The sequence below is a fragment of the Carya illinoinensis genome, chromosome 16 (assembly GCF_018687715.1).
Source record: "Carya illinoinensis cultivar Pawnee chromosome 16, C.illinoinensisPawnee_v1, whole genome shotgun sequence".
NCBI classification, from domain to species: Eukaryota; Viridiplantae; Streptophyta; class Magnoliopsida; order Fagales; family Juglandaceae; genus Carya; species Carya illinoinensis.
In genome coordinates, this window is record NC_056767.1 from 12253324 (window position 1) to 12393322 (window position 139999).

At 38.6% G+C, this 139999-nt stretch overlaps 2 protein-coding genes, 2 long non-coding RNA genes, 2 other non-coding genes and 2 pseudogenes across 12 annotated transcripts; 2 read left to right on the plus strand and 6 right to left on the minus strand.

Moving 5' to 3' along the window:
- Positions 1-2645: 2645 nt before the first annotated feature.
- Positions 2646-6661, minus strand: LOC122298539. Its single transcript, XR_006239440.1, has 2 exons — positions 5871-6661; positions 2646-2807 (listed from the first exon to the last, which is right to left on the minus strand). It is a non-coding gene; the product is annotated as an uncharacterized LOC122298539 (long non-coding RNA).
- A 3801-nt stretch (positions 6662-10462) lies between these two features.
- On the plus strand, positions 10463-12166 carry LOC122298653. Its single transcript, XR_006239494.1, has 2 exons — positions 10463-10627; positions 11938-12166. It is a non-coding gene; the product is annotated as an uncharacterized LOC122298653 (long non-coding RNA).
- A 956-nt stretch (positions 12167-13122) lies between these two features.
- LOC122298821 lies at positions 13123-14607 on the minus strand (annotated as a pseudogene).
- Positions 14608-56840: 42233 nt separating this feature from the next.
- LOC122299886 lies at positions 56841-108694 on the minus strand. 6 transcript variants are annotated; one of them, XM_043110363.1, is made up of 4 exons: positions 108340-108692; positions 108040-108139; positions 106724-106765; positions 56841-57058 (listed from the first exon to the last, which is right to left on the minus strand). In XM_043110363.1, exons 1-4 carry the CDS (start codon positions 108595-108597, stop codon positions 56988-56990), a joined length of 471 nt encoding a protein of 156 aa, XP_042966297.1. In that variant the 5' UTR covers positions 108598-108692; the 3' UTR covers positions 56841-56987. The 6 variants fall into 6 exon arrangements, 5 of the variants coding, with proteins under 5 accessions (XP_042966297.1, XP_042966302.1, XP_042966300.1 ...); XM_043110368.1 differs by having other exon boundaries at positions 56841-57069; XM_043110366.1 differs by lacking the exon at positions 56841-57058 and adding an exon at positions 101136-101276 and having other exon boundaries at positions 108340-108694.
- Positions 108695-108933: 239 nt separating this feature from the next.
- On the plus strand, positions 108934-110766 carry LOC122299885 (annotated as a pseudogene).
- A 6248-nt stretch (positions 110767-117014) lies between these two features.
- Positions 117015-117086, minus strand: TRNAQ-UUG. Its single transcript has one exon. It is a non-coding gene; the product is annotated as a tRNA-Gln (tRNA).
- Positions 117087-122353: 5267 nt separating this feature from the next.
- LOC122300010 lies at positions 122354-122460 on the minus strand. The gene has a single exon (XR_006239856.1). It is a non-coding gene; the product is annotated as a small nucleolar RNA snoR77 (small nucleolar RNA).
- Positions 122461-123078: 618 nt separating this feature from the next.
- LOC122299637 (NAC domain-containing protein 30-like) lies at positions 123079-126594 on the minus strand. 2 transcript variants are annotated; one of them, XM_043110031.1, is made up of 4 exons: positions 126189-126594; positions 125158-125331; positions 124513-124784; positions 123079-124030 (listed from the first exon to the last, which is right to left on the minus strand). In XM_043110031.1, the coding sequence occupies exons 2-4, from the start codon at positions 125318-125320 to the stop codon at positions 123467-123469; spliced, it is 999 nt and encodes a 332-aa protein (XP_042965965.1). In that variant the 5' UTR covers positions 125321-125331; positions 126189-126594; the 3' UTR covers positions 123079-123466. The 2 variants fall into 2 exon arrangements, with proteins under 2 accessions (XP_042965965.1, XP_042965966.1); XM_043110032.1 differs by having other exon boundaries at positions 125158-125348.
- Between the last annotated feature and the right edge of the window lie 13405 nt (positions 126595-139999).

The following is a 139999-nucleotide window of genomic DNA, read 5'->3' on the forward strand; positions in this document are numbered from 1 at the left end:
ATGTAACAGTATCCCAAAACAATGGTGACATAGCCTGTAGTCCGGGGTGACGAGATTTACCTTGTGGTTGACTATGGCTAAAGGTATATGGAAGTGGTGAAAAGGTATCAGAGAGTGCAACAGAAGCACAATGGGCCCCGTATTGTAACTCGAGATTCTGTCTTGAGCTGCATAATGTGACAGAGGCACATTTGTAGATGCAGTCCTCTTGTCAAGTGGCGGGAATTGTGTAACAGTGTACCGAAGCAGTAGTGATGTGTCCTGTAGTCCAAGGTAACGGGTATTGCCTTGAGACTGACTTGTGACTAAGAGTATAAGGAAGTGATGGAGAAGTATCAGAGCGTGCAGCGGAAGCATGATGGGTATCGTGATGTGACTCGGGATTTATCTCGAATTACGTGACGTGACAAAGGTGCATTTATGGATGCAATCCTCTCTCATTAAGTGTTGGGATGAACTTATAAAGAGCCGGGAAGTAGGAAAAGTCCTATCGACCGGGTCTTAACAAGTTGGTATTGGAGTTTGGAGTTTGTTTATACAAGCAGGCGTTTATTGGAATTATAAGTTGCTCTTAGGTGAAAAAAGGGGATGAGATACATGTGTCTCTGGCAAGACAAGTGTATCAGCCAGATTTATCATATGTAATGAGTAATCTGTCCTGATCATGGTTACATGGTATTTTAGCCAGAGAATTGGCTGACTTCATGTAGCCTGAATGGATGGAAATAAGGATGTAGCGTGGGCTAGGATACGTGAAAGTAGTGAAGAGTATATAGTTTAAGGTTGGGATGCATGGCTCTGTATGTCAGAATCATGCGTTGGATTGTCTAAATAGAAGAACGAGACAGAGATCTTAGTGTCTTAACCTAAGGTGAATCACAGAGGTTCACTTTAAGGAATAAGACTCCGAAAGTTTTAGCATAGTAAATAGTACGTAAGAGCCCAGGGATGGATAGAGAATGTTTCAAGCAAAGCATAGTTCTATTTTCTAAAATAGTTACTTATGCATTAGATAGATGATGACATAAAGTTATGTGTATGCATGTAGGTTGCCATCTGACACGCACATGAATGGACTGCATGATTTGAGTATGGCATGAAGTCCAGGTAAGTGTTACATTCATACTCTTCTAAAGTTTTCTCTATAAAAAAATGAAGAATAAGACGAAAGCTTTTCTGTAAAAAGGAAAATAAAACGTAAGTTTTCAAGTATAAGTACGTAGCGGCCTTCCTTAGCAGCCCCTTTTTATGCACCCAAATTATGTACGTGTATGCATGTGAATGGATGCTATACGTAGTACGTATTGTATGTATATTTATGAAAGGAAACGAAAAGAAGCTTTAAAGGACGTTATAACTGTTAAGGACTGTAAGGATTGATAAAGAGAGAAAACTATCTTTTCTAAAATAAAATAACTCTTTCTAAAACAGCTTTAATGGAAAAGAAAGAAAATCAGTTTCCTCTTAAAGAAACTTCTCTTAAAGCAACTTTTAGGAAAAATAAAGAAAATTATGCTTTAAACGATACGAATGAAAAGGAAAGGACTATAAAGAAATGAACGGATTGAATGTATGATGTATGAAAATACGTAATGGCCACATGGACTGGATTGGAAATGATATCAAAGAAATGGGCAGATTGCAATGTCGGGTAAGTAGTACTGGTAGTGCACCCAGTGCTGCACCCTGACTGAATGGATTCCCAACCCGCGGCCACGGGCGGAATCAGGTCCAAAAGACCGCTAACCCCAGCGCACGGGGCGTAACAGTGTGCAACGGCCACATGAAAGTGATAAGAATGAACGAATGCATGTTAAGAATGGATGCATGTATGTATGTATGAATGAATGGACCAAATGCATGAATGTACGTAAGTAAGAAAAGATGATTTAATGAACGTATGTATGCATGAATGTACGTAGAAATATAAATGCATGAAAAGATTCTTTAAGTAACGAAGGCAGCGATGCGTGGGGAACTGTTTTAAAGAAGAAATCATGTTTTAAATAAAAACCCCAACTCGGAACGTTTTCAAACGAAAAGAAAGACATATGCATGCTACGTAAGATATGTATGTATGGAATGATAACTGCATGACTGAAAAACTATGTTATTATATTATGACTGTATGAAGTAATGCTTACGAGTCATCGACTCATTTTAGTTTTTATGTGTGCCCTCCCAGGCATAAGATGAGCATGACAGGTCAGAACAGGCACAACCCAAGGGGAAGAGCACGAAGGCCTAGGCAAGATGTTTCACATTAAAAGTTTTAATTATGTAATGTAATGTTTTCCGCTGAAAGTTTTAATCAAGAAAAAAATGAGATTTTATTTATAACATGGAGTCTTTTGTATCCTAGTATGTATGGAAAAGAGATTGAAAAGGAATCGTAATTCCCGTCGGTTTTTATCAAAATCGATATGAAAAAGGACCCACCACAAGGACGGGCGTTACAGATAAACTCACCCCTAAAAACAACTTCACCACTAAAACTCACCACTCTTGGAGACTTATAAATATGCTATAGTTTAATGAACTAGATTCTATATGAGTAACGTATATTGGCTCCTAAAAATCCAGCAACAAGAAGATAGCATATGCAAGGTAAAAAATCCAACAAGAAAAAGATAGCAAATGCAAGGTCAAAAATCCAGCAAATAAAATAATTTGTACCTTAGTCCAAGATCATTCATGTTGCCATTAATGCACAATATTATGGCAACAAATCCAGCAATTGAAAAGGAGCAATAGATTACCATATCTTCAGTGTGTGCCTTTGCCAGGAGCATCAATAGCTGGTATGGCTATAAAGAAAAAAACACAATTTAAAATTATTGCATAAATCTATATTCAAACCTGATAAAGACAAAGGTAAACAATTATTAATGAAGATATTTAACAAAACAAGAAAAAAAAAAGTAATATAGCCGGTAACTAAAATATTATAGTCATTGACTTAGGGATGTAACTAGTCCGATTCGATCCGATTTTGAACAAAATTTATGACCGAACCGGTATACACTGATTTTACATTTTTCAAAATTGATTACTCACTGGTTACCCTCCTATAGTATTTCTATATCACTTATTCACTATAGTATCATATAGACTTATAGACTTATAATGATATGGTATTAGTATATCTACTAATACTACAATGATTTATATAGTTATTTATATATATATACTTAAAGTGAGTTACTAATACTAAAAGTTAGCATGCAACCCGAATAACCTAGATTGTGTTTGGGCCCGACCAGGCTCCCAGGACATCACGAATCGACCCGCACGACCAACATCGGGTCAACTTGTGCGAAAACACACTTCCAAGACGACAACGCATGCATTGCATCTCATTCCCTCCGATCACAAAAAAAGTATATCAGGAAAGCCAAAAAAAGAAAAAAAACAACTTCCAAAACTTACTAAACCTCCCACTCACAGGATGATTAAAGAGACACAAGGTGGTGCACCCCACAACATCTTACTAGCCGTGGTGGTGGCCCTTGTTTGTGGAGACGTCGCTCGTCAGTGACCAAGGTGAGGCCATCACCTCTGCCATCGCCTAGCTGTTGAGCCCTATGGGACTTCTAATCCTCCCCATCGTCCTCCTCCTCACCATCCAATTCGTCTCCTCCGAGCATGGCTCTTCCATCTCTAGCATGTTCACGACCAGTGCATAGCAACATATACGGTTGTGTGGATCTGTTTTTCAAAACTAGTTTGATCTCTATGCTTGAATCTACAACAATCATCATTCCTCTTTGTAACTTTCCATTGCCATCATCGTTCCCACGTTTTCCTTCCTTTTGCCCTCAACAACCCCACGCACCCCGAAGCGTCATCATTTCCATAGGCAAGAAAGAGAATGATTAAATGGAAAGATAAGAATAAAAAACATGGACCTATGTTTGAAAAAGACGAAGTAGCGGAAGACACCTAGCTTTCTTTGTTGGGGTTTCTTCTTGGTTTTGACTTTTGAGTGACATTTAGCAGGTTGATGAGGTTTAGCGGGTTAAACGTGTCAAACCCGAGCACGGACCATTTAAGTCTGATTTTTTTCATTTAGGGTCGGGTCCCACAGGCGGGCTGGGCCAGGCGGTTGCTTGCACAGCCCTACTAAAAGTATTAGTATTAGGAAAAATGTAATTAATATACTAATATACATTAGTATTCTAATGTCTACTAATTAATTAAAATGAAATGTGATTAATATACTAATATATATTTACTTATCAAAAAAAAAAATATACTAATATATATTAGTATTACTAAAGTATTATGTATTTTCTAAAAATTCAAAAGGAATATGTTTAGAATTTATTAGACCATAAAATGTTATTAATATATATATATTATGTTTAAAGCATATGATCAAGTAAATTTTCATGTTTTAGATTAAAGTTTTATGTTATTAATTATAATTTATATTGTTATATATAAAAATTATATATAATATAAAAAATATTATACATAATATTTAAAAAATAACTATAAATATATGTTATAGTGAACCGGTCCGGTCCTAAAAATCATGGAACCGGACCAGTTCCAACCTGTTTTGGCATTTTAGAAATGGTTCCGGACCACATCGGTTGGGTCCGGTCCGAACTGATTTTTCGGTTAAAATTTACACCCTTAGGCACTGTACTTATGAGGTAGGCATATTGTTTCTGTCATCTAGACAAACTAGTCACTCACAATCTTACCAAGTGCATCCTTTTAAATTTAAAGAGGATTCCATTGTCCTCTATTATTTAAAAAAAAAAAAGGAATCTTTCCATTTTATGATCTGACATAAGTAGCATCCATTTATTTGAGCAACTCCCTTATCTATTGGAAAATCTTTATACTTTTGTCAATCCATTTTGCATCATATTGACTGAAACCATTTACAAACCAGCCTATAATGCAATCCCTTTCATTATATGATAACAAACAGCAAAAACATTCAAGAATTACGGCTGACACCCCTGGTTAATGTTGATTCCTTTTGAAGTTATTTTATTTGATTCTGTCGAGGAATTGATTAGGACAAATGAAAGCTGTTGCCTAGGCTCTCTCTATGGGCTTCAACTTCAAGGAAGATGTAACTCGTATTTCATTGCTGGTTGAGTAAATATTCTTGAGATGAAGGTGACTGAGATTTGTAAGTTTGGTCATCATGTTACCACAAAATGTTGATGGAAAGGAGTTGTTATTTATTCTGTGTCATAGCAATGTTCATCCTCCAACTCAGAAGGGACTAGAATATATTCAGATGGATGGAAAACTGGTAGAGAAGATCCATCAAGTTTGTAACTTTTTTCTACCAATATGAACATTGCTAGCCTTCTAAATTATTATCTAATCTACATTCAGTGAAGTTCTTTGTGGAGAATCTTTTTAGAAGAGCTGTTATATCCATGACAATGGCTGGTGTTAGTCAAAATTAGAATGAAACCAAGGGTTTAAAATATCTGTACCATATGATTTAGAACTGTAAAGAACATTTTCAAACAAAGATAAATTTTAAAATATATCTTTACCCTGTTCATGCAAATCCCTTGAAACAGAGCCACATATTTATCAAATTATATATCAAACAGAGCCATATATATATATATATATATCAAACGAGCCACATATATATCAACCAGAGCCGCATCCCATGAAACAGAGCCACATATATATCAAATTATATATCAAACAGAGCCATATTCCGATACAATGCTCATGAAAATCCCAAGAAAGATTATATATATCAAACTATCAATGGACTAAACTTCTTTAAATAAATAGAATTAAACTAAAATTATCAAAATATCCAATTATCAACTGTTAATGGTAGTGGCTGCGAATAAATATGACAACATATATTTGGTTACCTTGAAGGACCGCGTCTGAGGAGCCGTGATGGCTGCGAATACAATGCGGCGTTTAATGGTAGTCGTAGGGGCGGCGGTGCGATGGATGCAGACAGTGGTGGTGGTGGGTTTTCTGAGTGGGGTCATTTTCAATTTATAGATGATTTTGAAATGGAAAAAGGAAAATAGGGCGACTGTTTTTGATAATGAAAACCTAGAAAGGCAAGATTCCCCAAAGATAAGGTTAGAGGCGTGGGAATCTCTACCCACTGCAGTTGAAAAATGGTGCAGAGGGGAAAAAAAATTTTGCGGAGGGGAAGAAAATAAAAAATGGTCAGAGGGGTACGGTTACCTTTATGGTGCTCCACCGTCCCCGACGAAAACCAACGCCGTCTCGGTGCATCACCTGCTGGCCGAAGTGTTGCAGCGAGTACAACACAGCCACGATGAAAGCACAGGGGTGGTTTATTGCGGTGGGGATGGCGTTGGTTTCGCCGGGGGAAGCGGTGAATTTCGGCAGAGGGGAAGGGGCGTGAACTGAAGACAGATATGTTCGAAATGAGATGGGAAAAAGAAAAGTAAAGGAGGACGACGGGTCAGTGAAGAATGCATTCATTTCTTCACGGTCCATTGTCAGACATTATTAAAACTGTTGAAAACTTCAGAGATAAAACACGGATGAGTTTCGGCGTTTGGAATCTTTGGATTGATAAATATTCCATCCGTACAGGTATGGCTAACCAAACTGGGCTACAATGCATTCATTTCTGATGAACAATTTCAACTTGAACACGCATATAGTGTGCAGTTGAAATATATGCGTGTTCAAGTTGAAATTAGGTGCAGTTGCTCATATACTCATATATATTTGAAATCAGTCATGTGCCACGAGTGAAAGCAACAGATTTTTGTGAAATTTCTAAAATCTTTTTTTTTTTTTTTTTTTGAAATAAACTTGCTAGTTTATTGATCTTCAAATAGAATTACATCATCTCACTGAGAACAGTGGATAAGATACAGTTAGGAATTTCTTCCAACTCACATAGATCCTCATACAACACGAGAGCATTTCTAGCTAAAGAACTGGCTGCTTTATTGGCCTCCTTGTTGACTAAGTTGGCCGACCATGATAGACATGAGTTGAGGATGGCTTTTGCTTCTTCAACAAGAAGTCCTCCTTGACTCCAATCAGTGGCTCCACTCCCTAAGAGGTTTAGTACTTTTTGAGTTTCTCCCTCCACTATCACTGCTGTGGTACCAATTTCTTTGCTGAAAGTTGTAGCTATCAATAGAGCATATGATTCAGCAGTAAATTGGTCAGATGTCAATTGTCTTGTAGCTTGCAGAGATCCGATCACCTGGCCATTTGAGTCTCTTATAATAGCTCCAATTCCCACTTTTGCTGCTCCTTTATCAGTGGCTGTACCCCAGTTAAGCTTATAGAAATTCTCTGGTGACTTCTTCCATAAACTGAGTGTTTGATCTGAGTTGTGGACAAGGTTGATCTGTGGCTTACCCGTGGCTTCCTTAAAGTCCTTCATTTCCTTTTTAGCCGCTTGAATTATTAGCCCAGGAGGAGAGTAGGAGTTTTCATGGAGCAAATTGTTTCTTCTGAACCAGATTAATCTAACTATGAGAGCTGCTTCTGCTAGTTCCTCTTTGTTTAATATCTCTATCATTTGTTTCCAAACCTCACTGAAAGAGATTCTATTTCCTGCCATTTTCTGAACTTTGATACATCCCTGTCCCCACACATCCTTGGCTGCTTCACAGTTCCATAGCACGTGAATCCCTGTTTCAGATTTCTGCTTGCATACTGGGCACTCCATTCTCTCTACTACCTTCCTCTTAAATGGATAGAAAATAATAAATTTAATTATTTATATTATATTTTTTTAGCATTCTCCTATAGATTAGGAAACCCAATATATAGATTAATATTAAATGGATAACATGTAGAGTCAGTTCAAACTCAAGACTTCAAGTGTCTGTGTTGCTATTTTTCTGAGTTTTGTATCATTTCATGGAACAGTTGTATCATATAAATTGTCATCCTTCAAATTAGAAGAAATTTGGCCAACAGAAGTGATAGAGTCATCGACAATTGGTCCCCGATTGAGTCCTAAAATATATATATTTTTTAACTTAGTAATTAAGAAAGTGTTTTTTAATAATATTATAAAAAAATTTTAAAAAATGTTTAAGAATACAAAAATTATAATGAAAAAAATAATAAATAAATAAATAAACTCTTTTGTTTTTCTCGAGACCTGTCTCGTGCTACTGCTCTATTTTGATCTTTGTAGATTTAACCATGTGCCTAAAAGGAGGAAGAGGATAGAGAAGGATAGGATTTTTATAAGAACTCATTGTTGCACAGTTCTATCGTGGAATCGGATCATCTTATCTTATTTCATCTCATCATTACAACTTTTTTTAAGTTTCAGACAAAATAAAATAAATAATTCATTTTTTAAAATTCCAATACAAAAATAATATTAAAATAATATATTCTAGTAATATTTTATTCAACTTTTAACTTTAATTTCAATTAATTTTTAAAAACAAACGATGCCTAACCTTTAAGGATGTAAAGTCTTATAGCTCCACTTTCTCTTTATTTGTGTTATTTTTCATCTCATCATTATCTGGGGTGGTCTTATCTTGTATTTAAGTTGTCTATAATTTCTGTAGAAACTTGCGGTACAAAGTTTAAAAACGGCATTAAGTGTACATTCCTCTTGCCCTATATGCTTTTTGTGAAAACTTTGATGGAATGAGTTCCTGTAATTTGCACTATTTCTTTCTCGTTCACGATTATAAAACTAACGGGCATCTCAATTAAACAAGAGACAGCTTGTTGTGAATACCTTACCTACCAGATGGCATGAACTCATTTTTCAGGTGCAGCAAGAACATGAACAAATTGGTCCTATCTCTTGCTCCCAAGTTGACAAAATTGCAGTCTCTCATATTGTGCCAAGATAAACCACAGCTTGAGGATCATGCCGTTCAAACTATTGCAAACTGCTGTCATGATCTGCAGGTTCTGGACCTCAGCAAAAGCTTCATGCTTAGTGACAGATCCCTGTATGCCCTGGCTCATGGTTGTCCTAATTTTTCCAAACTCAACATCAGTGGATGTTCAGCATTTAGTGACACTGCTCTTGCATATCTGGCTAGTTTTTGCCATAAGTTAAAGGTTTTAAATCTTTTGTGGATGTGTCAAAGCTGCATCTGACAGTGCATTGCAGGTATAAATGATTTTCTAAATTCTAATTGTTTCTTTCAACTCAAGTCATAAGAAGTGATATAATTTAATGATATTTCTTTGAAGATATGCAGGCTATTGGATGTTATTGCTGTCAATTGCAGTCTTTAAGCCTAGGGTGGTGTGATAATGTAAGTGACGTGGGAGTAATGAGTTTGGCATATGGATGCCCTGATCTCAGAACTCTTGATTTGTGTGGCTGTGTTCGCATAACAGGTATCTCATATAGAGCCATAAAAGAGTAGACAAAGGTTAGATTCTTTGGTTAGTTTAGAAACAGATAATAGGTTGAATGAAAATGTTGGAACACATAAGACATCATGTAAGAATAATGTGTTAGAAAGACAAATAGTACCAATATGTGTGGCTGGAACAATATGGCCATTAGGAAGATTAATGAAGGCAATAATTTGTTTAGGAGTAGAAGAATATAAGTGGGTTGAACAGATCATATGATATGTTGTACCAGGGTCGAGAATCCAAGAAAATTTGGATTTTTGAGAAGAAGAGACGAAATTACAAGAGATAAGAGGATGTGTTGTACCAGAAAATGAAGAAGTAACAATGTTTACAACTGCTGTTGAGATAGTATTCTGAGATGATAAAGAGGGTTGAGATCAAGAATTGGCAAGTGCTAGAAGTTTATTGAATTCTTCAGCAGTTAAAGAAACCCTTTGTTGCTCAATACTATTTTGAATATAGACATCTCCAGTTGAAATGGCAGCATGTGCAGAAGGCACAGATCATTTTCCTTTTGGTCTAGTCCATCCATGAGGGTACCCATGAAGTTGAAAACACTTGTCAACTATATGCCCATTGTATCCACAATGAGTACAATGCAAAGATGACTTCTTTGGCTTTTCTTTCAAAAACTTGGGTTGAACATTATAGAACTATAATGTAAAAATTATAAATAGTAAAATCTAATTTTTGACAGAAAAAGTTTTTGTATTATCCTTTGAAGAGGCAGTGGCCAAATTTTTTCCAAATGCATAGATTGTTTATAGAACTTTATTGAAAATAATGATTATAATTGCTTCTAAGAGTCTAAAGCATGTCTTGCAAAATTAAATTAGATCAAATCCTCTCTAAACCAATAATTTTCTAACAAAGATTAAGTCGGTTATAGTTGAAAGGGTGGTATAAAATTCTAATAAGTAATTTACTTTGCAAAAGTAGGGGTGTGCATCTGGGCCGGATTTTTTCCGGATCCGGTTTGAAATCCGGAATCCGGAATAATCCGAGCGGATTTCCGCCCGGACGGATAAAATAACCGGTTAGAAATTTAAAACCGGTTACGGATCCGGTTATATAACCGGATATCCATAACCCGGGTCCCGTGTATTAAGCAATACCTTATTTGATATTTCAGTTTCCCACAGCCGGACGAAAGCCTAGGTAAAACTAAAACCCGTAACTTGCCTCTCTTCTCCGTCTCTCTCTCTACCCCCGAAACCCTAACTTTTACTGGTAGCTGGATTCATCGTCGCCGGTGACTAGGCCGTCGGTACTTTCTCTCGATACTTCTCTCTCTCTCTCTCTCTCTCTCTCTCTCTCTCTCTCTCTCTCTCTCTCTCTCTCTCTCTCTCTCTCTCCCCCCCCCCCCCCCGAAAACTCTAGCATCTCTCGCTTTTTTAGATGTAGATATGGATAGATTAGATATGGATTTAACTTATCAAAAAAAAGATTAGATCTGGGTTTATGGTTTTGTTTGAGTTCATAGATTTGGTGTAGTTTTGAATCGGGTTCTGTGGTTTGGTTGGAGCATGTTTCGCTCTTTTGTGTATTTTTATCTTTTGGTGGTTGAATCTTGCATTCGCTTACTGATTAGTGAGATTTTGCATATTATGTTTTGTGGGGTTTTCATTGATTTCGTATTTTATGGGACTGTTTTGAAGATTTGTTATCCATTTTGATTTCGTATTTTCGAGTCCATAATACATTATTACACTGTTTTGTGCTAGAACAGGTTTGGGTTTTTAACTGGTTGATAGAAATCTCGGTGGCCATGTTTCCCTTTTAGATTGTTTTTCACAGATCTGGGTGTTTTTGGCTAGATCTGGGTTTTTTTTGTTTGTTCTGTACGTGTATGCAAGTGTCACCAATTTCTCTCAACTTTATAACATCATGTGGGTCAGATTTTACCCAATTTGCTCATTCAAATTCTATAGGTGTAATGTAATTATCCATGTGGGTCAGATTTACCCATGTTTCCCTTTTAGATTGTGTTTCACAGATTTGGGTTTTTTTGGCTAGAATGTAATTATAATCCGTTTTGATATAAAAAATATTTTTATGAGTTCTTCGAAGGAGCTTGATTTCTATTCTAGTGAAATGCATGGGTCGAGTTTGAAAAGTGTGGAATGCGTTGTCTTTTGTAGTTTTGATTTGAGTTTTATTTGGTGTGTTTCCTTGAACTGAATTGTTAAAAGCTTAAACCTGAGAATTTTGTCCTACATTATTGCATTAAGTTTTCAAAGAACCCTTACATCTTGCATGATCATGTATTTATGTCTCCGTAATTGTATCTTTGTTTATCAAACTATTGGTGAGGTTAGAGATAGGTTTTTGTAATAAGGTTCCCTAATTTATTGGAATTGATATTTATGTAATAATGACCCTTAAGATTTTGTTAATGGACATGTTAGCATGTATAGTCTTATCAATTTTAATTTCTTGATTGATCGATTGGGCAGTTAAAAATTCATCCGTATTATTGCCTTGAACCATTTGTCAGACTCTAGTCAACCTTTTGTAATTGATGCTGTTGTTTGATTGTAATTTTCATTTTTCTGTTGTAATTGATGCTATTGGCAGCTTATGGAGACTCAATCCAGAAAAAAAATTTCCCAAAATGATCATCACCGGATCAAGGTGAAAGAAATCAATTTTTCCACTCAATTCAAGATTCAAGATGTGAAGAGTAGTGACATTGTATTAGTTGTGATGTATTATTATTTATTTTGTTCTTTGTAAATTTATGTTTTGCATTGTGATGTAACAACAATATTATCTATTTTGCATTTTTATTTATTTTTTTCTTCAATTTATTTTTTTATAAAATTCTTTAAAAAGTGTTTAAATTATTTTTTAAAAAAAATCTGGGCAATTTAAATAAGATATTAGATTTTTTTTTTTTAAAAATGTTATAATTTCTTTTTAAAGTTATAATGATTTTTTTAGAAATTTTTTTTTTTTTTTTTTTTTTTTTTTTTTTTACAAAACCCAGATTCAATCCAGTTATAACCTGGATATCTGGGTTTTAAGCCAAAAAAACCAAAAAATCCGGATATCCAGGTCGAATCCGGTTATCTGCCCAGATTGAGTCCGGGTTTAATCCGGGCGGATAACCGCCTGGTTTTTGAAATACGGATCCGGATCTGGTTATGGCCGGATATCCGGATCCGGATCCGGATGAACACCCTTATGCAAAAGGATAGGAATTATTTTTAAATAAAAAGGTAATGTAAAATTTAAATTTAAAAAAATACTTATTTTTTTAATGAAAAAAGCATCGCTCAAAATTTCCGCATTAGGCCCTACAACATATTGAGCCAGCCCTGTTGTAATTATAATCCGGTCATGTATATGTAGATAGGCTGATAAACTTTGCACCAAATGTGTGTATATATATATGTAAGTACATACAATGTCATTGTTTTGTTGTTGATGAATTCAAAGAGTTTTTCCAAGAGTACAAACAGTGTCCATAAAATCACAATCACTTTATAGCTTACAATAGAAATATAGATATGTAACTTTTAATTAGCTAGTTAGCAAGTTTTTTCAAAGTACAAGCGAGAGGGTTCTGTTAGCCCAAAATGGTGGGATTAACATTAATACATTGGGATGTCGCAGGGCCATCGCTTCCTTGGCATGCAAGGTCTATGTCACTAATCTCCACATTATCACATGGTATTGCCTTGCTACAAAGAAGCTTGACGGCCTCCTTAGTTTGAGAGGTGCCTTATATGTTCTTGAAGGAAGCTAACCTCACTAATCTTAATCTAAGAGGGAATCTAGAAGCAAGAAACACAATAAAAATATTTACAATATGAGAAATATTTCTTCAACTTTGAACATGAAGATAATAAATTGAAACTAGTTCTGTATTATGTAATTACTTGTGCTTTGCATTGATTCCTTAGGAAATACACTTAATCTATGATGACGGGATTGTTGACATTTTTCATATAGATGTTCTCGAAATGCATATCGAAGGCAATGCCAGAAAGGGAAGCAGACTATGTTTTGATTCTTACGCCATTCATTATATTTCTTACAAAGAATTCCTATGCTGATCCCATGACCATGTCCACAGGCTACTTTCCGGATAAGTATATCTCGGTTGCCATCACCAAGAGAGATACAATCATCACTGGTTCCGATTTTGGAATCTATTATACGAATTCCAGTCGATCACGCCTATGTGGATTCCATCAGTGTTAGGGCTATTTGGTGCTCTAATATTTAAGTGCAATAGGGTAACACTTTTGCATGCAAAGACATGTAAGTAGAATTGTTTGCTATCCAATGACATTATGCCCCGTATAATTGAATTGATGATGAAGTCGAACCTTATGTTCCGTTCATTTTTCAAATATTATTAAGCTCCACAAAGAATGTAAATATTTTCCAGTGAAATGTGTAATAAGTATGTAAAAGTGACTTATATAGTAGAACTCTATTGTATATTGGGCAAAGATTAGTTAAAGATAGAAGCCATGAACTTACAATTGGTAAGGCACCGATGTATTTAGCCCAAACAGATTTTCCTTGGCCATCAAAAGTTCCATTGCCTGATAAAGTTAATTGGTCGACAAGTTCAAAACTAACCCAACTACCCCACTTGAAAAACTAAGGTCCCCTGGGGCTTGTAAGGTGCTTTAAGCTCAATTGGACTTTTGCATGGACCATTTAACTGTACTGGGCCGAACCTGTATGTCCCAGCTGGTACCACAACTTTACTTCGGCCCTGCGTTGCACACGCATCCTTCCAAGCATTTGTCAAAGCCTACATGCAGAATGTTTCATGAAAGTACGTTTAATTAGAACATGAAGAAATTACAAGAAAGAGTAGTGCTACATCCCCAGAGGGACGCAGCTCGAGAACCCATCGAGAAATGCAAAATAAAAATTTTTATTATTTTTTTTATGTTCATTTTTTTATATTCTTAAATATTTTTTTTAAATAAAAAATTCACAACATCACTAAAAAATACTTTCTTAATTACCAAGTAAAAAAATTAGAAAGCATTCAAGATACAAATTTGAAATCCAAAGTATTTTTGTATGAGAAAACACGTACGTTTTAGATCTAAAGTAACAAGTAGATTGGGATTCATGATTGCGTACCAAGGTGATATCTTCATTAACCTTTCCTCCGTACTTTTTCACAACATTAAAGGCAGTTGGTTTGGCATTGGCAGCCAATGTTATGAAAACAAAAAGTACCAATAGGGTTGCAATATTCAATTTCAAACCCATATACATTGGCTATGATTTGCTAGTAATGTATACATGTTACCCAGAGGACTAACACAAAAAGAGGGATAAATTGAGTTGTATTTAAGAATTAACAATTATAAATCAAATACACAATATAAAATATATAAACAAAATACTAAGCAGTAATAAATATAAAAAGTAAGGGTAAAAAAGAAGCAAACTCAGTATGTTAATGAGGTTCGGCTCCACTGCCTACGTCCTCGTCTCAACCTACCCCGTGAGGATCCCCAAATTCACTATTCTACCTCCTTCAGGTGGAGATAAAAACCTATTACACCTTTGAACAACACCGTTACAAAGGATCTGTGTAGAACACTCTTTACACTTGTAATCACCTTACACGTGGTAATTTAATTATTCCCTATATAGAACACTTTATACACACAAAAGGGTTATACACACCATTTTATTGATACAAGAGCTGATAGTAGATAGGTTATCAGAGAACACTCCTTAATGAGTGAAATAAGAACAATACAGGGCAAACTATATCTCTCTCAAAATGAATAAGGGTTAAGACTCAATGTGTAGAGAAGAGATAATGAAAGTTTTGAATGAATGTTGTATGCTTTTGGTGTTGTGAATTTGAAACTCTCAAATGATTTATTTATAAAGATATGAGACTTCATATTCAAATTTAAAAAGATTCACAAGTCAAAGATAAAATCATTCACTTTTCAAAAAATTCAAATAAAAGTTTCTTCTTTTTCATTTGTCAAAAACAACATCATTCACTTTTCAAAAATTTCAAATCTAATTTTTTTACTTTTTGCATATGACAAAAGGAGCACATTTTACTTTTCAAAATTTTCAAACAAAATCATCTACCTTTTGGATAAGTCAAAAAGAGTATCAATCACATTTGAAAATATTCAAATAAAGCATGTATATGTTTATTTTCAAACAAAATCATCTACCTTTTGTAGAAGTCAAAAAGAGCATCAATTACTTTTAAAAATATTCAAATAAAGCATGCACATTTGAAAAATGACAAGCAATCATCTTTCAAAAATTTCAAAATATTCATGAACATGTAGAAAATGTATTTTAATATTTTATGATAAAATATTAATTTTGAGCATTAATTCTAATTTCAAATTTTTAAGAGATTTATAACATTACTCTATGGCTTTAATATGAACTTGTTCCCTTTTTACTCATGCTTGGTTCATTGATGTGCTTGACTCCATTATGTAAACAACTTGAGTTTGAGACTCTTTTATTCTTTGAATTCATTTGTTATCATCAAAATCTATGTGTAGATATATAATTACACGAATATTTAAACCTTGAATTCAAAAATTTCCTCATTTTTGATGATGGCAAATACTTAATAGAACCTGAAGCCTGTATTACTACTTAAGCTCCCCCTAAGAATGTGTGTTAGTTTCTCAAACAAAAGTATAAATATATTTCCAAGCATATATAACAAGTTTAGCAATTCAAACAATGTTAATGTTCTAGTCTAAAACTTCTCCCCCTTTTGGCATCATTAAAAAGGATCTGCAGCAAGTAAATGGACTGAAGAAAACAGTGTGTTAGTAGAAATTGTAGATAGTTGAGAAATTGGAGTCGCCCGTGACCTGACAAGTGTGGCTAGAGATTTGAAAAATCACCTGATATTGTTATTAAACAAGATTGAGTGCTCGGATTTTCTAAAAAAAAATGTCATTTTCACCCATCGAATACAAAAAAAAAAAAAAAATCACATTGCTCCTTGACTTGGATGATAGCTTGTCTTGTTCTTTATGCTATCTCTATAAAATCAGTCTTATAGTTCATCCAATCTGCATCAAATCTTCTTCTCATTTCTATAACTCATTTGCATTCCTTCAACATTCTTGCTTTAAGCTTTCAATTCTTTTCTCAATGGCTCATTCTTCTAACATTCCTCTGAATTCATCCATGAGGTATTCTACACCTCAATCTCCTATCCTTTCTACAGCTATCATTGGTGCCATGTTGTAGCAAGAGAATAATAATTTGGCTAACAAGTCAGACTCCATTGCTATCTACGACTTAGTGAGTCTCGGGACTTACTACTCCTCCTCTATAGTTAATTTTTTCCAGTAGCTACATGACAGAAACCATGAGGTTGAAAAGTTTAAAGAAAAAATTTTTGTACTTTAGCGAATTGTTCAAGAGTCTCACACAAGGGAAGGAATCCTTTGGTAGAAGAATAAACAGTTGAAATATCTATTAGATTCTTCATTCCGCTTGTCAGTTGCCATGGATAGGGATGCCATGATATTATATGAAGAGAATGAGCGTCTCAAACATGAGGTTAAGAACCTCAAATTTATATAAAAGTATTTATAAAAATTCTCTCTCTATTTTTATTAACTCTGGTCTGTCTTTTAAGAGATATCCATAGCATGCATCATACCTATTTCTCTTCTAAGTATACATAATCTATCTTCTGGTAAAGGTTTTGGAAAAATATATGCTAACTAATCGTGTGTGTTTATGAACTATAGTACTATATCGCATTTCTGCACATGATCTCGAAGAAAATGATATCTTATTTCAATATGCTTAGTTCTAGAATGTTGTATTGGGTTCTTTGAAAGATTTATAACACTTGTATTATCACATTTGATTGGAATGTGATTATACATAAGTTTAAAATATTCAAGTTTTTACTTCATGTAAAGAGCTTGAGCACAACAACTACCTGCAACAACATATTCTGCCTCAGCAGTAGATAATACAACAAAATTTTACTTTTTACTAAACCAGAAAACTAGTGCATGACCTAAGAAATGACACGTTCCACTAGTGCTTTTTCGATCAATTTTGTAACCAGTATAATCTGCATCTGTGTAGTTGATTAGATCGAAAGATGTGTACTTAGGGTACCATAACCTTGTGTCAATTGTACCACTAAGATATCTAAAAATGTAGTTAACTGCAATTAAATGAGATTCTTTTGGAGATGATTGAAAGCGTGCACATAAGCACACACTAAACATAATATCTGGTCTGCTGACTGTCAAATATAATAAGCTACCAATCATGTCTGAATATATCTTCGAATCAACTAACTTACCGGTTTCATCTTTATCAAGTTTAGTGGATGGGCTCATTGGTGTTCCAATTTCCTTAGCACCTTTCATCCCAAACTTCTTGAATAATTCCTTAATATATTTTGATTGATTGATGAATGTTTCACTTTTTACTTGCTTAATTTGCAATCCAAAAAAGAATGTAAGTTCTCCCATCACACTTATTTCAAATTCTTCCTATATAATCTTAGCAAAAACTTGACACATATTTTCATTAATAGTACCGAATATTATATCATCAACATAAATCTAAATAAAAAAAATATCATCATTTTCGTGTTTAATGAAAAGAGTTGTATCGATTTTTCCTCTTGAAAATTTTTTTCAATCAATAAACCATTGAGTCTCTCATACCAAGCTCTAAGAGCTTGTTTGAATCCATATAGTGTTTTTGTGAGTTTGAAAACATGATTTGGAGAAATATGATTTTCAAAACTTGGAGGTTGCTCAACATATACCTTTTTATTTATAAAACCATTTAAGAAAATCACTTTTAATATCCATTTTAAAAAGTTTGAAATCTTTATAACAAGTATATGCAAGTAGCATTCGAATAACTTCTAATCTTATGACAGATGCATTTGTCTCATCATAATCGATTCATTATTCTTGATTGAAACCTTGGGCTACAAGTCGAGCCTTATTTCTAGTAATGACTTTGGACTCATCTTTCTTATTTCTAAAAACCCATTTTGTTCTAATAATAGTATGATTTTTAGGTCTAGGAATAAGTATCCAAACATCATTTCTTTCAAATTGATTTAACTTTTCTTGCATAGTTAGAATCTAAGATTCATCAATATTTTTAAATTCAATCTGAGATAGAAAAGCGGTATGATTGTAAATATTTCTAAGAGATGATTGAGTACTTACACCTCATGAAGGTTCTCCTAGAATTTGTTCCACTGGATGGTCTTTCACAAATTTTTACTGTTTGTTTGCATTTTGTATTAAATTTTAATGATCTTTCATGATGTCTCCATGTTGGATTTCCTCTATTGTGTCTCTTTGTTGAAATTGAGACTTTCCGTGTTATTTATTCTTCCTATTTCTTCATCAACGGATTTCTTGGAGAGTAGAGAATTAGATTCATCAAATACTACATGCATAAATTCTTGTACAGTCAAAATCTTTTTATTGTATACTCTATAAGCTTTACTATTAGTAGAATAGCCGAGAAAGATAATTTCATCAGATTTTGCATCAAACTTGCATAAATTATCTCCGTCATTCAAAATAAAACATTTGTATCCAAATACATGAAAGTAACCAATGTTGGGCATTTTCTCATTCCAAAGCTCATAGGGGTTTTATCTAGTTTAGACCTTAGCATAATTCTATTTATAACATAACATGCAGTACTTACCGCTTCGGCCCAAAAGTAACTAGGCAAGTTGTTCTCATTGAGCATTGTTCTTGCTATCTCTTGAAGAGATCTATTTTTCCTCTCTACAATCCTATTTTGTTTAGGAGTTTGAAAAGCAGAAAAATTTTGCACAAAACCATTTTCATCATAAAAAGTTTCAATATTTTTATTAACAAACTCTTTTCCCCTATCACTTTGGATACTTGAAATAGTACAACCATTTTCATTTTGAATTCTCTTACATAACTTGGCAAAAATATTATGTGTCTCATCTTTATGAGTAAGAAAGATGACCCAAGTATATCTAGAGAAATCATCAACAATAACAAATGCATAATATTTTCCTCATAGACTTGTACTCTATTTGGTCTAAAAAGATCCATGTGTATCAGTTGCAGTGGTCTAGTAGTGGAAATATGTTTCTTGGTTTTAAAAGATTTCTTTTTTTTTTTTTTACCAAATTGGCATGCATCACAAATTTTGTCTTTACGAAAATTAGCCTTAGGTAAACCTCTCACAAGATCATTTTTTGAAAGTTTGGAAATAAATTTCATGTTGGCATGACCTAGTCTTCTATGCCATAGCCAACTAGTTTCATTTTGAATTGAAAAACAAATAGCATATTGTGAGGTAATTTCTTCAAAATCGATTGTATAAATATTGTTGTTTCTAAAAGTAATAAAACAAACATTAAAATTATGATCATTCAAAATAATGCACTTATCCATTTTGAAAGTAACCGTAAATCCTTTATCACATAATTGACTTATGCTTAAAAGATTATGTTTCAGACCTTCAACGAGTAGAATATCTTCAATTATGAGAGAAGATTCATTACCAATTTTACCTATTCCCACGATCTTCCCTTTTGAGCTGTCTCCAAATGTCACGTGTCCTTCTTCTTTAGATCTAAGATCAAAGAACTTAGTCTTGTCTTCCATCATATATCTTGAATATCTACTATCTAAAAACCATTTGTTTTTTCTTGTGGAGGATTTCATGCATACCTATAAAAATAATTAAAATGATTTTTCTTGGTACCCAAGTTCTCTAGGTTCTTCATTTATTAGTATTAGAAAAAACAAGATTTTTATTTACCCATATGGTCATAATAGTCATTATATGCTTTCTTCTAATAGGACAAGTATGATAATTATGACTATTTCTATTACAAAAATTGCAAATAGCATGTGGCATATATGAAGAACTTGAGTGATTATAATAATATCTTCTTTGACAAAATTATTTTTATGAAAAAAATTTTGAATACTAGATTTTGATGTAGAAAGATTATCAAAGAAGTTTTTATAAGGTTTGTATTTTTGTTTTGGCATATATCTCAAGCCTGCCTTGTCAAAAACACATCTTTGACTGCCAAGAAGGTTTTTATTTTTCCATTCGTAAAGTTTTTAACAATATTTTTTAAATCAGTTTTCTTTTTCTTCAACTCAAGATTTTCATATTTCAAAACGATACTTTCTTTTCTTAAAATATCAATTTCGTTTGTTAAAGAAGAATTTTCTTCTTCAAAGCAGTATACTTGATATCCAATTTTTCAAGTTTTTCATATACCTCTTCTAAAATATTTTGTAATTCTTCATATGAAGGATTTTCAATATTATCAAGATTTGTTACCTCAATGTCATCTTTAGCCATAAGACAAAGATTTGCTGATTTTTCATTGCTTGTTTCACTATCTGAGCTACTTGAATAATTATCTCATGTACCTTTCATTGCTTTCTTGCCATTGTTTGGATTTTTTTTTTAACAGAGGACAATTTGGCTCGATATGACCAGTCTTATTGTATTTATAACAAATTAAAGTGTCATTTTTACCTGAATACTTCTTGGAAAACTTTTTGAAAGATTTCCTTGGAGGAGTTTTATTTTTCTTTAAGAACCTCTTAATTCTTCTTGTTATCATCACAACTTCTTCATCTTTGTCGTCATTTTCTTCATCTTCATCACTTTCACTTTTATGAGGAACAACTTTAAGTGCCAATCTCTTCTTTGACTTTCTTTCTTCTTCTCCTCTTTTTAATGTGTACTCATGAGTGATAAGTGACTCAATGAGTTCATTAACTTCGAACTTCTTGAGGTCTCTAACTTCAAGAATCGTTGTCACTTTTGATTCCTAACATTTTGGTAGAGAGTTAAGAATTTTTCTTACTATCTCCACCTTGGAATAAATTTTGCCAAGAGCTGTCAAGTTATTTATGATGTTAGTAAAATGAATGTTCATACTAGAAATAGATTCATCATCATTCATCCTAAACATTTCATATTCATGAGTAAGAATAGAAATTTTTGATTCCTTGACTTGCGAAGTTCCTTTATAAGTAACTTCCAAATTATCCCAAATTTCCTTTACTATAGCGCAAGTCATTATTTTATTAAACTCATTTCCATTGAGAGTTATATAATAAATTCATAACAATTAAATTCAAAGTATAAAGTTTATCATCTTCACGATCAAACTCTTCTTCTTCCTTTTTGACCTTTACTCCATCAAACACTTTTATTGGAATATAAGGTCCATTTACAATGCATTTCTAGATTTTTCGACCGTGAGCCTGAAGAAATATTCTTATTCTAACTTTCCAGAATGAGTAATCGTTTCCACAAAAGAGTGGAGGCCGACTGTTAGATTGATCTTCACCAAATGAAGTTGCAATATTAGTCATAAGATCTTAACTCAAAAGATAGTTAATCTTATAATAGAGCCCTTGCTCTGATACCAATTGTTACTGATCATAGGCAGCACCTTTGTTACCTAACAGTTGTACCTACCAGACTAGCTGGCCACCATCTCTACCAATGCGCCGTCACCCATGGTCGAAGAGTCTTGCTTCGATGATACAGTCACAAGCGAGAGTTCCCATGAGTGACGGTGATACCATCACTGTCAACTAGTTTTGATACCAATTGTTGCCTAAATGACTAATACAAAAGGAGGGTGAATTGAGTTGTATTTAAGAATTAATAATTATAAATCAAAAACACAATATAAAATATAAACAAAATACGAAACAACAATAAATATAAAGAGTAAGGGTAAGAGAGAAGCAAACTCAATATGTTAACGAGGTTCGGCTCCACTACCTACATCCTCGACTCAAGCCACCTTTGAGGATTCCCGAATTCACTATTCAATCTCATTCCGATGGAGATAGAAACCTATTATACCTTTGAACAACATCGCTACAAAGGATTCATGTAAAACACCCTCTACACTTGCAATCACCTTACACGTGATGATTCAATTATTCCACGTGTAGAATACTTTCTATACACACAAGAGTTATACACACCATTTTATTTATATAAGAGTTGATAGTGGGTAGGTTATCAGAGAATACTCCTCAATGAGTGAAATAAGAATAATACAGCGCAAACTATATCTTTCTCAAAATGAATAAGGGTTAAGGCTCAATGCTTAGAGAAGAGAGAATGAAAACTTTGAATGAATGTTGTATGCTCTTGGTATTGTAAATTTAAAGCTCTCACATGATTTATTTATAGGCATATGAGATTTCATATTCAAATTTAAAAAGATTCACATGTCAAAGACAACATCATTTACTTTTCAAAAAATTCAAATAAAAGTTTCATTTTTCTATTTGTCAAAGACAACATCATTCACTTTTTAAAAATTTCAAACCTAATCTTTTTACTTTTCGCATATGACAAAAGGAGCACACTTTACTTTTCAAATTTTTCAAACAAAATCATCTACCTTTTTTATAAGTCAAAAAGAGCATCAATCACTTTTGAAAATATTCAAACAAAGCATGCACATGTGAAATATGACAATCAATCATCTTTAATATTTTCAAAATTTTCAAACAAAATCATCTACCTTTTGTATAAGTGAAAAAGAGCATCAATTACTTTTGAAAATATTCAAATAAGCATTCACATATGAAAGATGACAATCAATCATCTTTAATATTTTCAAAATTTTCAAACAAAATCATCTATTTTTTGCATAAGTAAAAAAAAACATCAATCACTTTTGAAAATATTCAAATAAAGCATGCATATGTGAAAGATGACAATCAATCATCTTTAATATTTTTAAAATTCAAACCTTTAATCATGTCATGCACATGTGAAAGATGGCAATCAATCATCTTTCAAAATTTTCAAATTTAATTTTCAAAATATTCATGCACATGTGAAAAATATATTTTAATGTTTTATGATAAAATATTAATTTTGAACCTTAATCCTAATTTTGAATTTTTAAGAGATTTAGAACATTATTTTATGACTTTAATGTGAACTTGTTCCCTTCTTGCTTATGCTTGGTTCCTTGATGTGCTTGACTCTATTGTGTAGACAACTTGAGTTTGAGACTCATTTATTTTTTGAATTCATTTGTTATTATCAAAATCTATATGTAGATATATAATTATACGAATCTTGAAATCTTGGGTTCAACAATACAAAATATTTGTTTCATCTAATGTTGTATAGGAGATTCGTGCTGAGTTCTTCCTACGATATTTTGGTTTTGTTTGGTTTGATAAATATATAGTAGAGTGCATGAAAAAATTTATAAGCCTAACTTATCTCATTAAACTGGTTAAAAAAAAGAGAGATTTGTTCCAATCTTATAAATATGTCAAAGACCGTATTCACAGATAATGAATACCCTTAATCAATTGTAGGCCAATATTTTTTCTGATCCTTATCACAGGATAAGTAGTGTGGGCTCCCATTGATTCTGTGATAGACTCTGATATCATGAAGAAATTCACAAGTCTAACTCATCTCATTAAACCAATTCAAAGAAAGAGATTTACTCCAACCTTATAAATATGTCCAAGATCTTGTTCATAAGTAATGTGAGATTTATTCCTCAATAGTGCAGAGAGCTTAACACCATTAAAAATTGCAACCAATTACTTGATGATGGTTATGCAATCTCTCCAAAAATGTAGTACAGTTTCACCTAATTCTGTTCCATCTACATTAACCTTTTAATTTGTCCTCCTAGTGCCGCCAGCTGATGTTTTTTATTTGAAACATTGTTTCATTCATTTATAAAACGGACAATTACAACTTCTAAGCTGAAAACTACAAGCCAAATTCTAACTTTTTCTAGCTCTCCAACCCACAATTTCTTTGTGATTGGCAGGGTCTTATCCAACACCTCCAGACTAACCGTCTATGAGACAGATCCTTGTTTTTGACCATCGTCTGAGACTGGACACAGAGCTCCCCCTTCCCAGGAGTGGAGCACAAACTCTACAGACCCTTGGTCCTAAAGACAATGTTTTCTATTTTTATTTTTATTTTTTTGGACTCTTTTTTATATTCCTAATACAACCTAAAACAAAGAAATAAGTGGAAAAAAGGTGAAAATACATGGAAACTGAAACAAAAATACACGAAAGCAATCAAAAAACATAGAAACCAAGTTTAAGAAAAATGACCAGCAGTAGATTCGATAGAGCTGGATGCACAACAGCTGTGCTTGGCGGCTAAAACTCACTAGATGGAGGCACGTGGGCTTCACGTACCGAATTCAACCCACTCGTGTGGCTCATGTGGCGCTCCTTTCAAAGAACTTCTTCACCCGTATGAAAGATCGGCTCCATGGGAAGCTTGTGGTGGGGCGCGTGTAGGTCTCTGGGTGCCAAAGAGCATCAGATCGACGTTTTCATCTTCCGTAGCTTGAAATTAAAAAAAGAAAAAAGAAAAAAAAAGAAATAAAGAGATAAGAGGAAGAAGGAAGAAGAAGAGAAGGGAGGAGGGAGGAGCTAAAGCTCCCTCTCCTCAAAGCTACTTGGGCGTTGGGAGTTTTCTCTTAGAGAGAAGTTGGAGCTTCTCTCTCTACCATTTTGGGTTTTGTTTCTCAATCGCCGACATCTAATGTTGCTTGCTAGATATATATGTCGACTAAGATTTTCCCATGTGTAAAGTACGTCACAACCAATGAAACTTGGAAATTATTCAAAATGAATGCCATGTTGTTAGCAACAAATGTAAATTATTAAAATATTGAATAAAAAATAAAACAAGTATAACTTGTATTTAAAATTATCAAGAACTTGATGTAAACGCAGTTGAGAACTATAGAAAGGCAGAGAGAGATGTAGAGAAAAATAGAGGAAAGAAAGTTGTATCTGTATTACAACTTAATTGAATCGAATGAATATTTACAAAGTGTTCAACTGTATTTATACTATTAACAAAATTAAGGGTAATAACAAAAATTCAATTCTTTTTCTCAACTTTTGACTTTAACTCCATATTCTCAATATGTGAAGCTATACTCCAACACCTCCCTCAAGATGAACATGTATATCGAGAATGTTCATCTTGCGAAGTATTGGATGAAAGAGGAATGAACAAAGTGGCTTTGTGAAGATGTCTACCAATTGCAATTTGGATGGAATGTAGAAAAGCTTGATCATGTTCTGCTGTAACTTTTCTCTAACAAGATGGCAGTCAATCTGGATGTATTTTTTTCCTCTCATGTTGGACTGGATTGATAGCAATGACAAGGATGACTTGCTATCAGTATAGAGTTATGTGGGCTGGTTATGGTTGATGTGCAAATCTTGTAAAACATAAAGTAACCATTGAATTTCAAAAGAGGTTGTTGCAAGTGTTCTATATTATGCTTTTGCAAAAGATATGCTAATGGTGGCTTGCTTTCTAGACTTCCATGAAATCAATGAGTACCCATGAAAATTGCGAAGCATGTGATGCTTTTTCTAGTATCAATGCATCCTGCCCAATAACTATCTGAGAAAGTTTTGAGCTATTAGTTTGATGAGGAAGAAAAGAAGAGACCTTGCCTTGGTCTAGCCTTCAAGTATCTGAGTACTCTAACTGCTGCCTGATAGTGACTGACATCAAGTTTACCAAGGAATTCCTTGTACAGAATAAGCTAAGTTTGTTCATGTTATTGTTAAGTAGAGTTGCCTTCAAACAAACCTCCTGTAAGCTGATGGATCCTCATAAGGATTGGCATCAGTTGCAGTGAGCTTGAGATTAGATTTTATAGGAAAAACAACAGGTTTTGAACCAAGAACACCAATGTCTTGAAGTATTTTGAGATCATACTTCCTTTGGCAGAGAGAAATGCCACTTTTTGATCTTGCTACTTCCAATCCAATGAAGTATTTAAGTTACCCCAAATCCTTGATAGTGAACTTGTCATACAGAAAATCTCTTAACAGCTGAATTTTTGATAAGCTGTCACTAGCTAACAATACATCATATACATATACTAGTAGTACAATAAAAGTACTTGCAGTTTTCTTTATGAATAAAGAACAGTCAAAGTTTCCTTGTATAAAGCCATAACTAATGAGAGCAGTAGACAGCTTTGCAAAGCACTATCTAGAAGCCCGTTTCAACCCATATAGACTTTTGAGAAGTCTACAAACTTTGTTATCTTTGGCAATTAAACTAGGAGGCAACTCTATATAGACTTCCTCATGCAAGTCACCATGTAAAAATGCATTTTTTACATCTAATTGGTGAATATGCTAGTTTTTGATTGCAGCAACAGCAAGCAGTAATCTAATAGAAGTAATCTTAGCCACATGAGAAAAGGTGTCAAAGAAGTCCAATCCCTCTTGATGAATGTAATCTTTTGCCACTAGTCTGGCTTTATTCCTCTCTATAGTTCCATCAGCCTTATACTTGATTCAAAAAACCCATTTACAACTAATGGTTTGTTTGTTTTTAGGAAGAGTAACAAGCTCCCATGTTTTATTCAACTCTAAAGCATCAAGTTTACTTTTCATAGCATTTTTCCATTTTGGTATTTTAGCAGCATGTTTGTAGGTTTTAGGTTCTGAGAAATTAGAAATGGAAGCAAGAAAGGCTTTATGTGAAGCTGACAGTCTATTAGAAGAAAGAAAAGAGGAAATAGGATAGAGGGAACCTTGAGTAGAGGAACAATTAGTAGAAGGAGATGCATGGTTTGCATTTAATGAAACATTGGCACAGTATTAATCCTGCAGAAAAGTAGGTATTTGTCAAATTCTATTAGATTTTATGATTTGTGGGCTATTTGAGGTATTTTGATGAGCAATATGATTAATGTTTGAAGAGTACTACTCAATATGTGAAGCTATATCAGGAGAAGAAGTATTATCAGGAGAGTTGATTAAGTCTGTTGAGAAACAGGTCTTTATGAAAATTACCAAAATTGTTGCGAAATGTCCATAATAAAAAGTATTGTCTATAGGACCACCTTAGTAAGCAAAAATTGATTTTACCCAAAAAATAGCATTTGTGGAAAAAGATATAAATCCTATTTAGTTAAACCTATTTGCCATGAGATGCCTCCCTGTAAATTAACTATTTCCTACGAGCATATATTTTTGGGAATAAATAAGGTCTCCTAATAGTCAGTCCAAATTTTTGACAAATAGAATTTATGGAATTTAGTATTCCACACGAATGATATGTTTGTGGTGAAAAATAAAACCAATGTCATGATTGCAATACTTTTCACGATAAGTGTGTATAGCAATTGGGCATTTCCCACCAAAAACTTGGTAAGGAAAAGAGCATATGACATGTAACATAGACGTTAATCACAACGGATTTCCCACAGATACATTTAGTGGGTAATACTAATACCCACTAAGTTCTCTCGTGGGAAGTGTTCAATTCCCACAAGACATAAAGAAATTAAATTGGATTTTGCTGTGGTGGTGGAAAGCTACAGCCATGGAATGTATCGTGTAGAAAAGCATGTATTTCCCACAAATTAGAGTTTTCGTGGGTGGAGGGTTCATTTGGCACCCTAGCCCAACTATGGCTTCAGTTGTGAGACATGGCCCAAACCAAAGGCTAAGCCGCTAAAGGACCACGGAGGCATGATATTCCGATATATAATAGAGCGGATAGATGCCAATATGGCGAGAGGATTACTCCTACTATTTAGGGGTAAGATGGATGGCTAAGCATCACATGAAGGTAATTAAATGATGATGATGATCCGGTACTTTCCCACAGTTATATATATGGGTACTAGGTAACCCTAAAACACATTTTGTTTTTTAAAGATACTTGAGTTGATCTACTCTTTACTAACTTTAGCATCGGTGTGGTTGTAGGTATACAGCCCTGTCACCTTGTGATATAGTTGCAGGTAAACAATTACGCTTGGTGGTGAGACACATCCTTTACAATGGCACTGTCTGTGGGATACTGCTATCTTTAATTACAATTTCTCATTGGACGTCAACATGATTCTCACATGCCAACCATGACTCGTTCTCTAGCAAACCGTGAAACAAAAACATTACCAACAACCATGGAAGCATGACTAATAGCAACGGAGGAAAAGCTGGAGATGGCATTGGATACCATGGAGACTCTAAAGAAGGAGAGCAGAGATTTGAGATGCAAGAACATGGAACTCAGTGACACAATCGTGCCCAGTCACAGTGAATAGGGTGAGGGAGAAATGCATTATAATGGAGGACTAAACCAGGAGGAGGCAGAGTAAAAGAAGATGCATGACGAATTACGAAGCTTGGTAGTGAAGTATAAAGAGATCGTGAAAAAGATGGGGGATTTTCCTCGGTAGGATGCCTGTTAAACCATATCGATCTGTAGTATAGTGAGAAGATTATGACCACACCACTCTTGCCAAAATTCAAAGTGCTACCAATAGAGATGTAAGATGGGTCTAAGGATTCCATGGACCATTTGGAGAATTTCATGGCACAAATCACACTCCACGGCTTCCCTAGAGTAATGGCTTGTCGAGCTTTTCCTTTGACCTTGAAATGAATAGCGAGATGGTGGTTCAGAACCCTCAGATTGAGGTCAATAAAAAGCTTTGAAGAGTTAGCCAAGCAGTTCCTGACACAATTAATCCAGTAGGAGGCGTTGGCACTCAGCCACATACCTCATAATAGTTAAACAGGGAAAAGATGAGAACCTGAAGGCGTACCTTACTCGTTTCAACAAAGAAAGGCTAATGATAGACGATCAAGATGAGAAAATCACCATTGCCACATTCTTGGGCAGGATCTGGCCATGCAGCCCATTCATGGCCAAACTGGCTAGAAGTTCATGGATAGGGCGGACGACTTCGTCAATGATAAAGATGCACTACAAGCCTTGGTGGATCCAAGAAAAGGGGAAAGCAAAGTTGAAAGGAAGAGTAGTCACGTCGATAAGAAATCCGCTTTAAGTCATCCGGATGAAAGAAAAGAAAAGCAGTTGGAACACAATCACAGATTAATGCACAACAACTTAAATGTGCAAGAAAATGAGGAGTCAAGCAAGGAACATCGCCAGGTTAGAATAGGTAGCTGTTACTACAAGTATCATAAAAAAAGTTCACATTGGACTGAGGATTGCACAACTATGAAAAAGAGAGTCACTAAATTGGCTGGACTAGGAGAATTGGAGTGGATAGTTGTATAACGCTAAAAGCCTAAGAGGTGTTATGAGTCAGGGCGCAATCCCAAAATGAGCAATAGCCCTGATAGGTGGCTGCAACATCGGGATAATGCTCGAGGGAACGACAAGGATAGGGTGCCCCTGAAGAATGATAGGGATAGGGCACGCATAGGGGAGATTCGGACGATAGCAGTAAGGTTCGCTGGGGGTGGCGTGTCCTCGTCTAGCTGAAAGGCACATGCACAAAAGGCTAGATATGAGGAAGTATATGTGGCGGACAGGGCCCCCAAGCATCAAAATCTTGATACTCAGATAACCATATACTTTGGGGAAGAAGATCGAGAAGAGGTGTTATACCTGCACTACAATACCTTACTAGTCACTCTCCTAGTAGTTAATTACAGGACCAGGCGGATACTGATTGACAATGATATATTGTTTTGATATATACTAGTAGGGGCCATTACCCTTTCACTGACCACCGGAATGGGGGTATGTACTGCTACCACCATGACTGACTTCTTGGTCGTGGAGGCTCCATCTTCCTACAATGCCATAGTAGGCTGGCCAACGCTTAACAACCTCAAGGTAGTTACATCTATCTACCACCTTAAGATGAAGTTACCAACCAATTGCGGGGTAGGCAAGGCATGAGGCAAACAGGCCTTAGCATTGAAATGTTATGTACAGGAGTTGAGGAGTAATAAGAACGAGGTATATATTGTTGCAAATGGAGATGAGGATTGCATTTAGAAGACCTCAATACCACCCTTACTACCACCTTTGGCAGTTTCTCTGGAGAAGGGCATGGAAGTCAGAGATGAACAGAATTTGCAGCAAGCCAAAGCCAATGAGCCATTGGAAATAGTGACACTATACCCCGACCATCCCAATGCCACCAAGTGTGTTGGAACCCGAGCTCCCCCAAAGGATAGAGAAGCTCTAAAGCAACTGTTGATAGAGCATAGAGACGTGTTTGTTTGGAGCGATGAAGAGATGCCTAGGATAGATAACAGCGCTATTGAGCATCATTTGTGCGTAGACCCCTCGCACAAGACATTACGCCAGAAAAGAATGTCATTTAGTACAGAGAAGTATGCTGACATCACTGATAAGGTGAAACATCTACTCACCACCTATGATGACCCGCTTTTAAGTGTATTTTCGCTGAAATAATTGTTTTTATTTTAATTAATATATCGGTTATTTATTTTAATTTATTTGCATTTTAAAATTGGTTTTTGATTTAATTTAATTTATTTGAGGTTGTGTTTTATTTCTTTTAGTTGTTTTGTGGTTTTAATCTTTTTGGCGGTTTGTTTCGTTTTCCCGGAGTGAGGACTGGACCTCATCTCTTTTCACATCTTTTTCCTTTTTTCTCTTTTTCTTTTTTTCTTTTTCCCTTCTTTTCTTTTTTCCTTCTTTTTCTTTTTTTTTTTCTCTTTTTTTTCTTTTCTCTCTTCTCTCTCCCCGATCCGGAACCCCCCCCGTGCTCTCTCTCTCTCCTCCCTCTCCCTCACGCCGGCGTCCTCTTCTCCAGCCCCTACCGCCGCCGTCCGGCCACCGTTCGGCCTCCCACCAGTCCAATTCTCTTCCTCTCCCTCCGGTGCACCACCCCTCCAAAACCCACCCCCAACCGGCCGGCCGTTTGGCCGGAAAAGCTCCAAGAAGGGCGCACGGATTTTGCTCTGATCCGCCGCCGTCGCTCCACCTCCGGCCACCATTTCTTCACCACTTCATCACCGACTCCTTGCCGTCCTAACCCACCCATTTCCGGCCTCCAACGACCACCGGAACAGCTCCTACGAGCTTAGTTTCCGTTTTGGGTAATCCGGCCATTTCCGGCGATTCCGCCGCCACCCACGGCCAACCACCACTTTCAATAGCTTCACAACCATCCCTAGACCATTCCCTATAAATCTCGTGTCCTAGTTTGTCTCCGTTCAAAAGTGAGTTTTTCAAACCCACGACCACAGTGAATTTTCACTGTGACGTTGCTGTTTTTCCGCCGTTTGTAACGCCGCTTGTTTTCTAAAATTGCCATATAGCGCTGTAAGTATTTTCCAAACCCTATTTTCATATTTTAATATATATTGCTCATTCAATTAATTACTGTTGTTGGTTGTTGATTCCGGACTGAGTCCGAGGAGTTTCGGGGGTCGGATGGATGGAGGACGGAGTTGCTTGTTTATGTGACTTATGTTTGTTGGATTATTTTTTTTATGCATTGTTATGGCATTACATGGTGCATGCACGTGTGTTTGAGGATTTATGTGAAAAGCCTGTGTTTTGGCGTAAGTGTATTGCGGGTGCGTGTGTATCACGAGCCCAAGCCGGGATGGGTTATTATCTCGGTGGAGCTCCTCTGGTCACTCGGGAGCGGAATAAACTGAGTGATGTCCCCTGAGTTATCGAGAGAGATGACGGGAGCGGGGCTAGGGGATGCTTGGCTACGATTCGCCGGGCGCGGAACCGGGCATCGCCCTACTCACCGACTCCGTGGCCCTTCGCTGGCGAGGGCTAGAGGATGCTTGGCTACGCACGCGCGGGGCGCAGAACTGGGCATCGCTTGTTAGGTGTCACATGCGTGGTGGTACTCTGCGGTGTGACACTGGAGCCAGGGTGTGCGGATGACCCCTAGGGGAGGTCATGGTGCACGCGGTTAAAATTGGATAATGGTTTATGAGGCCAAATGGGACTTTTGGCGTGGGCCAGATGGACTTCTGGCGAGATATTGGGCCGGATGGACTTCTGGCGAGATATTGGGCCAAATGGACTTTTGGCGGCCAAATGTGACTTTTGGCGTGTTTTTCGGAAAGGATGTGTTTTTGGGCCAAAAGGGTTTTTGGCGTGTGTGGAAAACTGGTGTTTTTGAGTTTTGGGCATTGGGCATGGTTCATACATCTTGTTTGAGTTTTATGTGTTTTTATCTGGTAGTGTTTGGGTTTTACTTACCTGCGGTACCATTCGTGGTTCCGTAGCTTTTGGTGCAGAGTTAGAGGACGAAGAGGAGGAGGCTGAGCCCGAGGATGCGGCTCCGCCGGGTTGCTGATGCTATCTTTTTTATTTATTAAAACTGTATTTGTGTTTTGTAATATTTTATCTATGTACGTTTTAAACAGCTTGTATTACGTTAAGAAAAATTCTGGTACTTAGTTATGACTTTCGTTATCCGCTGCGTGTTTCTCTGTACACATCTGTTGCCTTGCACACACTCGGCACCCGTCGATGGGATGGTGACCCGGGTTGTCACCATCCGGACGTCTCAATTTTCCCGTGTTCGGGCGTGGGGATTTGGGGGCGTCACAGGTGGTATCAGAGCGGTTTGGCTCTGGGTAAAACCATATGTCCCGTAGGTAGTACCAGAATGTTTTTAAAGTTGTGTTTTGAAAATTATGTTAAGTATAGTTGTTTTATTTGTTTTATTTGTGTGAGCTTGTTTGTTTGTTTTTATTTATTTAGTTATGTTTTGGCATGCTGGTTTCTTTTGTTTCTTGCTGAGTAGTGCTGTTTTTGTTTTTGTTGGTTTTATGATGGTTTTATTTGTTTTCTTAAAGGAGGGTCAAGAGTAGTGTTGTGACAGGAATATGGGGAGACCAGGGAGACCAAGGAAAAATACTCAGGAACCGCAGGAAAATACCTCCAGAGATGACTCCATAGCCGAAGCAATTCGGCAGATGACGGAGTTTATGCAACAGAGTGCGAGGTCTCAACAGGCAGGGCCTTGGCCACCACAAGGACCTTGGCCACCACAAGGGGGTCCTTGGCCACCATCAGGAGGGCCTTATCCACCGTCAGGAGAGCCTTGTCCGCAACAAGGAGGGTATTGGCCACAACCAGGAGGTCCCTGGCCATATCAGGGAGGGCCTTGGATGTATCCAGGAGGGTCCAGTAGCATGGTGCAAGCCGGATGCACCTATGAGCGCTTCTTGGCGCATCGGACCCCACACTTCACTGGAAATGAGGATCCAATTCAGGCTGGAAAATGGATCAAGGATCTGGAGAAGACTTTTGAGGTGTGTGGGTGCACTGAGGCACAACAAGTACTTTACGCCAGCTACCTCTTGCAAGGCACTGCTTCTGATTGGTGGGATACCAAGAGGGTGCTGTTGGAATCTGAACTGGGATCTTTCGCTGTAGTGACCTGGCAGCGTTTCAAGAAGGAGTTCAATGACCGCTTCTTTCCCGCATCGGTAAGGAAGCAAAAGGCAAGAGAGTTCTCCAATCTGGTCCAAGGGGGCGCGACAGTGGAGCTGTACGCCCGGAGGTTCATAGAACTTGAGCGGTTTGCTCCTCACCTTGTCGCCACTGAGGAGATGCGAGCAGATCGTTTCCAGGAGGGGCTGCGTCATGACATACGCCGTATGGTGGTCAGCCATCGGATATCCACTTTTCAGGAGTTAGTGGATGTGGCCACCCTTATAGAGCGGGAAAATAATCTGAGTATGGGCTCCCCTTCAGGGCAAAAGAGGCGGAGTTTTTCTGGTGAAGGAAGCAGCTCGGGTTCGCCTCAGAAGTTTGTTCAGCGGACCGGAACTCGACCTCAAGCATCCTCAAGTGTTCGCATGGGAGGACGTATGCCTGTTTGTGGAGTTTGTAATAGAGCTCATGAGGGTGAGTGTCGGACGAGTAGCGGACCCCAGTGTTATCGGTGCGGCCAAGTGGGGCATATTGCTCGGGATTGCCCCGTTAGAGCTCAAGGAAGCCGTGGAGGTAGACACGGTGGATGAACCAACCCGAGACAAGCAGTGCAAGCCCGGGTTTATGCTGTCACACCCGGAGAGGTGGATGATGAGGCACCAGCGACCCATGATGCTGGAGTAATCACAGGTATGGATAAATTTAATTTTTAAGTTGGATTTAATTTTTGGTGCATTTGGTTTCTTCGTTGTTTTTTGGATTTCATGGGTTGTGTGTTTGGTTCAGGAAGAGTCCGTTTGTATGAGTTTTATGCTTGTACTTTGTTTGATTCCGGTGCTTCACGATCGTTTGTGTCTTCCACGTTTGCTCGGGTGTGTAACTTGGTCACGGAACCGTTGCCGAAGGCTATGGTAGTGGCGCTACCCGATGGCGAGATGGTGTGGTGTTCTAAGGTTGTTTTGGGATGCCCGTTAAATTTTGAGGGAAGATTCTTGGATGCTGATTTGGTGGTGTTCAAGCTGTTGGGTTTTGATATTATCCTCGGAATGGATTGGCTATACCGATATTCTGCGAGTATTAATTGCAGAAGTCGGATAATTAGCTTTCAGCTTCCAGATGGTGATTGTCTGGAATTTGTGGGGAGTAGGTTAAAAGAGAAACCGATAATTATATCGGCGATTCAGGCAAGACGAGAGATTGCATGGGGAGCGGATGCATTCTTGGTGCAGATGGTGTCCACTCCGTCTGAGAAGAAGTCTTTGGCAGACATTCCAGTTGTGGAAGAGTTCCCCGATGTGTTTGTGGATGACTTGCTCGGACTACCCCCTGTTCGGGAAATGGAGTTTGTCATAGACTTGGAACCTGGAGCGGCTCCTGTGCATAAAGCTCCTTATTGCATGGCACCGGCTGAATTGAAAGAGTTGAAGACTCAGTTGCAAGAACTGGTAGAGAAGGGATTTATTCAGCCTAGTACGTCGCCGTGGGGTGCACCAGTTTTATTTGTTAAGAAGAAAGATGGAACCCTCCGTATGTGCATTGACTATCGGGAATTGAATAAGGTGACCATCAAAAATAAATACCCTCTCCCGCGGATTGATGATTTGTTTGACCAGCTTCAAGGAGCAGCCGTGTTCTCTAAGATTGATCTGAGGTCGGGATACTACCAGCTGAGAATCAGAGACCAGGATGTGCCTAAAACTGCTTTCAGGTCGAGGTATGGGCATTATGAATTTAAGGTGATGCCGTTTGGGTTAGCTAATGCCCCTGCAGCGTTCATGGATTTGATGAATAGGGTGTTTCAACCTTACCTGGATTCCTTTGTGGTAGTATTTATCGATGATATACTGATTTATTCCCGAGATGTTGAAGAGCATGTGTATCATCTTAGTCTGGTACTTGAGAGATTGAGAGAACACCAGCTATACGCCAAGCTCAGCAAGTGTGAGTTCTGGTTGGAAGAAGTTAAATTTCTTGGGCATGTAATTTCCCGGGGCGGAGTGGCAGTTGATCCTAGTAAGGTAGAAGCCATTTTGTCATGGCCACGCCCAACTACAGTACGCGAGATCAGGAGTTTCTTGGGGCTCGTCGGTTACTACCGAAGGTTTGTAGAGGGTTTTGCTCGCCTCTCCGGACCTCTCACAGCTTTGACTCGGAAGAATACAGAATTTGTGTGGTCAGAGAAGTGTGAGAGAAGCTTCCAGGAATTGAAGAACAGGTTGACAACGGCACCAGTGTTAGCACTCCCAGAACCGCATCAGCCATTCGTAGTCTTCAGTGATGCGTCTAAGTTTGGTTTGGGTTGTGTCCTTATGCAGGAAGGACGGGTTGTAGCCTATGCATCTCGTCAGCTTAAGGACCATGAGAAGAATTATCCGACGCATGATCTAGAATTGGCTGCGATTGTTTTTGCACTCAAGATCTGGCGGCATTTCTTGTATGGGGAAGCTTGTGAGGTATTTACTGATCATAAGAGCTTGAAGCATTTGTTTTCCCAGAAAAATCTGAATATGAGGCAGAGGCGATGGCTAGAGCTAATCAGTGACTATCAGTGTGAGATCAAGTACCACCCGGGGAAGGCTAATATAGTTGCTGATGCTTTGAGCCGGAAGTCACATTTGGAGGATGAAGCCGAACCGTCAGAATTGGAATCGTTGCTTTGTGGGATGAGAAGGCTCCTTATAGAGAGTTCGCAGCAAGTGGAGATTTTGTCTTTAGTTCTTGATATTCGGGTAATTGATTTTGAAGAATTGAAAGCTCTCCAAAGAAAGGATCCGAAGCTGCTGAACATCAGGAAAAGAGTCCAAAAATCTCGAGGGCCGTTGCACTATAGCATGGATAGTGATGGGATACTTCGGTTCCGAGATCGCAGAGTGGTCCCAAAGGACTCAGATTTCAAAGAACGGATCATGGCGGAAGCTCATGCGGCCCCGTATTCAGTTCATCCCGGCAGTACAAAGATGGATCGAGACTTGAAGAAAACTTACTGGTGGGATGGAATGAAGAAGGACGTTGCCTTATATGTGGAGAAATGCCACACATGCCGTCAGGTAAAGGCCGAGCATCAGAGACCTGCAGGTATGCTCCAACCCCTCCCTATTCCTGAGTGGAAGTGGGATGACATCACGATGGACTTCGTAGTGGGTTTGCCGAGAACACCTAGTGGGAAGAATTCTGTTTAGGTGATTGTGGACCGGTTAACGAAGAGCGCTCATTTTCTGCCTGTTAACAACACCGACTCTTTGGGTAAGTTAACCCGTTTGTATGTCAAGGAGATAGTGCGACTACACGGCGTACCGAGGAGTATAGTATCGGATCGAGACCCGAGGTTTACGTCGCAGTTCTGGAAGAGTTTGCAGGCAGCTTTGGGTACTAAGTTGAAGTTCAGTACTGCTTATCACCCGCAGACAGACAGCCAGTCAGAGCGCACCATACAGACCCTGGAAGACATGCTGCGAGCATGTGTCCTGGAATTCCAAGGGAGTTGGGAAAATCATTTGCCGCTCATTGAGTTTGCCTACAATAACAGCTACCATGCGACCATTCAGATGGCTCCCTATGAAGCTCTTTATGGGAGAAAGTGTAGGTCGCCCTTGTGTTGGGATGAAGTTGGGGAGAGTAGGGTAATTGGACCCGAAATAATTCAAGAAATGCAAAGCCAAGTCCGGATCATCAGAGATAAAATGGCGGCAGCTCAGAGTCGCCAGAAAAGCTACGCTGATACCAGGAGGAGAGAATTGTCATTGGAAGTTGGTGACTGGGTTTATCTTAAAGTCTCTCCCATGAGAGGTGTTAAGCGTTTTGGTAAGAAGAGGAAACTAGATCCGAGGTACGTCGGCCCTTTTCAGATTCTGGAGAGAGTAGGGTCCGTCGCCTATAGAGTTGCTTTGCCAGATTATTTTGGGGATGTTCATGATGTCTTCCACGTATCATCCCTGAAGAAGAGCTTTGGACAGCAAGAGCCACGTTTCATCGACCCAGCAGGTATTCAGTTGCAACCGGATCTCACTTACGAAGTTGTTCCGTCGCAGATTTTGGATTGGAAGGAGCAACAGTTGAGGTCCAAGACGATACCTTTAGTTAAAGTGGCTTGGGGAGATCCGTTAGCTCAAGACTTCTCTTGGGAGCGAGCAGCGGACATGAGGGAGCAGTACCCGTATTTGTTCGAATGATGAAGGTATGTATTTTAATCTTGATCTCAGTTGGATTATGAGCGTTTATGTGGCTTGCTTTAAGTTGGTGGTTGATTTGCAATTTCGAGGACGAAATTGTTTTTAAGGAGGGGAGGATGTGATGACCCGCTTTTAAGTGTATTTTCGCTGAAATAATTGTTTTTATTTTAATTAATATATCGGTTATTTATTTTAATTTATTTGCGTTTTAAAATTGGTTTTTGATTTAATTTAATTTATTTGAGGTTGTGTTTTATTTCTTTTAGTTGTTTTGTGGTTTTAATCTTTTTGGCGGTTTGTTTCGTTTTCCCGGAGTGAGGACTGGACCTCATCTCTTTTCACATTTTTTTCCTTTTTTCTCTTTTTCTTTTTTTCTTTTTCCCTTCTTTTCTTTTTTCCTTCTTTTTCTTTTTTTTTTTCTCTTTTTTTTCTTTTCTCTCTTCTCTCTCCCCGATCCGGAACCCCCCCCCGTGCTCTCTCTCTCTCTCCTCCCTCTCCCTCACGCCGGCGTCCTCTTCTCCAGCCCCTACCGCCGCCGTCCGGCCACCGTTCGGCCTCCCACCGGTCCCATTCTCTTCCTCTCCCTCCGGTGCACCACCCCTCCAAAACCCACCCCCAACCGGCCGGCCGTTTGGCCGGAAAAGCTCCAAGAAGGGCGCACGGATTTTGCTCCGATCCGCCGCCGTCGCTCCACCTCCGGCCACCATTTCTTCACCACTTCATCACCGACTCCTTGCCGTCCTAACCCACCCATTTCCGGCCTCTAACGACCACCGGAACAGCTCCTACGAGCTTAGTTTCCGTTTTGGGTAATCCGGCCATTTCCGGCGATTCCGCCGCCACCCACGGCCAACCACCACTTCCAATAGCTTCACAACCATCCCTAGACCATTCCCTATCAATCTCGTGTCCTAGTTTGTCCCCGTTCAAAAGTGGGTTTTTCAAACCCACGGCCACAGTGAATTTTCACTGTGACGTTGCTGTTTTTCCACCGTTTGCAACGCCGCTTGTTTTCTAAAATTGCCATATAGCGCTGTAAGTATTTTCCAAACCCTATTTTCAGATTTTAATATATATTGCTCATTCAATTAATTACTGTTGTTGGTTGTTGATTCCGGACTGAGTCCGAGGAGTTTCGGGGGTCGGATGGATGGAGGACGGAGTTGCCTGTTTATGTGACTTATGTTTGTTGGATTATTTTTTTTATGCATTGTTATGGCATTACATGGTGCATGCACATGTGTTTGAGGATTTATGTGAAAAGCCTGTGTTTTGGCGTAAGTGTATTGCGGGTGCGTGTGTATCACGAGCCCAAGCCGGGATGGGTTATTATCTCGGTGGAGCTCCTCTGGTCACTCGAGAGCGGAATAAACTGAGTGATGTCCCCTGAGTTGTCGAGAGAGATGACGGGAGCGGGGCTAGGGGATGCTTGGCTACGAACGCGCCGGGCGCAGAACCGGGCATCGCCCTACTCACCGACTCCGTGGCCCTTCGCTGGCGAGGGCTAGAGGATGCTTGGCTACGCACGCGTGGGGCGCGGAACTGGGCATCGCTTGTTAGGTGTTACATGCGTGGTGGTACTCTGCGGTGTGACACTGGAGCTAGGGTGTGCGGATGACTCCTAGGGGAGGTCATGGTGCACGCGGTTAAAATTGGATAATGGTTTATGAGGCCAAATAGGACTTTTGGCGTGGGCCAGATGGACTTCTGGCGAGATATTGGGCCGGATGGACTTCTGGCGAGATATTGGGCCAAATGGACTTTTGGCGGCCAAATGTGACTTTTGGCGTGTTTTTCGGAAAGGATGTGTTTTTGGGCCAAAAGGATTTTTGGCGTGTGTGGAAAACTGGTGTTTTTGGGCTTTGGGCATTGGGCATGGTTCATACATCTTGTTTGAGTTTTATGTGTTTTTATCTGGTAGTGTTTGGGTTTTACTTACCTGCGGTACCATTCGTGGTTCCGTAGCTTTTGGTGCAGAGTTAGAGGACGAAGAGGAGGAGGCTAAGCCCGAGGATGCGGCTCCGCCGGGTTGCTGATGCTATCTTTTTTATTTATTAAAACTGTATTTGTGTTTTGTAATATTTTATCTATGTACGTTTTAAACAGCTTGTATTACGTTAAGAAAAATTCTGGTACTTAGTTATGACTTTCGTTATCCGCTGCGTGTTTCTCTGTACACATCTGTTGCCTTGCACACACTCGGCACCCGTCGATGGGATGGTGACCCGGGTTGTCACCATCCGGACGTCTCAATTTCCCCTTGTTCGGGCGTGGGGATTTGGGGGCGTCACACCACCGGTTTCATCAAAGAAGCCCATTACCCAAAGTGGCTGTCCAACGTCGTCCTTGTAAAGAAGGTGAATGGAAAGTGGAGAATGTGCATGGATTTCACTGACTTGAACAAGACTTGCCCAAAAGACAGTTTCCCCTTATCGTGAATTGATGTTATTGTAGATGCCATCACAGGACACAGGATGTTGAATTTCATGGACTCCTACTTAGGCTACAATCAGTTCTGAATGCATCTGGCGGACGAAGAGAAGACGTTATTCATTATGAACCGGTTGTATGTTGATGACTTGCTAGTAAAGAGTAGGGACCCTTCCTGGCATCTTATTGACCTAAGAAATGCATTTGCAATTCTACGCTAGTACGAAATGAAGTTGAATCTGGCAAAATGTGCATTTGAGGTTAGTTCAGGAAAGTTCTTTGGATTTATTATATCCGAGAGGGGAATCAAAGCTTCTTCCAAGAAGATTGAAGCCATCCTAAACATGAAGCTGCCGAAAAGCCTACACGACACTCAATAGCTAGCGGGAAGGGTAGTCGCTTTGAACAGATTTGTGTACAGGTCAACAAAAGAGTGCCTCTCTTTATTTCGAGTACTACGTAAGGTACATCCTTGGGACGAGGCCTTCGAGAAACTAAAGCAATACTTAGCCAACCTACCACTTTTGAAGCAACAAAAAAAATGCGATATACTCTACGCATATTTGGCAGTTTCCCAACATGCAGTTTCAGCCATTCTAGTAAAAAAAGAAAGAGCCGCCCAACTTCCTGTATACTACATAAGCCGGGCTTTGAGAGGAGCAGAGATGAGGTACTTGCGAGTAGAGATGCTAGCTTTAACCTTAATAAAGGTTGCCATGAGGCTTCACCCATACTTCCAAGCTCCTACGGTGAAGGTGCTCACAGAAAACCCATTGGCAAGAGTATTGCAAAGACTAGACAACTAGGGAAGGTTAGTAGGTTGGTCGATTAAGCTGAGCGACTTTGATATAAAGTACCAGCCAAGAAAGGCGGTGAAAGGGCAAGCACTGGCAGACTTTGTAGCAGAGTTTTCAGGCTTCCCCCCAGAAGTTGTGGTAGCTTTAACAGGGAAACCGTGGGTGATCTTCATAGATGGCTCCTCTTATCAGGCTTGTAGGGGGATTGGAGTACATTTGGTTAGCCTCGACGGCGAGGAATGCCATTACATGGCAACTCTTGCTTTCAAAATGACCAATAATGAGGTAGAATATGAGATACTGGTGGCATGACCCTCGATAGCCGTGGTGTTGGGAGAAACCGAGGTGGATGCAAAATTAGACTCCTAAGTGGTGGTCAACCAAGTGCTGGGCCTATACACCACAAAGGGCAAGAAGTTATAGAAGTATTTAGCACGGGTTTGGGAAGCACACGACCAATTCTCATACTTCAAGATATCCCAAATACCTTAAGAAGATAACATAGTGCCAAATAAGCTGGTGTGCGTAGCATTAGGGATGGAGGATGCACCCTTTCCATGGCAAGTTAAAAGGAAGGTTATTAAAGTCCCAACCATCAGGGAAGAGGTAGGCATGATTGGCTCAAGCATCCCCGAATGGGCCTACTATGTGCCCAAGTACCTCAATGTAGGCGAACTTCGAGAAGGAAAGGAAGAGGTAAGAAGGGTAAGAAGGAAGGCGGCAAGATTCATGCTTATCGACAGGATTCTCTACAAGAGAGGCTTTGTGACCCCATTACTGCAGTGCATCTCTCCACAGGGGGCGCAGTATGTCCTAGTTGAGATACACTAAGGAATATGTGGAAACCATTATGGCGAGAAGGCCCAAGTCAGGAAGTGTATCAAGTGCTAGATGTATGCGCCAATGCCCCATTCCCTTCGGAAGAACTAACCTCCATGACTGCCCCTTGGCCGTTCTCCTAGTGGGGAGTGGACTTGGTCAGACCTTTCTTGCCAGGAAAGGGGGCGTGAGATTCATGATTTTCACAAGGGATGGTGTGTAGAGGCGGAGCAGTTGGCGACCATAACAAGCAAGGTAATGACTAGATTTTTATGGAAGAATGTCATATGCTAGTATGAGATTCCACAAAGCATAGTCTTGGACAATAGGCACCAATTTGATTCAGACCACTACAAGGGAAGGTGTGCAGAGCTGAAGATACAAGTTAAGAACTCCTTTCCAGGGCACCCACAAGCAAACTGGCAAGTAGAGGCAGCAAACAAGGCGTTACTATCGATTCTGAAAATGAAGCTTCTAGAGAAGTAAGGAGAATGGGCAGAGGAGCTACCAAAAGTATTATGAGCCTACAAAACCTCAGTAAAGACCCCCTACAGGAGAGTCCCCATTCACGTTGGTATACAGGGGTGAGGCTGTACCTCGAGTAAAGGTGGGGCTACTGAGTTTTCGAACCCTTCATTTCTTTGCGCCCCAAAACAACAAAGCAATAGAGGAATACCTCAACCTTCTGGAAGAGGAAATGGAAGAGGTAGAACTTAGGATGCTGCATGAAAAGGAAAAAGCCCAACAGTACTTCAACAAGAGAGTAAAGCCCAGAGCGCTCAAAATAGGAGATGTGGTCTTGAAGAAGAGTTGGATAACTACCAAGGAAGAAGGCAAGCTGGGACCCCATTAGGAAGGACCATATATGGTAATTGTGAACAATAGGCTAGGTTCCTACCGTCTGAAGGATAGCCAAGGCAAAGAGTTACCACATCCTTGGAATGCAGAACACCTGAAGAAGTTCTGCCCATGAATGGACTTTACTATTTATCTTTTTTACATCATTATATTGTATGCAATATATTTGTGCATTACTCATTAGAATTTCATTGTCTTTTATTCTCTTATATTATGAATAAAGTGCTTTTCCCAGCCCCATCTTTGACTATAGAAGCTGTGTTAAACACCAACGTGGAGCCTTAATGACTCGCAGTGCCATGTAAAGAAGGCGCGGGGGTCATCCGACCACGCTTCCCTTAAACACCAATGTTGAGCCTTAACGACTCGCAGTGCCAAATAAAAATGGTGTGGAGGTCATCAGACCATGCCACCCTTAAACACCAATACTGAGCCTTAACGACTCGCAATGCCATGTAAAGAAGGCTAGAAGGTCATCAGACCATGTTACCCTTAAACACCAATATCGAGCCTTAACGACTTGAGGTACCATGTAAAAAGGGCATGGAGGTTATCAGACCACGCCACCCTTAAACATCAATGTCGAGGCTTAATGACTCACGGTGGCATGTAGAAGGTCACGGGGGTCATCATATCAGCCATCCTTAAACACTAATGTCAAGCCTTAATGACTCAACAGACCATGCCACCCCTAAATGCCAACCATGAGCTTGAAACGACTCATGATACTGCATAAATAAAGGCATAACAGCCAAAAAAGCAACCCCACCCCCATTTTTTTTTTAGTGAGGAAAAAGAGGGCACGAAGACCAACACCGTTCTCCAACTCAAAACCCCTCACCAACAGCAACAAAGGGACACCAAGAAAGCAAAAAGAAAAATAAAAATGACAAACAATGGGAAAAATTGAATTGAAAAACCACCAAAAGAAAAACACAGTACAATCTAGATACAAAGGGTGCCAAGCCAAAACGAGACATCATAGCTAAAACAATTGTTCTTGAAATTTATGAAGACCGCTATTATAGAGAGTTATTGTTGTGAAGGGGTTCAGGCAGAGTCATTTCCAACAGCTAGAGAAGCAAGAGGAACATCCTTGAAGGCGTCTGGAATCTTTATTAGACCGAACTCATCGGCAAAATGACAAGTAGCTGCGTCATGCTTAAATAGATTCCGATCCAAGCACACCAAGTTAGCAGACGAATTGGTTGTCAAGTGGGACCTAAGCCTTAACACGTGACAGCCATTGCCGTAAGCAAAAGCGTGATCTCAGGCTGCAGGAACAGAAGCCAACTGGGAACACAGGCAGGCAATTTTCTCTATGGCACCTTTCAGTGTGGCCTTTGTCTCATTTAGGCGAGTGTCTTTCTCCATGACGGTCAAGTGCAACAACCTTTGCTCCTCATCATAATTCGCTCGACTCTTCTTATACTAATAGTGACACTGCTGCAACTCTGCCAAGGAACCTCGAGCCTCAGAGAGGTTAAGGTTTGCTTGTCACCCCTTTTCCAAAGCAACCACTAGGTCACATTGAAGCCCACAGATGCGGTCTTGGGAACAAGCCAATTCCTGGCAAACAAAGTCCAACTCTCCCCCGAGGACTAGAAGACTAGAGTTAAGACAACCCCGCTCAAACTCAAAATCCCTTTTAGCAAGGGAAGGTTGAGTCCTAGCAGTATCCCACTCTGAAGTCAACAACCTCAAGGAGAAGTCGTCCTTAACTTTTGCCTCTTGGTGGCAACGAAGTTCATCACAGAGGAGGACAGCCTCATCTGGAAGGATCTCCAATTCACCATGCAGAGAGTAGGATTAACCTTATGCCTACTCTAGTAAACTTCCAACTCTTTCCTCTCAGCCTTCCACCTTTCGGATCGCACCTCCATTTATGTCCTCTCCACTTTCCATCTCTGAAAGGTAGACTTGGCATAAAAGCCAAAATTTCACCTCTCTCAAACCTCTTTCTCAAAGTGCGCATGGTCCCATAGGATCCAGGTAATCAAATCATTGATTCCCTGCGAAAGACCAAAGCCTAAAGCAGGGTGGTTAGCAGTAAAACAAACAAAACATCAAAGAAGGAAGAGTCATAAAGCTTAGGGTGGTCAGTAGTAAAACAAACAAAACATCAAATAAGGAAAATTCATAAAGCTATCAACAAGGTATCCTAGAGAGTAAGGCCTTCAGTCGGTCAGCCATCTCAGCGGTAGCTTCACCTTGGTCATTGGCAAAAGAGAAGGCATTGCCACGAAACCCCCTAGGATCACGACCATTGTCAAATAGAAGTCCCCCAAGAGGGCCAGTAGCTGCTCAAGGGGTCCATCAAGTCCTCCTAGTGGGTGCATAGTACTAGTGCACGCCAGGTCCACATCAATTAAGTGGGCACCTTCACCCACCAGGTCGCTTAGAGGGATACCCCCTCTAAGAGTGAGGATCTGGTTTCCCCACCGAAAGAAGGCAAGCAGGGACAAGGAATGGAAAAGCACTCACTACAAATATTTAGAGAGGGGGTAGTCCCCCAAGAGATAGTGGTGGTCGGTGTCTAGAGAAAAGAATCTCCTGTCTCAGCCTCTACATGCAATGCCTCTCGGTGAAGAACCCTATACTTAGTCTCATCGCCCTGGCCCTTCTTGCCCCCTGAAGGGAAGACCCCTTGATTCATCTTAGGGGGAGTATTCACCTCTCCACTTAGGTTGGGCTCCACCTCGGTGTCGCATCCAACAACATTCATTTGGCGAGCAAGACCCTCCACGTCAACAACGTGAGTCTTCGTGCCCATAATAGGATCTAAATCAAGGGTGGTAGCAATGTCCACACTCAACTTGCCACCTCCCACCAAGTTCTTGAAAATAGGGAACTCAAAAACTGGGCTAGATGTTGAGGTAGGCTTCTCTTCCAAAATCTCTAATTGAAAAGTGGTGGCCAAGTCTAAAAGGGCTTGATTGGCCAAACCCTCAGCATCACCGAGGCCTCAGGAGGTTGCATGCACTGGTGAGACATCAAAAGAGGTTGAGGGGATAACAAACTGGGGGGTAAATACTTGGGAAAGACTGTCAGTCGTGGGCGTTGAGGTCTTTTGCTGTTTCTTAGCAAGAGAAGGGGCGTCTTCCGAACGGGCCCGCTTCTTATCCTTTTTCTCCTTCTTGTCTTTCTTGTCCTGCTTATCATATCTATCTCTCTTGTCCCTCTTTAAAGACTATTTTGGCAGAGAGGGCGGAGTCACTGCCTTGGTTAAAAACGAATGACCCTTAACATTGTAGCAACTGGGTGACATCAAGAAATGATCTATATGGACTGGAGTTAACAAGTATTCGGTCCAAAATTCTTTTGGATGGGCCTCTGCCCAGAGGCAAACAGTTTCAATTCGAGCCAGTTTGTGGTCTGATAGGGATCCATCCCTGCTAGCAAACCCTTCTCCTTAGGGATTTTTCCCCAACTAGACCTAATGGGAAAATCCCGTTGGGGAGTCTCCGAAACTAGAAATCCCCAATCCATAGTAGAAATAAAGAAAAACTTCACTGTCCAATTCTTGGCATTCTAGTGGTGGCCTTCAGATCGGGCTAATGTCTGCCCCCTATCTTTCCTCTAGAAGCTTAGAGTGTTGCCTTTAGCAATCAGGCCCCAAGTGGTAGAAATCCAGATATTCCAAAGCAGTTAGGTTAGGATAATCATCACCAATGCACACCTAAGGCATGCGAAACACAATACAAGCACAAAGGAAGGCCCTCGGGGCAAAGGGGTGAAGTTGGGTAGGAGCCGAGTGAAGAAGATCTAGAATATCACATAAAGGGCGACAAAAAGAAAGCCTCAGCCCATGGGCCAGTAAAGAAACGCTTAGGGCGACCTTACTGCTGAAACCTTCATCGTCCACACATCCTCAAGAAGGAAACTCTAAACAATCCGTGTTTGGAATGCAGTAATCTTCTCGCAAGGTTTTCAAGTCCTGAGGCTTGAGAGAAGAACGCCACCCAAACCCTTCATAGGTTGGGAAATCCAGTGCGTGAGAGGATTGAATGTTAGTAAGATGGGCAGAGATAGCTTGTTCGGGCATGGAAAATTGGAGAGAAGGATGGGGTGAAAATTGCAAGAGAATGCAAGAAATCTCAAGAGAGAAATGCAACAAAACAAAGGAAGTCAAAAAGAGAAGGTAAGTAAAAAGGAAGATGGAAACTGAGTGAGAGGGGCCGTTTGTTCTGGCATCATAACCTGACAACAAGACGTGACAGGAGAAGAACATTTGCACGTTACCTAGTAACTGCCACCAGATCATGGGCAACCAAATTGTCTTTTCTTGATTATTGAAAGTTGGAAATGGTGGGATACGATGTCTAATGAGCTAGGGGAGTATCCCATCAGTTTAATAAGTAGGGTGGCCCATCGATCTCAATATAAGGAATAGCGGGGTAATAAAAAAAGAGGGGCCCAGAAATCCAATCTGAGTTACTTATGATAAAAGGCAAGTTTACAGTTTGGGAATGATTCAACTCAAGTCTTCAGGTTGAAATGGACAATTCCCCACGCCTACGAGTGAAGGGAATTAGAAAAAAATTATTGCGAAATGTCCATAATAAAAAATATTGTCTACAGGACCACCTAGGTAAGCAAAAATTGCTTTTACCCAAAAAATAGCATATGTGGAAAAAGATATAAATCCTATTCAGTTAAACCTATTTGCCATAAGATACCTCCATGTAAATTAACTATTTCTTACAAGCATATATTTTTGGGAATAAATACGGTCTCCTAATAGTCAGTCCAAATTTCCAACAAATAGAATTCATGGAAATTAGTATTTTCAATGAATGATGTGTTTGTGGTGAAAAATGAAACCAATGTCATGATTGCAATATTTTTCACAATAACTGCACATGGAAATTGGGCATTTCCCACCAAATACTCGATAGGGAAAAGGCCATACGACATGTAGCATTGACATCAGTCACAACGGCTTTCGCACTTATACATTTTGTGGGTAATACTAATACCCACCAACTTCTCTTGTGGGAAGTGTCCAATTCCCACAAGTAGTAAAGAAATTAAATTGGCTTTTGCCATGAGTGGTGGAAGGCTCTTGCCAAGGAATATATCATGTAGAAAAGCATGTATTTCCCACGAATTAGAGTTTTCGTGGGTAGAGGGTCCATCTGGGACCCTAGCCCAACTATGGCTTTAGTGGTAAGACATGGCCCAAACCAAAGGCTAAAGGCCCACAAAGGCTTGCTATTCTGTTATATAATAGAGCGGATAGATACCCATATGGTGAGAGGATTACTCCTACTATTTAGAGGTAAGATGGATGGCTAAGAATCACATGAAGGTAATCCAGTGATGATGATGATCCGGTACTTTTCCACAGTTATATATATGGGTACTCGTAACCCTAAATAGCATTGAAGTGATGATGAAGATATTTGAGTTGATATACTCTTTACTAATTTTAGCATCGGAGTGGTTGCAGGCGTACAACGCCATCACCTTGTGATGATGATGATGATGGCTAAGAATCACATGAAGGTAATCCAGTGATGATGATGATCTAGTACTTTTCCACAGTTATATATATATGGGTACACGTAACCCTAAATAGCATTGGAGTGATGATGAAGATACTTGAGTTGATATACTGTTTACTAATTTTAGCATCGGAGTGGTTGCAGGCGTACAATGCCATCACCTTGTGATATATTTGTGGGTATACGATTATGCCCAATGGTGAGACACGTCCTTTACAGTGGGATATAATACTTTTTTCTACGACTTATATCCCACGAGACTCCCATGGAAGAAATTTGTGGGTACGGTATTTTCCCACCAAAATATAAATATATATATATACTCTTTCCCACGAAGCTCCCCTTTGGGGAAAAATGGTTTTTCTTGTAGGATAAGAATGTTTTTATAGTATCGCAATATTCTAAAATACTCTAAGATACACCTGACCATGAAAGTATTCTAAGATATACTAAGAAATATTCCTAGATATACTAACACTCATTATTTAATAGGTCTCGATCTCAACGAATACCAATGTCTTTGGCTTCCTCAAACAAAAAAAACCCTTATTTAAGGTTTCTAGTCTCTAGTTTCCCTAACGATCATCACCTAGGTAGGAAAACTATACCCACAATAAGTGTCCATGGATAGCCCTTTGTCTCCTCCATCTAGCGTTGTTATTGCATTGAATGCCACAAAGGATCACAACCAAGTAGAGCTTGACCTCTTCATTGAAGGCATGGGGGCAGCGGGTTGCATTCTCCATGGTGGCGACAAGCTTGTCATGCTAGGAGCCTAGAAGTCCTACATAAGTTCCTCCACCGCAATAAGTGTTGGGTGGATTTAATTATTTGTTTCTCAAGAATAAAATTTTTTAATTGTTTTGTTCATTGTTGTGGCTTACTACATCTTAAATTCAGTATATGTGGATATAACGCTCTTTGCTTTTGCTCCTCATCTTGTCAACTTCTTCCCAGTAAGCTTATTAAAAGGCTTACTTTTTTGTTGAACACTTGGAATAGAGATGGTTTCATCTTATCTCATCATATTTCCTTTCCAAATATTATTCAAACGTAAACTTTTTCAACATCAAATCTTCAACTTTTTCTTTTAATCATTACTTAATAATTACAACTTTCCCAATTTTCCAAACAAAAAAAAAAAAAAAAAAATTCAACTTTTTTTTTCAAATCCCAATTAAAAAATAGTATTTTAATTTTATAATATTCTTATTCAACTTTTTCTTTCTTTTTCTTAAACTCAATAAAGCATTTTAACTCAAATCATTTCACTACTATTCACAAACCATAACACTACTAGTCACATAAGTCTCATCTCATCTCATTCTCCAAACAACTTGTAGAATTCTCATCTCATATATACAATTCATTTGCATTTTGCTATTAGTTAACTATTATATTGGTCTTCATGCTATTCACCATATAAATAAATCTGTGTCTATATTTTTTTCATGGTTACCAACTCAGAGCATGCCCGTATGATTTACTAGTAATGAGTCCTCGTGCAATGGAGGAAGGAGTTTCAAAGAAAGTCGATTTGTATGTAGATATGCTCAAGAGAAGTACTAGAAGGCTTGAAGATCAAGCATGCATGATATAAATTCACTCCTATAAACACCATATATAATTTTGCCTAAATGTAAAAATTTGGATATCTATGTTTTCATATAGCAAGCATGCATGGATCATACTTTTATTGCTGAAATTATTTTGCGACTCAATGGATTTATTTATGTTTTTATCTGGAGAAATGATATTTGCAGTTTTAAGATGTGTGAATTTCGCGCACTGCTTCTGAAGATAATAGGTAAATTTAGGATCCAACTGATTTTTTTTAATGGTAAACTCTACTTTTTCAAAAAATGTGTGGGACTTACACACATTAGGACTGTAGTTAGTATTAATCACTTACCCATCATCTTCACAAAGGATAAGAATCATCTCTGTGTAGGATTAATTCAAAAGCAATGTATATGCTAGCTACATGTAGGATTAATTTCATGATTCTTTTACTTGTAAGTCAATGTAGAGGGGGCACAGATTTGTAAGGCAACTAAAAAATTTTTAATCTTAATTTTTCTTTCAATTGACATATATATGAAGATATGTCTTCCAAACCGACTTGTAAATAAAATTTTAGAATTCCATGCAAGTTCAGCATGTAATGGAACGGATTAATTCCATAGATAAGGTGCGTTTTCTCATATTCTATTTATAAAAAGCCCACCTAAGCTCTGTCAACTCAAAACGTTTGTGCACTTGAACACGTTCTCACTTCTCACCATGTGACTGATAAACTCTCTTGATGATCAGTACGTATATTGTTTTCTCTACTCATGATGTTCATCTTGATATTTTCTTTTAATTTATAGGTCAGCATTAAGTCAAAATTACGGCTGGTTTTCCAATTAAGCAGGTTGTTTTACAAGGCTGTAATGCAAGTTGGGTTGTAATCGACTGGTATTTTATTTGTCTTATATGTATATACACACACATATACATACTAGTAAGGGCAACGTGCACTGCACGTATGCCTAGTTGATAAAAATAAAGAAAAAAATACTAGTTGATAAAAAAAAAATAAAAAATAAAAAATAAAAATAGTACAAAATAGTAAAGGGGATGGTGAGAAAAGAAATCTAAACAAAAATTGAACAAAACATAATTAAAAGTGAAGAAAGAAACATCGAGTTTACATACAAGTTAACGTCTTATTTCAATGTTCTTGAATCCACTTGTTGATTTTGTCTACTTCCACTACTCTTTCTTATCCTATACTTTCTGGTACGTTCTTTCGTTTTTATATGAAGAAATTTTATTCTATTTTTTAATATTTATATAAATGCACATGTACCTAACAAAAATGGTTGACATCATAGGTTTCTTGTAGGAATAATTTTTTTGCTTATTAGATTGATTTTCTAATAGATTTGTTCTATTCTTAGATGTACTACCTAATTTAATTGATTTAATATAATTTGTATGAATTTATTTAGAATAAAATGTTTAGTTCTTTTCCTTTTGCGATAAATGCTTATAATATTTATTACGTATTATATCTACATATATATACATGTCTACCTATATATAACTGAAGCAACATCATAAACATTAAAAATCTCTTTTTGTTGAACTTTTACGGGTTATAATTATATACCTAAATAGAACGTTGACTTATATGTAAATTCCATATTTTTTTTCTTCATTTTTTATTATGTTTTGTTTAACTTTTGTTTAAATATCTTTGAACACCTTCTCATTTACTATTTCTTATTATTTTTAGTTTTTGCCTTTCTTTTTATATTAATTTTCATATTAGTGTTGATATCAAAGTTTTGAATACCATACTGAATGCCGTACCATTCAAGGCACTTAAACGAAATATTTTGATACTGGTACCGTTTCGGGATAGTCGATATATGAATAAATTATATATATAAATTATATTCCAAAATAATAGTTTATATATGAATAAATTATATATAAATACATATATATAAATTATAAATAGTCAGGTCTGAATTGAGAGTTAAAAAAATGAAAAAAAAAAAAGTAAAGGCTGAAATACCGGCCGATATGTAGGCCGAAATATCAACGCATACTTCCGACACCAGCCTGTACGGTCGGTATTTGGGACGGTATGAAATAGATATAATACCTGTACTGGACCAATGGCTAGTTCGGCATATACTTGCGGTACCGGTCGACACCAGTATGGTATTTAAAACATTGATCGATATAGATATATAATGTGATAATTTTAAACTTACATATTACAGTATTTAGTTTCAAAAAATTTGTTAATTGAAGAAAATAAAATGCTTCTCAAAATAAAATGTATAAAAATTTCTCAAAAACATTAATAAAACACAAAAATTTCTTAATTTTAAATTTGTAACTATTAATGTATAAAATAATCAAATTTGGGTCACAATTCCATAAAGGTAGAGTGATTCTTGTTGTTTCGCTTTTCTGGTTTTTTTTTTTCTTAATTTATGTTCTAAGGCCATGTGAGTACCTGGATCACTTTTTGAATTTTTTTCTCTCTATTTTAATTTTTGTTCTAGGTCTATAGTGAGCTGTGATTTTTTTAAGTTTTTTATTTTATTTTTTAATTTATGTTCTAGGGCCCTGTGAGTATGATATGATTAGCTTTTAAACTTAAAAGTGACTCAAATCACTTTCATTTACTGCACGTCAAAATAAACAAATAAAATAATAACAATATTTACCTAAAGACTATTTTATCCTGACCAACTCAAAATAAGATCTAACAAAGGTGGGCCTTCTCCCTTTCACATAAATAATAATTTTTTCTCTACTTTCCCTTTCACTTCCCATTTTGTCCTTGCTTCTACTCTAAAATTCCAAACATACTTATTTTCAAATATGTCCCTGCATTTTTTATTAACTAACCGTTTTGTCCATTTCTACTTTTCCCTTGCCAACTAACATTCTGATATTTCTAAAAGCTTCTAAATTGTTTTGGACTCAAAACCTTTAGATATTTATACTTTCATTTGTCTTTGACTTTTCAGTTGCTTTTGAAAACACATGGGACACACCATTAGTGGGAGACGGGAAAATTGCTTCAGATGTTTATACTTTCCTTTGTCTTTGGCTTTTGAGTTAGTGATTTGAGAAATTCAGATAATAAAAAAAATCTCGATGGAGGTGATGACAAGCAATATCATTTTGATTCTGCCCGTTAATTATGGAATGGAGCTATCCAATGAAAGAAAATAACTTTGGTTATTATTTTTCAATCACAATAATTAATATACCACATTAATCAAAGTGATCTATAAAGAGAATCTAATATAAAACATACTATTATTCAACTTTAAATTCTTCTATAAGAAAAAAAAGGAGATCATAAAAAATAAAAAGTACCTCAATCTCATGATTAAATCATGACTGTTGGATTAGATCTAAAAACCCTAGGATGAATGGTCTAGATTAAAACCTACCAAACCCTAGCTTTTTCCCTTCTTTTCTTCTTCCTTCTCACTCCCCCGTGTTCAGCTGCCTCTCTCTCTCTCTCTCTCTGATTCCCTGAGCCACCATAGCCTCCCCCTTTCCTCGCTAGCCACCACTGCGACCAATAGTCACTGCCACAACATCGATGGCATCATCCCATGCTGAATCCCCCAACATCCGACTGTCTCTTTCTCTCCCCACAGCCATGTTGAAACAAACCATTTCTCTCCCCGATTGCTCTCTCACACCACCTCCTCCGCCAATCGCCACCACAAATCGACTCTATCTCCCGGATCTCGTTAGATCCTTGTATAGTTGTCGTGAACCACCCACTGGCCCTAGCCCTATCGGCCACAAAGCCACCAATCTCCCCATGCCGACCACCCATGACAATCTCTTTACCCTCCCCTAGGATTTAGATCTGCCCTATGATCTCTCTCCCTCTCGGAACTAGATAGATCTGTGTAGCCATTAATAGCACCACCAGCCAAAGTTGCTTGCAACACTACCACAAGCCACCATGGGCCTCCATGACTTGAGCCACCCCAATCCACCACTGCCCTTTATCCTTTTTCTTATTCATGGGTTCTACAGAAATTCATAGATAATAAAATCAGGAATGGAATTGTCAGATCCCTTAGTATATTCAATATAAAAATAAAAAACACTTAAAATCTACTGAACCCATTCCTAATAATTTTGAAATCTTTTGATTTTGATATTGAATATATTAAGGGATCTAACAATTCCGATCCTGATTTTTTTACTCTTGAATTTCTATAAAAACCATGAGTAAGAAAAAGGATGAAGGGAAAAAACCAGAGTCTCCTCCTTCAATCCCACACAAATCACTTCTTAAAAATGAACCTACTTCCCCATTAGATATTGCCAATAGGTTTACTACACTTGGTAGTATTCCAACTATTTGATTTATTTCATTTGCTTCAGCTATCTCAACCACTTATGATCCGTATGCTAAGCCAATTTCGGCGGTTAAGCCTAGACAATATTTTCCTACTTCAAAAATTGAATATATTAAAAAAGCATATTTACAATGTCTTTTTTATATCGAACCAAATCGGTCCATGTATATCGATCCATTCAAAATTGTTTCCAATTACTTACCCCCCAATTTCTATTGGATTCTTGAGAGTTTAGGAAAAAAAATATCCAATTTTATTATGAGATTTTGTTTCAAACAAAGTCTCTCACTCTTAACCTTATTTTTTATAAATCTGATAAAACCAAGATTATTTTTCATATTGCTTACATTCTAAAAGTGATTACTGAAAACGAATGGGGGACCCATCCGTATACTACAAAAAAATTACCACAATCAGATATTGTCAACTGTTACTATGATTACATAGACGTTTGGTTTAAATTTACAATGTTTCAAATCTCAGATCAGTCACATTCTTGGTTTTTCAACTTTGACAAGAAAATTAAGCATAGTTTCTCACTTTAGTTTCAGTGCTGGTGGAACCACTTTGGTCCTATTTTCGAAATCTTCCAGGAAAGATTTCAAACAGCTATTAAACATTTCTCCACTGCGGCCTTCCCAAAGATAGACCGTCATAATTTAAAATTTCCCTACTTACTCCATTTATGCAAAAGATACAGGGTTTCTTGGATCTTAAAATAGAGTTATGAAAAGAATAGTGATATTTTGATCATACACTATTTTGTCAAATGGTGGGATAAATTTCCACACACAGAAGACATTATTTTCTCCATAGCTAGAGATTAGCCTCAACCTGCTCGAGATATTCAAAGTATGAAGGATTTCCCTACTATGAAACAACAGCTACCTGCTTCACCTGAATATCCATTTGTTCAGGCCACTACTTCAAATACTTCTAGAAAGTCATCTTCCAAGTCTAAAAAGAAGACCATTCTTAACAGACTAAAGAAGAAGGGTTTAATTAAAATATTAAAGGCGTCTCTTGAAGCTGAAAAAGATTCTGGATCTGAATCAGATGCATCCTCCAAGGCTCCAATTGCTGATAGTGACCCATACAACAACTTCTTTGGTCATGACTTTGAATACATGCCAAAACTCTTGGATGATTAATCCATTGACACAAACTGCCAAATATTTCATAAGGATTAATTGGTCTCCTAACCTTAGTTTCATAGATTCCCTTACTTTCTGAGATTTCCATTATTTCACTTTTGGCACAAAAAGATGAAATGGACTTCCACAATTTCAGCTAAGAAAGTCAGTTATCTGCAACACCGAAAGAAATTTTGATTCAATGAATAGTGAAAAAAGTCAATTTTACTATTCCCTAATCACTATTTGACTATTTTAATATTTGTAAAGGCACTTCCTTATTCTATAAAAGGGGTACCTCATTTCAATAGGGGGATAGAAGGAAATAAAGTGGAAAAGAACTTCCTACGAGCTCTTCCTTGAGAACTATCTCTCGAAGTCATCTTCTCAATTCCTCTTCTCATTCAGTTACTTAACCCTTGTATTTACCATTGTGAATTGTATTTTCAATAAAAAGGAATTTGATTCAGTACTTGAATTATCGTACTTGCATTATCTACTTTTCATTTGCATTATTTACCTTCATTATATAATCTAATTCCAATTATATGGTCATCCAGTCATTTGGTTCTACTTTCAATCTATTTCAATCTTTTACCATGCTCTCCTTCCACCACCATTAGGTATATAATATATATATGTATATATATATTTATATGTCACCACAGCTTTGTTGGGATGCTAAGAGTGTCTCAAATCATCTATGAATAGTAGCAAAATAGTTTGTGAATAGTAGTAAAATAGTAATGAATACTTTGTAAATAGTAGTGAACTGATTATGAATAATAATAAAGTAGTTTATGAATATCTGCCAACAGTTATGTTCCCAAACAAGCCCTTAATGACTTACTCATTGATTACTTGATTAATTTTTAATGTTTTTCACTATTGTAAATTCTCCCCCTTGCTAATGTTTTTTATAGAGGTAGCTTTCTAATGCATCAAGAATCTTATCAATCCGATATCTGAGTAAAACGTTACGGTCAAAATACTAAAGTATGTCCAGACCCTCTCTTAGCAAATTTCGGATTTGGACTTCTTGCATTCTCCTTTTATGATTTTTTTTTCTTGATCCAAATTCCTCTCAAACCCCATGAAGCTCCTCCTTTGAATTTGACTGAACTTGACTTGCTCTTTTATAAATTTTGAAATTAAACATAAAAAAACTACTTATGAGTATCCCAACGTAAATAGAAACTCAATTTAAGAATACACATTAATTCCTATAATTTCTATTCATATTTTAGCATTTTAATCCAATAATAGCGCATTTAGAGTGTACTTTCGCACACTCATCGGACCGGATCAGACCAATTCACTATAATGTATATTTAAATTATTTTTTTAAATATTATATAGAATAGTTTTTATATTATTTATAATATATAATAATATAAATTATAATGATATATAAATATATTATTATATACAAAATTATATATAATATATATAATAATATAAATAAATTTTTTATTTTTTATTTATATATAATAATACATAATAATACATATGGACACGTGGAAATCGAGGCGTTGGGATGATGATAATACGGGTCACACATCCCATCATTAAGTGCTAAGTGTGTACATGCAAGACGTGTACATACAAATTAACGTAGCGGTAATAAAAAATCTTTTAACTAAGTACTAGAATTTTGTTTAAATAAAAACTTGCTTAAAACAAGCGTAATAAAATACTACAAGTTTAACATTGTCACAAATCCAAAATACATAAAATAAAGGCAAGGGAAATATTTTCTAACAATACAAGCAACTCCAACTCAATCCTCCGGCGGAGCCGCCTCCTCAGGTTCAGCCTCTTCCTCCTCATCTACATCAAAGTCTACGGTACCTAAGATGGTACTGTAGGTAAGCAATAATCCAAACACCCACAAAATAAAAATACATTAAAACTCAACAATATGCATGAACAAGATGCCATATGAATATGTCCCAAAAATCTACATTTTCCAAAATAATCCTATAAACATTCCTTTAAAACATTTTCCTCGCCATTATTCCAGATAATGGCCCAAAACGAGAAATCCACCATTTTTCCATAAAATAGTCCATGAAAAACCACATATAAAAATCCCACAATTTTCCCATAAAATGGCCCACAAATATCCTTCACACAAAACTCACAATTTTACCAGAAAATGACCCATATCCAATATCCAAAACCAGTTCTAATTTTAATTCATGCACCATGATCTCCCTTAGGAATCATCCGCACACTTTGGCTCCTATACCACACCGCAAGTAACGATCACGCATGTGACATCTAAACGAGAGATACCCAGCTCCGCACCCAGCGCGTAGCATGACCAGGCATCCTGTAGTTCCCGCCAGCCGAGGCACCACGGAGTCGGCCGATAACGTTACCGTATCGTCCAAGCCTAGCGACAATCCAAGGGACATTACTTAGTATTATCCACTCCCTAGTGACCAGAGGAGCTCCACCAAGATAATACCTCATCTTGGCTTGGGGTCGTGATACACACGCACCCAAAAATCTATTTACACATAAAAACTCAGTTTTCAATATTCAATGTGATAACCCGGTTTTACGTGTATTTTCACTGAACGGTTGTTTTTAATTTAATTAATATATTAGTTTATTTATTTTAAATTAATGTGTTTTAATTGGTTTTTATTTATTTGATGATGTGTTTTATTTAATTAGTCGTTTTACGGTTTTTTAATCTCGTTTTCGGCGGATTTGTTTTCCTTTCCGGAGTGAGGATTGTACCTCATTTCTTTCCTAAATCTTTTCTTTTCCCTTTTTCCTTTCTCTCTTTTTCTCTTTTCTTTCCTTTTTCTTTTTTTCTTTTTCTTTTTCTTCTTCCTTTTTCCTCCCCTCTCTCCCGCGCGTAACCCCCCTGGTTCCTCTCTCTCTCTCTCTCTTCTCTCCCACGCTGAAAACATCATCAGCCCAGACCCACCACCGCCGGCCACCGTGCGGCACACCACCCCTACCAAAATCTTCCCCTCCCTCCAATGAACCACCCCACCAATTTTCACTTCCAACAGAGCTGCTGTTTGGCCGGAAAACGCCCAACAAGCCTCACGGATTTTGCTCCGATCCGCCGCCGTCGCTCCACCTCCGGCCACCATCTCTTCACCACTTCATCACCGGCTCCTTGCCGTCCTAACCCACCCATTTCCGGCCTCTAACAGCCACCGAAACAGCTCCCACGAGCTAACTTTCCATTTTGGAAAATCTGGCCTTCCTTCGCCGTTTCCGCCGCCACCCACAGTCAAACTTCACTTCCATTAGCTTCATAAACATCCTTAGACCTTCCCTATCAATCTCGAGCCTTGGTTTGTCCCCGTTCAAAAGTGGGTATTTTACAACCCATGGCCACAGTGAATTTTCACTGTTACGTTGCTTTCCTTCCGCCGTTTGCAACGCCGCGTGTTTTCTAAAAATACCATATAGTGCTATAAGTATTTTTCAAACCCTACTTTTAGATTTAAATATATTTTGCTCATTCAATAATTAATTGTTGTTGGTTGGCTGATTCCGGACAGAGTCCGAGGAGTTCGGGGGTCGGATGGATTGAGGACGGAGTGCTTGGTTTTGCTTGTTTGTGCTTGCTTGATTATTTGAGCCATGAGGCGTGAGTTGCATATTGTGTTTATGTGCATATTGTTTTAATCGAGAAAATTTCGTTTTATTGGCGTAAATGGTTTTTGGGTGCGTGTGTCTCACGAGCCCAAGCCGGGATGGGTTATTATCTCGGTGGAGCTCCTCTGGTCACTCGGGAGTGAATAATACTGAGTGACATCCCCTGGGTTGTCGCAGGGCGACGACCGGATCGCACGATATGGTAACGCTGTCGTGACGACTCCGTGGTCCCTAGAGTGGCGAGGACTAGAGGATGGCCTGGCCAGGTACGCGTGGGGCGCGAGTCTGGGCATCGCTCGTTTAGGTGTCACATGCGTAGTCGTTACCTGCGGTGTGGCACAGAGCCAGGGTATGCGGAAGATCCCTAGGGGAGATCATGGTGCATGCATAACCGGTTTGTTTTTATGGTTTTCGGATGTGCGCCATTTTCCCAAATGTTTGGTTTTCGAGGCTTTTGATCTATTTTCTGGGAAAATAGTGGTTTGGGCCATTATCTGGGATAATGGCAAGGCGTGGTTTTAAGGATATATTTTTGTGGGCCAAATGGGTTTTTTTGGCGTGCGTGGAAAAATTGTGTTTTATGACGCATGTGCATTGGTTTTTATTTCATGCATATTGTTTGAGTTTTATATGTTTTTATCTAATGGTGTTTGGAGTTTACTTACCTGCGGCACTATTTTTGGTACCATCGATTTTGGTGCAGAGATCGAGGATGAGGAGGAGGAGGCTGAGCCCGAGGATGCGGCTCCACCAGGATGTTGACGTTATGCTTTGTATTTGGTTTAAATTTATGTTTGTGCTTTGTAATATTTATTTAAGTATGTGTTGAACAGTTTTGTATTAAACAAGAAAAAATTCTGGTACTTAGTTATTGACTTGCTTTTCGCTGCGTATTTCTCGTGCACATTCGTCGCTTTTTCACACACTTGGCACACGTCGATAGGATGATGACCCGTGACGTCATCATCCAGACGTCTCGATTTCCCCGTGTTCGGGCGTGGGGATTTGGGGGCATCACAGGTCATATCAGAGCGGTTTGGCTCTGGGTAAAACCACATGTCTCGTAGGTAGTACCAGAATGTTTTAAGGTTGTGTTTTAAAAATTATGTTAAGTGAAGTTGTTATTTGTTTTGTTTATTTGTTTTATTTGTTTGATTTGTTTGAGCTAGTTTGCTTGTGTTTGTTTATTTATTTAGTTATGTTTTTGCAAGCTGGTTTCTTTTGTTTCTTGTGATGTGGTGTTGGTCTTTGGTTTTGTTTTTGTTTGTTGTTGGTTTTATTTGTTTTTATTTTCTTAAAGGGGGTCAAAGGTTGTGATGGTAGGAAAATGGGGAGGCCAAAGAAATCTACTCAGGAGCCATGGGACAATACATCAAGAGATGACTCCATAGCCCAAGCCATACGGCAGATGACGGAGTTTATGCAGCAAAATTTTAGGCCACAGCAGACAGGACCTTGGCCACAACCAGGAGGACCCTGGCCACAACAAGGGAGTCCCTAGCTACCACAAGGAGGGCCTTATCCGCAACAAGGAGGACTTTGGCCGCAACCAGGAGGTCCTTGGCCATATCAGGGAGGGCCTTGACTTTACCCGGGAGGATCTAGTAGCATGGTGCAAGCCGGATGCACCTATGAGTGCTTTCTAGCACATAGGACCCTACACTTCACTAGAGAAGAGGATCCGCTTCAAGCTGGAAAGTGGATCAAAGACCTAGAAAGAACTTTTGAGATGTGTGGTTGCACCGAGGCGCAACAGGTACTCTATGCCAGCTATCTGTTGCAAGGCATCGCTTTTGATTGGTGGGATACCAAGAGGGTGATGCTAGAAGTAGAGTTGGGATCATTCGCCGCTGTAACCTGGTAGCGCTTCAAGAAAGAATTTAACGACCGCTTCTTTCCCGCATCGGTAAGGAAGCAAAAGGCAAGAGAATTCTCAAATTTGGTCCAAGGAGGCATGACAGTTGAACAGTACGCCCGAAGGTTTATAGAACTTGGGCGATTTGCTCCCCACCTTATCGCCACAGAGGAGATGCGAGCTGAGTGTTTTTTGGAGGGACTACGCCCTGATATACGCTGTATGGTGGTCAGCCACCGGATATCCACTTTTCAGGACTTAGTGGATGTGGCCACCCTTGTAGAGCGAGAGAATAATCTGAGTATGGGCTCCCCTCCAGGTCATAAGAGGCAAAGTTTTTCTGGTGAAGGAAGCAGCTCCGGTTTGCCTCAGAAATTTGTTCAGCGGACTGGAACTCGCCCGCAAGCATCCTCAGGTGTTCGCATGGGAGGACGTGTGCTTGTTTGCGGAGTTTGTAATAAAGCCCATGTGGGTGAGTGCCCGTCTGGTGAGGCTCCATGTTATAATTGTGGCCAACAGGGTCACTTTGCCCGTGAGTGTCCAAGACCAGTTCAAGGAAGTCGTAGAGGTAGACGTGGTGGAAGAACAAATCTAAGGCAAGCAGTGCAAGCTTGGGTATATGTTGTCACACCCGGACATGTGGATGATGAGGCACCAGCAACCCATGATGCTGGAGTAATCATAGGTATGGATTAATTTAATTTAATTTTATGTTGGATTTAATTTATGGTGTATTTGGTTTCTCCTTTGTTTTTGGATTTCATGGGTTATGTGTTTGGTTCAGGGAGAGTCCGTTTGTATGAGTTTTATGCTTGCACTTTGTTTGATTTCGGTGTTTCACAGTCATTTGTATCTTCCACGTTTGCGCGGATGTGTAATTTGGTCACGGAACCTTTGCCAAAGTCATTGTTAGTGGCTTTACCCGATGGTGAAATGGTGTGGTGCTCCAAGGTTGCATTGGGATGCCCGTTAAATTTTGATGGAAGGTTCTTGGATGCTGATTTGGTGGTGTTTAAGCTGTTGGGTTTTGATATCATCCTCGGGATGGATTGGCTATACCGATATTCTGCGAGTATTAATTGCAGAAGTCGGGTAATTACCTTTCAGCTTCCAGATAGTGATTGTCTGGAATTTGCGGGGAGTAAGTTAAAAGAAAAGCCGGTAATTATATTGGCAATTCAAGCAAGAAGAGAGATTGCATGGGGAGCGGATGCATTCTTAGTTCAGATGGTGTCTACGCCGTCTGAGAAGAAGTCTTTGGCAGACATTCCAGTTGTGGAAGAATTTCCCGATGTGTTTGTGGATGACTTGCCCGGACTACCCCCTGTTCGGGAGATAGAGGTTGTTATAGACTTGGAACCTGGAGCAGCTCCTGTACATAAAGCTCATTATCGCATGGCACCGGCTGAATTAAAAGAGTTGAAGACTCAGTTGCAAGAGCTGGTAGATAAGAGATTTATTCAACCTAGTACGTCGCCGTGGGGTGCGCCAGTTTTGTTTGTTAAAAAGAAAGATGGAACCCTCCGTATGTGCATCGATTATCGGGAATTAAATAAGGTGACTATCAAAAATAAATATCCTCTCCCGCGGATAGATAATTTATTTGATCAGCTTCAAGGAGCAGCCGTGTTCTCGAAGATTGATTTGAGGTCGGGATACTACCAGCTGAGGATCAGAGATAAGGATGTACTTAAAACTGCTTTCAGGTCGAGGTATGGGCATTATGAATTTAAGGTGATGCCGTTTGGGTTAGCTAATGCCCCTACTGCTTTCATGGATTTAATGAATCGAGTATTTCGACCTTATCTGGATTCCTTTGTGGTAGTGTTCATTGATGATATTCTGATTTATTCCCGAGATGTTGAAGAGCATGTGTATCACCTTCGTCTGGTACTTGGGAAATTGAGAGAACACCAGTTATATGCCAAGCTCAGCAAGTGTGAATTCTGGTTGGAGGAAGTCAGATTTCTTAGGCATGTGATTTCCCGAGACGGAGTGGCCGTTGATCCTAGTAAGGTGGAAGCCATTTTATCATGGCCGTGTCCGACTACAGTGCGCGAGATCTGGAGTTTTTTGGGACTTGCCGAATATTATTGAAGATTTGTGGAGGGATTTGCTCGCCTATCCGAACTTCTCACAGCTTTGACTCGGAAGAATGCAGAATTTGTTTGGTCAGATAAGTGTGAGAGAAGCTTCCAAGAATTGAAGAACAGGTTCACGACGGCACCAGTGTTAGCGCTTCCAGAACCGCATAAGCCATTCATAGTCTTCAGTGATGCGTCTAAGTTTGGTTTGGGTTGTGTCCTTATGCAGGAAGGACGGGTTGTTGCCTATGCATCTCGTCAGCTAAAGGACCATGAGAAGAATTATCCTACGCACGATTTGGAATTGGCTGCGATTGTTTTTGCTCTCAAGATCTAGCGATACTTTTTGTATGGGGAAACATGTGAGGTATACACTGATCACAAGAGCCTGAAACATTTGTTTTTCCAGAAAAATCTGAACATGAGGCAGAGACGATGGCTAGAGCTAATCAGTGACTACCAGTGTGAGATCAAGTATCATCCGGGGAAGGCTAATATAGTTGCTGATGCTTTGAGCCGAAAATCACACTTGGAAGATGAAGCCGAGCCATCGGAATTGGATTCTTTGCTTTGTGGGATGAGAAGGCTCCTTATTGAAAGTTCACAGCAAGAAGAGATTCTATCTTCAGTTCTTGATGTTCGGGTCACTGATTTTGAGGAATTGAAAACTCTTCAAAGGAAGGATACGAAACTGCTGAATATCAGAAAAATGGTCAGAAAATCTCGAGGGCTATTGCATTATAGCATGGATAAAGATGGAATACTTCGGTTCCGAGATCGCAGAGTGGTCCCCAAAGATTCAGAATTCAAGGAGCGGATCATGACAGAAGCTCATGCGACCCCTTACTCAATTCATTCCGGCAGTACAAAGATGTACTGGGACTTGAAGAAAAATTATTGGTGGGATAGAATGAAGAGGGATATTGCCTTATATGTTGAGAAATGCCACACATGCCGTCAAGTGAAGGCCGAGCACCAAAGACCCGCAGGTATGCTCCAACCCCTCCCTATTCTTGAGTGGAAATGGGATGACATCACGATGGACTTTGTAGTGGGCTTGCCGAGAACGCCTAGTGGGAAAAATTCTGTTTGGGTGATTGTTGACTGGTTAACAAAAAGTGCTCATTTCTTGCCTGTTAATAACATCGATTCCTTGGGTAAGTTAACACGCTTGTATGTGAAAGAAATAGTGCGGCTGCACGGCATACCAAAGAGTATAGTGTCGGATCGAGACCCAAGGTTCATGTCGCAGTTCTAGAAGAGTTTGCAGGCAGCTTGGGTACTATGTTGAAGTTCAGTACTACATATCACCCACATACAGACGGCCAATCGGAGCGCACCATTCAGACCCTTGAAGACATGTTGTGAGCGTGTGTCATGGAATTTCAAGGGAGTTGGGAAAACCATTTGCCGCTCATAGAGTTTGCATATAATAACAGCTTCCATGCGACCATTCAGATGGCTCCCTATGAAGCTCTTTACGGGAGGAAGTGCAGATCGCCCTTGTGTTGGGATGAAGCCGTGGAGAGTAGGATAATTGGAGCCGAAATAATTCAAGAGATGCAAAACCAAGTTCGGATCATCAGGGATAAAATGGCGGCAGCTCAGAGTCTCCAGAAAAGCTACGCCGATACCAGGAGGAGAGAGTTATCTTTTGAAGAAGGTGATTGGGTTTATCTCAAAGTCTCTCCCATGAGGGGTGTTAAGCGTTTTGGTAAGAAAAGGAAACTGGATCCGAGGTATGTCGGCCCTTTTCAGATTCTGGAGAAGGTAGGGCTCGTCGCCTATAGAGTTGCTTTGCAAGAGTATTTTGGAGATATTCATGATGTCTTCCACGTATCGTCCTTGAAGAAGAGCTTTGGACTACAAGAGCCACGCTTTGTCGACCCAGAGAGTATTCTGTTGTAACCGGATCTCACTTATGAAGTTGTTCTGTCGCAGATCATGGATTGGAAGGAGCAACAGTTGAGGTCCAAGACGATACCTTTGGTTAAGGTGGCATGGGGAGATCAGTTAGCTCAAGACCTCTCTTGGGAGCGAGTAGCGGACATGAGGGAATAATACCCATACTTGTTTGAGTAAAGACGGTACGTTTCTTAATCTTGGTCACAGTTGGTTTATGTGATTTTATGTGGCTTGTTTTAAGTTGGTGGTTGATCTTGCAAATTTCGAGGACGAAATTTGCTTTTAAGGGGGGAGGATGTGATGACCCGCTTTTACGTGCATTTTCACTGAAAGGTTGTTTTTAATTTAATTAATATATTAGTTTATTTATTTTCAATTAATGTGTTTTAATTGGTTTTTATTTATTTGATGATGTGTTTTATTTAATTAGTCGTTTTACGGTTTTCTAATCTCGTTTTCGGCGAATTTGTTTTGCTTTCCGGAGTGAGGATTGGACCTCATTTCTTTACTACATCTTTTCTTTTCTCTTTTTCCTTTTTCTCTTTTTCTCTTTTCTTTCCTTTTTCTTTTTTTTTTCTTTTTCTTCTTCCTTTTTCCTTCCCTCTCTCCCGCTCGTAACCCCCCCGGTTCATCTCTCTCTCTCTTCTCTCCCACGCCGGAAACATCATCAGCCCAGACCCACCACCGCCGGCCACCGTGCGGCACACCACCCCTACCAAAATCTTTCCCTCCCTCCGGTGAACCACCCCACCAATTTTCACCGCCAACAGAGCTGCCGTTTGCCCGGAAAACGCCCAACAAGGCTCACGGATTTTGCTCCGATCCACCGCCTTCGCTTCACCTCCGACCACCATCTCTTCACCACTTCATCAACGGCTCCTTACAGTCCTAACCCACCCATTTCTGGCCTCTAACAGCCACTAGAACAGCTCCCACGAGCTAGCTTTCCATTTTGGGAAATCTGGCCGTCCTCCGCCTTTTCCGCCACCACCCACGGCCAAACATCACTTCCATTAGCTTCATAAACATCCTTAGACCCTTTCCTATCAATCCCGAGCCTTGGTTTGTCCCCGTTCAAAAGTGGGTTTTTTACAACCCACGGCCACAGTGAATTTTCACTGTTACGTTGCTTTCCTTCCGCCGTTTGCAACGCCGCGTGTTTTCTAAAAATACCATATAGCGCTGTAAGTATTTTCCAAACCCTACTTTTAGATTTAAATATATTTTGCTCATTCAATAATTAATTGTTGTTGGTTGGCTGATTCCGGACAGAGTCTGAGGAGTTCGGGGGTCGGATGGATTGAGGACGGAGTGCTTGGTTTTGCTTGTTTGTGCTTGCTTTATTATTTGAGCCATGAGGTGTGAGTTGCATATTGTGTTTATGTGCATATTGTTTTAATCGAGAAAATCTCGTTTTATTGGCGTAAATGGTTTTTGGGTGCGTGTGTCTCACGAGCCCAAGCCGGGATGGGTTATGATCTCGGTAGAGCTCCTCTGGTCACTCGTGAGTGCATAATACTGAGTGACATCCCCTGGGTTGTCGTAGGGCGACGACCGGATCGCACGATAAGGTAACGCTGTTGTGACGACTCCGTGGTCCCTAGAGTGGAGGGGACTAGAGGATGGCCTGGCCAAGTACGCGCGGGGCGCGAGTCTGGGCATCACTTGTTTAGGTGTCACATGCGTAGTCGTTACCTGTGGTGTGGCACAGAGCTAGGGTATGCGGATGATCCCTAGGGGAGATCATGGTGCATGCATAACCGGTTTGTTTTTATGGTTTTCGGATGTGCGCCATTTTCTGGGAAAATGGCGATGTTTGGCTTTCGAGATTTTTGATCCATTTTCTGGGAAAATGATGGTTTGGGCCATTATCTGGGATAATGGCAAGGTGTGGTTTTAAGGATATGTTTTTGTGGGCCAAATGGGTTTTTTTGGCATGCGTGGAAAAATTGTGTTTTATGGCGCATGTGCATTGGTTTTTATTTCATGCATATTGTTTGAGTTTTATATATTTTTATCTAGTGGTGTTTGGAGTCTACTTACCTACGGCACCATTTTTGGTACCGTAGATTTTGGTGCAGAGATCGAGGATGAGGAGGAGGAGGAGGCTGAGCCCGAGGATGCGGCTCCGCCAGGATGCTGATGTTATGCTTTGTATTTGGTTTAAATTTATGTTTGTGCTTTGTAATATTTATTTAAGTATGTGTTGAACAGTTTTGTATTAAACAAAAAAAAAATTCTGGTACTTAGTTATTGACTTGCTTTTTGCTGCGTATTTCTCATGCACATTCGTCGCTTTTTTACACACTTGGCACACGTCGATAGGATGATGACGTCACCGTGACGTCATCATCCGAACGTCTCGATTTTCCCGTGTTCGGGCATGGGGATTTGGGGGCGTCACATTCAACACATGTACATGCATGCACCATGCAATACAAATGACAAGACACAAAGACAACCAACAATCGAACTCATCCAAACTATCATCAAATCCATTTGACCCACGACTCCTCGAACTCAGTTCGGCATAACCAACCAATCACAATTTATTGTAAAAGTAATAATGTATTTAAATCTTAAAGGATGTTTGAAAAATACTTACAACACTATGAAATCATTTTTAGAGGATCAACGAGCTGTAAAAGGCGGAGGAAAAGCAACTTAACAGTGTAAAAGCACTGTAGCCATGGGTTGCAAAATACCCACTTTTGAATGGGGACAAACCAAGACTTGAGATTGATAGAGAATGGCTTAGAGGTGTTTATAAAGTTAGTGGAAGTTAGGGTTGGCGTGGGTGGTGATGAAAACGACAGTGGAAGTGAAAAAAGGCCAAAACGGAATTGAGCTCGTGGGGGTTGCTTCGGTGACGGATCGGAGCTGGAAATGGGTGGGTTAGGTTGGCAAGAGGTCCGTGATGAAGTGGAGAAGAAGTGGTGGCCAAAGGTGGAACGACAGTGGCAGAATGGAGGAAAAACCGTGTGGCTTGGAGGAGCCCATGACGACTAACGGTGGCTCAAATGGGGCTGACATTTGGTGGGGAGGTTCGCCGGCCAAAGGGGAGTCGAACAGTGGGGGCGGTGCAGTGCACAATGGCATGGTGGCAGTTTTGGGGCCAGAAGAAGGAAACAGGAGGGAGGGGAAGAGAGAATCGGTGTCGTGTGGAGAGAGAGAGAGAGAGAGAGAGAGAGAGAGAGAGAGAGAGAGAGAGAGAGAGAGAGAGAGAGAGAGAGAGAGAGAGAGAGAGAGAGAGAGAGAGAGAGAGAGAGAGGGGAGAAAAATGAGGAAAAAGAAAAAAAAGGGAAAAGAAAGAGGAAGAATAAAAAGAAAAAGAGAAAAAGAAAAGATGGGAAAAAGAAATGAGATCTAATTCTCACCTCTAGGGTTTAGAAACTATCCAACGAAAGTAATTTCAAAAGCTACAAATTAAATAAAATAATTTAAGCACAATACCTTGCTAAAATATAATAAATAATTAGTAAAAACTAACAACAAAATTTTAAATCTAAAAATAAACTAAATTAAATTAAAGAGCAATTTAAACACAAAATAATAATTAATATTAAAACAATGTAACTGTATAAGCGACGGCCCTACCATCTCCAAAATCTGAAAAGGGCCAACATAACTCGGATTAAGTTTTCCCTTTTTACCAAAACACTTAACTCCTTTCATAGGAGAGACTTTGAGATAAACCCAATCACCTTCCTCAAAAGATAATTCTCTCCTCCTTGTATCTGCATAGCTTTTCTGACGACTCTGAACTGACGCCATTTTATCTCTTATAATCCTAACTTGACTTTGCATTTCCTGGATTATTTCGGGCCCAATTATCTTTGTGACGCCCCCAAATCCCACATACGGACACGTGGAAATTGAGACGTCGGGATGATGACAACACGGGTCACCACCCTATCGCCAAGTGCCAAGTGTGTGTACATGCAACAAGTGTGCAAATAAAAACATGCAGCGTATAGTAAAAGCCTTATAACTAAGTTCCAGAATTTTTCTTTGTTTAATACAAACCCGTTCAAAACATACATAATAAAATATTACAAGCCATAAATATCGTTTTAAACCAAACTACAAGGCATAAACTCCAAATCAAAACTCCGGCTGACCCGCTTCCTCGAGCTCAGCCTCCTCCTCCTCCTCAACCTTTGCATCAAAATCTACGGTACCAAAATGGTGCCGCAGGTAAGTAAAGATCCAAACGCCACAAGATAAAAACATATTAAACTCAAACAATATGCATGAAAGAATGTCAAATGTACATAACCCATAAAATCACATCTTTCCCACGCACGCCAAAAAATCTCATTTTGGCCCAAAACATTCCCTTTAAAGATAACCTCGCCATTATCTCCGATAATGGCCCAAAAACCAGACCATCAGAGCACTGTAGGCGGGAGTCGCTGGCAGGACTCTACCACCATCCCTGCTCACCATCATCCCTACGCGTGCACCGTAGGCGGGAATCACAGGCGAGATTCTACCACCGTCCCTACTTACCACCGTCCCTACACCGCGTGCATCGTAGGCCGGAACCACAGGAGGGATTCTACCACCGTCCCTGCTTACCACCATCCCTACACGTGGCTTTGACTCAAACCAGTCAATCCAATCGTTCACATATACTAAAAACATTTCTCGCTTGAAAGCCCAGTTTTCAAATTCCAACACATATACATACATGCAATGCACACCTCAAGACCCAATTCATCCAACAAATAACAATATCAACAATAACCAAACACTACATCGTCAAATCCATCTGACCCCCCACTCCTCGGACTCAGTCTGAAATTAACCAACCAGTAATGAATTTATTGAAAAAGCAATAATATATTTAAATCTAAAATAGAGTTTGGAAAATACTTACAGCGCTATAAGATATTTTTCGAAGGATCACGAAGTTGCAAATGGTGGAGAAAAAGTAACGTAACAGTGTAAAATACACTGTGGTCGTGGGTTGTAAAATACCCACTTTCGAACAGGGATAAACCAAGACTTGAAATTGATAGGGAATGACCTAGAGATGTTATGAAGTTAATGGAAATGAGTTTTGGCCGTGAGTGGCGGTAGAAAAGGTGGTGGAAGCGGAAAAAGGGCAAATCGGAGTTGAGCTTATGGGAGCTGCTTCGGCAATGGATCGGGGCCGAAAATGGGTGGGTTAGGATGGCAAGAGGTAGGTGATGAAGCGGTGAAAAGATGGTAGCCGGAGGTGGAGCTATGGCGGCGAAAATGGCCAAAAACCGTGCGGCTTAGATGGGCTCTCGGCGGCTCAGATGGAGGTGAGATTTGGTAGGGAGGTGCGCCAGCCGGAGGGGAAAGTTTCTGGGTGGGTGGTGTCGGCCACGTCTCCGGCGAGCGACGGTTCTGGGCTGAGGAAGCAACCGGCGACAGAGAGAAGGAGAGAAGGTGCCGTGACTTCCAGCCGTACGTGGCAGCTAACGGTTGCACGGGTTGTCCTGAAAATTGAGGGTGGTGATCACCGGCCTGAGGGGAGTCGACCAGTGGGGGCGGTGCACTGCACGGCGACGAGACGGTGGCGAACTGGGCTACCGAAGTTGGACGCCGTTAGTGAAGAGAGAGGGAGTGGACGTAGCGCACAGGGGGGAGAAGAGGAAAAAGAAGAAGGAAGAAAAGAAAGAAAAGAGAAAGAAAAAAAGGAAAAAGGGAAAAAGAAAAAGAGAAAGAAAAGATGGAGAAAAGAAATGAGGTCCAATCCTCACCTCCGGAGTCCAAAAACTGATCTGACAAAAACAATTTTAAAAACTATAAAACGACTAAAATAAATTAAACACTACATCAAACTAAAATAAAACCAATTAAAATACAATAAATTAAAATAAAAGAACCAATATATTAATTAAATTAAAATACCCATTCAGTGAAAATACATGTAAAAACGGGATGTCACAATCTTATTCTCTCCAACTTCATCCCAACACAATAGCGATCTACACTTTCTCCCATAAAAAGCTTCATATGGAGCCATCTGGCTGGACGCATGGAAACTATTATTATAAGCGAACTCTATAAGCGGCAAATGATTTTTCCAACTTCATTGAAATTCCATAACACATACCCGCAACATATCCTCAAGGGTCTGAATAGTACACTTTGATTGACCGTCAGTCTGAGGGTGATATGCAGTACTAAACTTCAATTTAGTACCCAGACTACTTGTAAACTCTTCTAAAAATGAGATATAAACCTTGGGTCCCGATCCGATATAATACTCTTGGGTACCCCATGCAACCGCACTATCTCTTTTACATACAAACGAGTCAACTTTCCTAAGAAATCAGTATTATTAACAGGAAAGAAATTAGCACTTTTGGTCAACCGGTCAACAATCACCCAAACCGAGTTCTTTCCACTAGGAGTCTTCGGTAAGCCCACTACAAAATCCATAGTAATGTCCTCCCATTTCCACTCAAGAATAGGGAGAGGTTGAAGCATACCAGCGGGTCTTTGATGTTCGGCTTTGACTTGTCGGCATGTGTCACATCTCTCTATAACAAAGTGATATCCCTCTTCATCCCTTCCCACCAATAATTTCTCTTCAAATCTTGATACATCTTCGTGCTGCCAGGATGAACTGAATAAGGAGCCCCATGAGCTTCTGCCATAATTCGCTCCTTGAATTTTGAATCTTTGGGGATTACTCTACGATCTCGGAACCGAAAAATTTCATCCTTATCAAAACTGTAATGTAAAGGCCCTCTAGACTTTTTGACTCTCTTTCTAATATCTAGTAGCTTCGGGTCCTTCCTTTGAAGAGTCTTCAATTCCTCAAAATCAACTACTCGAACATCAAGAATTGAAGATAACACTTCCTTTTGTTGCAAACTTTCAATAAGAAGCCTTCTCATCCCACAAAGTAATGAATCCAATCCTGACAATTCAGCTTCATCTTCCAAGTGTGACTTCTGACTCAAAGCATCTATAACTATATTCGCTTTCCCTAGATGATACTTGATCTGGCACTGATAATCACTGATTAAGTCTCACCATCACCTCTGTCTCATATTGAGATTTTTCTGCGAAAATAAGTGCTTCAAACTCTTATGATCAGTGTAGACTTCACAAACTTCTCCATACAAATAATGCCTCCAAATCTTAAAAGCAAACACTATCGCTGCCAATTCCAAATCATGCGTAGGATAATTCTTCTCATGATCTTTCAACTGACGAGATGCATAAACAACAATCCATCCCTCCTGCATAAGAACACATCCTAATCCAAACTTGGACGCATCTCTGAAAACTACAAATGGCTTGTGCGGTTCTGGAAGTGCCAACACCGGTACTGTTGTCAGTCTCTTCTTCAACTTTTGGAAACTTCTCTCGCATTTGTCTGACCAAACAAACTTCGTATTCTTTCTAGTCAAAGTAGTGAGAGGTCCAGACAATCGAGAAAATCCCTCCACAAATCTTCGATAATATCCGGTAAGTCCCAAAAAACTCTGAACCTCACGCACGGTCGAAAGACGCTGCCACGACACAATAGCTTCTACCTTGCTAGGATCTATGACCACACCATCTCAGGAAATTACATATCAAAAAATCTAACTTCTTCCAACCAAAATTCACACTTACTAAGCTTTGCATACAACTGATGTTCTCTTAACTTCTCAAATACTAAACGGAGATGATAAAAGCATGTTCTTTAAAAGCTCGAGATTAAATTAAAATTTCATCGATGAAAACCACCACAAAAGAATCCAAATAGGGTCGGAATACCCGATTCATCAAATCCTTAAAAGTTGCAGGGGCATTAGCTAACCCAAATGCATCACCTTAAACTCATAATGCCCATATCTTGATATAAAGGCAATCTTGGAGATATCCTTATCTCTTATCCACAACTGGTAGTATTCCGATCTCAAATCAATCTTCAAGAAAACAGCTGCTCCTTGAAGTTGATGAAACAAATCATCGATCCGAGGGAGAGGATACTTATTCTTAATGGTCACCTTATTGAGTTCTCGATAGTCAATACACATTCTGAGGGTACCATCTTTCTTCTCAACAAACAACACTGGCACTCCCCATGGCTAAGTATTCGACTGAATAAACCCCTTATCTACTAATTCTTGCAACTGAACCTTCAACTCTTTTAACTCAGCTAGTGCCATACAGTAAGGAGCCTTGTGCACAGGAGCTGCTCCAGGTTCCAAATCAATAGCAAACTCCAACTCACGAACAGGAGGTAACCTAGATAAATTTATCAACAAACACATCAGGAAATTCTTTCACAATTGGGATATCCACTAGAGACTTTTTCTCAGATGACGTAGACACCACTTAGACCAAAAAAGCATCCGCTCCACAAGAAATATCTCTTTTCGCTTGAATTGCCGATATAACTACTGGCCTTTCCTTTAACTTACTTCCCACAAATTCCAAATAGTCTCCATCCGGGAGTTGAAAACTAATTACTCGACTTCTACAATTGATACTTGCAGAATATCGATGCAGCCAATCCATTCCAAGGATAATATCAAACCCCAACAATTTGAACACAACCAAAATCTGCATCAAGTGTCTTTTCACCAAAATCTAAAGGAAGTTGGAAAAATCATTTGCAGGGAGGATTCTTGTTCTACGTCGGCCATGGCGACAAACAACACCACCAAGGGTGCATCAGGTAGCAACCATTATCTAATGTGGGAAGAATATCAAGATTAGCAAAGGCATGATCCCTCAAGGTTTAATAACCTAGCTCTGCTTATGACCATCGTAGAACAGGAATCCATCATGCCAGCAATTGAGCGAATACCGCAGCATAATATTGGCATACCCAGATGAAATTATATCACCATAATTCTCAATGGACACCCGACAAATTGTCTAAACATGTTTCGAATGGAAGTATGTGTGTTCCAAGCGTTATGCAATACGTTAAGTGTGGATACCATTCTCGAATCGACCCGAGGGGTTTCCGTGAAGGAAGTCGTTGCATTGTTTGCATATGTCGTCGCTCATAGCTCAGCTCAACGGATTATAGCCAATCAGTTTCAACATTCGTTTGAAACCATTAATCGACATGTGTACAAAGTGATGCATGCACTATGTCACTTTATTTCTGAAGTGATTGTACCTACACAAGTTGATAGGGTGGTACCTTATATTCTCAGCAATCCCGGACATTATCTATGGTTTTAGATAATAAATTCTTCCTCTACCTTAAGAAAAATACATAAGTGGTTGACACTAACATAGTGTGCTCAGTCCCATTTACTATACATGCATAACTCATAATTTCTAAATATGCATGCAAAAATGTTATGCTGCAATCGACGGGACTTTTATCAATGCAGTCGTACTCGTGCAGATAACTAACTTGTATATAACTTGACATCATTGAGTTAGCCACAATGTCCTCGCTACGTGTGATTTCAATATAATGTTTACATTTGTATACTCTGGGTGGAAGGACACTGCCCACAATGCTCGCATATTCAGGATGCATTGAGTCGTCTAGACACTAATTTCCATGGCCTTCTGAGGGTAAGTATTCTATATTTATTAATTTTTAGATAAGCGGTATTTCATAACATTTGAAGCAAACATTATTAATATTGTTTATACTTTTTAGGTGGATATTACTTAGTAAATTCCGCCTTTCTGTGTGCTAAGAGATTCATGCCGCTGTATCTGATGGTGCGATATCACAGGTTTGAATGTCATGACAATAGTTCATTCTATGGATATCAAGATTATTTCAATCATCAGCATTCTTCCATCCAAAATGTTATTGAGCGGATATTCGATGTGCTAAAGGAAAGATTTAAAATATTGCGATCAATAAATGGGTACAAGCTAACCAGACAACGATATATTATCATTAGATGCTATGTCAAGCATAATATTATTCGTAGCACTACATCAAATGATAAATTTTGTGTAAGTTTACTAATCAAACTTGTTGTTAGGGGCAAACAATTAAAGATAATCCAGACCATCTATTACGTGTTCTTGATATGTCATCTTCATCTGCACAGGCTATGGCTGTGATATCTCGTTTTTACGTGTATTTTCACTGAAAGAGTTTTTTTAATTTAATTAATATATTGATTCTTTTATTTTAATTTATTGTATTATAATTGATTTTTATATTTGTTTTCGTCGGATCAGTTTTTGGACTCTAGAGGTGAGGACTGACCTCATTTTCTTTTCTCCATCTTTTCTTTTCTCTTTTTCTTTTTCCTTTTTTTCTTTCTCTTTTCTTTCTTTTCTTCTTTCTTTCTTTCTTTCTTCTTCTTTTTCCTTCCTCCCCGCGCGACCTGCTCTCTCTCTCTCATCACTAACGATGTCCGGCTTGTGCAGCCCAAACCACCACCGTCCGGCCGACGTGGCCTACACCGCCCCCACCGGTTGACTCCCCTCCGGCCGGCGCACCACCCCACCAAAAATCAGCCCCTCCCGTGCTGCCGTTAACCACCTAGAGCCCATCTAAGTCGCACGGCTTTTAGCCATTTCCGACATCGTCGTTCCACCTCCGGCCACCATCTTTTCACCACTTCATTCCCTACCTCTTGTCATCCTAACCCACCCAATTCCGGCCCCGATCTATTGCCGGAGCAGCTCCCACGAGCTCAACCCCGATCTGCCCCTTTTTCTGCTTCCACTGCCATTTCCATCGCCACCCACGGCCAAAACTCACTTCCATTAACTTCATAAATATCTCTAAGCCATTTCCTATCAATTTCGTATCTTGGTTTGCCCCCGTTCGAAAGTGGTTATTTTACAACCCACGGCCACAGTGTAAAATACACTATTACATTACTTTTTCTCTGCCGTTTGCAACATCATGATCCTTCAAAAAATACCTTATAGTGTTGTATGTATTTTTCAAACTCTATTTTAGATTTAAATATATTTTTGCTCTTACAATAAATTATTTGACTGGTTGGTTAATTCCGGACTGAGTCCGAGGAGTCGGGGGTCGGATGGATTGAGGACGGAGTTGCTTGGTTTGTTGATTTTGTGATTGGTTGGTTAATTTGTATATTAAGGTGTGCATTGCATGATGCATTCATGTGCATTTATTTAATTGAGAAAAATCGGTGTTATTTGTGTAAATGAATTTTCAGGTGCGTGTGTATCACGACCCTAAGCCAGGATTGGGTATTATCTCGGTGGAGCTTCTCTGGTCACTCGGGGGTGGATAATACTGAGTGACATCCCCTGGGTTGTCGCTGGGCGACGACCGGATCGCATGATATGGTAACGCTGTCGTGTTGATCTCGTGGTTCCTAGGCTGGCGAGGACTAGAGGATGGCCTGGTCCAGGTACGCGCTGGGCGCGAGCACTGGGCATCGCTCGTTTAGGTGTCACATGCGTAGTCGTTACCTGCAGTGTGGCACAAGAGCCAGAGTGTGTGGATGATCCTTAGGGGAGATCATGGTGCATGCAATAATTGGATTGATTTTGGATATTGGATACGGGCCATTTTCTGAAAAAATGACGAGGTTATGTTTGAGGCTATGTGATCCATTTTCTGGGAAAATGGTAGTTTATTGATTTGGGCCATTATCTAGGATAATGGCAAGGTCTGGTTTTAAAGGTTATGTTATGGGTCAAAATGAAATTTTGGCGTGCGTGAAAAAATGTGATTTTATGGGACATGTGCATTTGGCATTCTTTCATGCATATTGTTTGAGCTTAATATGTTTTATCTTGTGGGGTTTGGATCTTTACTTACCTGCGGCACCATTTTTGGTACCGTAGATTTTGATGCAAAGGTCGAGAAGGAAGCTCCACCGGAGTATTGATTTGGAGTGTCATGCCTTGTAGTTTGGTGTTGAAACTATATTCGTGGCTTGTAATATTTTATTATATATGTTTTGAACGAGTTTGTATTAAACAAAGAAAAATTCTGGTATTTAGTTATAAAACTTTTGTTATCCACTGCGTGTTTTTATTTCTACACTTGTTGCATGTACACATACTTGGTACTTGGCGATAGGGCGGTGACCCGTGTTGTCATCATCCTGACGTCTCGATTTTCACGTGTTCGTATGTGGGATTTAGGGGCGTTACAGGTGGTATCAGAGCGGTTTGGCTCTGGGTAAAACCACATGTTCCGTAGGTGTAGTACCAGAAAGTTTTTAAAGTTGTGATTTGAAATTTATTTTAATTAAAGTTTGCTATTTGATTTGAATTTATTTGAGTTAGCTTGTTTGTATTTATTTATTCAGTTATGTTATTGCATGCTTGTATGTTTTATTTTCTTGTTATGTGGTTTCGGTTTTGGTTTCGGTTTTATATTGTTGGTTTTATTCGTTTCTTAAAGGGGGTCAAAGGTTGTGTTGTGGCAAGAAAATGGTTAGGCCAAGAAAGTCTACTCAAGAGCCTCGGGACGATACGCCGAGAGATGATGCCATAGCCCAAGCGCTAAGGCAAATGACTGAGTTCATGCAGCAAAATTTTAGGCCACAACAAGGAGGGTCTTGGCCACAACAAGGAGGGTCTTGGCTACAACAAGAAGGGCCTAGTGGAGTGGTGCAAGCTGGATGCACCTATGAGCGCTTTCTAGTGCATAGAACTCCATCCTTCACGGGAGAAGAGGATCCACTTCGGGATGGAAAGTGGGTCAGAGATTTAGAAAGAACATTTGAGGTATGTGGTTGCACTGAGGCACAACAAGTACTTTATGCCAGCTATCTGTTGCAAGGCACTGCTTCTGAGTGGTGGGATACAAAAAGAGTAATGCTGGAATCAGAATTGGGGTCTTCGCCGCTGTGTCCTGGCAGTGCTTTAAGAAAGAATTTAATGATCGATTCTTTCCCGCTTCTGTGAGGTGACAAAAAGCAAGAGAGTTCACAAGCTTGGTCCAAGGGAGTATAACCGTGGAACAATACGCCCGAAGATTTATAGAGCTTGGGCGATTTGCTCCCCACCTCATCGCTACGGAGGAGATGCAGGCCGAGCGTTTCCAGGATGGTCTGCGTCCTGATATACGCAGAATGGTAGTCTGCCACCGGATTGCCACTTTTCAAGAATTGGTTGACTTGGCCACTCTTGCAGAGTGAGATTAATTTGAGTATGGGCTCCCTTCCAGGACAAAAGAGGCGGAGTTGTTTTGGCGAATGAATTAGCTCTGGTTCTCCTTAGAAGTTTGTACAGAGGATCGGGACTCGACCACAAGCGGCCTTAGGTATACGTATGGGAGGACAGGTGCCAGTTTGTGGAAGTTGTAATAGAGCCCATGTGGGTGAGTGCCCTTCAGGTGGGGCTCGATGTTATAATTGTGGCCAGCAGGGGCACTTTGCTCGTGAGTGTCCTAGGCCAGTTCAAGGAAGTCGTGGACATAGACGTGGTGGAAGAACAAATCAGAGGCAAACAGTGAAAGCTCGGGTTTATGCTGTTACACCCGGAGATCTTAATGATGAGGCACCAGCGACCCATGATGCTGGAGTGATTACAGTTATAGATCTAATTTAATTTTGGATTTGAGTTTTAGTGTGCTTTGGTTTCTTCTTTGTATTTGGATTTTATTGGTTGATGTGATTGGTTCAGGGAGAGTCTGTTTATATGAATTTTATGCTTGCACTTTGTTTAATTTGGGTGCATCTCAGTCGTTTGTGTCTTCAACTTTCGCTCAGATATGTAATTTGGCTACGAGACATTTGCCAAAGTCATTGGTAGTGGCTCTACCAAATGGTGAAGTGGTGTGGTGTTCCAAAATTGCTTTGGGTTGCCCTTTGAATTTTGGTGGAAGGTTTCTGGATGTAGATTTGGTTGTGTTTAAGCTGCTGGGATTTGATATGATCCTTGAGATGGATTGGCTATATCGATATTCTGTGAGTATTAATTGTAGAAATCGAATAATTAGCTTTCAGCTCCCAGATGGTGATTTTTTGAAATTTGCGGGGAGTAAGCTAAAAGAAAAGCCGGTAGTTATATCGGCCATTCAAGCAAGAAGAGAGATTGCTTGTGGAGTAGATGCCTTCTTAGTCCAGATGATGTCTACGCCGTCTGAGAAGAAGTCATTGGTAGATATCCCAGTTGTGGAAGAATTTCCAGACATTTTTGTGGATGACTTGCCTGGGCTACCCCCTGTTCGTGAATTGGAGTTTGTTATTGACTTAGAACCTGAAGCGGCCCCTGTACATAAAGCCCCTTACCGTGTGGCACCAGCTGAATTAAAAGAGTTAAAGGTTCAGTTGCAAGAGTTGGTAGACAAGGGGTTTATTCAACCTAGTACTTCGCCATGGGGTACACTAGTGTTGTTTGTTAAAAAGAAAAATTGTACCCTTAGAATGTGCATTGATTACCGGGAACTAAATAAGGTGACCATCAAAAATAAATATCTTCTCTCACGGATCGACGATTTGTTTGATCAGCTTCAAGAAGCGGCTGTGTTCTCGAAGATTGATTTCAGATCAGGATACTACCAGTTGAGGATTAGAGATAAGGATGTACCAAAAACTGCTTTCAGATCGAGATATGGGCATTATGAATTTAAGGTGATGCCTTTTGGGTTAGCCAATGCCCCTGTGGCTTTTATGGATTTGATGAATCGGGTATTTAGACCTTATTTGGACTCCTTTGTGCTTTGTGGTAGTTTTCATTGATGATATTTTAATTTATTCCCGAGATCTTGAAGAGCATGTTTATCATTTTCGTCTAGTTCTTGAGAAATTAAGATAAGACCAGTTGTATGTTAAACTCAGCAAATGTGAATTTTGGTTGGAGGAAGTAAGATTTCTTGGGCATGTGATTTCCAGAGACGGGGTGACTGTGGATCCTAGCAAGGTGGAAGCCATTTTATCATGGCAGCGTCCGACGACCGTGCTTGAGATTCGAGTTTCTTGAGACTTGCCGGATATTACCGAAGATTTGTGGAGGGATTTTCTCGCTTATCCGGGCCTCTCACAGCTTTGACTAGAAAGAATGCAGAATTTATTTGGTCAGACAAGTGTGAGAGAAGTTTCCAAGAATTGAAGAACAGGTTGACAACTGCACCAGTGTTGGCACTTCCTAAACCGCACAAGCCGTTTGTAGTTTTCAGCGATGCGTCTAAATTTGGATTGGGATGTGTCCTTATGCAGGAAGGACGGGTTGTTGCTTATGCATCTCGTCAGCTAAAGGTCATGAGAAGAATTATCCGACGCATAATTTGGAATTGGCTGCGATTGTGTTTGCTCTTAAGATTTGGCAGCACTTTTTGTATGGGGAAGTTTGCGAAGTATACACCGATCATAAGAGCTTGAAGCACTTGTTTTTCCAGAAGAATCTGAACATGAGGCAGAGACGATGACTAAAGTTAATCAGTGACTACCAGTGCGAGCTTAAGTATCATCCGGGGAAGGCAAATGTAATTGCTGACGCTTTGAGTCGAAAGTCGCACTTGGAAGATGAAGTCGAGTCTTCAGGATTGGATTCTTTACTTTGCAGGATGAGAAGACTCCTTATTGAAAGTTCACAGCAAGAGGAAATATTATTTTCAATTCTTGATATTCGAGTAGCTGATTTTGAGGAATTGAAGACTCTTCAAAGGAAGGATCCGAAACTGTTAGATATCAATAAGAGTCAAAAAATCTAGAGGGCCGTTGCAGTATAGTATGGATAAAGATGGAATTCTTCGGTTCTGAGATCGTAGAGTGATCCCCAAAGATTCAGAATTCAAGGAGCGGATCATGGCAAAAGCTCATGCAGCCCCTTATTCAGTTCATCTTGATAGTACGAAGATGTACCATGACTTGAAGAAAAATTATTGGTAGGAAGGAATGAAGAAGGATATAGCCTTGTATATCGAGAGATGCTACACATGTCGTCAAGTCAAGGCCGAGCATCAAAGACCCGCTGGTATGCTCCAACCCCTCCCTATTCCTGAGTGGAAATGGGACGACATCACGATGGATTTTGTAGTGGGCTTACCAAGGACTCCTAGTGGAAAGAACTCGGTTTGGGTAATTGTTGACCGGTTAACTAAGAGTACTCATTTCTTGCCTGTTAATAACACTGATTCCTTGGATAAGTTGACTCGCTTTTACGTGAAAGAGATAGTGCGGTTGCACGGTATATTGAAGAGTATTGTATCAGATTGGGACCCAAGGTTCACATCTCAGTTTTGGAAGAGTTTTTAGGCAGCATTGGGTACTAAGTTGAAGTTTAGTACTGCATATCACCCTCAGACGGACGGCCAATCAGAGCGCACTATTCAGACCCGTGAAGATATATTGCGAGTATGTGTTATGGAATTTCAATGGAGTTGGAAAAATCACTTGCCGCTCATAGAATTTGCTTATAATAATAGCTTCCATGCGTCCATCCAGATGGCTCCTTATGAAACTCTTTATGGGAGGAAGTGCAGATCGCCTTTGTGTTAGGATGAAGTCAGGGAGAATAAAATAATTGGGCCGAATTAATTTAAGAAATGCAAATCCAAGTTCGAATTATCAGGGATAAAATGGCAGCAGCTCAGAGTCGTCAGAAAAGCTACACAGATACAAGGAGAAGAGAGTTATCTTTTAAAGAAGGTGATTGGGTTTATCTCAAAGTCTCTCCCATGAAAGGAGTTAAGCGTTTTGGTAAAAGTAAGAAGCTGGATCCAAGATATGTTGGCCTTTTTCAGATTTTGGAAAAGGTAGGATCCGTCACTTATAGAATTTCTTTGCCAGAATATTTTGGAGAAATTCATGATGTCTTCCATGTATCATCCTTGAAGAAGAGTTTTGGACAACAAGAGCCACGCTTTGTCGACCCAGAGTATATTCAGTTGCAACCAGACCTTACTTATGAGGTTGTTCCTTCACAGATTATGGATTGGAAAAAGCAACAGTTGAGATCCAAGACGATACCTCTAGTAAAGGTGGCATGGGCAGATTCGTTAGCTCAAGATTTCTCTTGGGAGAGAATAGGAATCATGAGTGGCCGGAGGTGGAGCGACGGCGCCGGAAATGGCCAAAAGTCGTGCGGCTTAGATGGGTTGTAGGGGGTTAACGGCGGCTCGGATGGGGCTGATTTTTGGTCGGGGTGTTCACCGGCCGGAGGGGATTCGACCGGTGGGGGCTATGTCGGCCACGTCGGCCAGCGGCGGTGGGTCTGGGTGGCTCAATTGGACGGCGACGGGAAGAGAGGGAGAGAGCTCGTGCGCGCGCGGGGAGAGAAGGGAAAATAAAAAGAAAAAAAAAAAGAAAGAAAGAAGAAAAGAAGAAAGGAAAAAGAAAAAAGGAAAAAGGGAAAAAGCAAAAGAAAAAAGAAAAGATGGAGAAAGAAAATGAGGTCCAATCCTCACTTCCGGAATCTAAAAACTGATCTGACGATAACGATTTTAAAAACCACAAAACGATTAAAATAAATTAAACACCACATCAAACTAAAATAAAACCAATTTAAAATACAATAAATTAAAATAAAAGAACTAATATATTAATTAAATTATAAAAAAAAAAACTCATTCAGTGAAAATACACGTAAAAACGGGGTATCACATCCTCCCCCCTTAAAACAATTTCGTCCTCAAAATTGCAAGATCAAACACTAACTTGAAACAAGCCACATGATTCCATTAGGACCAAGTTTAAGAAACGTACCATCATTTACTCAAACAAGTAGGGGTACTGCTCCCTCATGTCTGCTACTCGCTCCCAAGAGAAATCTTGAGCTAACGTATCTTGTGATAACCCGCTTTCACGTGTTTTTCACTGAAGGGTTGTTTTTAATTTAATTAATATATTGGTTTATTTATTTTAAATTATTGCGTTTTAAATTTAGTTTTTATTTGTTGGATGTTGTGTTTTGTGTATTTATTTATTTATTTGTTTTACGGTTTTTAATCTCTTTCTCGGCGGTTTTGTTTTGTTGTCCGGAGTGAGGATTGGACCTCATTTCTTCCATCTCTTTTTCTTCCTTTTTCCTTTTTCCCTTTTTCTCTTTTCTTTTTCTTCTTTCTTTTTCTTTTTCTTTTTTTTCTTTCTTTTCTTTTTCTTCTTTCTTCCTCTCCTGATCGTCTCTCTCTCTCTCTCTCTCTCTCTCTCTCTCTCTCTCTCTCTCTCTCTCTCTCTCTCTCTCTCTCTCTCACGCCGGAAGTACCCCCAGCCCCGACCAACCGCCGTCCGGCCACCGTGGGCGACACCACCCCTACCTGTCAAAGCCCCTCCCTCCGGCGCACCTCCCCACTGAACCTCAGCCCCATCCAGCCAGCCGTTTGGCTAAAAAATGCCCTTGAAGCCCCACGGTTTTTGCCTCGATCCGCCGCCGTCGCTCTACCTCCGGCCATCACTTCTTCACCACTTCATCACCAGTTCCTTGCCTTCCTAACCCACCCATTTCTGGCCCCTAATAGCCACCGGAACAGCTCCCACGAGCTAGCTTTCCATTTTGGGAAATCTGGCCTCCCTCCACCATTTTCGCCGCCACCCACGGCCAACCACCACTTCCAATAGCTTCATAATCATCCTTAGACCATTCCCTATCAATCCCAAGCCCTGGTTTGTCCCCGTTCAAAAGTGGGTATTTTACAACCCACGGCCACAATAATTTTTCACTGTTACGTTACTTTTTCTCCGCCGTTTGCAACACCGCAAGCTTTCTAAAAATACCATATAGCACTGTAAGTATTTTTCAAACCCTATTTTCAGATTTAAATATATATTGCTCATTCAATAATTTTATCTGTTGGTTGGCTGATTCCGGACTGAGTCCGAGGAGTTCGGGGGTCGGATGGGTTGTGGACGGAGTGCTTGGTTTTGTTGATTTATGGATGGTTAATTATTTTGTGCATTAATATCGCATTTACATGGTGCATGCACATGCATTTTTATTTAATTGAGAAAAGCCTATTTTATTGGCATAAGTAGATTTTCGGGTGCGTGTGTATCACGACCCCAAGCCGGGATGGGGTATTATCTCGGTGGAGCTCCTCTGGTCACTCGGGAGCGGAATAAACTGAGTGACGTCCCCTGAGTTGTCGCTGGGCGACGACGGGAGCGGGGGCTAGGGGATGCTTGGCTACGAACGCGCCGAGCGTAGGGCTGTGCAAATTTCTGAGATTTCCGACTCCGCTCCGAATTCCGCTCCGAATTCGACTCCGATGGAGTCGGAGTAGTCGGAATTTGGAATCGGAATCGGAGCCACTCCGAAAACGGAGTCGGAGTCAGAGTCGGAGTTCGGAGTCTGGATCTACTCCGAACTCCGAACTCCGACTCCGATGTTTTTAAAAAACAACACAGAAGCAAAACGTCGTTTTGCTTCTGTGTTGTTTACATTCTTAATTTAAACGACGGCGTTCCTTTAAGATAGGAACGACGTCGTATGGCTGCGGGCTGGGTATAGACTCCGGCCGAGGCTGGTTCTTCACTCTTCAGTTCTTCTTCGTCTCGACTCCCTTCTTCCATTCGCGAAACGCCGAAACATCCCCATTTCTTCTCTCAATCTCGGACTCGTTTTTAATCTTCAACCGTTGGCCGCCTCAAAGTCAAAGCTCTCCCAAGCCGTCAACACAGTGCCCGCCGAGTCGCCTGCATCGATTCACCATTACAAACTGGTAAGCCGTAGGCCCGTAAGCTTTGTATTTAGGAATGAAAATTTGGCCACTGATTTTTGCTGGATGTATTTAGGTCCTATTTAAAGTATGTGTTTTGGAAATTGCTGGATGTATCTAGGATAAATTTACAGTAAGAATCATATGTTGTTGAGGTGTAAATGGATTCTTGCGCCAGGTGTTTGAATAAATGCCTCAAAGCCTGAAAAAGCTTTGAGGTCCATCTGTATCTCCCTCTCGGTTCTGCAGCAATGAAGGTTGGAAAGTACATGGCAGCAAGATGCTTGCTAGATATATGAATAAGTATTATACTATTATGTACACGAGTGAGAGTGATTTATGAGACCAAATGCAATAAGAAAGTATTCTAATCAAAGTAATCTAAATGGTATTATACTCAAAAGTAATATAGACCAACACATCTAAAAATTAAGTCTCATGCACACCCCCTTTTTATTATTCACAAGTAATTAAGTCTATTTGATATGATATGTGACTCCATTAATCTCATCATTGTTGTCGAACCTAACATGGCCCATATATGTCTTGCTTGTGTTTTTCTTGTCGTGTTCAATATATATATATATATATATATATATTAGTTAGGCCGAATTAAAATTATCAACTATTCTTTGATATAAATATTCTTTAGAATTTGAATATACATAGGCATTCGAATCATATTGCTTTAAATGTTGTTGGTGAATAATATGGATCTTGCATTATCAAGCCGGAGGGATTAATATTTTGTGATATATCTTAATTGGTGGATGAGTCAATATCTTAATTGGTGGATGAGTCAATATTTTGTGATATATCTTAATTGGTGCGTGGGAACCTATTGCTGTTTGTTTACTGCTGCTGTCATTTGAGAACCACTACCATTTTTGAATCTCTGGTGAATGCATCCATTCAATTTGGTAAGTAGTGACGATTAGATTACTACTTTTGGGGTTGTGCTTTTTCATTCTTGGATTCAATACTATTTTAGTTCAAATTAATTTTGCTTTTGAGCTATATCATGCTTGAATTTTACAACATATAATTATTTTTACGTATTCTTTATGTACTCTACTAATATGATTGATCAAAATAATTATATTATATAAAAAAAATAATGATACAATTAATCATATTAGTAGAATGAGCAATATATACACAAAAATGACTACACAAAATTTTTTTAATCATTGCATATCATATGATAATCATATATTTGTTACTCAATATTTTACATCTATTTTACAATAATGAAAAAATTGTTATAATTTAATAGACATATTAAACTAGGTCAACTTATAAATTTTTAACTTAAACCAAATTTTTTTCATCTAATAATCTTTCATTTCGCATTTCTCAAACATCACAAATTTACCTAAACAATTACAGTACATTCCCTTAATCTTAAAAAGGAAAAAAACTACCTATATACATTCTCAACCAAAAAGATTATCCCTATTAGATTACAAAAAGTTTAAAAGATAAAAAAGTGAAAAAAAAAAAGAAGGAAAAGCTGAAAAATACCAACCAAAATTAAAAGTTGCTACAAAAAACAAAGAAAATCCTTAATAAAACCAATATCATTGATAGAAAGAAACATTACAAGTACTTTTTGTCAAGCCACATGGCTTGAGAAACAAACTTGGGAACATTCTCACTCATTCTCATAACTATCAATATGTGAATCCCAACTCGATTTGCCAAATGGGGCCCTATCACACCACAGAAAGTGTGAACCTTCATTATTCTATAAATTGCACCATGAGAACTTTATTAAAGGTGAAGGGGGAAAATAACTATTTTTAAAATGGTACAAGATACATGGTGATTTTCATTATTGTCATATAGATGAATTTATATTAACTATTTCTTTTATTTTATTTTTTATAGATATGGAGGCTTCACCTAGTGGAAGGTCAGAAGAGAATCCAAGCCCCACAATCCCGTCACCGACACCGAGATCTAGACCCACTTCTAAAGCAGCTACTTCTTGTGCAAGTAGCCGATTTCCAATGCCAGTAGACATAGAACAGGAGGATGAGTTTAATGAGGATGAGGAGATGGGTATTGGGGATCTACCACCTCCATCTACAACTCCATCTCAACCACGAAATACTAGAAAAAGGTCTTGGACATGGGAGCATTTTACCAGGATTCCTGGTAATCCTGAGAACCCACAGGCCCAATGCCACCACTGTGGGCAACTCTGCAAATGTCATTCAAAGAAGCACGGCACCGCTGTCTTAATAGCCCATCTCCAAGGTTGCCAGCGATATAAAATGTACACTGATCAGACCAAGCTTAGTTACGAAGCTTCTACGGCCACTGATGGTACACAGATAAAGAAAATGGTCATCCCTCAATACAGTGAGAAATTGGTGAGGGATATGCTTGCAGAGATGATAATTGAAGATGAGATGCCTTTTACCACAGTCGATAAAAGAGGCTTCCGAAAGTTTGTCAAGACTCTTGAGCCACGATTTCCATTGCCATCACGGTATACGGTGATGCGGGATTGTATGAAGAAGCATGCAAAAGAGAAGGCAGAGATGAAGAAGATGTTCACTACCACTAGCCAGAGAGTGTCATTTACGACTGACACATGGACTTCCATACAGAACATTTCCTACATGTGTATCACAGCGCACTACATTGATAGTGAATGGAATTTGAGGAAACGGATTATTGGGTTCAAAGAAATTATTGATCATAAGGGAGCGTCAATTGGGGCACTGATGGATGATTGTTTGAAGGATTGGGGAATTCAAAAGGTTTTATGTATTGCAGTTGACAATGCCAGTGCCAATGACACCGCAATTGAATGGTTCAAGAGAAATACGAGTATGAAAGCTGATGTCATCCGCAACCACGAATTTATTCATGTTCGATGTTGTGCTCATATCCTCAACCTTATTGTCAGTGAGGGGTTAAAAGAGGTTGATGATTCCATTACCAGAGTCCGCAACATTGTGCGGTATGTGAGAGCTTCCCCTCAAAGGCTGTCAAAGTTCAAGAAAATAGCAAGCCAGCTTGGAATTTCATGTTCTAAGACATTGTGTTTGGATGTTCCGACTCGATGGAACTCAACATACCTTATGTTGGATGTGGCACAAAAGTACCAAAAAGCATTCGAGCGGATGGAGGTCGAGGATGGGGCACTTAAGTATGCTTTGCTGGAGCCTGCAGGAAAGGGGGTTGGTGCGCCAGACACACATGACTGGACTAGTGTGGGGTATTTTGTGAGATTTTTACAAGTTTTTTATGATATGACTATGCGGATATCTGGATCCGCATATACAACTGCAAACTTATTCTTCAGCGAGCTCTCAGAGCTTCACTACCACTTGCAAGAAGGTTGTACGGGTTCATGTGGATTATTATCTGGTATGGCTATGAGGATGCAGGCCAAATATGATAAATATTGGGGGGATGTTGAGAAAATAAATAGATTGCTTTTTGTGGCTGTGATCCTTGACCCCCGATATAAGTTGGCCTTGATAGAATTTTGGGCAAATTCCACAATGGGGGCAGTGAAGGCTGCACGGTTTATTACAGGGCTTAAAAAGGATCTTGATGACTTATATTCTCACTACAACAATAGTGGCCAGCCTTCATCCGCAGCGGGCACCTCACACTCGAGGCCGACACCTCTATTCGATGATCGTAGCTCAAATGACTCATTAAATCCACCTCGTCGAGGTTATAACATTGTGAATCAGTATCATCAGCTCGTTGCAACGAGGAATATTATGCAGTGTACTTCTGAGATTGAACGGTATTTTATGGAAGAGGTCGAGGCACCTAGCGAGTCATTTCAGCTTTTAACTTGGTGGAAGGTTAATTCCACCAAGTATCAGATCCTTTCTCGTATTGCCCGAGATGTGATGGCCATTCCAATCACTACAGTTGCCTCTGAGTCAGCATTTAGCACTGGAGGTCGAGTATTGGATTCTTACCGGAGTTCATTGTCACCGTCAATTGTGGAGGCCCTCGTTTGCACACAGAATTGGTTGAGTGATACGCCCATTGGACTAGATACCATTGGCTTTGATGCTGATAGTTATAAGCTTGAATCAGGTAACTTTGTTTGAGTATTTCAATTGATTTATTTAATTCTTTTTATGATTTCATAAATCTATTAACCTTATACTTTTTATGATTTCATAGATATAATTGTGAATCCTAGCATACTTGCCGATGACTGATACTTGGAGTGTGGCTAAGTTGATAAACTTGCGATTAAAAAATATTGGTGAGAAATGATAATCATTTGTTTCTGAATCATTTTTATTTAATCATTTTTTTTCTTTTTATTGATTGTGACTTTTTATTTTAATTTCAGGTATCACCAACGAGTCAACGACAAACCACGATATATTGAAAGATGTTTTGGAGCACCTCTGTATTGGAAGATGTTTTTATTTTGGTATTGGAATTTGGAAGATGTTCGGAATAGCATTTAAACTATTATCAATGTTTTGGACAATTGTATAAGAGTTTTCTTAAAGATGTAATATGTATTATATATATATCTATATATCTATATATCATTTTTTTTCAAAAAAAAAAAAAAAAAACTCGGAATCAAAATCAGAATCGGGCGGATGTCGGAGCCCGATTCCGTTCGGAATCCATCGGAACTCCGATCGGAGTTCGAACTCCGAACAAGGTATTGGAGTCGGACTCCGACTCCTCGTCGGAGTCGGAGTCGGAGTGAAACTCCGTTTCCGACTCCAGTCGGAGTCGGAGTTCGGAATTGGCAATTCCGACTCCGTCGGAGTCGGAGCCCAGGCCTAGCCGAGCGCGGAACGGGCATCGCTCTACGCACCGACTCCGTGGCCCTTCACTAGCGAGGGCTAGAGGATGCTTGGCTACGAACGCGCGGGGCACAGAACTGGGCATCGCTCGTTAGGTGTCACATGCGTGGTCGTAACCTGCAGTGTGGCACTGGAGCCAGGGTGTGAGGATGACCCCTAGGGGAGGTCATGGTGCATACGAATTAATTAGATAATGGTTTGAGAAGGATATGTTTTTGGGCCAAATGGGATTTTTGGCGTGCGTGGTAAAAATATGATTTTATGGATTTTGCGCATTGGTATCACTTCATGCATATTGTTTGAGTTCTATATGTTTTTATCTGGTGGTGTTTGGATTTTATTTACCTGCGGCACCATTTTTTGTTCCGTAGATTTTGGTGTAGGATTCGAGGAGGAGGAGGAGGCTGAGCCCGAGGATGCGGCTCCATCGGAGTTTTGAGTTGAAGTTATGCTTTGTAGCTGTTTTTAAAACTATATTTGTGTTATGTAATATTTTATTTATGTATGTTTTAAACAGCTTGTATTATATTGAGAAAAATTATGGTACTTAGTTATTGACTTTGCTTTTCGCTGCGTATTTCTCGTGCACATTCGTCGATTTTACACACACTTAGCACGTCGATAGGGTGGTGACCCGTGATGTCATCATCTGGACGTCTCGATTTCTCCGTGTCCATGCGTGGGGATTTGAGGCGTCACAGGTGGTATCAGAGCGGTTTGGCTCTGGGTAAAACCACATGTCCCGTAGGTTGTACCAGAATTTTTTTTTTAGGTTGTGTTTTAAAAATTATGTTTAGTACAGTTATTTAATTTGTTTTAATTGCTTTATTTGTTTGAACTTGTTTGTTTGTTTTATTTATTTAGTTATGTTTTTACAAGTTGGTCTCTTTTGTTGTGTGTGATGTGGTGTTGGTCTTTGTTTTTGTTTTTGTTGGTTGTTAGTTTTATTTGTTTTTGTTTTCTGAAAGGGGGTCAAGGTTGTGGTGGCAGGAAAATGGGGAGAACAAAGAAATCTACTCAGGAGTCACGGGACAATACCTCAAGAGATGACTCTATAGCCGAAGCAATACGGCAGATGACGGAATTTATGCAGCAGAATATTAGGCCACAACAGACAGGGCCTTGGCCACAACAAGGAAGACCTTGGCCACCACAAGGGGGTCCCTGACCACAACAAGGAGGGTCTTGTCCACAGCAATGAGGGTTTTGGCTACAACCAGGAGGTCCTTGGCTACATCAGGGATGGCCTTGGATGTACCCAGGAGGGTCCAGCAGCATGGTGCAAGCCGGATGCACCTATGAGCGCTTCCTGGCGCATAGAACTCCACACTTCATTGGAGAAGAGGATCCACTTCAAGCTGGAAAATGGATCAAAGACCTGGAAAGAACTTTTGAGGTGTGTGGTTGCACCGAGGTGCAACAGGTACTCTACGCCAGTTATCTGTTGCAAGGCACCGCGTCTAATTGGTGGGATACCAAGAGGGTGATGCTGGAATCAGAATTGGGATCTTTCGCTGCTGTGACCTGGCAGCGCTTCAAGAAAGAATTTAATGACCGCTTCTTTCCCGCATCGGTAAGGAAGCAAAAGGCAAGAGAGTTCTCAAATTTGGTCCAAGGGGCACGACAGTGGAACAGTACGCCCGGAGATTCATAGAACTCGGGCGATTTGCTCCCCACCTTATCGCCACAGAGGATATGCGAACTGATCGTTTTCAGGAGGGACTACGCCCTGATATACGCCTTATGGTGGTCAGCCATCGGATATCCACTTTTCAGGAATTAGTGGATGTGGCCACCCTTGTGGAGCGAGAAAATAATCTGAGCATGGGCTCCCCTCCAGGACATAAGAGGCGGAGTTTTTCCGGTGAAGGAAGCAGCTCGGGTTCGCCTTAGAAATTTGTTCAGCGGATTGGAACTCGACCTCAAGCGTCCTCAGGTGTTCGTATGGGAGGACGGGTGCCAATTTGTGGAACATGTAATAGAGCCCATGAGGGCGAGTGCCGGCTGAGTAGTGGACCCCAGTGTTACCGGTGCGGCCAAGTGGGACATATTGCTCAGGAATGCCCCGTCAGAGTTCAAGGAAGCCGTGGAGGTAGACACGGTGGAAGAACCAATCCGAGACAAGCAGTGCAAGCCCGGGTTTATGCTGTCACACCCGGAGAGGTAGATGATGAGGCGCCAGTGACCCATGATGCTGGAGTAATTACAGGTATGAGTTAATTTAATTTTAAGTTGGATTTAATTTTTGGTGTTTTTGGTTTCTCCTCTGCTTTTTTGGATTTCATGGGTTAATGTGTTTGGTTCAGGAAGAGTCTGTTTGTATGAGTTTTATGCTTGCACTTTGTTTGATTCCGGTGCGTCACAGTCGTTTGTATCTTCCACTTTTGCTCAGGTGTGTAATTTGGTCACGGAATCGTTGCCGAAGTCTATGGTAGTGGCTCTACCCGATGGTGACATGGTGGGGTGTTCCAAGGTTGCTTTGGGATGCCCGTTAAATTTTGATGGAAGGTTCTTGGATGCTGATTTGGTGGTGTTTAAGCTATTGGGTTTTGATATCATCCTCGGGATGGATTGGCTATACCGATATTCTGCGAGTATTAATTGCAGAAATCGGGTAATTAGCTTTCAGCTTCCAGATGGTGATTGTCTGGAATTTGCGGGGAGTAAATTGAAAGAAAAGCCGATAATTATATCGGCAATTCAAGCAAGAAGAGAGATTGCATGGGGAGCGGATGCATTCTTGGTTCAGATGGTGTCCACGCCGTCTGAGAAAAAGTCTTTGGCAGATATTCCAGTTGTGGAAGAATTTCCCGATATGTTTGTGGATGACTTGCCCGGACTACCCCCTGTGTGGGAAATGGAATTTGTTATAGACTTGGAACCTGGAGCGGCTCCTGTGCATAAAGCTCCTTATCGCATGGCACCGGCTGAATTAAAAGAGTTGAAGACTCAGTTGCAAGAGCTGGTAGAGAAGGGATTTATTCAGCCTAGTACTTCACCGTGGGGTGCACCAGTTTTGTTTGTTAAAAAGAAAGATAGAACCCTCCGTATGTGCATAAATTATCAGGAATTGAATAAGGTGACCATCAAAAATAAATATCCTCTCCAGCAGATAGATGATTTATTTGATCAGCTTCAAGGAGCAGCTGTGTTCTCTAAAATTGATCTGAGGTCGGGATACTACCAGCTGAGGATCAGAGACAAGGATGTGCCTAAAACTGCTTTCAGGTCGAGGTATGGGCATTATGAATTTAAGGTGATGCCGTTTGGGTTAGCTAATGCCCCTGCTGCTTTCATGGATTTAATGAATCGAGTATTTCGACCTTATCTGGATTCCTTTGTGGTAGTATTCATCGATGATATTCTGATTTATTCCCGAGATGTTGAAGAACACGTGTATCATCTTCGTTTGGTACTTGGAAAATTGAGAGAACACCGGCTTTATGCCAAGCTCAGCAAGTGTGAATTCTGGTTGGAAGAAGTTAGATTTCTTGGGCATGTGATTTCCCAAGACGGAGTGGCTGTTGATCCTAGTAAGGTAGAAGCCATTTTGTCATGACAGCGCCCGACTACAGTGCGCGAGATCCGGAGTTTCTTGGGACTTGCCGGATATTACCGAAGATTTGTGGAGGGTTTTGCTCGCCTATCCGGACCTCTCACAACTTTGACTCGGAAGAATACAAAATTTGTTTGGTCAGATAAGTGTGAGAGAAGCTTCCAAGAATTAAAGAACAGGTTGACGACGGCACCAGTGTTAGCGCTCCCAGAACCACATAAGCCATTCGTAGTCTTCAGTGATGCGTCTAAGTTTGGTTTGGGTTGTGTCCTTATGCAGGAAGGACGGGTTGTTGCCTATGCATCTCGTCAGCTAAAGGACCATGAGAAAAATTATCTGACGCACGATTTGGAATTGGCTGCGATTGTTTTTGCTCTCAAGATCTGGAGGCACTTCTTGTATGGGGAAGCTTGCGAGGTATTTACTGATCACAAGAGCTTGAAGCATTTGTTTTCCCAGAAACATCTGAACATGAGGCAGAGGTGATGGCTAGAGCTAATCAGTGACTATCAGTGTGAGATCAAGTACCATCCGGGGAAGGCTAATATAGTTGCTGATGCTTTGAGCCGAAAGTTACACTTGGAATATGAAGCCGAGCCATCGGAATTGAATTCGTTGCTTTGTGGGATGAGAAGGCTCCTTATTGAGAGTTCGCAGCAAGAAGAGATTTTATCTTCAGTTCTTGATATTCGGGTAACTGATTTTGAAGAATTGAAGACTCTTCAAAGGAAGGATCGAAAACTGCTGAATATCAGAAAAAGAGTCAGAAAATCTCGAGGGCCCTTGCATTATAGCATGGATAAAGATGGGATACTTCGGTTCCGAGATCGCAGAGTGGTCCCCAAAGATTCGGAATTCAAGGAGCGGATCATGGCAGAAGCTCATGTGGCCCCTCATTCAGTTCATCCCGGCAGTACAAAGATATATCGGGACTTGAAGAAAAATTACTGGTGGGATGGAATGAAGAAGGATATTGCCTTATATGTTGAGAAATGCCACACATGCCGTCAAGTGAAGGCCGAGCATCAAAGACCTGCAGGTATGCTCCCTCCCTATTCCTAAGTGGAAATGGGATGACATCACGATGGACTTTGTAGTGGGTTTGCCGAGAAAGCCTAGTGGAAAAAATTCTGTTTGGGTGATTGTTGACCGGTTAACGAAAAGTGCTCATTTACTGCCTGTTAATAACACCGACTCCTTGGGTAAGTTGACACGCTTGTACATGAAAGAAATAGTGCGGCTGCACGGCATACCAAAGAGTATAGTGTCGGATCGAGACCCAAGGTTTACGTCGCAGTTCTGGAAGAGTTTGCAGGCAGCTTTGGGTACTAAGTTGAAGTTCAGTACTGCTTACCACCCTCAGACAGACGGCCAATCAGAGCGCACCATTCAGACCCTTGAAGACATGTTGCGAGCATGTGTCATGGAATTTCAAGGGAGTTGGGAAAACCATTTGCCGCTCATCGAGTTTGCATATAATAATAACTTCCATGCGACCATTCAGATGGCTCCCTATGAAGCTCTTTATGGGAGAAAGTGCAGGTCGTCCTTGTATTGGGATGAAGTCGGGGAGAGTAGGATAATTGGACCCGAAATAATTCAAGAGATGCAAAGCCAAGTCCGAATCATCAGAGATAAAATGGCGGCAGCTCAGAGTCGCCAGAAAAGCTACGCTGATACCAGGAGGAGAGAGTTATCTTTTGAAGTTGGTGATTGGGTTTACCTTAAAGTCTCTCCCATGAGAGGTGTTAAGCATTTTGGTAAGAAGAGGAAGTTGGATCCGAGGTATGTTGGCCCTTTTCAGATTCTGGAGAAGGTAGGGTCCGTCGCCTATAGAGTTGCTTTGCCAGAGTATTTTGGGGATATTCATGATGTCTTCCACGTATCGTCCTTGAAGAAGAGCTTTGGACAGCAAGAGCCATGATTCGTCGACCCAGAGGGTATTCAGTTGCAACCGGATCTCACTTATGAGGTTGTTCTATCGCAGATCATGGATTGAAAGGAGCAACAGTTGAGGTCCAAGACGATACCTCTGGTTAAGGTAGCTTGGGGAGATCCGTTAGCTCAAGACTTCTTTTGGGAGCGAGTAGCGGATATGAGGGAGCAGTACCCATACTTGTTTGAATAATGAAGGTACGTATCTTAATCTTGGTCACGGTTGGTTTAGGTGATTTTATGTGGCTTGCTTTAAGTTGGTAGTTGATCTTGCAAATTTCGAGGACGAAATTTGTTTTAAGGGGGGGAGGATGTGATGACCCGCTTTCACGTGTTTTTTTCACTGAAGGGTTGTTTTTAATTTAATTAATATATTGCTTTATTTATTTTAAATTATTACGTTTTAAATTTAGTTTTTATTTGTTGGATGTTGTGTTTTGTGTATTTATTTATTTATTTGTTTTATAGTTTTTAATTTCTTTCTCGGCGATTTTGTTTTGTTGTTCGGAGTGAGGATTGGACCTCATTTCTTCCTACATCTCTTTTTCTTCCTTTTTCCTTTTTCCCTTTTTCTCTTTTCTTTTTCTTCTTTCTTTTTCTTTTTCTTTTTTTTTTCTTTCTTTTCTTTTTCTTCTTTCTTCCTCTCCCGATCGTCTCTCTCTCTCTCTCTCCTCTCCCACGCCGAAAGTACCCCCAGTCCCAACCCACCGCCGTCCGGCCACCGTGGGCGACAGCACCCCCACCGATCGAAGCCCCTCCCTCCGGCGCACCTCCCCACCGAACCTCAGCCCCATCTAGCCAGCCGTTTAGCCGGAAAACGCCCTTGAAGCCCCACGGTTTTTACCCCGATCCGCCGCTGTCGCTCCACCTCCGGCCACCACTTCTTCACCACTTCATCACCGGTTCCTTGCCATCCTAACCCACCCATTTCCGGCCCCTAATAGCCATCGGAACAGCTCCCACGAGCTAGCTTTCCATTTTGGGAAATCCGGCCTCCCTCCACCGTTTTCGCCGCCACCCACGGCCAACCACCACTTCCAATAGCTTCATAATCATCTTTAGATCATTCCCTATCAATCCCAAGCCCTGGTTTGTCCCCGTTCAAAAGTAGGTATTTTACAACCCACGGCCACAGTGAATTTTCACTGTTACGTTGCTTTTTCTCCGCCGTTTGCAACGCCGCAAGCTTTCTAAAAATACCATATAGCGCTATAAGTATTTTCCAACCCTATTTTCAGATTTAAATATATATTGCTCATTCAATAATTTTATCTGTTGGTTGGCTGATTCCGGACTGAGTCCGAAGAGTTCGGGGGTCGGATGGGTTGTGGACAAAGTGCTTGGTTTTGTTGATTTATGGATGGTTGATTATTTTGTGCATTAATATCACATTTACATGGTGCATGCACATGCATTTTTATTTAATTGAGAAAAGCCTATTTTATTGGCGTAAGTGGATTTTCGGGTGCGTGTGTATCACGACCCCAAGCCGGGATGGGGTATTATCTCGGTGGAGCTCCTCTGGTCACTCGGAAGCAGAATAAACTGAGGGACGTCCCCTGAGTTGTCGCTGGGCGACGACGGGAGCGGGGGCTAGGGGATGCTTGGCTACGAACGCGCCGGGAGCGGAACCGGGCATCGCTCTACTCATCGACTCCGTGGCCCTTCGCTAGCGAGGGCTAGAGGATGATTGGCTACGAACGCGCAGGGCGCGGAACTGGGCATTGCTCGTTAGGTGACACATGCGTGGTCGTAACCTGCGGTGTGGCACTAGAGCCAGGGTGTGCGGATGACCCCTAGGGAGGTCATGGTGTATACGAATTAATTGGATAATAGTTTGAGAAGGATATGTTTTTGGGCCAAATGGGATTTTTGGCGTGCGTGGTAAAAATATGATTTTATGGGTTTTGCGCATTAGCATCACTTCATGCATATTGTTTGAGTTCTATATGTTTTTATCTGGTGGTGTTTGGATTTTACTTACCTGTGGCACCATTTTTGGTTCCGTAGATTTTGGTGCAGGATTCGAGGAGGAGGAGGAGGCTGAGCCCGAGGATGCGGCTCCATCGGAGTTTTGAGTTGAAGTTATGCTTTGTAACTGTTTTTAAAACTATATTTGTGTTATGTAATATTTTATTTATGTATGTTTTAAACAGCTTGTATTATATTGAGAAAAATTCTGGTACTTAGTTATTGACTTTGCTTTTCGCTGCGTATTTCTCGTGCACATTCGTCGATTTTACACACACTTGGCACGTCGATAGGGTGGTGACCCGTGATGTCATCATCCGGACGTCTTGATTTCCCCGTGTCCGTGCGTGGGGATTTGGGGCAGATCTCCCCATGCCACCTTTACCAGAGGTATCGTCTTGGATCTCAACTGTTGCTCTTTCCAATCCATAATCTGCAATGGAACAACCTCATAAGTAAGGTCCAGTTGCAACTGAATACGCTCTGGGTCGACAAAGCGCAGCTCTTGTTGTCCAAAACTCTTCTTCAAGGATGATACATGGAAGACATCGTGAATATCCCCAAAATATTCTGACAAGGCAATTCTATAAGCGACGGACCCTACCTTCTCCAAAATCTGAAAAGGGCCGACATATCTCGGATCCAGTTTCTTCCTCTTACCAAAACGCTTAACTCGTTTCATGGGAGAGACTTTGAGATAAACCCAATCACCTTCTTCAAAAGATAACTCTCTCCTCCTTGTATCGGCGTAGCTTTTCTAACGACTCTAAGCTGCCGCCATTTTATCCCTGATAATCCGAACTTGGCTTTGCATCTCTTGAATTATTTCGAGCCCAACTCTTTTATTCTCCCCGACTTCATCCCAACACAAGGGCAATCTGCACTTCCTCCCATAAAGAGCTTCATAAGTAGCCATCTGAATGGACGCATGAAAGCTATTATTATAAGCAAATTCTATGAGCGGCAAGTGATTTTTCCAACTCCCTTGAAATTCCATAACACATGCTCGCAACATATCTTCAAGGGTCTGAATAGTGAGCTCTGATTGGCCGTCCGTCTGAGGGTGATATGCAGTACTAAACTTCAACTTAGTACTCAATGCTGCCTGCAAACTTTTTCAAAACTGAGACGTGAACCTTGGGTCCCGATCTGATACAATACTCTTCGGTATGTCGTGCAACCGCACTATCTCTTTCAAGTACAAGCGAGTCAACTTACCTAAGAAATCAGTGTTATTAACAGGCAAGAAATGAGCAATCTTAGTCAACCGGTCAACAATCACCCAAACCGAGTTCTTTCCACTAGGAGTTCTCGGCAAGCCCACTACAAAATCCATCGTGATGTCATCCCACTTCCACTCAGGAATAGGGAGGGGTTGGAGCATACCAGCGGGTTTTTGATGCTCAGCCTTGACTTGACGGCATGTGTGGCATCTCTCGATATACAAGGTAATATCCTTCTTCATTCCTTCCCACTAATAATTAAGTCCAGATACATCTTTGTACTGCCAGGATGAACTGAATAAGGGGCTGCATGAGCTTCTGCCATAATCAGCTCCTTGAATTCTAAATCTTTGGGGACCACCCTACTATCTCGGAACCGAAGAATTCCATCTTTATCTATACTATAATGCAACGGCCCTCGAGATTTTCTGATTCTTTTTCTTATATCCAATAGCTTCGGATCCTTCCTTTGAAGAGTCTTCAATTTTTCAAAATCAACTACTCGAATATCAAGAATTGAAGATAATATTTTCTCTTACTGTGAACTTTCAATAAGGAGTCTTCTCATCCCCAAAGTAAAGAATCCAATTCTAACGATTCGGCTTCATCTTCCAAGTGCGACTTTCGACTCAAAGCTTCAACAACTATATTTGCCTTCCCCGGATGATACTTGATCTCGCAATGGTAGTCACTGATTAACTCTAGTCATCGTCTCTGCCTCATGTTCAGATTCTCATGGGAAAACAAGTGCTTCAAGCTCTTGTGATCGGTGTATACTTCGCAAGCTTCCCCATACAAAAAGTGCCGCAAGATCTTAAGAGCAAATACAATCGCAGCCAATTCTAAATCGTGCGTCGAATAATTCTTCTCATGATCCTTTAGCTGACGGGATGCATAAGCAACAACCCGTCTCTCCTGCATAAGAACACATCCCAATCCAAATTTAGACGCATCGTTGAAAATTACAAATGGCTTAGGCGGTTTTGGAAGTGCCGACACTGGTGCAGTTGTCAACCTGTTCTTCAATTCTTGGAAACTCCTCTCACACTTGTCTGACCAAATAAATTCTGCATTCCTTCTAGTTAAAGCTGTGAGAGGTCCGGATAAGCGAGAAAATCCCTCCACAAATCTTCGGTAATATTAGGCAAGTCCCAAGAAACTCCTGATCTCACGCGCAGTCGTCGGACGCTGTCATGACAAAATGGCTTCCACCTTACTAGGATCAATAGCCACCCCGTCTCGAGAAATCACATGCCCAAGAAACTTGACTTCCTCCAACCAAAATTCACATTTGCTGAGCTTGGCATACAACTAGTGTTCTCTCAATTTTTTAAGAACTAGACGAAGATGATAAACATGCTCTTTAAAATCTCAAGAATAAATTAGAATATCATCAATGAACACTATCACAAAGGAATCCAAATAAGGTCTAAATACCCGATTCATTAAATCCATAAAAGTAGCAGGGGCATTGGCTAACCCAAAAGGCATCACCTTAAATTCATAATGCCCATATCTCGATCTGAAAGCAGTTTTGGGTACATCTTTGTCCCTTATCCTCAACTAGTAGTATCCTGATCTCAAATCGATCTTTGAGAACACAGCTACTCCTTGAAGCTGATCAAACAAATCATCGGTCCATGTGAGAGGATATTTATTCTTGATGGTCACCTTATTTAATTCCCGATAATCAATGCACATTCTGAGACCCCACGGCGAAGTACTTGGTTGAATAAACTCCTTATCCACCAACTCTTGCAACTGAACCTTCAACACTTTTAATTCCGCCGGTGCCATACGGTAAGGAGCTTTATGTACAAGGGTCGTTCCAGGTTCCAAGTCAATAACAAACTCCATTTCACGAACAGGGGGTAGCCCAGGCAAGTCATCCACAAACACGTCAGGAAATTTTTCCACAACGGGGATATCTACCAATGACTTCTTCTCAGACGGCGTAGACACCATCTGGACTAAGAAGGCATCTGCTCCACATGCAATCTCTCTTCTTGCTTGAATTGCCGATATAACTACCGGCTTTTCTTTTAGCTTACTTCCCGCAAACTCCAAATAATCACCATTTGGGAGCTGAAAGCTAATTACTCGACTTCTGCAATTAATACTCGCAGAATATCGGTATAGCCAATCCATCTCAATGATGATATCAAATCCCAGCAGTTTAAACACGACCAAATCTGCATCCAGAAACCTTCCACCAAAATTTAATAGGCAACCCAAAACAACTTTGAAACACCATACCACTTCACCATTTGGTAGAGCCATTACCAATGACTTTGGCAAAGGTCCCGTAACCAAATTACACATCCGAGCTAAAGTGAAGATACAAACGACTGAGATGCACCCGAATCAAACAAAGTGCAAGTATAAAATTCATATAAACGGACTTTCCCTGAACCAAACACATAAACTCATGAAATCCAAATACAAAGAAGAAACCAAACACACCAAAAATCAAATCCAAAATTAAATTAGATCCATACCTGTAATTACTCCAGCATCATAGGTCGCTGGTGCTTCATCATCAACATCTCCGGGTGTAACAGCATAAACCCGGGCTTGTACTATTTGCCTCTGATTTGTTCTTCCACCACGTCTACCTCCACGGCTTCCTTGAACTGGCCTAGGACACTCACGAGCAAAGTGTCCCTGCTGGCCACAATTATAGCATCGAGCCCCACCCGAAGGGCAATCACCCACATGGGCTCTATTACAAATTCCGCAAACTGGCACCCGTCCTCCCATACGTACACCCGAGGTCGCTTGTGGTCGAGTTCCGGTCCGCTGAACAAATTTCTGAGGAGAACCATAGCTACTTCCTTTGCCAGTAAAACTCCGCCTCTTTTATCCTGGAAGGGAGCCCATACTCAAATTATTCTCACTCTGCAAGAGTGGTCAAGTCCACTAAATCCTGAAAAGTTGAAATCTGGTGGTAGACCACCATTCTGCGTATATCAGGACGCAGACACTCCTGGAAACGCTCGGCCTGCATCTCCTCTGTGGCGATGAGGTAGGGAGCAAATCGCCCAAGCTTTATAAATTTTCGGGCGTACTGTTCCACGATCATACTCCCTTGGACCAAGCTTGTGAACTCTCTTGCTTTTTGCCGCCTCACAGAAGCGGGAAAGAATCGATCATTAAATTCTTTCTTAAAACGCTGCCAGGACACAGCGGCGAAAGACCTCAATTCTGACTCTAGCATCACTCTTTTTGTATCCCACCACTCAGAAGCAGTGTCTTGCAACAGATAACTGGCATAAAGTACTTGTTGCGCCTCAGTGCAACCACACACTTTAAAAGTTCTTTCTAAGTCTCTAACCCACTTCCAAGCCCGAAGTGGATCCTCTTCTCCCGTGAAGGGTGGAGTCCTATGCGTTAGAAAGCGCTCATAGGTGCACCCAGCTTGCACCACTCCACACAGCCCTCCTTGTTGTGGCCAAGGCCCTCCTTGTTGTGGCCTAAAATTTTGCTGCATGAACTCAGTCATCTACCTTATCGCTTGGGCTATAGCATCATCTCTCGACGTATCGTCCCGAAGCTCTTGAGTAGACTTTCTTGGCCTCACCATTTCCTGCCACAACACAACCTTTGACCCCCTTTAAAAAAAACAAATAAAACCAACAACATAAAACCAAAAACCAAAACCAAACCATGAAACAAGAAAATAACATATACTAGCATGCAATAACATAACTAAATAAATAAATACAAGCAAACAAGCTCAAATAAATTCAAATCAAATAAAAAAAATCAAATAGCAACTTTACTAAAATTAAGTTTCGAAAAACAACTTTAAAAACCTTCTGGTACTACACCTACGGGACATTTAGTTTTACCCAGAGCCAAATAGCTCTGATACCACCTGTGATGCCCCCAAATCCCACGTACGGATACGAAAAAATCGAGACATCGAAATAATCACAACACGGGTCACCACCCTATCGCCAAGTGCCAAGTGTGTGTACATGCAACAAGTGTGCAAGAGAAAACACGCAGCGGATAAACAAAGTCATTAAGTACCAGAATTTTTCTTTGTTTAATACAAAGCCGTTCAAAACATACATAATAAAATATTACAAGCTACAAATATTATTTCAAAACATACATAATAAAATATTATAAGTTACAAATATTATTTCAAAACCATCTACAAGGCATAAATTCCAACTCAAAACTCCAGCGGAGCCGCCTCCTCGGGCTCAGCCTCCTCCTCCTCCTCAATCTCTGCATCAAAATCTACGGTACCAAAATGGTGCTGCATGTAAGTAAGATCTAAACGCCACTAGATAAAAACATATTAAACTCCACAATATGCATGAAAGAATACAAATGCACATGTCCCAAGAAAATCACATTTTCCCACGCACGCCAAAATCTCATTTGGCCCAAAAACGTAACCTTTAAAACCAGTCCTTGCCATTATCTCAAATAATGGCCCAAAACAGAGAAACCACCATTTTCCCAGAAAATTAATCACAAAGCCTCAAACATAACCTCGCCATTTTTCCAAAAAATAGCCCGTATCCAATAACCAAAACCGTTCCAAATATTGCATGCACCATGATCTCCCCTAAGGATCATCCGCACACTCTGGCTCCTGTGCCACACCACAAGTAACAGCTACGCATGTGACACCTAAATGAGCGATACCCAGTACTCGCGCCCAGCGTGTCCCTGGACTAGGCCATCCTCTAGTCCCCGCCACTCTAGGGACCACGGAGTCGACACGACAGCGTTACCGTATCGTGCGATCCGGTCGTCGCCCAACGACAACCCAGGGGATGTCACTCAGTATTATCCACTCCCGAGTGACCAGAGGAGCTCCACTGAGATAATACTCCATCCAGGCTTGGGATCGTGATACACACACGCACCTGAAAATCCATTTACACGATAAAAACTGGATTTTCTCAATTTAAATAAAATGCACGTGAATGCATCATGCAATGCACACCTCAAGATACAAATATCCAACCAATCACAAAAACAACAAAATCAAGCAACTCCGTCCTCAATCCATCAGACCCCCAAACTCCTCGGACTCAGTCTAGAATCAACCAACCAATCCAAATAATTATTGTAAAAGAAAAAATATATTTAAATCTAAAATGAAGTTTGGAAAATACTTACAGCGTTATAAGGTATTTTTCGAACGCTCACGACGTTGCAAACGACGGAGAAAAAGCAACGTAACAATGTATTTTACACTGTGGCCTTGGGTTGTAAATTATCCACTTTCGAACGGAGACAAACCAAGACACGAAATTGATAGGAAATGGTCTAGGGATGTTTATGAAGCTAATGGAAATGAGTTTTGGCCGTGGGTGGCGGTGGAAGTGCAAAAAGGGGCAGATCGGAGTTAAGCTCGTGGGAACTGCTCTGGTAACGGATCGGGACCGGAATTAGGTGGGTTAGGAAGGCAAGAGGTAGGGGATGAAGTTGTGAAGAGGTGGTGGCCAGAGGTGGAGCAACAGCGCCGGAAATGGCCTGACCGGTGGGGGCTATGTTGGCCACGTCGGCCGGCAGCGGTGGGTCTAGGTGGCTCAACTGGACGGCGATGGGAAGAGAGGGAGAGAGCTCGTGCGCGCGCGGGGAGAGAAGGGAAAAGAAGAAGAAAAAAAAAAGTGAAAAGAAGAAAGGAAAAAGGGAAAAAGAAAAAGAGAAAAGAAAAGATGGAGAAAGAAAATGAGGTCCAATCGTCACCTCCGGAATCCAAAAATTAATCCGACGAAAACGATTTTAAAAATCACAAAACGACTAAAATAAATTAAACACCACATCAAACTAAAATAAAACCAATTTAAAATACCATAAATTAAAATAAAATAACTAATATATTAATTAAATTAAAAAAAAAAACTCTTTTAGTGAAAATACATGTAAAAACGGGGTATCACACTAGTCAAGGTACGCGCTGGGCGCGAGTACTGGGCATCGCTCGTTTAGGTTTCACACGCGTAGTCATTACCTGTGGTGTGGTACAGGAGCTAGAGTGTGCGGATGATCCCTAGGGGAAATCATGGTGCATGCAATAATTGGATCGGTTTTAGATATTGGATACGGGCCATTTTCTGGGAAAATGACGAAATTATGTTTGAGGCTATGTGATCCATTTTCTGGGAAAATGGTGGTTTATTGATTTAGGCCATTATCTGGAATAATGGCAAGGTCTAGTTTTAAAGGTTATGTTTTGGGCCAAAATGGGATTTTGGCATGCGTGAAAAAATGTGGTTTTATGGGACATATGCATTTGGCATTCTTTTATGCATATTGTTTGAACTTAATATGTTTTTATCTTATGGCGTTTGAATCTTTACTTACCTGTGGCATCATTTTTGGTACCGTAGATTTTGATGCAGAGGTCAAGGAGGAGGAGGAGGCTGAGCCCGAGGAGGTGGCTCTGCCGGAGTATTGATTTGGAGTGTCATGCCTTGTAGTTTGATGTTGAAACTATATTCATGGCTTGTAATATTTTATTATGTATGTTTTGAACGAGTTTGTATTAATAAAAAGAAAAATTCTGGTTCTTAGTTATAAGACTTTTGTTATCCGCTGTGTGTTTTTATTTTTATACTTGTTGTATGTACACACACTTGGCATTTGGCGATAGAGTGGTGACCCGTGTTGTCATCATCCCAACGTCTCGATTTCCAGGTATCCGTATGTGAGATTTGGAGACGTCACAATGGCTACAACCAAGGACTCAGTCGCACTTGACATAAGGGTGCATAGAACTATAGAAGTGGGAATTGATTCTTGCGTTGAATTCTATAGTATTGTATAACCCTAATTGGCCAAAACCACATGTTTTGAAAAAAAAAAAAATTAACTTTGTCTCATTATATTTTAATATTTTTTATTCGCAAATCTGTTAAATAAAAATTTTAAATGATGTTGAAGTTTAGTGGAAATAGATGTAGTAGATCAAAAATTGGCTTTTATTGATTTTAAGAGCATAGTAGCAATAAAAATAAAAAATAAAAAATTATAACGGGGTCACATGAGGATGTTGTGTTAAAAAATGATAAAAAATTTGATTTTTTTACAAGTTTAGAATTAAATAATTTCAAAAGTTCTTGAATAATTTTACATAACGAAACTTTTTTTCTTCCAATTGTTATTATAATTTCAAATGGATTTAATTAAATAAGTTTCAAAGTGCAAAAAAAAATGTGAAAGAATGTACCTATGAGTTTAAAAAATAATATATAGCCAAAGATTGGTTTTTATCAATTTTGATTTAAATAAAATATTTTAAAAAAAATTGTGCAGAATTATTTTATGTTGGCTCTAATTTCTCATAATAATTATATTTATCACTATAATATATAAATAAAATCATTATTTCACCATCATTATTAACAAATTTAATCATTGATGAGACCTCCACCTTTTTCAACTTCCTATTCAAATCAACAATTTAGCATACATTCAAATAATTCAAACTACTTTCAATGGGACTTATAAACCCACTCAAATCTTTACTCACAACTATTCACAACTCTTCTCAACACTTCTCACTACCCAAACGTACCCTTAGTATTGACGCATGTAATCGAGGCTACATCCCAAAAATCAAGTTTTGATGTCCATCGTTTGAGAAATGATTTGAATCGTCGAGTGCGTAAGCATTACGCAATCTAAAATGAGCAAATATGGAACCCACATAAAATTAATTTTTTAATAGTAGATCTCACTCTTCAAAATGACTGCATGGCGTTTGCGCTATGTAGCATTACTCATTTGGGTGTTCCAACATTCAAGACATTGTTTTCTTGTGATGAGGCATCATCATCTCGATAGTTAGACATGACAAGCGAATTAGCCCAAGCCATAATTGCAATTAGAGATGAGAATGTATTATCGATGTGGGCAGCTAAGAGTGGCAATTGAACATTAGTTACTTAAAAAATTAATGTAATGGTGTAGTTTGTCTCGACAGCCAAACAAAATTATCATTTTAATACAAACTACACCATCACATTAATTTTTTAAATAACTAATTTTCAATTGCCACTCTTAGTTGCCTACATCAATAATGCAATATTATCTCTAACTGTACCTATGGCTTGGGCTGATTCACTTGTCATGTCTGGCTACCGAGTTGATGATGCCTCCTCACCTGCCCCAGTTGACAAGTTATGGCAGACCTGTGAACTATTTGTATCCGTGAGCAACCAATCTTAAAGTGTTGTGATGCTAACGAAATTATGCAGCATACAACATGCTGTAATGATGAGTCAAGGTCTCCCAACTGAATAAACAGGTATTAAATTTAAAATTCTGAACCGTTTTTTCATCACACCAAACGTGTGCTCAATAATATTACGCAATAAGGAATGCCAATAATTAAAATAATCCTTATACCCGCTGAATGCATGCTGACTATGCCGATCACTTCTATGATACCTTTCTCTTGCATATGGAGACATGAATAAAATTCCACTAATCAATTGCCCCATTCTGGTAATTCATGTGAGTGGACCTTTTGTTTGATCCTACCATTCTAGTGAGAGAAGTTGGTCTGGTGTGTCCTACAGTTTAATGAACTATTCAAAAAAATCAGATATAAACGTTTGTCGATGTGCCAACTCAGTTTTGGGTACAAATTACCAAAGACAAGTTGCCTCCCAAATATTTTTCAGTGATTCTTAATGCCCAGTTTCTTCTTAGGCCTTATGGTTCCTTTTGGCCTTTACTCTCTCTCTCTCTCATAACGCCCATATTCTCTGCTATTCTCTCTGGCCTATAGTCATAGCTTATTAAGTGATAAACTCACCCCTAAAAACAACTTCACCACTAAAAACTCCCCACTCTTGGAGACTTATAAATGTGCTATAATTTAATGAACTAGCTTCTATATGAGTAACGTATATTGGCTCCTAAAAATCCACCAACAAAAATATAGCAAATGCAAGGTCCAAAATTTAGCAAGTAAAATAATTTTTACCATAGTCCAAGATCATACAGGTTGCCATTAATACACAATATTAATCCAGAAATTGAAAAGGAGGATACCTTCAGTGGGTGCCTTTGCTGAGAGGAGCGTAGCTGGTATGGCTATAAAGAAAAAATCACAATTAAAATTATTGCATAAATCTATTCAAACCTGATGGAGACAGAGGGAAACAATTATTAATGAAGATCTTTAACTGAACAAGAAAAATATATATATATATATATATATATATATTACCCACAATCTTACTAAGTGCATCCTTTTAAATATAAAGATGGATTCCATTGTCCTCTATTATTTTCGAAAAAATGAATCTTTCCATTTTATGATCTGAAATAATTAGCATCCATTTATTTGAGCGACTCATGTATCCATAGAAAAATCTTTCTACTTTTGTCAATCCATTTTGCATCATATTGACTGAAACCATTTCAAACCAGCCTATAATGCAATCCCTTTCATTATATGATATCAAACAGCAAAAAGATTCAAGAATTAAGGCTGACACCCCTGGTTAGTGTTGATTTCCATTTGAAGTTATTTTATTTGATTCTGTCGAGGGATTGATTAGGACTAATGAAGGATGTTGCCTAGGCTCTCTATGGGCTTCAACTTCAAGGAAGATGTAACTTTTATTTCATTTCTGGTTGACTAAATATTCTAGAGATGAAGGAGCCTGAGATTTGTACGTTTGGTCATCATGTTACCACAAAATGTTGATGGAAAGGTGTTGTTATTCTTTTGTTATTCTATGTCATAGCAATGTTCATCCTCCAACTCAGACGGGTCTAGAATATATTCAGATGGATGGAAAACTAGTAGAGAAGATCCATCAAGTTTGTAAATTTTTTCTACCAATATGAACATTGCTAGCCTTCTAAACTATCATCTAATCTACATTCAGTGAAGTTTTTTGTGGAGAATCTTTTTGGAAGAGCTGTTATATCCATGACAATGGCTGGTTTTGGTCAAAATTATAATGAAACCAAGGGTTTAAAATATCTTTACCATATGAATAAGAACTGTAAAGAACATTTTCAAAAAAAGATATTGATCCCCATATGAACGCTCCAAGATATATCTTTACCCTGTTCATGCAAATCCCATGAAACAGAGCCACATATATATCAAATTATATATCAAACAGAGCCACATATATATCAACATATATATCAAACAGAGCCGCATCCCATGAAACAGAGCCATATTCCGATGCAATGCTCATGCAAATCCCACGAAAGATTATATATATCAAATTATCAATGGACTAAACTTCTTTAGATAAATAGAATTAAACTAAAATTATCAAAATATCCAATTATCAACTGTTAATGGTAGTGGCTGCGAATAAATATAACAACATATATTTGGTTACCTTGAAGGACCTCGTCTGAGGAGCCGTGGTGGCTGCGAATATAATGGTAGTCGTAGGGGCAGCGGTGCGATGGATGCAGACAGTGGTGGTGGTGGGTTTTCTGAGTGGGGTCATTTTCAATTTATAGAGGATTTTGGAATGGAAAAAGGTACAGCGGGCGACTGTTTTTGATGATGAAAATCTTGAAATGCAAGATTCAGCAAAGATAAGGTTCAGAGGCGTGGGGAATCTCTACCCACTGCAGTTGAAAAATGGTACAGAGAGGAAGAAAACAAAAAATGGTCAGAGGGGTACGGTTACCTTTATGATGCTCCACCGACCCCACGTACACCAACTCCGTCTCAGTGTATCACCTGCGGGCCGAAAATGTTGCAGCGAGTACAACACAGCCACGATGAAAGCACAGGGCTGGTTTATTGCGGTGGGGATGGCGTTGGTTTCGCCTGGGGAAGCGGTGGGTTTCGGCAGAGGGGAAGGGGCGTAAACTGAAGATAGATGTTCGAAATGAGATGGGAAAAAGAAAAGAAAAGGAGGACCACGGGTCAGTGAAGAAGCCATTGCTTTTTATTGTTAACTCAGTTTTCATCGTCCATTGTCAGACATAATTAGAACCGTTGAAAACTTTACAGACTGGCTTCAACTTGAACACAGACACGTCTGCAGGATATCATGTGCAGTTGCTCTTGTATATTTGAAACTAGTTACGTGCCACGAGTAAAAGCAATACCATAATACATTTCAGTGATTTTTTTGAAATCACATCTTGTTCAAAAAATGTCAACTAATTATTTATATTATATTCTTAACAATCATTCTTATGAATAAACTAGATTTCCTCTCAATAAATAGACCAATACGTGGATTAATATTAAATTGAATAGTGTAAAGTCAGTTCAAACTCAAAACTTCAACCATTCGTGTTGTTATTTTTCTGGATTTTGTATCGTTTCATGAACAGTCGTATCATATAAATTGTCATCCTTCAAATTAGAAGAAATTTGGCTAATTGCAGTAGGTCAAGCCTTTAGCTTTAAGGGTGAATTCAATTTGTATATTTCATATTTTGATCTTTATGGATTTAACCAGGTGCCCTGAAAGGGGGAAGAGGATAGAGAAGGATAGAGTTTTTATAAGAACTCATGGTTGCGCAGTTCTGTTGTGGAATCATTAAGCTTTAAGGCTGTAAAGTCTTATAGCTCCACTTCTCTTTATTTGTGTTATTTTTCATCTCATCATTATCTGGGGGGGTCTTATCTTGTATTTTAAAGTTGTCTATAGTTTCTGTAGAATCTTACTGTACAAAGTTTTAAAACATAGCATTAAGTGTACCTCTTGCCCTATATGCTTTTTGTGAAAACTTTGATGGAATGAGTTCCTGTAATTTGCACTATTTCTTCCTCGTTCATGATTACAAGATTTTGCTAAATTTTTTAAAACTGATGGGCATCTCAAAAAGACAGCTTGTTGTGAATACCTTACCTACCAGATGGCATGAACTCCTTTTTCAGGTGCAGCAAGAACATGAACAACTTGGTCCTATCTCTTGCTCCAAAGTTCACAAAATTGCGGTCTCTCATATTGCGCCAAGATAAACCACAGCTTGAGGATCATGCTGTTCAAACTATTGCAAACTGCTATCATGATCTGCAGGTTCTGGACCTCAGCAAAAGCTTCATGCTTAGTGACAGATCCCTGTATGCCCTGGCTCATGGTTGTCCTAATCTTTCAAAACTCAACACCAGTAGATGTTCAGCATTCAGGGACAGTGCTCTTGCATATATGGCTAGTTTTTGCCATAAGTCAAAGGTTTTTAAATCTTTGTGGATGTGTCAAAGCTGCATCTGACAGTGCATTGCAGGTATAAATGATTTTCTAAATTCTAATTGTTTCTTTCAAATCAAGTCATAAGAAGTGAGATAATTTAATTATATTATATGCAGGCTATTGGATGTTACTGCAGTCAGTTGCAGTCTTTAAGTCTAGGATGGTGTGATAATGTAAGTGACGAGGGAGTAATGAGTTTAGCATATGGATGCCCTGATCTCAGAGCTCTTGATTTGTGTGGCTGTGTTTGCATAACAGGTATCTCATATGGCCAATGAATCCATATTTTTATTAAAATGCTAAAACTAGTGGATTCTGGTGCTAAATTTTACCAAATTATGAATCCCTTATTCAGATTCATCGGTTTTGTAACCTGCAATCCCGTGGTTCCTTCTGTAGACTTATAGTCCAAGATACGGGTAATGAATCCATACTTTGTTTAAAAAAAAAAAAAAAAAAGTCTGTTATGGTGCTCAAATCTCACAATATTATAAGTCCCTTATTCGGATATACCTGTAACCGGGCAAATGGCAATTGCCTCATGGTTCCTTCTGTAGACTTAGTCCCTTTCTATGAGGACTTGTATTTTCGTAGGATATTCCTCAGCAATATGACTAATGTATTGGGCAACTGATTTGTTCTCTCTCTCTTTCTATCTCTGTCTCTCCAAAAATCACGCACTTGATCTCTGGTCTATGTTGCAGTTTACCAAAAGTAACCTGGTGGACCTTCATCTGTTTCATCAGTTCCAACTAGCAGATGCCATTGCTTACTTGATCAGGATGTTTCATTTCCTCATATGCCAACTACTTGCATGATCATGGTGTAGTTAGATGCTTAATGTCCCTATATGCTATAGTCATCTTTAACTGTAACGTGCGTTCTTGCTTTCAAATCCTTAGAAGGGAGAAATCGAAACATAGTTTTATTTATACGGCTCTCACTGGAATTCCTTGACATGGTTTGGAGGTGTTGAGAGCTGCCTATTATTGGGAAGTAAAATTGACAGAGTGCAATGAGTTCAAATCCTTAAAGATGTTTTCCCATTTTTTTGTTTCAGACAATGAAAGTGTGTAAATGATTTAGTAGAAGTACAGAATTTAGGAACAATCAAACATGTAAATGATAGTGAAGAGGACTTCAATGTGGGGCTCAGTGAAATAAGTTAATGATGAGGATGGGCTTAGGACTCTCTGTTGTGTAAAAAACGATGACAATAAAGTGAAAATAAATATAGAACGAGAAAACAATCACAAACGACACAAGATTTACGTGGTTCGTTAATTGCCTACGTCTATAGGAGCTACAGAGGATTTTACTATTGAGGAATCAAACACTACAATGATGGATCAATTACTATACATCTACAGTGTTTCTACACTACGGCCATATGATATAATAATCATATATATAGTCAAACGGCAGAAAAAACCCTAAAATACATGTTCGCTCGAGCATTGTGTCGAGCGCACGTCGAGCGAACTTCCTTCCTTCATCCGCTCGATCTCACTGTCTAGCTAACATCGAGCGTTCGAATATGTCTGACTTCGCTCTAGTGGCCAATACCTCCGCTCGAGTGGTGTGGACCAGACTCTACAGTACTCAACAATTCTCCCACTTGGAAACTGGTACACTCGTTGTTTCGCCGTCTTTCCTCAAACATGATATTCTCCACCTCTGCAACTCATTGCCCCTGTCTTCATGCTAGAAGACCAACTAAAGTTGTTCACAACTTTAGTTTCTCAAGTATAACACCCTTTGTCAACATATCAGCAGGGTTCTTGCTTCCACAAATCTTCTTAAGTAATAATTGTCCGTTATCTAACAATGATCGTATAAAGTGATACATGATCTGAATGTGCTTGATCCTGAAATAAAATGCAGGATTCTTGGCAAGGAATAAGGCACTTTGACTATCACTGTAGAGAGTGTCTTTCTAATTCTTTTTACCCAATTCCTCTAAGAAGCCCTGTAGCCATATCATCTCCTTTGCAGCTTCTGACATTGCAATATACTCAGCTTCTGTAGTAGACAAAGAAACTGTTTTCTGTAGATTAGAACCCCATGACACTGCAGTACCACCAAGTATATAAACAAAGCCCGTGGTACTTTTTCTGCTATCAATATCTCCAACTAAATCAGCATCAACATAGCCCTGCATCTCCTAGCTCTCTCTAGAGAAACACAAACATTTCTGAGGAGCCCTTTAGGTACCTCAAAATCCATTTCACTGCTTCCCAATATTGATTTCCTGGTTACTCATGTATCTACTCACGACTCGCACTACATGGGCAATATTCGGTCTTATGCAAATCTTAGCATACATAAGTGAACCAATAGCTGAGGCATAAGGAACTTTACTCATGTAATCTTGTTCCTCATCTGACTCAAATGACCGATTCTTGCTGAGTCTGAAGTGACTGCCAAGGGTGTGCCAACTGGTTTGGCCTTGTCCATATTGAACCTGCTGAGTACCTTTTTCACATACTCAGCCTGTGAGAGTCTCAATGTACCTCTGACTCTATCTCTGACAATTTTCATGCTAAGGATTTGCTTTGCAGCTCCCAAATCCTTCATTGCAAAGTGCTCTAACATTTGCTTCTTCAGATTATTGATCTCATCAATACTAGCCCCTGCAATAAGAATAATATAAGAATTGTCAAAATGCTTGACATAGCAACAGTGATCTGCCTGACATCTAATGTACCTTGCACTATGCATGAAGTCATCAAATTTCTTGTACCACTGTCTAGGAGCTTGCTTCAGACCATACAAGCTCTTCTTCAATCTGCAAACCGAACCTTCCTTTCCCTGTACCACAAACCCCTCAGGCTGGTGCATGTAGATGTCTTCTTCAATGTCTCCATGAGGAAAAGTTGTCTTCATATCTGACTGCTTAAAAAATAAATCTTCAGTAGCAACAATAGCCAGTACCATCCTGATGGTTGTGATCTTCACCACAAGAGAAAAGATCTCAGAGTAATCAATACCTTGCTTCTGCTGAAAGCCTTTTACAATAAGTCTGGCCTTATACCTCTTACTGCCATCATGCTCAGTTTTCACCCGGTAGACCCACTTGTTGTGTAATGTCTTCTTCCCTTATGGAAGTTCTGTCAACTCCCATGTCTGATTCTGTAACAGGGAATCCATCTCATCTTTCATGGCCAGCTCACACTTGCTAGAATTTTCATCTTACAAGGTTTTTTCGTAACTCTGCAGTTCCCCACCATCTGTCAACAGAATGTAATTCAAAGTAAGTGAGAAATGATGTGGAGGATGTATAGTCCTAACTGACCTGCGAACTGCAACTGTAGGAGTGGACGGTTTTGAAACTGCCTGCAGAATAATAGGAATGGGTGCATTGGACCCACTCTCCCCGTCACTCCCATCTCTACATTGCACTGTAACCTCTGGTAGGTCATCCAATCTTACAAATTCGGACTCCTGAGGAGCTACTACAGAAGTTGTACTAGACTTATCTTTGTACATAATTTTTTCATTGAAAATCACATTCCTACTTCTTATGATCTTCCAACCCTGATCATCCCAGAAACGATAGTCAAATGCCTCATCTCCATAGCCAATGAAATAACATTTCTTTGACTTAGACTCAAGTTTACTACGAGCATCAAAATCAATAAGCACATAAGAAAGACAATCAAAAGTTTTAAGGTGAGAAAATTTGACCTCTTTCCCGCTCCAAACCTCCTCAAGCAATCCACAATCTAGTGGAACTGATGGCCCTCTGTTTATCAAGTAAACGGCAGTGCTGACTGCATCTGCCTAAAAAGTGGGTGGTAGTCCAGCGTGCAACCTCATGCTTCTAGCACGCTCATTAATAATTCTGTTCATACGCTCAGCAACTCAATTTTACTGTGGTGTCCCAAGAATGGTCTTCTCCATTCTGATATCCAGAGCTGCACAATACTCTTTGAACCCACCATCGACATACTCACCACCATTGTCAGACCTCAAACATTTCAGTTTTAAGTTTGTATCTGTCTCAACCATGGTTTTCTAAATTTTGAATACATTAAATACATCAAATTTATGCTTCAAAAAATAAACTCATACCTTCCTACTATGGTCATCAATGAACGTGACATAGTAACGAGAACCTCCAAGAGATGCCTTAGGGAAAGACCCCACACATCTGTGTGCACAAGATCCAGTCTTCCTGTCTTAGGCATTCTGCCACTTTTCAAGAAGCTGGCCTTCTTTTGTTTCCCCATAACACAACTCTCACACATACTGAAATTAACTGACTTTAGTTCTGGTAGCTTGCCTCTAGACAGAAGTTCTTTCATACCCTTCTGACTCATATGGCCAAGCCTGCAATGCCACAAATTTGTTGTGCTCTCTGCAATGGTAGTAGCAATAGTGTCAATCAAACCAGTAGTCATATATAATATATCAGTTTTCTTACCTCGAGCCAGTACCAATGCCCCTTTTGTGACCTTCCAAGTGATATCTGAGAACACTACTAAATGACCACATTCATCGAGCTGCCCAACAGAAATGAGGTTCTTCTTTAACTCAAGAATGTGCCTGACCTTTTGCAAGGTCCATTTGTTCTTGCCAGGGAGTGCAATATCAATGTCTCTCATTTCCACTACATTCAAAGTTTCTCCATCAGCCAAATACACCTTCCCAAAATCACCTGCAACATAGTTCCGTATTAGCTCCCAGTGGGAAGATATATGGAAGGAAGCCCATCAATCTAGTATCCAGTCATCAACTGGACTATGAACTGCAAGCAATAGTGCATCCTGTACTTCTTCAGTTACCACATTAGCACTATCATTTTCGGTCTTCTTAGGGTTTTTGCAGTTCTTCTTTATGTGGCCAGCTTTGCCACAATTCCAGCAAGTTGCCTGTTGACTAGGCCTCAACTTGCTCTTGCCCCTGTACTTTGATTTTGATTTTCCTCTATTTGAGTTTATGTCTTGTGATCTCCCTTGAGAATCAACATTTGGAGCTGAACTCAAACCTGAGGTCTCGCCTGAATCTTTCCTGCACACCTCTTTAGCCAAAATCAAATCACGAATATCATCATATTTCAATTTAAATTTATCAGCAGAATTACTGACAGTCATTCTCATGGGTTCCCAACTATTTGGCAATGAAGCCAATAGTATTAGTGCACGTATCTCATCATCAAATTCAATTTTAACAAACGACAATTAATTTGTGATAGTATTAAAATCATTCAGATGTTGTGTAACAAACGTACCATCTGACATCTTCAAATTGAATAACTTTTTTATCAAATGTACCTTGTTATTCACTGACAGCTTTTCATACATACCTGACAAAGCCACCATGAGATCCGCAGTCGTCTTCTCCTTGATGACGTTGTGTGCAGGGATCTTGACAGGGTTAATCGAATAACCCCCAGAACCTGTCGATCCAACAGGTTCCAATTAACATCATCCATCTTTTCCGATTGCTTTCCCAATAGTAGAAGATGAAGTTTCTTCTCATAGAGGTAGTCCTCTATCTGTATCCTCCAGTATCCAAAATCCATGCCATCAAACTTCTCGATCCTCGATGCCTTCAATTCATCTCCAGCCATCGTTTTTTCTCAGACCTGAACCTTGGCTCTTGATACCAATTGTAGTGTAAAAAATAATGACAATAAAGTGAAAATAAATATGAAACGAGAAAACAATCACATACGATACAAGATTTACGCAGTTCCACAAATTGCCTACGTCCACGGAAGCTGCAGAGGATTTTATTATTGAGGAATCACACACTACAATAATGGATCAATTACTGTACGTCCACAATGTTTCTACAGTACGACCATATGATATAATAATCATATATATAGTCAAACGGTGAAAAAACCCTAAAATACATGTTCTCGCTCGAGCGGCGTGTCGAGCGCGCATTGAGCGAACTTCCTTTCTGCATCTGCTCGAGCTCACTGTTAAGTTAACATCGAGCGTTCGAATCTGTCTGACTTCATTCGAACGGCCAATGCCTCCGCTCGAGCGGTGTGGACCAGACTCCACAGTACTCAACACTCTCAACATCAGCCAGTGCACGGCGCTCGATTGATTTTATGCACTCCACACTTGCTCGGAAAGGCATTCGCTAATCATGAGCAGTTTTTTGAACTTAAAAGTCTATGCATTGTGCCTGTGCACACCGCACAACCAGCAATGTTGCTCACCCAGCTCATTGAATGAAGGTTTGAGCTGGAAAGAAGTATGTATTTTTGTCGGAACTCAGCTACAAATTTAAAGAGAAATGATAATTACACTCATGAGTGTGCGAATGCCGTTCAATTACTTTGAAAAGCGTAAATAAATACGAGACCCACATAAAAAGAAATTAATTTTTTAATAATAGATCCTACTCTTTTTCGAAACGGCTGCATAGAACTTACACACTCTATGATATACTTAGCATTACTCTAAATTAAAAAGTTGTTTTAACTCTTTTGTTTATGCATGTGGATATGCTAATTCTGTGTGGGCATTTACAGAATTTGTCACTAAAAGTTCTATTGGTTATGGATGGTATAAAGTTGAAAATACTTGTATCGTTACTAAAAGTAGCAGTCATTCACACACAACTCAAATTGCCAATTAGCATCTGTTTTTATGAAGCCTAGCCTTCTTGTTTTTAAAAGGAAATTGATTTAAAGGCGCAATAAAGGAGAAACTGTCTTTCTCGGTAGTTGCTGGAAAATTCATGTTTTTGTATGCCTCCTTATTTTTTTCTAGACAATGCTAGATACAATTTTAAGGTGTACAAGTTCAATATACTCATTTAAAAAATAATAATTTTTTTATATAAGTCTCAAATTTAATTATTTTTTAAAGGAGTGCACGAGACTTACAAATTTTAAAATTGTAAATATCATTTTTCTTTTTCTTCTAAGAATCAACTCCCTTGAAATGATTAAACAAGAACATAACAAAATTGATACTGTTAATTGTTTAAGAACACAAAGAAGAATCTGATGGCATTGGCTGCCTGGATTGGATTGGATTACTGGGGCGGTTTAAGCTGAGAATGTTATATGCATGGAAAGTACAGAAATGGGAATCGTTTTTAGGTAATTGTAGAGTATATAGTATAGTAGCTTTCATCCAAGCAATAGACCACCAAAAAAGATAAAATAATTCTCAATGAAAAGGTCCTACCGGGAGTCGAACCCAGGTCGCTGGATTCAAAGTCCAGAGTGCTAACCACTACACCATAGAACCGTCGCAGTGAGGATTTTATATATTTTGATACAAAAATCAAACCCCCATTTCCCATAATCCTCTTTGCATTCATTCTAATTCTAAATTGCATCCAATGAATTTCTTACAAGTGTGGAGCGTTACAAATTAAATAGTTTTGAGATTTTTTGGAAATATTAGTATGAATGAGCAGTATCACAATCCCATTAACAAATTTAACTCTTGTGCACTCATATAAATGCATATTCTAATTCAATTCCAGGGGTAAACTAGTTCAGCAGTTTTGATCCAAATACAAAACCACAAAATATATATGTAGTAATTACTTCAAGTCTGGTGAAGTATTTCAAGTCTGTAGAGAGAAAGAAGGTTATTTCTTAGTCATTTTTATGTTAATTATGCTTAAATTTGTTTTGGTTTAGTTTGTCTGTTTGATTTATCAATCATATAACGAACGTAATTGACCCCTTTTATTTGGTCGTGGTTGGGGTAGTAGTAGTTTTGGTGGAGGGTCTACATGGTAGTGGTTTCGATGTAGGTGTTGGCAGAATTAGAGGAGGCGGTGGCGGCGACAGCGGTTAAACTCAAGTGGAGGAGAATGTGCATCTTCCTGTAGGTTTAATGATATATACACTCAATGAATGATTTTTGGTGATATGAAATAGGATCATGCTACACCCACCGAGAAGGGTACTGTATCTTGAGAGATTCTCTTGATAAGGACATTTGAACTTTTTTTTCATACATTTTTTTATTTCCTTAAACATTTAAAAAAAAAATTCACAACATCATTAGAAACTAATTCTTTAATCAATAAATAAAAAGAATTGAATCGAGAAAATGTCTCAAGATCACCTCTGCCCAAATATTTTTCTAAGAAATACTATTGTCAATGTTCCATTATTTGTGAGTATACGTGATGAACTGCTGATGGATCATACAAGAACAGGGCAGCGAATGGGCCGTGCATATATAATCTATTAATCTCTACTCCTCATAAGGTTTCCTGTCATTAGGCATATATATACTTTGGGCTTTGATTCTTGAACTTCTGTTTGCTTTTGTTTTTTTGTTTAAATATAACTCATCTGAGTCTTTATTAATCCACGTCACCTAACTCATCCACGTCCCCCGGTGTGCGGAGTGTTCAATTTCAAATTTAATTTTTTTTTTTATCTAATCATTATTCAAACAAAAAAAATTAATACAATTTTTATAAATTTCAAAACAAAAGTAAAATTAAAAAATTATATTCAAATAATTTTTTTAATTTTATAATATTTGTATTCAACTTTTCTTTATTTGATTTCTCAAAATTCAATATGACATCTTTATTAAAATTATTATTAAAAATATTTCACTGTTATTCACAAAATCTTAAAATACTCCAAACATGCCTCACATGTAGAGCCCCTCTTCTCTTACCGCTATTACTCCAAAGCTTTGTTCAAGCCCTTCGAGCTGAGGCAGATATCTAGAAGTGTTTGCATTCTTCTCTTTTTAGAGCTATGGGCCTATTTTTGGAATGGGCTGAAGCCTTATTTGGTTCAAGGTCGATACCAACCCAACCTGAATATTCTGATTCGACCCAAACCAGGCGTCTCGGTTTCTGACTTGTACATGTAGTTTGATATATGCATATCTAATGCTTTTATAATCCTTTTATATATGTATATACACAGACAATTTTCAGAGCTTCCCAATATATAATATACTAAAAGATTGGCATGTGGATCTTGCTTCCGATAATCATCAAAATTGCAAGGATATTTTGATTGGAAGTGTTAACATTTAAAAATAGCGTAAGATGTCAAAATGGAAGAAAGAGTCATTTTTGGCAAGTTGAGATTATTCGAGCATTGATCAATGCTATATGGAGCCTCTAGCGGTGGTTTGGTGCATCTGTATGGTATTCGTGCATTCACCCATGACAATGAGTAGTAATATATGCAGGGAAAATAAAATAGATGGAGACACACAAATTTACGTGGTTCGGTACTGGATCTATGTCTACAGATCGTTTGGAAAGGCGAATGCACTATAACATTTGTTTTATAGTCTCACATCCTAATTATAAAATGAAGATCAGAGCTATATCTTATGGGGCGATCTCATCACTGGAGGCCCTGTCATTAGGTTTAGGAAGCTAAAGCCCCAATTAATCAAAGTCAATCCCCTCAAAAGTCATCTAGAAGCCCCCCTTTATCCTATGCTCTTCCGTTGCTTTATGTTGTATCTTCTCTCATTTACATCACATGCTCACATTTCCTCCTTACACCATTTTCCTTCCTCAGCTCTTTGTCCCCTCTTTCATTCTCTCTCTCTCCTTTTTTGATAAGCCTTCTCACACTAGGCTAGACTTGGAAACCTAGTATGGGCCTGGGATATTTTTATCCCCTCTAGAAATATTGAAAAGTCATATTTGATTGGGAGAGAGAATCGTGACTCTTTTTATTTATCAATATATTGGCAAATAAGAAAGGAAAGGGATGCTAAGGGGCAAAAGTCATTAGGGCAGCTAGTAGAACCCAAAGAAAGAGGAAAAAAAAATTTGGATTGGTAGCAAGTTTTTATTACACAATGTTTCAACATATACCCATAAATCAACACGGGAAAAGATATAGAGAAATGTTTTGGCTATAAAAAAATTTTATGAAAGTAAACTCATAAATTAATGTGGTTTGATATTCTACATTAAATTGTAAAATTACTTTTATTATAAACTAAGTCTAACGTATCATACGAAATTATGTTTGTTTGTGAATTTACTTTTGTAAACTCTTTTTGTGATTATAACACTTCTCATTGATATATATATATATATATATATATATATATATATATATATATATATATATATATATATATTTTGGATAATGAAGTATTGTGAGGCTGGTTGGTCAATAACCAACATAACTTGGTAATGTCTAAATTAGTCGCACTGAGTGAAGATAGCACATTTGTAGATTCGTATCTCGTTGGGATAGGTTTAGTTGGAATTCCATGTTAGTAAAGTCTTTTTTAGTATTTATATCTATGGATTGATCCCAATATTAGATAGATACGAGTATTTAACGTTATCCCTAAATCCATACGGTACGTTTGATATAGCTTTACCTTTTAAATGCCTCCTATCACATAAATCCCTCGTGACCGCAACCTTTAGTCACCATTTATTCCTTCCTCACTCACTATGCCTAGACATTCCTTGATTCATCGTCTGCAACTCTTTTCTTGCCCATAAAACGTATTTATACCCATGCAACAAGATTTTTTTCCCAGAGTAATATTTAACAAAACTATGATCATCCCCATGTTGAAATCCAAATATAAAGAAGGGTTTCTTATTGTTGTTCAGTAAAGAACTAGTATTGGCTAAACAAAAAAATTTCGTCAAAGAAAACGCATCAGCTCATATATATGGAGTTCTCAATATTTTTGAGAGAGCCTAATCAAAGGAAGTTCAAAATAATCAGCAAAGAGATAGTCAACAAAGTTCAACATATAATAGAAATTATCGAAAGTTGAATTAATCAAAATATTAGATGGCATAACTTATATGAATGAAATTAATGATCACCCGATCTTATTCATAGAAAAATCACCAAAATGTCCAAACATGCATTTTATTTATTTTTAATAATTAAGAAAATTATTAGTAGTGAAGTTGTGTAATTTGTTTCTTAATAATTAAATATGTTAAAAAAATGTTGAAAAGAAAATAGAAGAAGAAAAATTTAAATACACTAGCGGACACGCCAACGGTAACCAATGAGCGGCCCGCTAGCAGTATCCTATGTGTGTGTGTCATTGTATAATGATTGCATATATATACAGTGAGCAAGCTGTTGTGACAAGTAACTACTGATCAAGGTTGCTAATCACTCACATTATTGGGGATACATGAGTAGTTAATGTTTCACGTTTTGGTCATTTTGCATGATGTTAATACATACAAAAATTTAATGGCTGCTGCTATTAATTAATTAATTAATTAATTAATTGATTGATTGAGAACTCCTTTGATTAGGCTTAATTTTAAAAAAGCAATTTTGGGCAGCATGCATTAAAAAAAAAAAAAAAAAAAAAAAAAAAAAAAAAAAAAAAAACCAGCTCATGAGATGATTCACAGGATCATAACTAATTAAACCAAGCAAATTTGAAAGATAAAAAGCAATTCCATGCTATGTATTCATCATGGGTTATGATGATGATGATCAGGAGAAAAGGATTGGATATTGGAGATCATGCATGCACTTGTGACCCCTACCAATAGTCCTAAAGTACTTTAATTAATCTACAAGCAATTAACTGTATGTACGCTATGCCAAATTCTAACGCTAGATCAGAGAGATGGAAGAGAAGTTGCAAGATTAGTCCTGATGAGCTACAACAAATTATCCTTAATTAATTACCTTCTTGCAACAAGCAGTGAAGTACTTGGTTACAAAATAAAACCCAAAAAAAAAAAAATCCCAAATTTTCCTTATACCATGCATATTGTAATAGAATATATATTAGTAGCAATATTAATTTGTTGGATTATTTCAAACATTCCCTCCAATTTGAATTTGACTTCTTTGAAAGTTTCCCTCCAATGTGATTTTTTTTAGTCCCATATTGAAAAAACATGCAAACTTTTAGTAGTTTATAATTAAGTGAATGGTTTTTACAATTCATAAAATAGAATATAAGGGTAGAGACATGATAGTAGTTTCACACTAACCACACACGCACGAGCGTGATGCATATATGCATCGTCCCGCATTTATGCATCGTCCCAAGTGACAGAATTATTTTAATTCAAATGAAGTGATTTGTATCTTCAATTTTTTGATAGTCAATGACATCTACTTTTCTAATATAAACGATTTTGTTTAATCTCAAACGAAACATTGCATTTGCTGCTATTACATCTGTTCATTTTAAGTTTAGTGTTCAGAATTTGTAATCTACACACTATATAATAGTACTGTTGTATCCTAAGAGTATTAGTAGTGGCCTCAACAAACTTTAGCTAGAAAATTCACTTTTACAAATTTTAGCTAGTCACTTTTTACAACACCAAATAATAAACTCTCCAAATCTATCACTATTCTATTAAAATATTGATTTTAATATTTTCGATTGGCAAAGGTTATAATTTTATCATACAGTTGGTAGGCTTTCTTGCATTGAGATTAAGTCTTCATACAAAAATCATTTATGAACACGAAGAACTCTCCTATCAATGAAAGTAGCATTTTTGTGGTTTCACTAAAAGACTAGGAAGAAAAAACAAACAAAAGAATGTGCTTGAGCTTGCTAGACCAGCTTCAAAGACATCTCAGCAAGTCTGAAGGACAAAAGACATTTGATCAACGAGCAGTTTAACAAAACCCAATGGAATATACTTTCTTGGAATTGATACTCTGTTGATCCATAAATGATGGAAACAGAACCCAGTGGAATAATGATCGTGAAAGTGCAAAATGAGCTTCGTCTTTCTCTTCTTGCGCGGGAGAGCAGTAGATAGCAAGAAGTGAATTTTTTAATCTCAAAATAATATTTAGCCAGCCCAATTTGGCCAGCCAAATAATCTTTGGCTATATTCACTATTCATTTATTGAGTCTATTACACTATATTAGTTGTACATCCTAACTATTCTTTGGCCAAAATTTGGTTTTGTTGAGTCCACTACTAATGCTTTAAGGACATAATTGTCAAATTCTCTTTTGCAGAACTCAATTCGTGAGTGGGAGGCAATAATTGTCTAAGGTACAGATTAACAATCATCTCACTGTTTGCAATTTACAATCTCTATTTGTTGTTATTTTCTAAGAAAATTTAAGGATATAAAATGAAAATAGTTCTAAGATGCAAGAGCTAGAACTGCCTTTTATTGCTTTAGGTTTAAAGAGTTAAAATAAATAAAAAAGCCAAGAAATTAAAGGAAAAACAGAGTAACAATTATTCTTAAGTACTGGAATATTATATATATATATATATATCTATATGTTTCAGATTAATACATGCAATATTGAAGCACAATTTTATAATGTACATTACAAAGCACAATCTCACAACAAACGAATAATTCATTGAATCCAAATAAATGCATGCAATGAAGCACGATTTACAGTTGAAGAAATATGACACACAAGTAATTTATAAGCTGGTGAAAACTTTCACCTAGATAAACCCTAAGATACTGTAGGATCAGATTTTACTGATCTGCAGGAAGTCTCCCATCATCAATCAAATTCATGAGTGCTCTTTCTCTAGTTTATATGTGTTTTCAGTATGTAATCTCTTTGAGAATTCTACAGGGGAATTCAATTACCTTAATTCCAAAAGCTTATTATTATGATGAAATCATCATCTTACAGATAAAGATGGTGGCCGCTGCGGGTGAGCTTTGTTACAAGTCAGGAAAGCACCCAAGGAAATGGCCACCTGCATTGTTTTGAGCTTCATTTTCCTGGGCTATCAATGGAAAGTTTGGATGAGGAAAGGAATTAGTTGTGGCAGGAGTACTGAATTGTGATGATAGCAAGTCATCCAAATTTCTCCAGTCAATGTAATGGCTGGTAATACTGCTCCTTTCGTCTTCAAAATCTTCATTAATGGCGATACCATTGTGCTGTAAATTACCTTCTTTTGTTGCCAAACTAGTTGATAGAGTACTAGGGCTATCGGCCAGTTGTGGGAGCTCAATCAGTTGGTTGGCCAAAAGATTTGTACCATGGCTGCAAACAAGCTCTTGACGTACTGAATTGATCATGATAGGTTGAGGATAATCAAAAGTTGCAGCTTGATTTGGATTAACCTCTTCATGTGTTGTACTGCCTACTAAATCTGAAAATGCTGGAGGTCTAACTTGGCTGTTATCTCTGTGATAGTGCCCATGAACCCAAGCTTCAAAACCTTGTCTATGATTAGGACTCGGTTTCTTGAATGCCCTACACACGACCCATCCTTCTTCCTGCAGTTGCCACTGATATTGCTTAATATTTTACATCGATTTCATGCGAAATGTGAGAAGTATCATATATATATATATATATATATATATATATATCATTCCCAAAGCGGCGGATAAATAAAAGATAACAAATAGTTTTTCAACCACATAAGAACCATAAAAAATAAGAGTAATGCTATATATATAGAGAGAGTTGTAGAATGTGCAAATACTATGTAGTCGCTTTGTAAAAAAGTATGGTTTATAATTAAAAAATTAATTTCTTTTTATATGAGTCTCGTATTTATTCATATTTTTTAAAATAATTATACGACACTTGCACACTCACGACTACAACTATTATTTCTCAAAAAATAAACACTCCCTATATGCTTATTATTGCATTTTTTTTAGAAATATTTCAACCACAGCTTGCACGTACATACTTTGAACTAGTACGTACTATTATTGGCCGATATAATTAAATTGGTCACTGAAGTTACCTGAGGAGGTCCATTTTCAGATGTTTGTAGCCTATATTCATGCATGATCCAGTCGGTTTTCCGACCACTGGGTGCTCTTCCCTTGTAGAAAACCAAAGTCTTTCTCATCCCTATGATTAGGTTGTTTGAGAACACGGCCTTATCCCTTCCTGTTGCCTTCCAGAAACCGGCAGCAGTGGCCCTGTTAGTCCGTGTTCCAGTTGGGTATTTTTTGTCTTTGTGACTGAAGAAGTACCACTCATTCCTTTCATCATACCCTAGCTTGCATTTGGCTGTGTAAACCATTCAGAAAATTAGAGAGATAAGAAATCAGTACATAGTACCATTTGATCTGAATTAACCAACTTCCCTACTTAATGAATTAATGATTTGCCTAGTAATATTTTCTATGAATTACACGGGTGCTGCAGGTTGGTTAGGACGTATATAGTTAAAGCCACTTTTATGAACATATAGGTGTGAACTTGCAAAAATTAGCAATATTCATTTGTTTGGATTGTCAAAATGGATATACTATTCAGAATAGGAAAATTATTAAGTATATATTCACATTATATGAATGGTGTGATATTCTCATCCTATCGCGCGCAACATGCAGTCATGCTATTAAAAATTTCTATAATTATTGCACATCAAAGTACGTACCTTGGATATCCCATGGCTCAATTTTGTAGAGATCAATGTCAACAATAACATCTAGATCGATTTTCAGAGAGTTAATCTTTCTCCTCAGGTAGTAACCCACTAGTTCTTCTTCTGTTGGGTGAAATCTAAAGCCTGGTGGGACACAAGACTCCATCTGATCCATTGATATCTCTCCTGAGACAGAGACAAAACTGAGAGAGAGAGAGAGAGAGAGAGAGAGAGAGAGAGAGAGAGAGAGAGAGAGAGAGAGAGAGAGAGAGAGAGAGAGAGAGAGAGAGAGTCCAATTAAGTTCCTTTCAGAGCTCATGTTTGCATTTGTATATTGTTTTTCATTCACATTCCCTCACAGAAAAACATTAGGCTATGGGATATGATGGTAATGATGATGATCATACTTTGTGGGACCCATCACTGTTGCCCGCATGTGTTTTATATCACATAAAAATGGCAGACCAGCTGTGTAGCCCACCGAAGATCCCAAAGGAAAAAATAATACATTCTTTTTTTTTTTTGTTATAAAGAAAAAATAATACTAAATACTAATTTAAGTGCCTTTAAATTGCATGATCTTAACTAGATCGAGAAGTATATGGAGCACAAAAGCTTGCCGAAAAGCTTGACTTTGCTGGCACAAAAGCATGCTATGTTTCTTTGAGTGCAGAGCACTCCCGGCCGGCCCGGTTCGTGCTGGCATGGCGTTTGGAAAATGTTTTAACACCAACCATATATATATAAGAAAGCTAGCTTGTCAATGACTATTACTTGCAACATGTACAGTTCTAAACTATGCAGAAAGCTGGCTGTTTAGATATATCTCTCTCAGAAAATGTAAATGGCTACGATTTTCTCAAAGTAAGAACATAGCCACATAAGGCTCCTTCTTGAGACCATTCAATTTTGATCAAGGCAAAAATGCACGACAGAACTAAAACAAGCAATCAGGATTGAAATATTATAACTTGTGCGCATCACAAACCGTGAAAAATGGTGAAAAATGGAGAATAGAAGCTACAATTGCACCAGAAACTAACCAAATATACTCGCAGAAAAATGTGTTGCTGCTGCGTTTACGATCGAGAGGGCCAGAGAGAGAGAGAGAGAGAGAGGTGTTGATATTGAGTTGGGTGAATGTTTCTGGAGAGAGAGAGAGAGAGAGAGAGAGTTCTGAATATGCCAATGATGTATTTATGTAGAGGGTGTGGCAAAGGAATTAATATTGATATGTTGTGCGAGAGAAATAGGACTCATAATAAATGTATATATACATGAATAAGCTGCACAGAGGGAGATGAGAGGGGAGGGTGGGGATGTTATTGATTGCGCATGGGGTTGGCAGACACACGAAAGGTTTGTTTGGACGGCGTGAGTACTCCTAGTCCTTGTTTTCACGCCACCACCCCCCTGACCTCCCTCTCTCTCTCTCTCTAATATTGCATTCCACCGCAATTTTGTGTACTAAGATTTTCCATGCTAGCTTGCTCTTTCCGATTGGATATCTTTTCAGACTGCTTCATCATGGGATTAAATTATGCTTTACAATTGGGATTCTAACATTTATTCACGTGAAATATTGTAGGATTCATGCATGTGTCTATATCTGTTCTTAATTAAACCACTAATATCAGCAATCCAAAGCTTTTACAGCACTAAATGCCATGGCCCATTTCTTAATCCCACATTTTAACATGAAATAAACCATATACATCAATCAGTACATTATCTCTCACCCCACAAATTACAATCCAGCTCGTCCTCCTGTCTGTTTGGTGCACCGCCCCTCGCCATTTGGCACCACTCATATATAGACACCAGTAATCCATGCATGCCATGTTAGACTTCAAATTGATCAGAGCTGTACGTTGGCAGCTTCTTTCGAGATAACTTGTGAAACCCAAATTTGTTAATTACTAATTTAGTTCTTCTTTCTAAAACTTCACGTTTCTTTTATTGACAAATTAACAACTCATGTTTAGCAGTTTCTGTTGGGTACTTAGTACTAATCAATTACATGGACAATTAATGGACATTAATCATTCGTGGAGAAAAAATCTTATCTTAATTATTTTTTACCTATAAAATAGACAAGAAGTACAATGTCTTGGGAAATTAATTAGAACATTATTTATTTTCATGGAACAGAATAATTTGGTACTTATGAGAAATAATAGTTGAAATTTTGAAGTTGTGAGTGTGCAAGTATCGTATAATCATTTTTTTAAAAAATGAATAAATAAAATTAAAAAAATAAATTAATTTTTAATAATAGACTATACTTTTTTTCAAAATGACTGTACGACATTTACGCAATTCATAACTATACGTAACATTAGTAATTACTTATTTAGGAATGTTGTTATGCTGTACAGACTGGACCCCTAGCTGCTATATATTATATTATTGGACCTAAATATTGATCTAATATTATAACTCAAAAGAACTAGTATATTAATCGAATGCTTGTCAAGAAAGTTTGTATGAATTGAATTGGCGACAGTGAATGACCTCAGCTCTATTAATCTACGAGTTTAATTGTTCTTCCTAGGTAGCTTATAATATATATTTATTTGGCAAAACAATAGACAGATGAGAATTTTTTTTTTTTTTTTTTTTTTTTTTTTTTTTTTTTTTTTTTTTTTTTTATGTTCGAATGAAGATGAAATTTACGTTCAAACGTTATATATATGTTCGAACATTGAGGCTACCGACGTCCGAACGTGAAATGTTTTGGCGCTAACGTTTGAACGTTAGTTGTAAATTTAAGTTAAATATAACTCTAATTTAAAAATTAATTATATGATTTTTATAGTGCATAATTTGTGAACAAATCTAAAACATTATAATATATATTTATATATACACAATTTGTAAAATATAATTATATATTTATATATAAATATATATTTATGTTTATATATATATATATTTATGTTTATATATATTTGAAGTGCAGTGATTATTATAGTTGGAAAATCTAACATTAAAGAAGATTGAGAATTGAAATTAAAAAATAATATATATTAAATAATATTGTTTCTTACATATATTAAAAGCAAAATACAAAATATGATAGAATTTTGTAAACAACACTCAAATGAACGTGTTGTCCATGAAATTTGTACTGTGTATCTTCTCAGTCAAGAATTCCACCTTCTTGTTGAGGATATCTACATAATGGACTATCTTGGCTACAGACTTCTCTACAGCCACGATCTATCGATCAATATGTGCAGTCAACTGTGAGATCACTGCATCCACCCAAGCAGGCCGTGCATCTCCCACAGATGTACTCGTCTGCTGCTAACTACTACTCCCCACACCATGCTCGGGCTGCGTCAAAGGAACTAGATCCGCTACAGGGGGTGGTTGACGTCGAGGACGCCCCCTCGCCTGTCCAATGCTACGTCAATGTGTGGTCATGTCGAGGGAGCTCATCTGATCTGTGACCCGCTCACCCGGCTAGAGTTGCATGTTCCGATCAAGTAATAGCCAGCAGATGATGACACCTTATGGGAGATTGTCCGTGGAGACAATGCTTGCCTTGTAACGGATCCTCTCAAAGATACGTAGTGGCAAATCGAGGGGATCTCCATGTGCCACCCGGATCGAAAACTGTGCCCGAGTTCTATTAAATGTGGTCTTATGTGCCACAGGATTCATGTTTATTAAAACAATAAGTTGCAACATGCAAAAGAAAGGTAGCCAATGTATTTGGTTGAAGGTGTTCTTCCTCTCGATTTTCATCCAGTCTCTCCTAGTGAAAATATAGAAATCCTCGTCTCAGCTATCATCCTGAGCCTCACGGTCAGTTCCCTCGGCCTCTGACTGATCTGCACCTCCAGCTAATGATGGCTCAATTGGGCAATAGAAGTGCCTTCACCTACCTCGAGTGTGCCATGTGCAGATGTAGATGTGCGAACCACGGCTATGTCGCCAGTCGGAGAGCCAGCTGTAGTCGATGTCTCAACTACTCGATGAATCTCGAGGAGGTTGGCGATGACATCCGGTGAAATCTCAAAAGACACGTTGCATACAGTCACAGTGTGAGAGGATGTGTCCTAAGGCATGGAGCACATCCCCATATAGAACTCTCGAACCATTGAGGGGGTACACCTTCCCCCTCAATGTGCAGATATTTTCCCAGCCTCTATTGAGGAAAACATCTCTGAGGCTCGTTTGCTCCCATCTGAGTTCGTCAAACTGATTAATCAAGACCTCTCACTCCACCATAACAGTGCAAGCCCCAGTCCAAGAAGTTTCCTCAGTGATTACTTCCCTCCCCCATTTCCTGATATGTAAAGAATGAAACATATCCTAAAAATAGAAAAAGAAAAAAATTATTAGTACTATTGATGGGAGAGTAGTATTAATTTTAAACTGCTCTGCATTAATGTTCAAACGTAATATAACATACATTCGAACATTCAGTTAAAACGTTCGGACATATGTGTTTAACCTTGAAATATAATTACTACTCATTCAAACATATAACATATACGTTCGAAAGTTAATTGCATAACAGCTAAAATTTTTGAAATGCGTGCATTTGAATGTTATTCCTTACACGTTCGAACGTATGAGTTTGGATGCTTGAACGTAAAGATTTACGTGCGAATGTAAAATATACACATTCAAACGTAAAAGGTAAAACGGCGAATCAATGTTCAAAGTACTATGTCCGAATGTTTATAATAAACGTTTGAATGTAAATACTAAAAAAAGTAACATTTTAATGTACTAAAATGTACGTCCAAAAGTGGAATACAAACGACTTTGCATTTGAAACGTTGTACGTTCAGACGTTCTGGTTGAAACATTCGAATATTACGACACAGAATGACTCAGCCACTCTTGAAAATCACTACATTTTGGTCTAAATGGCCAAATACCACCGTAGAAATGAAGTATACACTTCAAGAAACCTTTCTACAGTAGCCATTTGGCCAATAGCAACCCGTGGTGGCCAGAAAATGGAGTTGAAACTCTAACCACCTAAATTTCTTAAATATTATCATTTCTTTATATATAAATCTAAAAAAAAACATATAAAACGATAAAATATGGATGCCTACCTTTTTGTAACAGTTGTGGTGGAGTTTGACAGCATTGGCAATTGTTTAACGACTGCGTTGACAGTGGATAGAAATGGGAAATGTCGTGAAAATGACATTTTCCATTTTAATTTTGGCTTATATACATGATACGTGCAAGCGTCAATCTGATTAACGTAAACGTCTGAATGTGATAAAATAGTATGTTCAAACGTACTATTATATATTATATATAGTTATTTTATATATATTAGTACGTGAGAAAATATAATCTATTATATTATTTCATATATTATAATATATAGAATATAGTTGGTTTTATATATATATATATATACACACTATATATATAGTATATTATATAAGTATATATAAGTATCTAGTATATTATATAAGTTTATATAAGTATATATATAGTTTAATACTATATAGTATAAACAAATATAGTGTATAATTATTCTAGTAAAGTATATAATATATATTATATATATAGTCTAGTATATAGTATATTATACTATATATATACTATAGTATATTATATAAATATATTTAAGTATAAGTATGTAGTATATTATATAAGTTTATATAAGTATTATATAGTATATTATATACTATATAATACTAAATAATTCCAAATATAATACTATATAGTTTATCCTATTACTCACTTTTCAGCACTTCATCTCTAGTTGTCTGGTCCTCCTTCCTTTCTTCTTTATGATGCTTTACTTCTAGTATCAGAGCCACTTGCTGGTTCTGGTTGCTAATAGATTAATTATTTTTGCTCATCTTGTTTCTTGTGCAGTCTTCCATCACTTTGCTTTGTGCTTCTTAACTCCTATTCATCTTCTTCTTTCTGTTGGCACCACTCCATCTGTAATTGACATCCTAAACCATCTGTAAGGCCCATTTGTGCTGGATTAGTGTGTAGGGCAGGAGTAGGTATGAGGTTGGACCAAGGGTATGTGTTACGAAATGTAACAGAAAAATGAGTAAGGGTAGGGTTACTAGGTGCCAAGTTCTTGGTTGTTTCCACAATGAATAGGACGTTTAGATCTAATTCATCTATGAGTTTCAAGTCTGGTATGCCGCCTGATATTATTAATGAAGAAGAATTTTCTGTTGAAGAAACTAATTCTGTTAATTTCAATCGTTGGAGTATTCTAAAGATTGATGCAAAATCTATCTACAAAACTAGTTGGATTCAGTCTGCCTTCAAGACAGAATTCAATGTTAAAACTGTTGAACAAACAATGCTATTTCAAAAACTCATGAAAAATGTTGTCTGTTCAACAGAAAATCAATTCAAGATTTTTTGGTGAAAGGTTACAATTTTTTGCACATTGGTTCTATTCAAGTTGTTGTTAAATCTCTAACGAGAAAATGCATCAATGCTTCAGTACTTCTTTGTTTAAGGGATGCTAGATTCAAGAAATTTGAAACTAGTATACTTGAAATGATTCAATCTTCTTTATTTAGCTATTAACCCCATGCTTGATAAAATAATAGGAGTTAGATGGAGTAATAGTAGGAAGGCCAAATTGTTCACAAAAATTACCTATTTCATATTTGGCTTTCTTACTATTCTTCATCTGTTAGTGAAGTATTTTTTGATCATTACACATATTAATACCAAGCTTCTTAATTGTACTGATAATATTACCATAAGTGTAATTATCATAATTAAGGAGTCCTTAGATATCGGCAAGTTCATCCTTAACCTTGGGAGCAAATAAATTGGGTAGATCATCAATAAATTTTTCTTTCCAGTAAGGCTTTTGACTATTGTCTCTAAGCATAACTTTAGACATAAAAACATATTGGTACCATCTATAATCAGACGTTTGACAGCATCTCAAATTATTCACATAATTCCTAATATGATTAGTAATGTTTTTTTTTTTTTTTTACATTGAAACAGTGTTTCATTCATTCATATAACTGACAATTACAACTTCTGACTTGAAAAATACAAGCCAAATTATAACATTTACTCACTCCCCAACCCACAAATTTCTTTGTGGTTGACATGGTCTTGTCCAACTCCTCTAGACTAAATCGTCTAAGAGACAACCCTCCAGACTAGCAGTCTGAGAGACAAACTTCTGTCTTAGACCACCGTCTAAAACAGCCCACACAACTCCCCCTCCCTAGGGGTGGAGTACAAACTCTACAGACCCTAGGCCCAATATGATTAGTAATGTTGGAGGGAGTTCCAACAAAATATTTAATAATAGTAAAAATCAAAGTATTAACACCATCAGCAATTCCAATTCCTATTCTTTCATCGAAAACAGGTAACCATTCATTATTATGCTGATAACCATTCCCATAAATATTTATTATGTAATAAATATATATAATACATTCATACTAGTTGAATTAGAATATGATTATTATGCAACTTATAAGTAAATAACTTAACTATATAAAGTATAATGTACATAGAATAACTATATTTAATAATAACACATTAAATATTCCTACCCTTGTGACTTTACAAATCATTATATTATTAAATATATATATATATATTTATATATAAATTAAGAAAGTAAAATACTCTTTGGAAAAGAGGTATCGAACCCACCAAATAAGTTGAGAGTTGGAAGGAATAAATTACTCTATATTTAATATAAAATAGAGATTAAATAACAATGGATCAAATAAATGCTTAATTAGAAATTTATATATACTTATTGTCTATATAAATAAATAACTCACTCAATTAAGTATATAAATATTAGTAAACATTTTGGACATAATAACTAATTATAACTAGTATGTGCTTCTACTAAGTTATAATATAAATAATAAGACATAAATAAGTATCAATTATAATAAAATATATATAATAGCAATTAAATATTAATAATAAAAATCATAGAATAAAAAATATATATAATAGCAATTAATAATAACATATATATAATAACAATTAACATATATATAATTACAATTAATAATAAAAATTATATAATAGCAATTAAAATTATAATTTAGCAATAATAACAATTATTGTTTAGGAATAATAACAGTATTATATTTGTTTGAAATTTTTAATTCAAACAATAGGAAATATTGTTTGTAGTAAATTTTGTAAGATATTGTGTGACATTGCATAAATAACCTTAGACCCGTTTGTAAATTAGTATACATTTAGGTGTCCACTAATTCTTGAATTGTCCAGTGTGGACAGTTTAAAATTATATTATCTGTATTGCATATTCTTGTTACTCCTACTAAACACATTTAGTATGAAGTCTCGATGTATTCCTCTACTATTTTTTGGGTATACTGTTTATAGGGTCATAATCTTTCTATGTGAACATGTATATTTGGAGAACTATGGGGTGATGCTGGCAATATTTTTACTGACATGGAAAGTAGTAGAGTAATGGAATATGTGCAATATGGATAATATAATCTTGAATGGGATATGACCAACTACCTTATCAAAAGAGCAGTGAGAATTGGAGCATGACATGTATGTGAATTCTATGTACATGTTACTAATAGATAGATGTTTTTAGAAATGGACAAAAGTTGGATGCGTCTAGGCGATAGACTTGGAAATGATTACGTACCCTATGCGCGTGGAGTAAAAACCTTCATTGATTTTGAAAGGGCCTCTGCTGATAGTCGTGGCTACATTAAGTGTTCATATCAAGGGTGTAAAAATTTGTGTGCAATAGGGTTGGATGAAGTTGAAAATCATAAATTTGTGAACAGTATAGATCTGGGGTATACCCAATAGGTACGAAATGGTGAGACGTATGCACAATCAGCGGATGCATTGTTGGTCATCCCAGTTATTTGCAACACATGGATGATAATTATGAGCGGGATGAGATAGAGAAGATGTTAGGTGACATTAGAGTTGGGATGTTTATAGATGAGATTGACGACAATGCCTCAATAGGCCGAGGGAATGATTCTGAAAATTTCAGTGCAATGAGGGAAGATGAAAAGCGCGAGCTTCATTCAAGCTGTACAAAACATTAAAAATGTCATATTGTGCAGTTGCTTCACATTAAGTCATTGTGTGGGATGTCGACGAAAGCAATAAACATGGTATTGGACTTATTTAACAAGGTGCTTCCCAAAGGATCTGCATTGCTGAAGAACTTTTATGAAGTGAAACAATTAAGAAAAGGATTAGGATTTAAGTATAAGTCCATACATGCATGCAAGAATGATTGTATTTTGTTCTAGAAAGAAAACGAGGAGAAACAAGCGTGTCCTGTATGCAGAGAGTTGAGTTAGAAGGGTAAGAAAAACGTGCCAGTTAAGTTGTTGTGATATTTTTCCTTAAGAGCTAGGTTGCAAAGACTATATATGTGTAAGAAAACAGCTCACCATATGAGGTGGCACGAGGATAAAAGAATTAAGAATGACGCATATATGAGGCACCCAACTGACTCACTTGCGTGGCAATCTTTCAATGATCAATATCCAAAGTTTAGGATAGATGCTTGGAACGTGCGCCTGTGACTCACAACCAATGGATTCAACCCTTTTGGGAATATGAGTACAAGTTATAGTACTTGACCCGTAGTATTTATTTTCCTACAATCTTCCACCATGGTAGTGCATGAAGGCTACCAACTTTTTGTTAACTTTCCTTATCCCCAGCCCGAGATCACTTGAGATTGACATTAACGTATACATGCAGTCGTTGATTAAAGAGCTGAAAGAGTTATGGAAAAATGACGTTAGAACTTATGATGCATCCACATCGACATCTTTTCAGATGCATGCTGCGATAATGTGGACGATAAATGACTTTATAGTATATAGGAATCTTTCCGGTTAGAGTATTGAAGGGAAGTTAGCATGTCCAACGTGTAATAAAGAAACTGCTAGTGAATGGTTAAAATATTCTTAGAATCTTTGTCTCATGCGTCATCGACGTTATCTACCTGCAAATCATGCATGGAGAACAGAATGCGTTAAATTTGATGAGAGAGTAGATGAAAGAATTACACCAAATGAGTTGTCTGGGGAAGAGATAGTGGAACAATTGGTACATGTTAGAGCAAACAATTTTGGCAAAGGTCGGGGAGAGAATAAGAGAAAACAAGGCACAATAGAACTGAATTGGACAAAGCGTAGTATTTTTTTTTACTTGCCATATTGATCGTCCTGCATGTTGTGACATAGTTTGGATGTAATACACATAGAAAAGAATATCTATGATAATATACTAGGTATATTGATGAGCATTAACAAAAAGATGAAGGATACGATCAAGACGAGAAGAGATCTTGAGAGAATGAGAATTAAACATAATCTATATTTGCAGGTGGAAGGCAACAAGGTGATCATGCTGCATGCATGTTTTACAATGATAAAGGAGGATAGGATGGACTTCTGTAAATGGTTCCAAGGTGTGAAGTTGCCAAATAGGTATGTTTCAAATATCAGTAGATGCGTGGGCCCTGATGACTGGAAAATTAATGGATTGAAAAGTCATACTGTCACATATTTTTGTAGAAGTTATTACTGATGGGAATTCGTAGGAAGCTGACATCTAATATACGTGTCGCCATATCTGAACTATATATGTTTTTTAAGGATTTGGTTGCTCAGATAATAAATCGAGATATGTTGTAGAAGATGGAAGAAGACATTGCTATTATACTATGTAAATTCGAGCAAATATTTCTCCCATCATTTTTTGATATCATGGTCCATTTACTAATACATTTATCCTGAGAGGTACTATTGAATGAACTGGTGAAGTTTCGTTGGATGTATCCAATTGAAAGATATTTGGGTCAACTAAAGTGCACTATTGGGAATAAAACCAGAGCTGAGGGTTCAATAGCAGAGGCCTATATACATGATGAATGGTTAACATTTTGCTCTCTATATCTTCGTAGTGTTAAGACACGATTTAATCGCCAAGAGCAAAATGTTAATCTTGCTGCTCTGCCTCCTTGTGAGCTATCAGTGTTTTCTTAGAATGTACGACCATTGGATGTACAAACAGGTTACGATTTAATTAATGGAGAATTGGGTAAAGTTTGGTGGCACATGCTAAATAATTGTCGAGAGATTGATGATTATTTCAGGTATGTCGTTGCATGTTTTAAATAATTCTAATTAAAAAAGTTGAACTATAACTTTTGTGCTCAATTATATTTATTTTGTATTTATATACAGTGGCACATGGACAAACTTAGGACTGAAGGCGTAGAGAATATAGAGGCAAGACACGAGGAAGAATTTTCCGGATGGTTTGAACAACATGTATGAACTAAAATTACATATATGTTAGATTTTGAAACTTTTAACTCTGGGTACTTTTAATGAGTATATACTATTTCAATTGAAAGATTTGGAAACAACATGCTCATGATCCCGAATCAGTTTCTCAAGAATTGTATGCATTGGTCTGTGGTCCCTCAAATAAAGCATTGCGATACACTGCATGCATGGTTCGAGATTATAGATTCCATGCTCTGGACCATGAACGTAATAGAAAAACTCAAAACTGTGGTGTGTTGGTCGAAGGGAGTCATGGAACAGATGATATTGACTATTATGGTGCCCTACGTGATATATTGGTCACAATTCCTAATAATTCTACTAGAGAAGTGGATAATAGTGTAGCAGCGCTTTCCTCCTATATTGGCACAGTAGTCCGTGCTTATACTCCATTTCATGTGCGATCATGGAGAGATGTCTCGAGTGAGATTAAAGAGCACATTCGGAGTCATGTGCTGGTGAGTTTACTTTAAGAATCCATTTCTTTTTACCTAGATTAGTATATCATATTTTTTACGTAATTCACTTACTAGGATGAATTCGACCTCGACTTTGGCTGTAGCAAGAATTTAAGAATCTTGAACAAGTTAATGGCTACACCATTCTGACATCACAAGGGATGATGTCACGACCATTTCAAGAAATTTGAGACATTAAAAGAGGTTGCACAGTCCCCTTTCCAGCAGATGAAGTTAGACGATTTGAGAAAGTGTTGTGATCTTTTTACATCTCCAGATTATCAGATATTCTAGATTTATTTACTTTAATTATTTACATTTATATTCATTCTATATATTACAATTAACATTCTTAATTGATTTTGTAGTACTCAAGTTCAACAAATGCACCGAATAGATCCACTCTTACTGTCCACCATCGTGCCTGTTCAAGGTCATTCCACCGTCTTTCTGAAAAAATGGTAATTAATAAATTATAGAATTCATTTATTTTTCTAATATTCTTTTATATAAGTATTAACACTATCTTTTTAAAATTGCTAATGTCGCTTTGTTAGAAACGTGATGATCCTAAAAACTTTTCTCCCGTTCATGTTTATGTTGCTGCTCACACTAATGAGCGTAGTGAGTGGATGGATGGGACGATCTTTCAAGCATTCCTCCAATTCATCTTTCTTAACCTCATTGACTTCACAAATTAATAATCTTACCAAAGATTTAGAAGCTGCACAGTGCTAGAATGAGTATATGAAGTCGAGACAGCAAGAGTTGAAGTCCCTCTTAGAATGACAATCTCATTTAGAGACACGTTTGCAGGACCAATAGAGAGACCAAGAGGAAAGAATACACAGTGAAGTCTAAGAGCAAGTGCAACGGGAGATGATGGTGCAAATGGAATGTGTTATGTCATTGTAACATAATCGCGGTAGGCAAGGAGGAAAGAAGAAGAAATGAATTTTACGAATTTTATCAGTGTATATAACTTTTAATATCTAATTTTGAAACATTATAAAACATTGTTAGTTGTTAAATGATGGTGTGTAAATATGAAACAATTGGTATGCTTTTTAATTTTTTTAATTTTATGAAATTAGTATTTTTGATTTGTACATTCAAATGTAAATAAAAAGCATTCAAACATTAGTTCACATTAGAACAAACGTTCAAACATAATTTAACAAAACTAAAAAATAACGTTTGAACGTATGACTCAACGTTCGAATGTAAACACACTCAAATTAACAAAACGTTCAAATGTTTAAACGATTACCGTTTGAACAAACATTGGAACGTACCCACATTCGTTCAAATGCTTCTTCGTTAACATTCGAACTAACCTCCAAACGTTATACTAGTTACATTTGAACATTGGTCTGTTAATGTTTAAACTAAAATTTGAACGTTTATTGCAATTAACGTTTGGACATATAAACTTTCAAATGTTTTAATGATACGTTTGAAATATAATCAATGAACATTAACTTCTATCATTCGAATGCCAATTGGTCGGGTTGACGTTCAAACATTATGTCATACGTTCAAACATTACTTTTTGTGACAGTTTTCAAACATCACAAAAAAATTCCACATTCGAATGTTATGCCAAACGGAACACTTCCAACCATCACAAAGATAGTTAACTGTCACCAATTGTATTTTTTGATGCATATTAGGTAATGGTCGTGGTGACGATTTCAAGCCATCACCAAATGTATTTGGTAACGTTTTGGTCATCTTTTGTGACGGTTTCTTTTGTCACAAAATACAAATTGTGTTGGAGTGACTTTAGTAGCATTTTTGGTTTGCCATACCTTGTACTAGAGAACTTAGTTTTGTAAGGAACTATCTATACTAACATGTTTTGGATTTATGCTGACAAACAAATGATCATTATGATATATATATATATATATATATAATAAAAAAAAAGGAAATCTAACCATAAAACTTGGAATAATATTTCTCCTTTAAGGACCATATTCAAAATAATGTTTTTTTTTTTTTGTCTCTTTTTGAAGAAAAATGGGAGTCCAATAAATTGGGCTTATTTCAAATTATTAAGATTATTATCTTTATATATCTATATATACTTAATTATCTCATCTGTGAACCCTAAACAATCTATGAAATTGATTAATTTTTTTTTTAAAGTGATTTCTATATATCCCTCATTTTCATCTTGTATGGACAAAATATTGCGACCGACACTTGAAAGATGATGATGGTTATTAGCTCAAGGGTGTCTAAGTCCAAATTATTCATATTGATGCAATTTCCAAGTATGCCTTTGGCATGCCCTAACAACCTGCAGCCAGAATGGAGAACTCAAGAAACCAAGTGGAGATCCTACGATCCTTAAGTCAATGAGGAGTTAAGCTCTTTCAATGATACTAATGAATCTATATTCCATAATACGCACTTAATTGGTACGCTATTTATAAGGGTTAAGGTAACCCTACTATGGTAAAACCTCTCCATAAGCATGATTATCAGTGCCCAAGCACTTTGGCATATTACCTTTTGGAGTACGATTTGGCTATTGATAGTGCCATTCCGGTGTGGATATCTCGCTTGAATTTATCTTTGAAGATCCGTATCTAGTCCAGATACATTACTGCATGGGCACTGAGAATCATGCTTATGGAGAGGTTTTTCCATGGTAGGGTTAGTTAGGTTTCCATGTTAGTAACACATTTCTGGGGTTTATCTTTAGATGGATAGTGCATTTCACAGATGAGATGAAATGAGTTGAAATTAAAGTTGAAAGTTGAATAAAAGATTGTTAGAATATATTTTATTAATATTATTTTTATTTTAAAATTTAAAAAAGTTGAATTATTTATTTTATTTTTGTTTTGGGATTTGAAAAAATTGAATTTTTTATTTTATTTTGTATAGGAATTTTGGAAAGTTGTAATGATGAGATGAGTTGAGATGGCTTGTGAAAACAAACCAGGCCTTTATCTTTGAACCCATATGGTGTGTTTGATATAACTTAATCCTTTATTTGCCCTCGTTCATGTGAGTCCTACGTCTCTGTGGTCTTTAGTCTCCTACAGCTAC

Bases quoted from the DNA above. Each gene is read 5' to 3' on its own strand.
- LOC122299637 (XM_043110031.1), bottom strand. From the start codon at position 125,320: ATGGATCAGATGGAGTCTTGTGTCCCACCAGGCTTTAGATTTCACCCA. The intron at 124,785-125,157 runs GTACGTACTTTG...TGGTTTACACAG, and splicing joins TGAGCCATGGGATATCCAAG to CCAAATGCAAGCTAGGGTAT. The intron at 124,031-124,512 runs GTAACTTCAGTG...TGGCAACTGCAG, and splicing joins CTGAAAATGGACCTCCTCAG to GAAGAAGGATGGGTCGTGTG.
- LOC122299886 (XM_043110363.1), bottom strand. From the start codon at position 108,597: ATGGCTTCTTCACTGACCCGTGGTCCTCCTTTTCTTTTCTTTTTCCCA. The intron at 106,766-108,039 runs GTAACCAAATAT...TTTTCTTTATAG, and splicing joins CTCAGACGAGGTCCTTCAAG to CCATACCAGCTACGCTCCTC. The intron at 57,059-106,723 runs GTATCCTCCTTT...GTACCATCTTAG, and splicing joins AGCAAAGGCACCCACTGAAG to GTACCGTAGACTTTGATGTA.